This window comes from Panthera leo, chromosome A3, assembly GCF_018350215.1.
Source record: "Panthera leo isolate Ple1 chromosome A3, P.leo_Ple1_pat1.1, whole genome shotgun sequence".
NCBI lineage: Eukaryota > Metazoa > Chordata > Mammalia > Carnivora > Felidae > Panthera > Panthera leo.
In genome coordinates, this window is record NC_056681.1 from 89,819,935 (window position 1) to 89,934,414 (window position 114,480).

At 41.1% G+C, this 114,480-nt stretch overlaps 4 protein-coding genes and 1 long non-coding RNA gene across 18 annotated transcripts; 3 read left to right on the forward strand and 2 right to left on the reverse strand.

Moving 5' to 3' along the window:
• Positions 1-212: 212 nt before the first annotated feature.
• Positions 213-7,876, reverse strand: TPRKB (TP53RK binding protein). Of its 6 annotated transcripts, none has more exons than XM_042932727.1 (6): positions 7,784-7,876; positions 4,902-5,141; positions 4,587-4,746; positions 3,109-3,231; positions 1,601-1,777; positions 213-371 (listed from the first exon to the last, which is right to left on the reverse strand). In XM_042932727.1, the coding sequence occupies exons 2-6, from the start codon at positions 4,988-4,990 to the stop codon at positions 285-287; spliced, it is 636 nt and encodes a 211-aa protein (XP_042788661.1). In that variant the 5' UTR covers positions 4,991-5,141; positions 7,784-7,876; the 3' UTR covers positions 213-284. The 6 variants fall into 6 exon arrangements, with proteins under 6 accessions (XP_042788661.1, XP_042788662.1, XP_042788660.1 ...); XM_042932728.1 differs by lacking the exon at positions 7,784-7,876 and adding an exon at positions 7,628-7,777 and having other exon boundaries at positions 4,587-4,686; XM_042932726.1 differs by lacking the exon at positions 7,784-7,876 and adding an exon at positions 7,628-7,777.
• Positions 7,877-7,890: 14 nt separating this feature from the next.
• LOC122216208 lies at positions 7,891-34,379 on the forward strand. 2 transcript variants are annotated; one of them, XR_006200783.1, is made up of 3 exons: positions 7,891-7,960; positions 29,781-29,911; positions 33,986-34,379. It is a non-coding gene; the product is annotated as an uncharacterized LOC122216208 (long non-coding RNA). The 2 variants fall into 2 exon arrangements; XR_006200784.1 differs by lacking the exon at positions 7,891-7,960 and adding an exon at positions 21,834-22,311 and having other exon boundaries at positions 29,775-29,911.
• On the reverse strand, positions 18,366-40,937 carry DUSP11 (dual specificity phosphatase 11). 4 transcript variants are annotated; one of them, XM_042932724.1, is made up of 10 exons: positions 40,864-40,937; positions 39,230-39,440; positions 33,975-34,050; positions 30,702-30,833; positions 26,939-27,062; positions 23,058-23,118; positions 20,514-20,560; positions 20,164-20,239; positions 19,750-19,935; positions 18,366-18,838 (listed from the first exon to the last, which is right to left on the reverse strand). In XM_042932724.1, exons 2-10 carry the CDS (start codon positions 39,280-39,282, stop codon positions 18,643-18,645), a joined length of 951 nt encoding a protein of 316 aa, XP_042788658.1. In that variant the 5' UTR covers positions 39,283-39,440; positions 40,864-40,937; the 3' UTR covers positions 18,366-18,642. The 4 variants fall into 4 exon arrangements, with proteins under 4 accessions (XP_042788658.1, XP_042788659.1, XP_042788657.1 ...); XM_042932725.1 differs by lacking the exon at positions 40,864-40,937 and having other exon boundaries at positions 39,230-39,479; XM_042932723.1 differs by lacking the exons at positions 39,230-39,440; positions 40,864-40,937 and adding an exon at positions 35,723-36,095 and having other exon boundaries at positions 19,750-19,932.
• On the forward strand, positions 39,803-47,874 carry CA3H2orf78 (chromosome A3 C2orf78 homolog). Of its 2 annotated transcripts, none has more exons than XM_042932719.1 (3): positions 39,803-41,207; positions 44,237-44,998; positions 45,848-47,874. In XM_042932719.1, the coding sequence occupies exons 1-3, from the start codon at positions 41,111-41,113 to the stop codon at positions 47,764-47,766; spliced, it is 2,778 nt and encodes a 925-aa protein (XP_042788653.1). In that variant the 5' UTR covers positions 39,803-41,110; the 3' UTR covers positions 47,767-47,874. The 2 variants fall into 2 exon arrangements, with proteins under 2 accessions (XP_042788653.1, XP_042788654.1); XM_042932720.1 differs by having other exon boundaries at positions 39,805-41,207; positions 44,237-44,512.
• Positions 47,875-48,759: 885 nt separating this feature from the next.
• LOC122216210 (STAM binding protein) lies at positions 48,760-103,627 on the forward strand. Of its 4 annotated transcripts, XR_006200785.1 has the most exons (12): positions 60,995-61,075; positions 62,901-63,118; positions 72,848-72,923; positions 73,210-73,305; positions 74,377-74,743; positions 77,082-77,206; positions 78,084-78,221; positions 82,998-83,110; positions 83,889-83,988; positions 85,352-85,518; positions 91,036-91,146; positions 103,532-103,627. XR_006200785.1 is itself a non-coding variant. In XM_042932737.1 (10 exons), exons 2-10 carry the CDS (start codon positions 62,916-62,918, stop codon positions 85,406-85,408), a joined length of 1,275 nt encoding a protein of 424 aa, XP_042788671.1. In that variant the 5' UTR covers positions 48,760-48,883; positions 62,901-62,915; the 3' UTR covers positions 85,409-86,012. The 4 variants fall into 4 exon arrangements, 3 of the variants coding, with proteins under 3 accessions (XP_042788671.1, XP_042788669.1, XP_042788670.1); XM_042932737.1 differs by lacking the exons at positions 60,995-61,075; positions 91,036-91,146; positions 103,532-103,627 and adding an exon at positions 48,760-48,883 and having other exon boundaries at positions 85,352-86,012; XM_042932735.1 differs by lacking the exons at positions 91,036-91,146; positions 103,532-103,627 and having other exon boundaries at positions 85,352-86,012.
• Positions 103,628-114,480: the final 10,853 nt, after the last annotated feature.

Below are 114,480 nucleotides of genomic sequence, written 5' to 3' on the forward strand. Positions count from 1 at the left end.
GAGCGGCATATTTATTTATTTTTAAGAGAGAGAGAGAGGCAGAGTGCAAGTGGCGGAGGGGCAGAGACAGAGGGGTAGACAGAATTGGAAGCAGGCTCCAGGTCCTGAGCTGTCAGCATACAGCTAGATGTGGGGCCCAAACCCACGAACTGCGAGATCATGACTTTAGCCAAAGTCAGACACTTAACCGACTGAGCCACTCAGGTTCCCTGAACATACACATTTTATAATCAAGAAAGAAAAATCAATGTTTTCTTATGAAAAATCTTAATATTTCTGTCATTTTACAAAACATCTTTTGTTGACATTCTACAAATGATACCATCCAACAATGTTCCAATACTTTCTTCTTGTGAAGACAGTTTATATATCTGTGAAAATAAAAGATGAATTATGACATGCTAATATATTCATGCACTACTAGTTTCCATTATACAAACATATATAAGTGAAATTATTTATCATTCAACTACTGGGATAATGACATGAAATCACAAATCACGAATGTGATTAAAATATATAAAGTAGATGGCAATTCATCATTTATGTCAAAAGTTCCCTTTAAATTAGTTATGGTAATAACCCTCTACACATAGAAACTGAATCTATTTTTTTTTGAATCTGTACCAATTTTTAAAGCATACGTCAAGATATTAAAGATCAAGCTTACACAGTATATTTGAAATGTAAAATAAATCTAAAATGTATTCTGCACATTTTTTTTTTTTTTCTTCAGAGAGGAGACAGCATGAGCGACAAGCAGGGGAGTGGGAGAGAGAATCCCAAGCAGGCTCCATGCCCAGCACAGAACCCAATGCAGGGCTTGATCCCATGACGCTGGGATCATGACCTGAGCTGAAATCAAAAGTAGGGCACTCAACCAACTGAGCCACTAACGTGCCTCTGAAGTTATTTATTCTTTTTTTTTTTTTAATGTTTGTTTATTTTTGAGAGAGACAGAGCAGAGTAGGGGCAGGGAGAGAGAGGGAGACAGATTCCGAAGCAGGTTCCAGGCTCTGAACTATCAGCACAGACCCTGACACAGGACTCAAACTTGGGAACCAGGAGAACATGACCTGAGCTGAAGTCAGAAGCTGAATTGACTGAGCCACCGAGGCATCCCTGAAGTTATTTATTCTTAATTAAAGAATGCTTTTATCAACTAAATTTCTAACTAAATTTTACATAAATCAGCATCTTCTTTTTTTTATTTTTTTAATTTTTTTTTAATGTTTATTTATTTTTGAGACAGAGAGACAGAGCATGAACGGGGTTGGGTCAGAGAGAGAGGGAGACACAGAATCGGAAGCAGGCTCCAGGCTCTGAGCTGTCAGCACAGAGCCTGATGCGGGGCTCGAACTCAACGAACTGCGAGATCATGACGCTGACATCAGATACTCAACCGACTGAGCCACCCAGGTGCCCCTATAATCCAGCATCTTCTAATTCTTTGCATCTGTAACTATTTTTCAAGTAATTTTTAATTACATTAACCTTTCTTAAAGAAAAACAAAAACCAGAAGGATCAGTGATCAACAAGCAAACAACATCAGTATTATTCTTCATCTATCACACTTTGTAAAAATACAGATTTACAAACCTTTTTGACTTCTGTAATATTTGTTATGTCAGGTAGATTTTTCAGAGAAACTTGATGACCTTCTACCTGAGATATTAAGTCTTCTTGATTTATTTGTTTTTCTCCCTCTTCAATGTAAACAATTAGAATTGAAGTGTCATTTGCTGAGATACCAAATTTTTTCAAAGCTTCTGAAATCTAAGGAAAAGAACAACAACAAACAATAACCAGTAGCTTCTGTGTCTGAAACATCCCCCCATGGGCCTCCTTTTTCCTTGGTCAGGTTCTTATTTTTCATATCCTAATGATTCTACCTACAGTGTTTCTCTTCAACAACCCTTCTTGACACCCACCACATCTGCCTCTAGAGTACTCTCTGCTCAAAACTGCACCTTATTCCTGCGCAATCAAGCCTACTTCTTGGCGTTTCTTAACATCAACACTCCCTCCCTCTGGCCCCAAGTGACCCTCTAGCCATGCACACCCACCTTCTACCCAGACTGGACCATATGGGTGTCCACCATTTCATACATTTTTTCCTATGCTCAAACTTTGTCCTCAGCCTGGAGTGTCCTCATCCCTCAAGGTCCAACACTAATGTCACTAATGTCATCCTTTCTCCTTACAGGAGTTGCTTCTTTGCTGTTTCCATTGGTTTGAAGTATTATTCCCATTATGTCACTTATCTTAGTGCATTTGGATTTCTGTCTTGTTTACCTGCCTTCCTCAGGAACATGTTTCTCCTGTCCTAGAACTGTAACTGTAAGAGGGACAAGCCCAGCAGATGTTTACCAAAGTGAAGTTTCTCAAATTATTTCAAATGATGTCAAAGAAATTATAATTATCTGGTAATTTTTTCTCCAGGTACTGAGGAATTCTATTATCATGCATTCTATAAACTTTATAAAATTTCAAACTTTATTTTAAACCATGCTGCGGGTTTCCTAATTGTCCTTTGGATGATGTTAGTACCTGGTTGTGTTCTTAATAGTAGTAGTAATACTAAAACTTCATCAGCAAAATTTAAGTTATTTTTTTCATGTGCCACAGGTAGAATATCTTTAGCTCAATAACTTTGATTACTACCGGTATTTCAAACCACAAACTCTTCCTGAGCCCTGGGTATATGAGTGAGCCTGTGTTAAAGGCTGTTCCACGTACCAGGCAGGCTTCTGGTATATGGAAAAGACATGGATTCTATCCTTAAGGAGTTATAGGGAGAGTAAAAGATGTGCATGGTAACACACAAATATCCATGCTTAATGTTTTGCCATTTAAATTTATATATCATTTAGAGGGATCTTCCTGACCCTATATGGTAAGAAGGACAGATAAAACTATCCTCATCTAATGTAGCTAAATTTTTGTTTATTCCTATGTGAAGTGACTCCAAAGCTTATTTGTCTAGGAAGAGGCAGTGCTAAACCTCAATCTTTCCAGAACACTCTTCACTATTACAGCCCAACACTGGGGAACACACATTAGCACAACACAATCAACATAAATAAAGTAAAATCCATATTAATTACATTGTTATTTGGGGAAAGGTTGAAAATAATTTCAGTTGATAGAGTTTTTGTCTTCATTTTTCCCAGTCTGTAGAGATGAACTGCTTTGTTTGAGGCCACAAGTATCTGAAATGGATCAACAATCTACCAAAGAGAACATAAAGAATTACACACGGAGAATCTGGAGCACTTGGAAGACACATGCCTTCTCTCTTGGTAACTCCAATGTCAGGCTGTTTGACTTCATCACAGTTTCTATGGACTAGGTTTTCAAAATTGCTGGGTGTTCAGTAAATCATAGAATGTTAAAGCTGCAAGGAACTTAAATAGTAAAAATTTAAAAAAGAACATTGGGGGGAGCCTGGGTGGCTCAGTCAGTTAAGCGTCCAACTTCAGCTCAGGTCATGATCTCGTGGTTTGTGAGGTCAAGCCCTGCGTTGGGCTCTGTGCTGACAGCTCAGAGCCTGGAGCCTGCTTCAGATTCTGTGTCTCCCCCTCTCTCTACCCCTCCCATGCTCATGCTCTGTCTCTCTCAATAATAAATAAATAAATATTTAAAAAAAATTTTTTTAAAGAACATTGAGCACTAATATGGGGAAAGGCGATAGTCTAAACATTTTACCTGTATTATTTTAATTCTTAAAACTACCCTATGAAATCAGTAGTATTATTCACACACAGTAGATGAGGAAGCCAAAGCAAAGAATGTTTGGGTTTGAATCCCAGCTGTCACTTCCTACTGAGGGACCTTGGGCAGATCCCTTAGTTTTATCTGTTAGATGCAGATAATCATAGTAGTTACTTCATAGGGTTGTTGTGAAGATTAAGTGAGTTAGTATATGGAAAGCACTTAGAACAATGGCAGGAACAGAGCAAGCATGGTACAAAGGTTGCCTACCACTTGCTCAAAGTCATAATAAGTGGCAGAGCTGAGATTAAGTCCTAGTAACATGGTTCCACAGTGTGTGCTCTTAACCACTATGGATGCCTCCTGTGCAGAGATTTTTCTAGTTTAAATGAGTAAATGAAGCTCCAGGCATTTGCCATTACATCAGAGTCAGAATACAACCTTTCATATCTCCTGGGAAGGGCCTAGCACTTTGGCTTCTATTCACTATTAAATTCAAGGTTGGCTCAATCTGACTCCACAGTTTAGACAAGAACTATTTATCCAAAGATGACAATTTTAGGCTAACCTGTAACATCATGAAAAATTAACATATTATTGGAGTGCCTGGGTGGTTCAGTTGGTTTGGCATCCGACTTCGGCTCAGGTCATGATCTCTTGATTTGTGGGTTCGAGCCCCACAGTAGGCTCTGTGCTGACAGCTCGTAGCCTGCAACCTGCTTCGGATTCTGTGTCTCCCTCTTTCTCGCCCCCTCCCCCACTCATGCTCTGTCTCTTGGTCTCTCAAAAATAAGTAAGCGTAAAAAATTTTTTTTAATTAACATATTCTTAAATGCCCCTTTATAGCTCATTTGTTCTTACTTGTACTTACCACCTTAGGGTTTATTAATGCACCATCAATAGCACCTTCCATGGCCTTTTTTCTCAAGTCTCCAGCATTTTTTACATCTTTAAACAACAGAAGGGTCACCCTGCATTCGGGAAATAGGTCCAGCTGATGCGTTAACTGCATTTCACAGACAAGCACGATTCTAAAAGAGCAAAAGACTTCATCTGTTTAAAAGCTAATGGTATAATTCAACTAATAAACATCCTCAGTAACAAATATAACAAGATGACAGAACTGTTACACTAGAAGAATCCATCCCAAAAGCACATTTGGCATCCCCATGAGATGTCTACCAACCCTGCTGAGTTGTTCCTAGCTTCCTTTACTGAAAGACCAAGGTTGCTGCCTGCTTCTCTGGTTGTGCAGGCAGGCAGGCTTTGATGCATGGCTGAGGAGCAGCTTCTCTAACAGACAAGTAGAAGCAGAATGGCAGGAATTCTTTAGGCCACGGATTACTTATGGTGTTAACGAAACCTCACTCCAACTTAGCCTTTTTAGCTTTCTGATCTTCCCATTTTATGTATATTTTAGCAGAACCTAGACACAAATATTAAGAAAATTTTATTGAAGTACAACACTTGACTCAAAGATACTCATTTCACACATGACATTTAAGTAGAGAGGGGGTACAATTATTTTTAATGTTTTATTTATTTTTGAGAGAGAGCATGAGCATAAGTGGGGGAGGGGCAGAGAGAGAGGGAGTCACAATCTGAAGCGGGCTCCAGGCTCAGAGCCGTCAGCTTACAGTCTGATGTGGGGCTCAAATCCCCGAACCATGAGATCATGACCTGAGGCAAAGTTGGATGCTTAACCAACTGAGCCACCCAGGTGCCCCAGGAGGGGGTACAATTATTAAAAAATCAATACAGGCCTTTTCTTAGACATAAGTTTAATAAGGAAAGGACAAAGACATAAAAGAAACATAAAGGACAACTTGACTAACTAGAAAGACAACCATATCCTTGAACTGAAAAACTAAGTATCTTTAAAACAATTTCAAAGTGTTAGTAAGTTATTTGGGGGTGGCAATTTGGTAAGTTCATGTTATCCTTGGCAGTTTCCATTTCTAGGACTCTTTTCAAGGAATAATTAAAAACCTGAAAATTTACGTAATAAGATGCTCCTCTCATCATCCTAATAGCAAAAATTTGAAAACAAACTAGCAAATAACAGATTGTTGCAACTAAACAAGCATTAAAAACTGTCATCTTGGAGACCGGTTAATTGGTGTGAAATAGCAATAAATAACATTAAGTAAAAACATCTGATTGAAAAACAAAACACAGGAGCACCTGAGTGGCTCAGTCAGTTAAACATCTGACTTCAGTTCAGGTCATGATCTTACAGTTCCTAAGTTCAAGCCCCACATCAGGCTCCTCCCTGGCAGTATGGAGCCTGCTTGGGATTCTCTCTCTCCCTCTCTCTCTGCCTCTCCCCCACTGGCATGCATACTGTATCTCAAAATAAATTGTAAAAAAATACATAAAAAAAGAAAGACAAAACATAAAATGTGGCATAAACTGTGGGCTTTTCAAAAAGGAGCATAAAAAATATTGAAAGGAAGATACACCAAAAAGTTATCTCAGACTTGGTGGAATTACATCTGACTTTTTGTTAGGATAAAAAATATATGTGTGAATAATATCCTGGCACACAGCAGTTCAATCTTTATTGTCATAGTAACATCCAATGGGGAAAAGATAGATACAGAAAAATATAATGAATACATTCCCAATTACACAAAAAGATGCACACAGAAAACAAAAACATGAAACACACCAAAATATGGCCATCTTGGGTGGCAGGATTATTGGTAACGTTTATCATCTTCTATAAAAAAAAAAAATTGCACTGAATTTTCTACAGTAAGCACACAAAATAAGAGTACAGATAATCAGCAAGGAAAAAAACTTTCCGTTTGGTTTTTTTCCTAGGGAAAAAACGTCCCCTTGATGAGGTTTTGGGGTGATAGTGGGGTTCACAGCTGATGGTCAATAAAGAATTCATGAAGATGTCTTTGGTACAAAAGTGATTTTATTAAAGCATGGGAACAGGAACCCAGGGCAGAAACAGCTGCACAGGGGTTGTGAAGAGTGGCTTGTTACATACTATGAGTTTAGGGGAGGTAAAGTCAGAAGGGAAGTTTCCAGACACTTTCTTGTGCTAAAGACTCACAGATTACGGGAGGCCTAGCTATTGTCAAACTAAGTTGTTGTTGTTGTTTTTCCCCTCTAGCAAATCATTAACATTAAGACAGCAGGGAGTTCCAGGACTTTAGGCTATTGATGGGATTACGTTTCTTTAGTAAACTGGTAGAGACTCATCAGTTTAACCATTTGTTTTGTCCTTTCCTTTGTTCTTGGGTAGACAGGAGTGTCCATGGAATGTCACACAGATCCCACTGGGGTGGGGGTGTGCTAGCTTATATTTTGCCCTCAGCCCGCCTTATGGTCTCACATCAGCCTAGCAAAAGTCAAAACATAATTCCCTCACTTAGGCCAGAAACTTAGAATCATCGTTGCTCTCAATCACAGCAAATCCAGAGTCATACTCCTAGCTCCCATAGTTACTCTCTAGTCTTGACGACTTTACCTCTTAAGTACCATTTTGACCCGTCCACTTCTCCCCAGTACCCACTGCCCCCAGCCCAGGCCGCATGTCTCAACTACAGCTGTGGCCTCCTAGGGGTGGTGGCCTCGCAGTTCCAGCCCTCCTACCATCCAACTTCCACCTGGCAGTAAGACCGATCCTTTCAAAACGTAAACCATATCTCGTCCTTCCGCCGCTCTTGTGATAAAGCTCCCACTTAATGGCAGGGCGTTTCAAACCCTCCAGTCGCAGCCCTCTCGCCTTGTGCTGCTGCCAGCGCACCTGTCTCCAGACCGTGGTCTTTCCGCTACAGCCCAGTGGCCTCCCCAGTTTCAAATGCCCAGGCTCGCTCCCCAACTCTGCCCCTCCGACAGGTACAGCCCCTGACTTCTTCCTCCCTCCCTTCAACTCCGTTTAAAAAGTCCATTTACCAAGGTCTCAGGCCCTCTTACACGTGCTCCTCAGCCCTTTTCATCGGTTTGATGAGTCCTCATTCAGCTGTGTAGCACTCAGAGAGCATTAGCTTGTCACTGCCGTACTGAGCCCCCGGTGCTGGCCCTCCGCCCGCCCTGCCAGAGAGGACTCACCTGCGCACTCTCGGTCCTCCCGGAAGGCCTTCCCCTCGGAAACAAACCCCTCACTTTCCGGAAGCTGGGCCGCAACCGCGCAAGTCCCTCCCCAGAAGCTCCTTCCCCAGCCTGAGAGACGCCGGCGGACGCAAATGGGAGCCAGGGCCCCATCTGTCACTTCCGGCTATGGGGACGGTAAGGATCCGCGGGCCGGACGCTGAGGTTTCAGGGCGCGTCTCAGCCTTTCTCCAACGCGTTTTGGCGTTGGGGGAGACATCGGTTTCTTCTTGTGCAAAGAACAGTGTTGGCCAGGATGAACTCCACATTCATCTCAGCTACAGTTCTTTTCGGGGACGGACGGAACTTGTTTCCTTCTTGCAACGGTGCGGTCATTTAGGAAAGCTCTGGAGTGGACCGCGATTTGCTTTGGGTACTTAAGAGGTGACAGTACGTTGGTGAAATCAACCTCTTCCTGCTTCTAGCAGGTTCAGAGATTTGTCGTCTCTAAGTGTATCAGCCTCTAAGAGAGGCTGCAAATAATTATTTTCCATGTTTTTTATGGTTCCGGTTCATCTTGGTCCATACTTTTCTTTACACAGGAAAACAGGTAAATTTACGCAAGTAAATAACAAATATTTGTTATTTACCGAATTTGTTATTTACCCGAATTGTTATATTCGGGTGGATATGTGCTATGGAGAAAAAATAAAGGAAAGGGAGGAATGCCTGGCCGAGGGTATTGCTATTTCAAATAGGATGGTTAAGAGCTCACCAGAAAGGGCCCTTTGAACAGTAACTGGAGGAGGTCTGTTTAACTGGGAGAACAGCATTCCAGGCAATAAAGAGAGTTCAAAGGCTCTGAGACACTTATGGCCTTCCCCCACTTAAGGGATAGTAAAGAGAAGCATGGGCTTGAACACAGTGGGAATATATATAGGTGTAAAAGATATTAAAAAATTTTTTTTTAATGTTTATTTATTTTTGAGACAGAGCATGAGCTGGGGGTGGCATGGGGCAGAGAGAGAGGGAGACACAATCCAAAGCAGGCTCCAGGCTTTGAGGTAGAGAGGCTCCAGGCAGAGAGCTCGTGGTGGAGCTCAAACCAACTCTGAGATCATGACCTGAGCTGAAGTTAGACTTAACCAACTGAGCCACCCAACTGCCCTCTAAAAGATATTCTGACAAAAGACTGGTATCCAGAGTACATAAAGAACACCTACAACTCAGTAAGAGAAAACAACCTAATTAAGAATGGGTGACAAATTTGAACACTTTATAAAGGATCTGTGATTCAGGCCAATAAACACATGAAAAGATGCTCAACATCATTAGTCATCAGAGTAATACAAATTTAAAACATAATGAGCTACTACTACACACCCACACAACTAAAATTTAGAAGACTGATAGTATAAGTGTTGTCAAACATAATTGGTATCCTCGTATATTGCTGATCTGAATTTTATAAAATAGTATAACCACTTTGGAAAAGAGTGTGGTAGTTTCTTAAAAAATTAAATGTATATTTACTTTGCATTTCATTCCTTTGCATTTTCCAGGAGAAAGGAAAACACGTACCTAACAAAGTTTAATACGTGAATGTTCATAGCAACTTTACTCTTTTTTTTTTTTTAATGTTTGTTTTTAAGAGAGAAAGAGTGCAAGCGGGGGAGGGGCAAAGAGAGGGAGACACAGAATCTGAAGTGGGCTCCAGGCTCTGTGCTGACAGTACAGAGCCAGATGTGGGACTCGAACCCACAAACCATGAGATCATGACCTGAGCCGAAGTTGGATGCTTAACAGACTGTGCCACCCAGGTGACCTGCAACTTTACTCTTAATAGCAAAAAACTGGAAACAACCCAATGCCCAAGAACAGATCAGCGGACAAACTGGTAAATTCATACAATGAAATAGTAACAAAAAGGAATAAATTACTGATACTTGCAACAATATTTGCAACATGGATGAATCTAAAAACCTCTGAAAAAAAAATCAAGAAACTAGAATATATTACTGAATGATCCCTTTTCTACAACACTGTAGGAATTGCAAACTTATTCTAGACTGACTGGAAAGCAAAATAGTGGTTGGGAATGGAGGAGTGGGAGACCTGGATGGACTGGAAAGGACGCCAAGGGAATCTTTGCTGTGAAGCCTGTCGATGTTCTGTTTCTTCATGTAGTGGTAGTTATAAGGGGAGTATGACTTTGTCAAAATTCATCAAACTATACACTTAGAAAATACATTTTATGGACAATAAATCATGCATTATGCCTCAATAAAGTTGATTAAAAATAGACATTTAAAGAAAAGTCGCTCCGTTTATAGCAGCTTATTTATAACCACCTAAAGCTGGAAACAACTCAAATGTTCATCAAGTGAATGGATAAACAAATCATATATCCATACAATGGACTACAACTTGGCAATAAAAGGGAACCAACTATTGTGCCATAACAATAACGTGGATGGATCTCAAAATAATCATGCTGAATAAAAAAAGTCAGACTTAAAAATAGTACATACTGTATGATTCCACTTAAATAAAACTACAGTGATAGAAAGCAGATCAGTGGCTGCTTGGATAGGGGGCCTTTCCATCAAAGGAAAAAGGAAATTACAAAGCAGCACAAGGAAACTTTGGGGTAATAGATATGTTCTATATTAATTGTGGAAAGGGTTTCATGATTATATACATATCAAAGTATCAAGTTGTACACTTTAAATACTAAGTGCTCGACTGTTAAAAACAGAACAAACTGAGGGTTGATGGGGGGTGGGAGGGACGGGAGGGTGGGGGATGGGTGTTGAGGAGGGCACCTTTTGGGATGAGCACTGGGTGTTGTATGGAAACCAATTTGACAATAAATTTCATATATTGGAAAAAATAAAAAATAAAAAAATAAATAAATACTAAGTGCTCGTAGGGATGTGAGCAACTGGAACTCCTATACCCTGCTGATGAGGATATAAAATAGTACAGCCATTTTGAAAAAATTTGGCAGTTTCTTCTAAAATTAAACACGCGCTGACCTCATAGCAGCAGTCTCCCTCCAAGGGAAATAAATGCAGATGTTCACACAAAAACCTCTATACAAATGTTTATAGCAACTTTGTTCAAAAGTAAAAAACTGGAAGTCTATCAACTGGTAGATGGATAAACAAACTGTGGTATATCCATACAATAAAAAACTAACTCAGCAACAAAAAGGGAATCAACTATCGATCCCCCTCGATGACATGGACGGATCTCAAAGGCGTCATGCTATTTGAAAGAAATCACATCCAAAAGGCTACATGCTGTTTGATTTCACTTACATGACGTTCTAAAAAAAGGCAAACAATACAGAGACAAAACAAATCAGCAGTTGTCAGGGCCTAGGGTTGGTGGGAGAAGTTAATTACAAAATGATATGAGGGAAGTTTTGGGCGTGATGGCAAGGTTCTCAACTGTGGTAGTAGTTATAAAACAGTATATTTGTAGAAACTAATAGAACTGTACATGAAAAAAGGATGAATTTTACTGTTAAGTCATTTCAGAGATAAAGATCCCTTTACTACAGTTGCAGGGGAAGAGATCACTATCATGAAATTAGTTCAAAAGATCTAATTTGGTGTTGGTTAAATGAGAACTTTCACAAGATTATCAACCTTGTTCTCCTCTGCAGTATATAAATATGCATATCTGTGTATCTTGTATAAATAGGTATATCTGTTTCCATCTGATAAAATGATTCTAATCTTGGAAGTGTTATGTGAATAAATGGGTTTTGAAGACACCAAGACTTCAAAAACTATTCCCAAGGCATGTGAAAATTACCTCCAAAATGAATGCCTACCTATAAGTCGGTAGACTATCCTTGCTAAATTGTTAACTTGAATATAATTGACATTTCTATATTCCTAAAGATAGGATCTCAATGTCACATCAGTGGAAGAGCTCTGGTACTTCCCATTCTCATATGTATGGTTGAACAATGGTTAAAAACTGTGACTGCTGGGGAGCCTGGGTGGCTCAGTGGGTTAAGCATCCAACTTCGGCTCAGGTCATGACCTCACAGTTTGTGGGTTCGAGTCCTGCATCAGGCTCTGTGCTGACAGCTCAGAGCCTAGAGCTTCCTCCTCTGCTCCTCCCCCACTTGCACGCTCTCTCTCTCTCAAAAATGAATAAATGTTAAAAAAAAATTAAAAACTACAGAAACTGTGACTGCCAAATTTATTAACAAATGCTTGAGTATCTTACCTAGGTCCTCTGGAAAGCAAAACCTGAGGCAAGGATTAAAGTGCTGATGTTTTATGTGGGATATGCGCGAACAGACTGTTAGGGTTAGGAAAAAAGGGAAGTGAAGCAAGGAAAGAGGCAAAGCAATGTGAGGTAATGGACTGCCTTATAGGCAGACTTCACGGTGAGCCGGAAGACACACAGGTTGTTGGCATATGTGTTCACTCCGTGGGCTAGACTTCTCTGGAAGGCTTGAAAGGAAAACTTTTCTTGACGGTAGTCCACAGAGGAGACAAAGGAGGGGGAAATTTGCTTGCCAGGCTCCCTCCTGTCCTCTGTGTTCCATTAATTAAGGCTCCCCACAGTGGGAGCTGACTCCTCCACTCTTCTGATCATCCCTTCGTGGCAGCTCAGAAAGCCAGATCCTGTGGCCTGCAGTATAGCATCTCCTGCAACTCTAAAGTGGATAAATGACATAAGAGAGAGGGCTGGTGTAGAGGCTGTAAGGGCCGTGCAGGCCCAGTGTAACTTGGGCTCTTGTAGCTTAGGGAATGCAATAAAGTTTGCTGGCAAGGCAAAAAAGGAGAGTGTGGGCCAGGAGGGAGATGGCGCCTTCTTTTTTTTTTTTTTTTTTTTTAAGTTTATTTATTTATTTTGGGAGAGAGAAAGCATACAAGCAGGAGAGGGGCAGACAGAGGGAGAGGATCCCAAGCAGTCTCTGCACCGACAGCACAGAGCTGACACGGAGCTTAAACTCATGAACCATGAGATCACGACCTCAGCTGAAATCAGGAGTCAGACACTTAACAACTGAGCCATGCAAGTGCCCCCAGATGGCACCTTCATGAAGGAAGAGGGGATTGAGGGAATCTGAGACTGCTTGGAACCTGTGTGTCATGTAACAAGAGATATAAATGAAATGAATGCTAAATAGTGATACAAGATACCTTGTAGGAAAAGGAATGATTCAATAGTGGGTAGAGTTGGGAGAGAAGACTTTACTGAGATGGGCTTCAAGAAAGGGAATGATTTGCTTATAGACGCTGCAAAGCCATTACAGGCAAGGGAACAACCTGGAAGACAAAGACATGGTACCCATAAATGTTCAACAGAATGTACTCAGGAAATTGCACACTGAAGAATGGAGTAGAATATAGCAGAGTTGTGTTTTTTTTAGTATTTATTTTTGAGAGACACAGAGACAAAGCACCAGTGGGGGAGGGGCAGAGAGAAAGGGAGACAGAATCTGAAGCAGGCTCCAGGCTCTGAGTGGTCAGCACAGAGCCCGATGTGCGGCTCGAACTCACAAACTGTGAGATCATGACCTGAGCCAAAGTCAGACGCTTAACTGATTGAGTCACCCAGGCGCCCCTAGCAGAGGTTTTAAAATCAGCTCGGAGTCAGATCACAAAAGGCCTTGACAGGGAGTTGGACGTGGACTCCAAAGGCCATGACCATCCAAAATTTCCAAAAGGGGAATAACACAATGAGCTTGTTTTCAGGACATAATTCTGGGGGCAGTTGTTAGAACTACGTTAGAAAGGTGGTTCAGACAGGTTCCTAGATGGGGTCTCCCTCCACATCAAGAGTGCTTGTGGCTGACATTACAGGGCCAAATCATGACTTAGGACGCTCAATGGCCCATGCTCCTGGGACATAATGCATAAAAATCAAGCTTACCAGACTGAGGATTAACCCCAAACCCAGTTTTATTGGCAACAGAGGCTCATTATACTGGCTGGACTGAACTCCTATCTGTATCTATAGTTCCTACCCAAAATGAAAGTAAAGAAATTTTTACTGATTAAAAACTCACAAGAGAATGGGAGAGATACCAAATGGTAGATGAGAGAGAGCAATAAAATTATTGTCAAATGGAGAAAAATAAAATCTAAATGCGTGTGGCAAGGGGAAAGTAAACAAAAAGCAAATTGACATTATTACAACTCCACCATGAGACAACCAGAGCTGCCATCAGTTTTGAGGGCTTCAATCTTTTTTTTTTTTTTTTAAGTAGGATGCATGTTCAGCACAGACCCCAACAGGGGTCCTGAACTCATGACCCTGAGATCAAGACCTGAGATGAAATCAAGGGTCAGATGCTCAACCAACTGAGCCACCCAGGTGTGCTAGGGCCTCAATCTTAAGTACAAAAAGATGGGCAAAGGTCACCAAATATTTCAATAACACCTCTAATATGAGAGACAGGCATCAACAAACAGACAAACAAAAAGAAAACAGGTGATTCAGGAAACAGAAGGAACCTAAAAATAATTGATAACTTTGAAGAGAGAGAATACGTTCATTTAAAAAAAAAGTGCTTGGAAAAAAAGGCATTCAGAACATAATATATGGAAGGTAGAAGATAAAGCTGAAGAAATTCTCCTGATTAAAAAAAAAAATCCAAAAAGTTAAAAATGGAAAATAAGAGGAAAAGAATAATTAATTTGGAGGTACATTAAAAAAAAAAAATCCAATGTTCAACTAATAGAAGTTCCTGAAATAGAAAGGATAAAACTGAAAGAAAATTTCCCAGGACTGATATATACAACTTGCCAGGCTGAAAGGGCTCACTAAGTATATAGTGTTGCAAATTTTAAAATAACCCACATTTTTAAACATATGAAATTTCAGGACATTTGAGGTAAAGATCCTAAAGCTTTCACAGAGAAAAATTACAAGTCACAAATGAAAGTTCAGGAATCAGAACACAGGGTTTCAAGAGCAACAACAAAATGTGGGAAACAATGAGTAAATGCATTTAAAAGTGCCTACATACAAGTCTATAGCCTAGCAAATTATCAACGGGGTTGAAGAATAAAATAAAACACATTTCAGACATGCAAAAGTCTTGAAAAATTTACATCCCATTAACTCTCCCTGGGAAGCTATAGAGGGATATATTCCCCCAAACAGGGAAGTGCACCATGAAAGTCTCAGCTATGGGACCCAGGAAATAAAAGAGGGGTATAAGAAATGACCAGAATGACAGTGAAAAGAAATCCCGGGACAACAGCTATGCTCCAGATATAGAGAACTATCAAACTTCCCATCATGGGCTGAGTTGTGCCATCCCCCCATTCCCAACAAATTCAAATGTTGAAGTCACCCTAACCTTCAGGACCTCAGAATATGATTTGGAGGGTCTTTATTATTATTTTTAATGTTTATTTATTCTGAGAGAGACAGAGTATAGCAGGGGAGGGGCAGAAAGAGAGGGAGAGAGAGAATCCCAAGCAGACTCCACACTGTTAGTGCAGAGCCCAACATGGGGCTCGAACTCATGAACCAAGAAATCATGACCTGACTGAAATCAAGAGTCAGATGCTTAACTGACTGAGCCACCCAGGTGCCCCTGGAGATAGGGTCTTTAAAGAGGCAATATGTCAGGGCACCTAGGTGGCTCAGTTGGTTCAGTGTCTGACTTCAGCTCGGGTCACGATCTCACAGTTTGTAGGTTCGAGCCCCACATTGGGCTCGCTGCTGTCAGCCTGTCAGCACAGAACCCACTTATGATCCTCTGTCTCCCTCTGTTCCTCCCCTACTTGTGCTCTGCCCAAAATAAATAAATATTTAAAAATAAATAAAGAGGTAATACGTTTAAATGAGGTGATAAGCATGGGCACTAATGCAATACCACTGGTGTACTTATAAGAAGAGGGAATCTGGACAGTCACAGATGGAGGAACATGCCAGGACAAAGGGAGAAGACTGCTGTCTGTAAACACAGAAGAGACCAACCTTGCTGGCACCTTGAGCTCAGATGTCTAGCCCCTTGAGCCGTGAGAAAATAAATTCCTGTTGTTGAAGCTGCCCAGTCTGGTACTTTGTTAAGGCAGCCCGAGCACATGAATATAGCATCCAACCTGGAAAAGACCAAGAGGGCTCCAGGAAAGATTTCAAGCAAAAAAGGATCTGCATCTATCATATCCGTATGAGAACGTTACAGTGGTGTTGGGATTTGGGGGATGAACCAGTAAGAGGTGCAGGGAAAAGAAGCAAACAAACGAGGCAAAATGAGGACAGAAGCTATAGAAGAGAGGAACAGAATCCCGGCATGCTGTGGCTCAGAGGTGAACAACAGCTGCCTAGTAAACATGAACCTGGAATATTGACTGAACCATAAATTGGGAAATATACTGAAGAGATGAAGGACTAGAAGTGTGCATGTGGGTAAGTGATGTGCACGAACTAAATCCTCATCTTCCACAGCGGGAGGGTAACAGGTAGTATCACAAATGGAAAAATCAACAAGTGGCTAAATAAGCATAGTATTTAAACATGGAGGCAAATACTAGAAGATAATGCAAAACTACTCAGTGTTTGGGGAGTGATAGCCAGGGGTAGGGCAGACAGGGAACTATCCTTTTCCATGGTAATCTCAGTAGAACTATTTGAATTTTTTTATTTTAATTTTTAAATTTATTTATTTATTTTGAGAGAGAGAGGGCACAAGAGGGGGAGGAACATAGAGGGAAGGAGAAAAAGAATCCCAAACAGGCCCTGTGCTGTCAGCATAGAGCCTGATGTAGGGCTCAAACTCACGAACCATCTCCAACTCACGAATCGCGAGATCATGACCTGAGCCAAAGTCCAGAGTTGGATGCTTAACTGACTGAGCCATCCAGGTACCCCAGAACTATTTGAATTTTAAACTACTCATACATTTTTTAAAAATAAAAATGAAAACTCTAAAAGCTTAAAAGGCCCCTGAAGACCTCTGAAAAAAAAGGGAGTCGCTGGTCCCTTTTGCCAGAGGTCTTAACGATGGTGCGGTGCGAGTGGAAGCCACAACTCTAGTGTGGTGCAGAATGAGACATGAGATAGCAAACGGAGACTAATATATATATATATTTTTTTAACAAACCATGTTGACAACTGAAAGGGAAGGGGACAGAGGGCATGATAGGGTCACATGTTTCGAAGGTAGCAGTGCTTATAATCATGGCACTTGTGCTGGCAATGTCCTCCTTAGAAACTGCTTCCAAGGAAAACTATCAGCGAAGCTGGATTCCCATACCTGCCCCTGCTTGTTCTTTCACGCCTCACCAGTTGTCTTGCTCCAATTTCAGTCCAAGTGAGCCTTCATGATGTATCCTGGGGAACAATTCTGCAAGAATAACCTTTTAGCAAGAAGAACTACATGTGTCAGGCACAGGAACCTGTCATGAGCCATCACTTAGATGAAGGTTAGCAGCCCAACTGAGCTAATTAGACATGGGCCAGGGCAGTGGTTGAACTAGAAGAGCACTTCCTGAGAGTCAGGTTCCACATGTTGGTATGTAAAAGAGCATAAAGAAAATACCTATCACATGCAGCACGAGACATTCTAGGATACAAATCTTCAAAGTCAGAGGCTTTAAAAAAGTGAAGCCAGGTCGCCCAGGTATTCACCAAGTATCTACAGAGGCTTGGATGTCATGTTAGTGAGGCACTTTCTTGAGCAAACTAAGGTCTCTGGCTTCTTTGCAACTCAGAATATTTAACACCTCCCAAGTGATCCATCTGCATGTTCCAGAGGTATACCAGCGGAAAAGAACTTAGAAGTCAAGATCAAGGCACCACTCTGCTGTGAGGCCAGTGGAAAAAGATCCCAGTAGGTTTATGTTCAACAGAGAAGCAATAACACAAGGAGCCATGCTTGTCGTCTACAAGTTTTCCTATATCTCAGGCTTTAAATGTTGTATCCTCTTCTGTTCATTAAATAACTTTTATGGTCTATAAAAGTTTTCCAGTTTTCCAAATAGTTCTACTCAGTAGATAACAATTACCCTGTCAGGCAAATTCCCCAGCATTCTGGTTTCTCAATCAGTTTCTTGCCCAACTGATAGTCAATTCCTAAAAGTTTACCCATTCCTGTGTTAGATGGCATATCTGACAATTCAGTGAAAGAAGTTGGTCAAATCCTACAACAGGCTTCCAAAGAAAGAAATGTCTAATCACAAAAATACAATTACTAATTTCAAGTAGTGATTAGGTTCTAAGGAGATGGTTGGACTCTTAGGTAGATGGTAACAGAAATCTTGAACAGTTAGGGGGAAAAAAAGATACCCTTAATGATTGGGTCATTAATAGAATATGAGAAGAACACTAAAAATTTCTGCACATACACTCCTATCACAAAATTGGTCAGAAGGAAATCATGGATAAAGAAGACAGAATTTTAAGTTTTACTTATTTATTTTGAGAGCGAGAGCGTGAGAGGCGGGGGGGGGGGGGGGGGGGGATCCCAGGCAGGCTCCACACTGTCAGCACAGAGCCCAACACACAGCTTGATCTCACAAACTGTGAGATCATGACCTGAGCTGAAATCAAGAGTCAGACATTTAAATGAACCACCCAGGCACCCCAAGAAAACAGAATTTTTGAAAAATAATTCACGAGAGAAATTCTTTATTACTTTATCAGTTCTAAAATATCATCTTCTTTAAAAAAACTTAAGACTGAATGACAGATTATTTCCTTTACTGTTGTAAATACTGCAAATTTCTCATCAAAGAGGTAAGTATCAATGTAATTTTTCCTTAAGTTTGAACACATGAGGGAGGAATGAAGCAGATTATAAACCTCATTTGATCTGATCTTATAAAAAGTCACTCCAGCTGTCTTCAGTCTTGCTCTATCCACAGAGAGATTTCCAGGATAGGTTTGTGTCATTCGGTCCATCCACAATAGGCTGGATAGGATAGTCCGTAGTAAGTGCCAGGATACCACCTTTTATTCTGGGCTACTTGACTGGCATTTGGCATTACATTCCAAGAGTACCTCAATTGTGAATAGTCCTCTCCAGGGGGCCCAGGAGGAGGGATATGGCCTCTCTGGGAAACGTTCTGATTCTGTGAAAATTTTCTTAAACAAACAAACAAACAAACAAACAAACAAAAAAGCAATTAATTATTATTAGTTTAATAAAATATATAATAAGCTTTATAAAATAATACATAGATATTCTGGCTCTACTGTTTTCTACCTGTATAACCTTAGCAGATAAGTTGCTTAATCTTTGGATTTCTTAGTTCTTTATAAAATGGAGCCAATACCTTCCATCTTCATGGGTTGTTTTCAAGGTAAATTAAGACAACGTAATTAAATTACCTACCACAACACCTTGGCACATGGTAGGTTTCCAGGAGCCATTCCACTTTCCCTACACAGATAAATGCCCACACTTTTCTAATCAAATACTTTCTCCCCAAGTCTGGCAGAGTTGACATGAGACAGAATAAGGTATTTATTTTTAAAAACAGGAAGCTGCTTTCACTTTAAATACATATGTAAATTAGTTATAAAGTATAGAATTCTAATTATGGGACATGTAACAAATGTGGAAAATTAAGATTGAAGTTTAATTGTTTCAAAAGCAAGATCAGTAAATATATCATACTGGAGTTTCACTACTTTCTCTATAATCTGTATTTACTCTTAAATAACACCCTTCCTTATTCTGTAAACTTTACCACTATTAATGCAGCCTAAGAATGCAAGATCCTTTTTGGTAATCACATCAAATTGTTGGCTTAAACGAAGTTTAGAATCAATGAAATTTTCTAAGGCATTTTTCAACTGCCTCTGAAAAGTCACATATTCCCCCATCTTGTACTTGATTTTTCAGCTCTAAATGCAAAATATGGAGCAAATGATACCTCCTGGTTGACACTGATCATCCAGAAAACATCAATTCCTCACCATTGCTATGTGTTTGCACTAAATTATGATATAAATTTCTATTTCAATTCCAGAAAAGTAGACAGAAGAGATACCTTACTGACTGCTGCAGATCTTGGGTCTGGCTGTGGAAATGCCAAGAAGGTACTGGATAGCCTTGGGTCTGATGTAGGTTATACCTCTGTCCTTGGTTAACAGACTTAATAGTGGTGTGGACTGGTTCCATCATATGTGTTGCGGCTTCAAAACCACTTGATCTGGATACACTGGAATCCCAACTCCTCAAAGAGAACATTTCCACACGGTATTACTGGTTTCCAAATTTAGTAGCCAATTTAGTAACTACATTTTGGTCCATGAAAATAACAATGCCATCCTCCCCCACTTCTCTCCTTGTTTAGATTCCCCAAGCAAGTAAGTAAGCCTCAGGGAGAGTGGATATGTACAGCTGAAATAATCTACAAACATATCTCCCTAACCACAAACCTCACATAAAAAATGCAACGTACCTTCTGATGGGGCCCTTCTGAAGGTCTTCAATATAGTTTTGTCTTTCCAAGCAATGTCCACGGCACCTATTGAATACTGAGGAGTGGATGAACTGTTAGAAATAACTGTACAAAAAACAAGTCTTTTACAGAGAAAGTAGATCAAAGCTGAAATCCACTGACGAATTATTCAAGCTGTTAATACCTCACTATTTCCAGATACATCCCTTTATAAACTTTTGGCAAAAGACTATTACGTCACAGCAAATGAATTACAAACATTTCTTTTTTCCAAAATTTGAGAAATACATCTACATTTCCACCTTCAACTTTTATAAAAAGGGAAAAATAGTGACAACACTCATACTTACATTCAATTGCATCATCTGGCCTCATGCCTTCTACATCAATCAAATACCTAACAAAACAACATAATTGAGTCATTTATATGTAAGAAGAAAGAAATCAAGTTTATTCAAAAGAGGTCCAATTTCATTTACAAATACAGATATAAAAACCCTAAGAAAGTATCAGCACATCTAATCCAATAATTATTCAAGAATGATATACTATGACCACAAAAAGACTTCATTCCAAGGATGCAAGGATGACCCAACTTTAGAAAATCTATTAATGTAATTAACAATTTAGTTAGTAAGTGAAAGAAGAAAATACAGGACCAAATTGGTACTTGTTAAAAAGGCATCTGATAAAATACAATAGTCCTTTTTGATCAAAATGTTTTATATACTAGAAACAGAAGACTTACTTAATGTGACAGAGTATTTATTAGGAACCAACAAATAGGAAAAAACATATTGGGAAAAATATTAACATTGTATCTAAACAATGCTATCTAACCAACTGTAAAGGGCCAGAAGCTTAGGAGTCACCACCACTGTCAGCCATTTCTTCCTCACCCTCATCTTCAACCCACAAATCCTAAAGATGATATTACCTGAGTATCTCTAGAATATGTCCACATCTTTCTACCAAAATGACCACCACACCCTCGTCCAAGTTACCATCATGCCCTGGTTTCTACAAAAGCCTAACCTATCTTCTTGTTTCCACCTGCAGTGTAATCTCTACTCAGCAAAATAATCACTTGAAAATCCAAATTTGATTATATTCTCCACACCCTTAACAAAAAAAAGTTCAATGGTTTTCGATTACTCTGAAGATCAAGTCTAAAACCTTAAACACAGACCTGCATGATCTAGTTCCTCCCCACACTCCATTTTAAACCTTTTTTTAAGTAATCTCTACATCCAATATGGGGCTTGAACTCACAAACCCAAGATCGAGTTGTATGCCCTTCTGACTGAACCAGCCAGATGCCCCTACAGCTCTATTTTAAACTTAAAAAAAAAAAAAAAAGTAATCTCGGGGTGCCGACGTGGCTCAGACGGATAAGCATCCAAATTTCAGCTCAGGGTCACGAGATCAAGCCCCACGTTGAGCGCCCCAGAGTGTGGAGACTGCTTAAGATTCTCTCTCCGTGTCTCTCTGCCCCCACCCCCTGCTTGCACACTCTAAAATTAAAAAAAAAAAAAAAAAAAAAAAAAGTGAAAGTAATCTCTCTACACCCAACGTAAGCCTCAAGTTCATGACTCCAAGATCAAGAGTCACATGCGCCTCTGAATGAGCCAGCCAGGTGCCCCTCCGGCTCAAACTCATGACCCCGAGATCAAGAGTCACTTGCTCTACCGACTTAGCCAGCCAGGTGCTCCCCGCTACCTTTTTTTTTTGAACTTCAGCTCCATTTTAACACCATACTTCCCATGGCCCAGCCTCTCTGGCTTGTTCCTCCAACACAGCATACGCTTTCCTATTATCAGTCCTTGCTGTTCCTTATGCCCAGAATTCTCTCCCCAGAGTCCCTAATAGGTTAATACCTCATCATCCTTCAGATATCAGCTCCAACATCCCCACAGAAACTTTCTGTAATCTCCATGCTAAAGTCAAATCCTCCCTATTAATATGCCCTCCATGAACCATGTCCCTCTCCTTCTTGGCATTTGTCAGAGTTGTAATTCCACATGCATTTGTGTGATTCTTGCATGTCTATTCTCTCTCTAGACTTGTTAGAGTTCCTGAAGGCCAAGTCAAGTCTCTCAAGTCTTTCTGCCAGCGTCTAGCACAGTGCTTACACATAACAGATGCTCAGTAAGTGCTTTCTGAATGAACAAATAGAAGTCAGTCCAGTGCAGCAGTCCTCAAAAAGCATAAAAGCATCAACTTCTGATTCAGAAATTCCATTCTGACTCAAATTATCTCAAAAAATAGCATATATATTCAAATTTGTTCGTATAGGAATGTTCAATAATTCAATGTTTTAAATATCAAGAATTTCTGACTTTTATGTTCATCAGTAAACAAAGCAATACAGCCTTTAAAAAAGAATGAGGGGCACCTGGGTGGCTCAGTCAGTTAAACCTCCGACTTTGGCTCAGGGCATGATCTTGTGGTTCATGGGTTCCAGCCCGGTATCGGGCTCTGTGCTGACAGCTCGGAGCCTGGAGGCTGCTTTGGATTCTGTGTCTCCCTCTTTCTCTCTCTCCCCCTCCCCCACTTGTGCTCTCTCTCTCAAAAATAAACATTTTAAAAAAAATTTTAAGAATGAGGTTCCCAAATACTTTCACAGGAAGATGTTCACCATGTTATATTATAAAACAGGATGTCTAAATATTATACCGTTAAATTACACATATATGCTTATTATCTGTCTGCATTTTTAAAGTCTGAAAAAATACGTATTCACTTATTACTGGTGGTAATCTTTGGGTGGGGAGCAAGACTTCTTTCTATTTCATACATTTCAAAGCTGACTGTATTTTTTGCAACTGGCTTGCACCTACTATTGTACACGAAGCAACCTAAACACAGTCTGTCTCTTGGGGTTGGCAACTCACCTGCAGATGAGATAGCCAGTCCTGTTTAAACCATGAGTACAATGAACACCAATAAGTTTGTCTACAAAACAAGGAATACAGAGTTAAATAGGTGATGTAGATACACTAAAAACAAGTTCTACAATTTTCTTTAGAGTACCATTTATTAGTTACCATAGCACTACCACTACCCTGAAAAGGAATAACTGATGAGGAGTGAGTAATTTTAGGAACACACTAATAAAGAATCATCTAACATAAAGTCAAAATTCATGGTCTGGGAAATTTTGCTTCACCCCTCTTACATGCAGTCGTGTAAACTGGAGATGGCCTGGTCAGGTAAAATGGCACCAAGACGAACCCAGCTGTCTTAATCTAGAATGCCTATCAGTAACTGATTAAATATAGAAAACGGGAGTGAAAAAGAAAACAGGCCACAAGAAAAATGAAATTTGTTTCTGAGTGAAATGAATGGAATGCTTTACTTTCGATGCTGAATATTAAAAAGAATAGTTTGGGTGGGACTCATGAGTTCCCAAAGCGCTTCCATTCCTCTGTCATTTGCTGCTCCACACATGCCACAGTCTATGTGCCCGTGAAGCCCCCGGTTGAGCAGCACTGTCAGTATTTTCCAATGAAAAAAGCAAGAACGGGGGTGCCTAGGTGGTTCAATCGGTTAAGTGACTGACTTTGGCTCAGGTCATGACCTCATGGTTCATGGGGATCCTGCGTGGGGATCTGTGCTGACAGCTCGGAGCCCGGAGCCTCATTCCAATTCTGTGTCTCCCTCTCTCTCTCTGCCCCTCCCCTGCTTGTGCCCTGTCTGTCTCTCTCTCTCTAAACATTAGAAAAATTAAAAAAGAAAGAAAAAGTGAGAACTGGAGATGTAAGGCCAAGCTGCACAGCAGGCAGAGAGAACAAAGACTAGGATCAAGTCTAAGATTTTTCCAACTGTGCCACAGTATTTCTTAGTCCATCATTTAAAAAATTATATAAGGGGGCGCCTGGGTGGCTCAGTCGGTTGGGCGGCCGACTTCGGCTCAGGTCGTGATCTCGCGGTCCGTGAGTTCGAGCCCCGCGTCGGGCTTTGTGCTGACAGCTCAGAGCCTGGAGCTTGTTTCAGATTCTGTCTCCCTCTCTCTGACCCTCCCCCGTTCATGCTCTGTCTCTCTCTGTCTCAAAAATAAATAAATGTTAAAAAAAAAATTTTTAAACTATGTAAGAAGTTAAATAAAAAACAATCACGTGTAGTTGATCTCGGCAAAATTTATGTCTGTGACTAGGAAGTGTCTGGTAGGAAAGCACATGGCCTCCCCTGCCTGGGTGACCACCTCCCTACCTCTAAATCTCATCTATTTCAAGTGATTCTCCATATGGAAGATGTTAACTTAAAATACAAACTCGCAGGGTTGCTCCCTTGCTGAAAAACCTCCATTTAGCACAGAATAAAGCCCAAACTTTTAACACAGCATTTAGAACTCTTCACAAACAGTACCATCAACCTGGCTCTCCAACTGAACCGTAAGCCCACAAGAATTTGAACTAGGACTTACAAGGACCTACGTGACCCACCTCTTCCTGCCCCTGCCAACCTCCCAGATCCCATTTTCTACTGCTCTGCCTTCACACCTTCCGCATTCCAGCTACACTGGCCTCCTTCCTATTCCTCAAACATGCTGGGCACAGTCATGCCTCAGGGACTTTTGCACCTACTATTCCCTCTGCTTTGGAATACTCTGTCTCCCCCACCCCCCAAATATCCAATGGCTCCTCACTCCTTTTAAGGCTCTACTCAAATGACATCTTAATAGAGAGGCCTCCCCTGATCACCCAACACATTCCCTCACTTCTGTGTCCTATCTGTTTTTTTCCAAAGCACTTCTCACCATCTGACATTTCAGAGTTACTTATTTATCCCTCTCCCCCACTAGAACGCAAAGCATAAAAGAGCAAGAGCTTTCTTCTGTTCCTGCTTCCCAGAACAGTGCCTTCAACTTCGAAGGTGTCCTGTAAATACCTGTTGAAAATGAACATATGAATTCTATACCCTTTCACACGACCCTCTAGTCACACCAGAGGCTGCCGCTCCCCGGCACAAGTTCACGCCCTGTGCCTTTTGCATTTGTTCCCCAAACCTGGGCTGTCCTTTCCTCATTCTGGCAAAGTCCTCTTCCCCACAGCCCAACTCAAATGCTCCTGTCTCCTCGGTCAGGCCTTCCTCAACCTCTCCTCCATATTCCTGTTGCACTTAATTCTTTTGTTATAATTAATCCATTGTCTTAATTACCACATGTTTATCTTCCTAGGGAAGTTTCTAATGAACAGAGAATGCTATCACCTCTGTATCCCATGCCCTACCAACAAACCTCAGTGTTTACTGACTCCATTTATTTTCTGAGTCTCTACCAGTTCTAGGGGGTGGACAGTGTAGTGTCCTCCTCTTCTTCAGGGAGCCTGGAATCTGTGGGAGGGGACGCTTAGAACAGAGGTAGACAAAATGGATCATAAACAAGGTCCCAAGACTGCTAGAGCAGAGAGCAGAGTGAAGTCAGCACCATACAGGCAGAAGACCAACATGGTGTAACACGTGAACAAACAAGATTTACAAACGTGTTCACGTGTACTCATACGGATCTTCTAACCCTCGCAGAACAGATGGAATACTATCTACAGTTCCACACAGAGGAGCCCTGAAGCAGCGAGTAGGCTGGCCGCTGCACCCTAACATCTTACACAGTCATGTTTCTGACATAAGTTAATATAAATCAGATTATTTACCTCCTCCATAAATGACGTGGCTGTCAGAAGCAAGGCCAAGCCCATGAAGTTTTAAAGTTAAAGTACAGGGAAGATCTGGGAACAAGGCTTAAGATATTTAAGTGCTAATGCCTGCATTAGGCAACCACGTTACAGTGTGAAAAATTATCTTAAAATTCTTGTCTCTTTCTATCTGTCATCTCCCAGCCCCTATCTTCTCACCTGCATCTCTATTCTTTCTCCCCTACTTCCTGTTTGTGTGTGTATGTGTACATATGTGGAATATTTACTGTCATATTTATGTAATAAAGCATACACTCCTCAAGCTAAATTTAGAAAGAGAACAAAATGAACACTTTTTCCTGCAGGTCGGTGGCTTTTCAAAGACAAAAGATTCCTCAGTCTTAAAATATAGCAAATACCACATTCTTTCTGATGGCCAGGTGCCGGAAATAGTTAAGTGTATCCTTAAAATTAAGACACTAATAGCTTAATAAGATCTATTTTCAACAGAGTAAGGTAGATCTTAAAGCAGAAATACGAAACACCAGCCTTTTAAAGTTCTTCCTGTCTGAATAAGAGGTGGTAGTGTCCTTCCTCAGTTGTATCCAAAGTGGAAAAACAGCAGAAACATCTTAAATATGCATGATGAGGATGCCACTGCACTGATGCACTTTGCTTTGCCTGTAGGGGTCTGTCTCATTCCAAACCTTTTCCTTTTGGTGTCTCTTTTATAGACCCTAAGACGTTGAGATTTTTTCCCCCTTGTTTTCAGTGTAAGGTCACACAAGCCACACTCCCATACGCTTTGACGCAATACATCAGTTCTTAACCTTTCCCCCGCAACTCTTACCTCTGAACCAATGAATAAAAGAATGTGTTTATTATGTATTTCCCATTCAAAAGTTTTAAAGAGATGAGTAAGCTAGTTCACATTTTTCATTAAAACTACTTTTCAAACTAAATTGTTTATTTGTGACCATACAAGGAAAAACTCACTCTATTAGCACCATCTGACGTTTCTACCTTAACATTATCAAACACAACAGGCCTAACGTTAAAACTAAAAATTCCAACCCCATTCAATATGCATACCAATGTTCAAGTAAGAGGGGAAAAAAAAAACAAAAAAACAACAAACTCACCATTGTCTTTATTTTCCTTCAAAAACTCATTAACAGCACATTTGAATTTAAAAATAGTGTCATCATCAGGCACCTGATGCCCAGTTGTATAAATTTTTAAGTAAGGAATAGTTTCTGGTAAGTCCTATAAGGCAAAACCATGAAAATGCATATTATTTCATTTGTAAGTAAAGAATTAAAAATTAGAGAAGCCAGAATATAAACCAAGAGGTTACAATAAACATAGTTTATCAGTAATTCTGATAAAAAAGACATTTTTTCCCAAGCTGCTTCAACCAGGAAGTATCATCTGATTTTTAGTAAATCTACAGAATGGGGGGAAAAGAAATGAAACCTACAGAATGGGTAGTCAATAGGATACAAAACTGAAAGCCAAGTCCATTTAAATGAATGCATAAAAACTAAAAATTATATGAATAGTTCTACTTAATATTTTGTATTTTGAGAGTCATAAAGCCGCTGTGATTTAAGTAGAATAGTAGAACAGAGTCAGAAAAACTTGGATTTGAACTGTGAGACTGAGCAAATTTCAGGCACTGTTGAGAGCTGGTATTCTCAGGGGCAGGAGAAATTAGATACCAATAAAAGAAGAGGTTAAGTGAAAATCCTATGGTTCTGACTTTAAATGGAAAGTACCAGCATGAATCTATGATTTATTTTATATTAAAAACAAACACATATTTCCTAGTTCTGATCACAGAAAAAGCCTACAAACAACTGATGTCATATTCAGGAGCCATACTCAGAGAAGCTCCAACTGGGCAAAGATCGGGCCTCAATTTGTGCCTCAAGGAGAATAACTTCATTGAAGTCCAAAATGGTACAAAAAGTAAATAAATAAAACTCATTGGTCACCATCAGAGGATATTAGTGGATCAACTCATTATTTTGACACCTGTTAAATAAAAGGAAAGAAGCACATGCCTCTACAACTAGGCAACCAAACAGATGATGAGGGAAGCTTCTCTCAATAGAAATATGCCCAGCTAATAAATGAACAAGGGACAGAATTCACTATTTTTGAAGCCCCAAATGAATTAATGCATGTGGGTATCAGTCATCAGTGACTATAATACCACAGAAAAAGATAATCACTTACAGGTCGGTCTCCACAGAAGAACACATCATAACCTATGAAACTGTCTCGCAAAAAAAAAATAAAAAATAAGTCTAATCTGGTCAAGCCTCTGGGTCCAACTACCAATTTACAGGAAATAAAAGACTGAAGAATATGTTAACACATGGGGAGGAAATCATCAAATCTAGATAGAACAAACTGGTTTCTTCAAAAATTAAAACTCAAGGGGGGAGAAAAAAAGTATGTGAGAGAGACATGGAAGGAGAACTTACAGATTAAATAAGACTTCAGAGACCTAATAATCAAAAGCAAAGGGTGAATCTTATTTGGATTTAATTCAAACTTTTTTTTCTTTTTTTATGTTTATTTATTTTTGAGAGAGAGAGAGAGAGACAGAGTGTAAGCAGGGGAAGGGCAGAGAGAGAGATAGGGAGACACAGAATCCAGAGCAGGCTCCAGGCTCTGAGCTGTCAGCACAGAGCCAGATGCAAGGCTTGAACTCACAAACCATGAGATCATGACCTGAGCCGAAGTCAGACACTTAGCCAACTGAGCCACCCAGGCGCCCCTTAATTCAAACTCTTAAAAAACATTTTTATGACATTTAGAAGAACTGAAAATTTGAGCACTGACTGGATATTTGATGTTAAATAATGACAGTAAGGAATAAAAGTCGTATATTTTAAATATATATACAAAAAATGTACAGGTGAAATTATATGCTATATAATACATGGGATATGCTTCAAAATTATATGGAATGGGGTGAAACCAGAAGGTGTACAGATGAAACCCGACAGCATCAATTAATAAAGATTAAAGCTGGATGAGTTCATGGGTGTACAATGAATGCCCACAGTATTATGCCTACTTCTGTGTATGTTTAAAAGTTGTGGTAATTATTTAAAAAATGACACTGGAGGGGTGCCTGGGTGGCTCAGTTGGTTAAGCGTCCGACTTCAGCTCAGATCATGATCTCACAGTTCTTGAGTTCAAGCCTCACATCAGGCTCTGTGCTGACAGCTCAGAGCCTGGAGCCTGCTTCAGATTCTGTGTCTCCCTCTCTCTTTGCCCCTCCCCTGCTCATGCTGTCTCTGTGTCTCTCTCTCTCTCTGTCTCTCTCAAAAATAAATAATAAAACATTAAAACCAAGAAACAAACATGCAAAAAACGACACTGGAAAAGTTTGGTGGTCTCAAAGGTTTCTAAACATAGAACTACCATATGATCCAATAACTGCACTCCTACCTAGACATGTAAAGGAGGTGAAAGCAGGAATCTGAACAACTATTGGTACATCAATGTTCACAGCAGTATTATTCACAGTAGCCAAAAGGTGGAAACAACTCAAGTGTGCATCAACATGTAAAGAGAGAAACAAAATATGGAATATTACTCAGCCGTGACAAGGAATGACATTTTGTTACATGTGTGAAACTTGAAAACATTATGTTTAGTGAAGTAGGTGAGACACAAAAGGACAAATATTGTATGGTTCCACTCCAGAGAGTAGCATACAGGTTACCTCCGCAGGAAGAGGAAATGACATGATTGTTTAATGAGTGCAGTTTTTGTTTAGGATGATGAAAAAGTTTTGGTTATAGGCAGCGATGATGGTGACACAATGTTGTGAATGTATTTAATGCCACAGAATTAGACACTTATGAATGGTTAAAATGATATTTACGTACAACTGGCCACACACACACACAAAAACAGGAATAACTGAATTTAAGTGTCAATTCTTCCTTTTTTGAGCCTCAGATTCATCATCTGTAAGATAAGCAGTTGTGATCATCTATCCTCTGAGCTTAGTGCAGAGCAAGCACTCAGCAGATACCAGAACTACTATACTTCATCAGCAAAGGACTGTTGTGAAGATTAACTATGATAAGGTATGTAAAAGTACTTTTCAGATGGCAAACTGTTTTACAAATCTATTTTCTAAATTTTTTAATTTATTTTGAGAGAGAGAAAGAGCATGAGCAGGGGAGGAGGGCCAGAGAGACAGAGACAGAGAATCCCAAGCAGGCTCCGCACTGCCAGCAAAGAGCCCGATGCGGGACTCGAACTCACAAAACGTGAGATCATGAACTGAGCTAAAACCAAGAGTCAGATGCTTAACCGACTGAGCCACCCAGGCCCCCTACAAGTATTAATAAACGTTTAGTGTTACTGTCGTCCAAGGCCATGAAATTGGTCAGAAGGATAATTCCCTCACACTGATATGTCACATGGGCCAACAGATTATATGGGGTTCTGTTTTTTATCAGAGATATTAGGGAAAGGAAAGCATAAAACTTAGAGCTAATAGTGGTCTTTTACCATGATGTTTACACGCTCAGTCAACTGCTTAAAATAAGTGCTAGTGGATATTTACTTCTTTTCTTTTAGGCTGCTATTCTTACTAAAAATTTATTTCATTTTCAAAATATGGAACATGAAGCTTATAGAATTTCTTAAGACACACAGAGCCAACATTACAGTTCAATTCATGTCTTTAATCTCATTTTGAGACACCAATTAGAAATATGTACTTAAGGAAACCGTTAACTTCCTTTTTTTGAACTATTACCCGTGAAAATAAGCCAGGATTCACCTTAGTGTAAGATGATAACTACTGAATTACTAAGAATTATTATCGTATTGGAAAGTCGGTCCTTTTCAGTTAAAGGTTCCATTTACCTCTGGTTTATAATAGCGATGAGTGTATGTTAAGTCAATAATCAGTCCAAGTTCTTCATTCTGTTTTTGGAGTTTGTTAAAAAGATCCAAGGGGGAAAAACGTTCTTCTGGAGCAAGGTGCTTTTCAAAACTCTGTTAGAATGAAAGAAAAAGCAAACATGTGTTTAAAATCCTTTTCCATTTATTCAAGCCCTGTGATGCTAACACACAATGAGATTCAAAGAAAAGTTTCCACTCTGCTGGAATTTATAAGCTAGATTACAATCTTTTCTTCCAGAGATGAGGCGGGAGAAAGTAAGCTCATTTCTATGTATTTATTTCTGTGTTTACTTGTCTCATGTTGATCTCCTAACCAGACTGCAACTGCCAGAAGGCAGAGACTGCATCAATTCTGTCCAGCAAATCTTCGGCTCCACCTGGCGCATCTATAACTACTTCTAAATACTTCCTGAATACTTCTCTATATGAAGGGTGGCTTCTATTGCTAAATATTCTTTTACATATTTGGCTTATTCACCTACTCTGCTCATTGATCTGTTTGGTTATTCAAATGTCAGCCACATACTTTTTTTAAATTAATAGACTAGTTTTTAGAGCAGTTTTAGCTTCAGAGCAAAACTGAACAGAAAGTAGAGTTTCTTCTTACACCCTCTCTCCTTTACCCCACACAACTTTCCCCACCATCGACATTCCATACCTGTAAGGTCCATGTGTTACAATCGATGAACCAACATGGACATGTCGTTTTCAAAGTCCACAATTTACATTACAAATCACTTTGTGTTGTACAGTCTACTGGTTTTGACCAAAGAATAACGACACGTGTTTATACTTACAGTATCACACAGAATAGTTTCCCTGCCCTAAAAATTGCCTGTGCTCAACACTTTTAACACAGCTTCCTATCTGACAGGGCTCCATGATCCCCTTCTCCCAGTATTCTTCTTTTTCAGAATTTTCCTGGCTATTTAGGTTTATTTTTCTCTATGAGTTTTAGAATCAATCTATTTGAGATGATGTTAAATTTATAATAAGTTAACTTAGGAAGATTTGCCAGTTTGATGATATTAAGTCTTCCATGTAAAACTGTAAAAGTGTTGAAGAGTATATTAATTACAATGAGGCATATAATCTCTCCAGTAAGCTTCTTGCAGACTTGGAGCTGATGAATCAAATATCCTGTCCAGTCATGTGAACAACAACTAACTTTAGAAAGCCTTCCTGTCTGTTACCATTTCCCCCTCCTTTGAATTCCTAGGTATTTCTTGCCATGGCATTCATGTGACACTTGACATACTCTATTTCATATTCCAGTATGCATAAGAAGTGACTGTCAAGTGACTGCTTTTCTTTGGGTGACTTCCATAAAACACACAGGAACTCAATGTCACGTTTTGCTTCCTAACTCTACAGCATGAAAAGGAACTGCACTCGGGGGGGGTGGGGGGGGGTATGCAGCTCTGTAATCCCCTGTACAGTGCCTAAACAATCCCAATGCTGAGCCAGATAACCTGAGTATACAGAGCTAGGAGGAGGCTTTTTGTCATGACATCATACAGGAAAGATCTGTGGCTGTGTGGAGGAAGGGAAACAGAAGAGTCTTCCTGTTGTCTACCTTGCTGGTGTACTTTCAGGCAAGGGGCTAAGCAGGGGCCCTTGTGGAAGCTCGGGAATCCACTTTTAGAGACCATTGGGTAAGGAGTTGAGGAATCAGGACAACTGCACAGAGAAAAGGAGGAATATAGGAGATAATTCGCAGCAGCTCCAAATGGGGGCTGGGAATGTCCATTCAATAAATATTTGTTAACGTTTACTATATGCCAAACATTATGCTTGGTGTTGATGGATGTGAATAAGAGCCATAAGATTATCTTTATGAGAAGACTAGTTTTTAAGTCCAGAGATGCAGAAGAACTGACACAGTAGATGAAAAAGGAACCCTGACCTATGAGTCACAAATTAAATAAAATCTCAACACATTCAAAGTGGCTTTTCCAGAAACCAATCCATGCTATGCCGGGCAGTTTCATGAGTCTCTTCTTACCTTTTTTATATTGGTCAAATGCTTTCCTCACCTATTCCTTCCTCAGTTCTAACAAAGACACAGTTTTCAGAGTTTCCATGCTGAAATCGCGACCTTGCTAATCAAGGGCTTTTTATTTTTTAGTTATGATGATGGGAGTGAAGTAGTCTACCATTTAGTAAATGGGGGTCACAGATGCTAGAAATCTTGCCAAATTCAGAACAGTCCTACAAATGTGTCTCACACCTGAATGACTTTTGAATGTCCTATTCAACACCTCATATAGGTGAAAAACTGCGCATAGTTGTCTAAGCCTTAGAACCTAACTCCATTTCACAAATAAACACAAGAGGTTTTCTGCAGAGTTTTAAAGTACATTGCATTTTCCAAGATAGTAATCACGTTTCAGTCACGTAAAAATTGCACTTTGTTTTATTTGAAAATCTACTAAGAGCTGTTCACTATCATGGAAATTTCTGACAGGCAGTAAAACCCACCTAGATCGGTCTGCATTTGCAGTGTTTGTATTCATGCTGCAAGTAACCAACTACTTTTTTATTTCTAATATAGTCATGCCCAAACATTTACATATTGAAATTAATTACATATTACTTTACTGTAAGTTACTTTATCTTATTTAGTGTTTACATTATAACTAGAGCATAGGTTGACTTTTTTTCTTTAAAATTAAGTAGCGAAGTAGTATTTAACTATAACTATTTCAGGATACTAAAGGGGATACACAACGTACTTGTTATTTTTTTATTTATTTTTTTTTTTAATTTTTTTTTTAACGTTTATTTATTTTTGAGACAGAGAGAGACAGAGCATGAACGGGGGAGGGTCACAGAGAGAGGGAGACACAGAATCTGAAACAGGCTCCAGGCTCTGAGCTGTCGGCACAGAGCCCGACGCGGGGCTCGAACTCACGGACCGCGAGATCGTGACCTGAGCTGAAGTCGGATGCTTAACCGACCAAGCCACCCAGGCGCCCCCGTACTTGTTATTAAAAAGGGAAAATGGAGGGGTGCCTGGCTGCTCACTCAGAAGAGCAAGCGACTCTTGACCACAGAGTCATGCATTTGGCCCCTGCACTGGGTAGATTACTAAAAAAATAAAAATAAAAAATAATGAATAAAAACTTAAAAAAAAAAAAAAAAAGGGAAGATGGAGCATGTCAGGGTTGAGAACCAGCATTCTATATCATGAATTCAGATTTGTGAAAGAATACTGAATTAACTTTTGCTTACCTTTTTCAAAGGAACTTTGAAAGCAATGAAACGAGTCCCAGGCATCCGTTGTCCAACTGGAAGATAGTCTTTCCACCTATTAATACATTTTTTGTTAGCCGAATTTTATGTTAGCCTGTACCCCAGCATAGAATGATGGCTCCTTGTAAATGGACACCATAGCCCACACAGACGTTCCCCTCTTCTCCCTGCTTTGAATTTTGCTGTTCCATGGACTCAACCCCACCTAGTAACAACTTATACTTTTCTAGACACAGGCAACAAAACAGTGCACAGGTCTCAACAAATAAGGAACATCGAAAACCAGACTTGTCCAGTATTTTCGTATCCCCGATAAAACCTAGCCCAGTCCTGAATACTCTGGTGTCATTACTGTATAGCTGTTGATTAAAAGTTTAAATTCAATTCTTTGACTTGACAGTTTATTTTCAGTCCTTACACAACTGGTGCCATCAAATGCAGTCAGTAGGGAACTTCAAGTTCACATTTTAAAAGAAAACCTGATAGAAAAGGGACTGTGAACTTCACTTAATAACGTTAGGAGTCACAGTGAAGTCATATTTGAGCTGACTTCTGTAGGATGAGCTAGTTAACTAAGGTGAATTCAGTATAGCTGAAGCATAGAAAGCGAGGACAGAAGTGGCACAAGATGGGGCTAGAAAAGCAAGGGAAGAGTCTAGTCTCTGCAGACTCTTAAAGACCATGGTAAAGAGTTTCTTTTTATTCTTAAAACCATGTTTTTGATTGATGTTTATGGGCAATAGTCCAACTAGTCTATTAAAAAGACTTCCTGTGGGGTGCCTGGGTGGCTCAGTCGGTTGAGCGTCCAACTTCGGCTCAGGTCATGATCTCACAGCTCATGAGTTCGAGCCCCACGTCGGGCGCTGTGTTGACAGCTCAGAGCCTGGAGTCTGCTTCAGATTCTGTGTCCCTCTCTCTCTCTGCCCTTCCCTCGCTCATGCTCTCTCTTTCAAGAATAAATTTAAAAAAACATTAAAATTTAAAAAAATAAAAATAAATAACAAGACTTCTTGTGTGAAGAATGGATTGGAAAGAGACAAGAGTTAGATATACGTACACTACTTAGGACCTAACCGCAATAGATCAGGCAAGTTCTGTATTAGGATGCTGACAGAGTAAAGATATTCAGGAGATAAAATGAAGGGGACTTGATGTAGGAGATGGGAGGAAAGGAAGATTTCAAGGAATAAAAGAGTTCAATGCACACATGAGCAAAGTCTTAAAATTAATCATTTGCACAGAAGAAGCTATTTCAAATGAAACGTGTTAGGAAGCAAACCTATGCCCTCTGTGATTGCTGGAAACAATATAAATCAACTTTTTCGGAGGAAAGTTTGGATGTACTGGTGGTTTTTTTTCCACTCAAACTTGGTCCTCATTACTCACGTTTGCTGTGTCAAAACAACACAGCTCGAGGAACTGAGGGAGACTCCAATTTGGTAATTAAGGGGTGTCCCCGACACTGGCAGTCAGTCCCATCTTAAAAAGCCATTCCTGTGCATTTTAACAGAGAAGCAATGGCCAGAGCCTCGCTTTTAACGGAATGGGGGGAGAAATCAGAACCCAGTTGCTGTGGGCGGAGCAGCGTGAGGATCCATGCCTCCCAGCTTGGGTGGACGGGCCAAGCGCGTCGCGGGGACAGATACAGGTAAGAGACCACAAGACATGGAGCCCAGGCCGCCGAGCGCCCAAGTGGAGGGCCACGCCCAGGGGCCAGGGCAGATTACCTTTCCGGGACGTGGTTTCCGCCCCTCTTCTTGGTGGAGCGACGTCCAGAGTACGCGCGTCCTTGGCCCCAGCCGCCGCGGGCATGATGCCACTGGCTCATGTAGGCCCCAAGATGCCTCCCACCCAACAGCAAGAGAGCCAAAGCCGCCAGTCCAGCGCCTACGGTGCCAGAACAAGATCCCGGAGCGGAAGCGCCTAGGCAGCAACCCACGCAGTTCCCAGGCCCTTTGCAACTGCGCACGCGCCACCGACAGTCGTGATGACGTCACCACGCTGGCTGACGGAGAAGTTTGAGTAGTAAACAGGAGTCAGAGAGCGACAGTGCCCTCCTAAGCTGGGGGTCGGTAGCGCAGGTTCGATGAGCATGTAGACACCAGAATTCAAATAGTACAGGACATGGAATGAGGGTTAAGTCCCAGTGCCCCAGTTCCTTGTGTGGTTCTTCCAGGTATTTTCCAACTGCTTACATTCATACTTATTGTACATATATATATATATATATATATATATATATATATATATATATGTTTATTTGTAAATATATGGATATCTTTCATTTTGTACAAAAGCAGTATAGTATACATATCCTACAGTATATCTTGGGTACTGATTTTCCCAGTCAGTTTATGCATACATCCACTCTATTATTTTTAATGCCTGCTTTGCATAGTATTTCATTGATTATAAGAGCCATAATGTATATAACCAGTCCAATAATTGTTTTCAGGTGTTTTTTTTTTTTTTTTTTTTTTTTTGGTCCTCTGTAACAGGCTGCAGTATGAATGCCCTTATATATGTATACAACTATATCTAAATCCCTAGAAGTACAATTTCTGGAATGAATGATACGTTGGATTAAAATTTGGAAGGATACTTCCACATTACCCTCCAAAAATATTGTATCAACCTACACTCCCACTCACAGTGAAACTTTTATTGGGTTCTTATCATGCACCAGGTATCACATTAGAGGTTGACCTTAGGTCTGTAGGGTTTTAGAAAATACAACAAACAAACAGACTGAAAGACAGGAGTGGAAGCTCAAGTCTAAGATTTCCACACAGTGTCAGGCATAGGGAACTGTACCTACTAGAAAAAGTCTGAATTCTGCTATAATTTAAACAGAAAAGGACAGCATGTCCTACAGTAGGTATGGAGACAGACTAGAGTACTAATTCCAGGTTAAACTGTAGATAATTATAATAGCTAATTTTTTATTTGTATTCATTAGTTTCTAACTTGTGAAAGTGTCTTACATACACTTAGTAGTCTGGTACTGGGTAAACTGAGGGCCAGAAAGGTCAGAGTTATTGAATAAATGATCAAATGAATGGATAAAAAGATCACTATCTTTAATGTTTCTGGGACAGTCATATTCTAATCAAGTTTCAATCCACAAGCATTTACAATTCGGAAAACTTACACATAATTTAAAACAGGTCAATATTAGCAAATTGCTATTTGGAAAAAGAAAAGGTGTAAGTTAGCACAGCATATTTGCAAACTTACAAATAGACACATTCAAATTTGGTGCTAAATCATAAAATATTCTTTTGGAATTTATTTTAAAAAAAAAAACAATATTCAATAGGCATTCAGTGGCCAAAAAGTATGAATGGTACATATATCTACAGACATGAGAATATATAAAATGTGACGTAAGTCTATCAGAAACCATAAGGTATATTGGTCTTGCACTTCTTCTTTTTTAATTTTTAAATTTTATTTATTTATTTTGAGAGACAGAGAGAGTGAGCAGGAGAGGGGCAGAGAAATATGGGAAGAGAGAATCCCAAGCAGGCTATGCACTGTCAGCATGAAGCCCAATGTGGGGCTTGCACTCACGAACTGTCAGATCATGAACTAAAGAGAACCAAGAGTCAGTTGCTCAACCGACTGAGCCACCCAGGCACCCCTGGTCTTGCACTTCTAATTTGCTACAAGACACAAACTCAGTTATAGTTCACGCAAGAAAATCCAGATGTAGGCATAACAGGATTTCCAGAAAATATGGGAACTAGAAAAGAGTAGGCCTTTGGATGGGAGTAGGTCCAACATGAGGTAAAAGAGTACCTTGGGATGCCTGGGTGGCTCAGTCAGTTGAGCATCTGACTCTTGATTTTGGCTTGAGTCATGATCCCAGGGTCGTGGGATGTAGCCCTGCATCAGGCCGTGCTGAGCATGGATGCTGCTTAAGATTCTCTCTCTCTCTCTCTCTCTCTCTCTCCCTCTCTCCCTCTCTCCCCGTCTCTCTTTCTCTCTCCCTCTCCTTCTGCCCCTCTCCTCCACTCACTCTCTGTCTCTAAAAAAAGAAAAAAAAGAAAAGAAAAGAATGCCTTAATAGATATGTAGTATACTGGAATGGAAAATATAGGAGCAAGGGATATTTGGAACACCAAACAGCTGAGTAGTTGACACTAACAAAATCTACTAGTATCTGGTAGGGCCCCAGGTACCAAACCTTTGGTGTTTGAGGGATTCTAGTCTTTAACCCAGTCAAAAAGTAACAAAAGGGGAAGTAAAGGAGAGCAGTAGCAGTAGCAGATGGACTGGATATGTTACACCAAGACAAGTCCTATTTATCCCAATGTCTGCAAAATGCAGGAAGAGGGTCTATAGGATAAGACCATACTCTAACCACAAATATAAGACTTTAGGTCAGGATAGGGCTTGATGCTAAGTTCCAGAGTGTTTGACTAAAGCTTTTTAGGTTATTCCTCCTCCATTTTAGAAATTAAGATGATTCTGTAGGTTAAGTCAAATGGCTGAAAATCTGGAGAGAAGATAGAGAGGCTGGGAGCGAGGAAAGGCCTAACTAAGGGTCTGCTTAAGTAGAACTGAATGTTGGAACTAGATATTTTAATATGTAAATATTTCACTGCTACCACAATTTGTGTTACTACACTTCCTCCAACCTTACAGCACTCACCCTAACCTGCAGTAGCTATAGATTCCCTTGATTTCCATAGGAACATAGAGAAAAGAGAAACTGGTCTGGCTTGCCTATTATTTCCTATATATTGTTAGCCTCACATTATATACTAATATCATAGAGGTAGGCTATTTGAGGTATGAGTCTTAGAGAAAAAAACGCTGGAAAACATTTATAAGCTTAAGCCATATCTCTATGCTGCAACACCCCTCACAATTTCTTCTCAGATAAGCATCATCCCCCATCACTGAACAAACTCATATCTCATAATAGGAAAAGTAGGCCTATAAATGAAACATTGTCTCTGGAGGTACCACCTGTGAGCTATCTTCTTGTGGGCTCTTGGCATCTTCTATCACGTACCTCCTACTCTTTGGCCACAGGTACTCTTTGGCCCAGAAAAGTCCATAGGTAGGCTGATCTGGGCACTCCTAAAAGCTTACCACTGAGGAAAATGACTTGATCCATAGATTTCCTCCCCCAAACCAGCTTACTTCACATAAAAAGCATTAGCAGTTCAGAACTAACTCACTTCATCACAGGGACAAAAGTGGTTAGTAAGAAAAGTACTAACCCGGGGAACAAAAACAGAGGTAATCCAGGCCAGTTCCAGCTGGCTGCAGACATCTTCCTTATGCTTGGGTGCACAGTGTAACTCACCACAGGGCCTTTCTCATGGACCCTTTTTAAGTGTCTCCACAAAATCCAGCAGGTTGATTAGTTCATGATGCTTCAAAAGAATCATCAAGAGAAAAACATGCGATATGTCTTACAATGCTGGATACCTTAAAAATACAAGGGAAAAAATATAGAAAAAATGGAGCATTTAAAAACAACTTATATCCTGTGAACATACCGATCAATGATATAAATGAGGTAATATGACACAAAACAAAGTGAAAAAATATATTTAAGATTATTCTTTTTAGTGTACAGAATTCATGGCAAATGCTGCACTATCTAGTTGCATAAATAAATATATTTATTTAACGAATATAAGATATTAAATACTCATATATGTTATATAAGTTATATTATAATCAATATATTATATATGCATTGATATTATCATTGTTGTGTCAATATTATGTTAATATATAAGTACGGATTTACACTTATATGTATATAATTGCATGTTCTGTTACTATAAAATGAGGCCAAAATGTGTCAACTTGTTTCTCACAGAAACCCAAAATCCACACGAGGCTCTTTTTTCCTGTACCCTTTCACTTTGCATGTTCCCTATTCTCAATGAATGTCCTCTTCTTTCTGTAAACTATTGTACTCTTCATTTTGCCTGATCTTGCACCCAAGCATGGCAGGCAGAGAATCCTAGAGGCCCAAGATTCTACAGTGGCTGTTTGCAAGAGGGGAAGAGGCTATGGTAACTGCCACACTGGATACACTTATGTGAGAATGAGAAAGGGAAAGTACCCTGAATGCCCGGAATGCCTCTCACGTATAAAACAGCTGGATGGGATTGCAGGATGCCTGTGTGGCCCAGAGATGGAGGGAGCAAATTATGGGCAAAAAGAATTGCAACCAAATGCTGGAAAAGGAAAGATCTGCAATCATCTGTGTCTTCCGACTCTCTGGTATTTGCTTCTAACGGGCAGAATTCATTCTGCAAAGCATCAGGCACTGAACAAAAGACTCCTGCTGCTGGAGGTTGACAGGAAGTAACATCCATGAGTGTAAGAATGCAAGATCAAGACCCCTCCCACAAACAATGCCTATGATGAAGGAGAGGAGAAGAGAGATCTAAATTCAACCTTGCCCAGCACAGCCCAGTCCAAGGAAGGTAGGATTCAAGGAGATGAGCCTTGCACCACATTGTTCCCCACAAACTTCACTGAAGCACTGAACAAACTTCACCCTACTCTTTAACCAAGTTACAAAAAGAATTCCTTAATTCCTTCCTTTGCTTCTTAAAAGCTGCAGTAAGTTTACTAATCAGATCCACTAATATTATTTCAGAGCCCCTTTAATTGTTCAACCTAGATGTGCCTTTCCTTTCTAAGGATGTTAGTTAACTGGATATATAATTGTAAATGTAGAATACAGATGATAAAATATAATACATAGACTATGAATAACTATTAGTTCGTTATATTAATGAACACCTCTAAGAAACATTGAGATGATTTCCCTAAGATAAGAATGTGAGAGAAAGTGAGACTATCACATCTGTCTTATAGGATTAGGTACCACTTAGGTGTTGTTTTAGTTCTCCTGCCACTCCTTCCACCAATCCCGTCTTCTTGTTGGGAATCTGACCTCCCTATTGGCTACCTCGTACCTTTAAACTGCCTGCTTTGTGACATCATTCTCCCACCAAACCCCCACCACCTGGTGGAATCTTGGGGTTTCCATGGAGTCACCTGTAAATAAATTTGGATCATCGCAAGTGACCAGTGACCAGTGACCAGTGACCGGTGACCTTCGTACTGGACACATGCACTCTTCGGCTTCAGCCACTCAGACATCCTCCAGTATCGTCTCCTCATCCCTTGTATCCGGAGTTGATGTTTCCTCTTCTCTGACCATGTCTGGTAAGGAAAGAAACTTAAAAGTTTTTCATTAGATTTTATTTTTGCCCCTAAATGTAGTAGTAGATTCAAAATAGCATAGAATCATGGGAGAAAGTATTGAACTAAAACTCTGGAGACCTCACTTCAGTTTTGACTTTGGCATTTATTACCTGTGTGACTTTGGACAAGTCATTGACTCCTGAAACCTGTTTTTTCTTCATCTGTTATATGAGGATGTTAGATTGGTTGTTCTCTCTGGTCCCTTTCTTTTCTAATACTGAGTCTTAAAAGGCACCCATGTCGAAAATGAAATCAGAGGCTTGTTGAAGAGTGTTTCAACAGAAAGAGAGAAAACCTAGGTTATGTAGAAAACTAGCAACATTTACCAAGATATTTCATCTGTTAACAGTTCCTCCACTAATATTTTAACTTTAGTATTTTTAATTTAGTGCTGCTCAAAAAGTCAAATTCACGTGTTTTCTAACTAATGTAGGTGTAAAGGGAAAACAGGAAAAGAGGATGGAGGAGAGTGGGCTCTAGGGAGGCAAGTCTTGAAAGGTAAGGAAGTTTAGGATTGTTTCCCTCAGCACAGGCTACCAGGAACCAAGGAGGAGGGGAAAATATAAGAATGAAAGGAAAGAGCATAGAGGCGCTCTCAAGGGGAGAGGGTGGGGGAAGAGGTAGTTTAGGGTGGAATATTGAAGGAAACCAAAGATTTTAAATTAAAGCAGAAAGAGCATAAAATGAAATCTGCTTAGAGCAGGGCAAAACAAAGTTGATTTTAGCTAATACTTACATTAAGAGACTAGGAAGGAAAGTAAGGCCGGAATTGGGCATCACCAGGAAAAGCAACTTACAGAAAGGTCGTACTCAGTTGTTGTTTGCTTGCTTTTTTGTATTGCCTCTCTGAACACAGATGGCACTGAAAAGTTTTGAATGTAAACATTTTAAGAAATATGCTTTAGAAATGATGCTTCTTAAAAAAAAAAAAAAGAAATGATGCTTCTTATCCAAGAACTTAATAAAAGTGGGTATCTAAGAGGCTGGAGGAAACCGAATATTCAGTTTTATTTCATTCTGCTTTTTTAAGCCATGTAGGTGTTTTGCCTATTAAAAACAAGACTCAGTTTATCTAAAAATTGGTATCTCCTAGACTGAATCATAAGGACTAATTCCTTTGTGTGATAAGTAGGTTCCAAGTCAAGGCTTCCTTTCATCTTTTCAGTTACTTTCTTCCCAACATGGAGCACACATCTGTTTTCATAGCTCAGCAACCTAAGAAGAAAAGTCAAGCCCCACATCCCTAATTCCACATTTATCTAAAACAATTTTGTAGAGTCCTTTGGGTTTTCTTACATTAAACATTTTTGTCTGTCTGTTTGATTTCAGCGATGGTGTTTTTTTATAGGCTTCGGGGATGACATTTTCCTGAATGCTGAAGATGATTAAAATATATTTTTAGATAAATAGAAAAACCTTCATGATGCTTTTTAAATGTTCTTCCTTTTGTTATATGATTATATTGAAATATACATTTGTATTAGACTTAGTATCTGTTACTTGCTGGGTAATATTGGGGAAAATGGGACTGAGTGCAGTAACAATTCCTTTACACTTATTTTCCTCTCTGCTTTGTACCAGATTTCATTGTAATACTTGTCTACAAAAGTTGTGGCTACCTATTCATTCACATTTATGGCATTTGCTGCTTGTTATGCAGTTTTTACTGATCTATCCTTGTCTGTATGTCCTGGTTAGGAATTCATTCAAAATCACCTTCTGTTGTTGTGGGCTCCATTTTGTTTAGTAGTATTCAGCAAAATTGGGTAGGCAATATTCACTTCTGTAATATTGTATGTATGATAAAGAACTTGTTATATCAGTAAACTTATTATGCCTTGATGCTTGCTACATATCCCAGTTTTCATTAATATCTATATATTTCTTCTTAGTTATGTAATGTGTGTTTTTCATGATTTTTCTGTCTTTTCAGAACATGTCTTCCTTCATATAAATCATATGTAATGTATCACTTTTATTCATGTGCGAATTATTACTACTACCATTGTTGTTGTTACTATTACAAACACTTTATAGATGAGTAAACTGAAGCACAGAGACAGCTTAAATAACTTGATTCTATCAAAAAGCACTTTTTGAGAAACTTAGTTTCAGGTAGTCATTATGAGGTAGGATCAGAAACCAGGCTTAAGAAGAATGACCCTTAAAAAAAAAAAAAAGGTTTTATTTTTAAGTAATCTCTATACCCAACGTGGAGCTCAAACTCACAACCCCGAGATCAAGAGTCACATGCTCCTCTGACTGAGCCAACCAGGAGCCCCACGAATGACCCTTTGAATTTACCAGCTGGACTGAGCTGTATGCGAACTGCACAAGCAAAACAAGACCCTGAAGATTACAATGGTAATAGCTGTATCAGTTTCTAACGGGGGAGGATCTACATTCATTGTATTTCTCCTGGTTTCTGGCAGCATAATGCTCAGAGTAGGGTCCTGGCAAGGATGTCACGATTATTAGTTTTTATAACCTGGTAATGAGACCTAACATAATGGGAGAACTTGAACAAGTCAGTCTGACCTCCCTGGCCTCAGTTTCCTCACTCGTGAAATGAGAATATAGAACAGAGGTTCTCTAAGGACCTCCGAAGATGGAAGTGCTTCACTTCTAGGAAACAGTATGTGAGTGGATAACACTTCTAGGAAACAGTATGTGAGCTGGTGTAGGCTCAAGGGAAAGACAGGGCAGGGAGAAGGTTGCTTCTTGCTTATGGAATGATGTACGAAGCACACCACCTGGGTCTTCCACACATCTGTGCCCAAGTTGGGAGCACAGGCAGTTAATATAGAAGGGTACCTACCAAGCTACTTCAGCCCTTACAACCATCTTAAATGGTTTGATTTTTGGTATCTCAGCAACTATTGGTATTAGAGGCTTCTTGGTAGCAACAACTTTAAGATAATATGTTTCCTCAAACATAGTGAGAATTGATCCATCTCCCTGATTCTTCATAACCTTCTTGTTCCCTACAGAAAATTTCCAAAATCCATCTTTACTTGGAACTCCAAACTCTCTGCAGCTCTCTCTCCCTGTGGTGAGCAATGCAGCTTCCCTAGCAGGAAGTGTCTACAGCTTCTCCAGAGTCTCTGCTCCAGCAGTCAGTTCGGCATGGCTACTGCCATCAGCTTCTGGCACTTCTTTCCAGCCACTCATGGGTAGTGCCTACCTTTACCAACATTCCAGTACAACTATGTTGTCTGGAGTTACTGCCCAGAGCCAGATCTCCACTTCAGCTGCTTCCTATCCAGGTATTTTTGAGTGGGATAGCACAGGGAGCACTGAAAAGAAGTCATCTTCACTTGGAGACTTCACTGTGACTGTCACTGACCAGGACACGGCGGTTTCTTCCATATCTATGGCAGCCCAGTACGATAAAACTTCAGAGGCCAATAACGTGGTCCCTCTGTATCCATCACTTTCTGCCAGCCTTGTTCAGGGAACACCATCTCAGATTCCAAATCGGGGACACAGCCTATCACTTCCCTACCAGGAAGGAAGCCAGGTATATTACTATAATCAAGGCACACTGGGACCTCTACTGTCTGGAGAACTTGGTCCCTACCTGCAGTCCTATGGCTCTGTGTCATACATGGGAAGTAAGGCCTCTGCCCCCCAACCAGAAATGGTCATGGTACTAAAGGAGGTTCAGCCCACAAATGTCCCACCACCAGCCTCCACCTCTGGAATCTACTACTCTGTATCTGCTCAACCTATCACAGAAACAAGTTTTCAAGGTGAGTAGAAATAGCAAGAGGGAAAGAATTAAGGTCGGCATTCAAAAACAGGGTCTTCAGCCAAGTAGTAGTGAATCCACAGAGAAGCAGAATTTAAGTCCTGAGACTTTAATAACCACTACCCTCACTCAGTGCTCTCCATTTTCAGACTCTGTATAAGAACACTAAATAGGGGTGGGAAGGTGGGACACTGAAATGGCCATCTATGCTACAGGTACAAGGACCCCAAGTGCATACACAAGGGCTACCACACTTTTCACTGCCCTAGCTGATCAGTCTCCTGTACTACCACACTGTAATGAACTCCCTTCCCTGATCTATTGCTTCAGTCTCTTTGGAAAGCATTTCGGAACTCTTATTGTGATAGTGCCAGTTTAACTTTCCCTCACTTCCTTAATTTACACCAGGATTTAAGACCTTGTGTTCCGAGATGCTGTCCAAAGCAAGCAGGCAAAGAATCTATCCTTATATATTTTATCAGAAAGAGCTCCATTCCCTCTCCTAGTCCATGGTGTGAAGTATTCTTATTCTCTAAGGAAAGTGGGGAGAATTGCAAGGATTCTATAGGCTTTGTAGAAACATTTAATAATTTAAAAACCACTTTAGCCTCTTATTTTACTTAAACTTTGTATAAAATACAAAGAAAAGCAAGAATCAATGACATCAAATGATCACTGGTAAGAACTAGAAGTCATCTCCTATCTCCTAGCACAGGGTTCTGTCCATGATCCTTAAGAAGAGCTGGTAGAACCGCCTTGCCTATTGCTGGAAGGTGCATGATTTCTGTCTTGGTGTCTGGGGGAGCATCTCACTTACCAGGGAATGACTTCTTCCTTGATTTCTTTGTAGTGATGGAGACTTCCCTGGGGATGGAGACTTCCCTGGGATTGCAATCTCCAAGTCAGACATTTTGTCTGCCACAAACTCCAGAATTCCCCAAGTCCTGCAGTAGCAGAAATATCCAGGTACTTGAAAGCAACCCACCTCCTGAGCTTGGAGACATCTCAGTGATAGCTCCTGTCCAGAGTTCCAGTAATCTGCTGGCACTGCCTCCAGCTCCAAGCCAGGAACAAACTGAGAATAAGAATTTGAATGATACTAAAACCAAGCTTTCAAAGCCTCTGGATGCCTACCAGATCCCATTAGAAAATCAAGATCCTCCACTACTTCCTTTAGAAATTCCTGATATTCACCAGCTCCTGGCCTGCATTGATCCCCTTGGCCAAGAGGAGCAGTCTGGTTCTGAAAACACTGATCTGGGAAAAAATGGCATGAGTCTTGAGGACCAAGGGACCCTTGAAAATGGGATTGAATCTAGTGGTGGTTTCTCAGACATCACTACTCTAGTGGAGGATATTCATCTTCCCCAGCTCTTTAATTCCTTGAACGACCTTGATCAACCCAAAGGTCCCAAGGTGATCAATGCCAAAGATACCAGAATCATCAAGTTGAATGAAGTGCAAGAAAAGTCAAGTGTCATAAAGTTGTCCTCTGATCAAGCCAGGAAGAATAAACACAAAGCTGCTGAGACTATTAATGGTGTTCCCAAGACCAAAATCCAGCCAAAGGACCCAGGATGCCTGTTAGGGGGAGAAGTGGTTATTTGCAATGCTGGAGATAGTGACAGGGCTCGTGTGAATGCAGCTAAGCATTCCAACAGCAAATCTCAGAAAGCTGCATCCAGCAGGATCAGCAAAACTAAGAGCCATGGGCAGGAAAAGACCAAAAGGAGCAGAGAAAACAACCCCAAGAAAGCTGAAGAGAGTAAGCAGTCAGGGAACACAGTCAAGGCAGAAGAGAAGCCAACCATTCCCAAGATGAAGCGGAGGAGAAATCAACCTGAGTTTAGCCAAGAGACCTTTAAAAAGCCTCGAAGCTGCCTAGGCATGCACATGTTGGAGTCCGTACAGATTTTTCACGCGCTGGGGAAAAAGAGTGATAAGAAAATCAGACTCTCTTCCTCCTGGGCCCTGGGAAACTCCAGCAACCCTAAAGTTGCCCAGCCATCCCCAGTTATCAAACGATGGCTGGATACCCCACGTGAGGGTAAAGGTCCTGAGAAAAATAAAGTCAAAGTCCAGAAACAAGACAGTGGTGCTGACACAGAGTGTCCATCTCCATCCCAGTATGAGCTGCCACCTCCTGGGAAGGTCAAGTTGGTGCCTTTGCCTTTTCCAACCTTGGAGAAGCCTCAAGCTCGACCTGTTCTTCGGAGGCCACACTCTCTGGCCTCACGTCGGTCTGCTGTGGCTTACCCTGCCCGGCCAGGGTCCACTAGCTCAGCTCAACCTATTGCAGTCAATTCATCCCGGCCAACCCCTGTCTCCTTGACAGGTCCTGCCAGACCAGCTCGGCCAATTTCAACCAATCCAACCCGACCAGGTTTGACCAACCCTACCCGGCCTAGTGTCCCTCACTCTGCTGCATCCAGACCTGCACCCTACAAAACGTCATCCTGCACCTCTCTCCAGCAGGAACCCATTCCTACTGCTGTGACCAAACTCCAGTCCCCACCCAAACCTCACAATCAATTTCTACTCCAAGACTTCTGCTTTCAACCTATTCCATGGAGAAAACCCAATGTTCCCGAGCCAGTAATGTCGAAGCCCATCACAAAAGAACAGAGGCCAGAGCGAGAGGCCATGAAGCGGCAGGCTCAACAAGAGCGTGAGAATGCAGCCAAATACACCTCTTTGGGGAAAGTGCAGTTTTTCATTGAGAGGGAAAAAGATATGGAAATTGCTCGATACTATGGCTATGCAATATAAGAGCTGCTACGTTTGTTGGTACCACTCTGGGTACCAGCCATTTATCCATATATAGATAGATAGATATAAATTTCTCTATTTATTCAGATGTATTTTAAAACTTAATAAAACATAATAAACATAATTAATAGATGAGAAATAAAGAAGACTTTTTAGTTCTGAGATACTGTTAACTGGGGGTTTTCTTTGGTGGGGGTCGGGATAAAAGTCTGCATGAGAAAGAACCAAAAGTTGGATGGGAGAATAAGGGAAAGGGGATAAGAAGAAAAGAGGAAGGGCCACGAGGGCTGAAAGGGGAGAGATTTTCTAGGTTTATAAAAAGCAGGAGTGGGGGAAATGGCAGAAGCAGGGTCTGAGGTTAGGGTTAAAAGAATAAATAGAATTGAAGATGACAGGAGATGAGTCAGTCTAGGCTGACCAGAATAAATGTAAAGCCTTTCGTGGAGGCTGGCCTTACATCTCATGTCCACCCTATAGTATTTTAGAAAACAAGAGATTCAAGACATACCTCCAAAATGTTTGGGTTGTCCTATCCATCTATGACTATAGCTGGGTAAGGTAAGTACAAATCATCCATCTACTGGATGGATGGCAAGGGCTCACATTTATCCTGGGGGCAGCTGATCACTGGAGCCTAGCCAAGCCAACTGCTGTAGCAGGAGGCCCGCCGAGAAGCAGGAGGCACGCCGAGAACAGGGCCTGGGATACAAATCACTGTTTATTAAACACCTACGCACCAGGCCGGTGAACGCACTACTTCAGTTAACCAACACAACGACATGCAACGCTAGTACAACTGTGCCACTTTACTAGTGAGATTCAGCAATGGGCTTAGGTCACACTGCGGGCAGAGGAACGAGGCTTCAATTGGAGGCTTATATATGCCTCCAAAGCCTTCAGTATTAGCAAGCGCCAGCAGATGGCCAACCCGGCTTTCAGATCAGAGCATCCGGAAGTCACATGGTGGTCGAGATCAAACTTCCGGAGGGACTTAAACGTTAACCAGGGGGGCCTGCCAGGTCGTCCTCCATCGACGCCGATGTGCGTGCCCCTTTCTCTAAAACTGACCAACTGAAGCGCAGGAGGAAAATCAGCTGGAGGGGTCCATTCCCACAAGGTAAGAGCGGTGGGCACATGAGGGAACTCAGTAGCGCTCCAACGGCTGTAGCACGCAGGTGCCAAAGGTCTAGAGGTGCTCCTTAGGACTTGGTGGGACAGCTAGAAAGAATTGGGGGGGTAGAGAGAGTGAGGGCGTGGAGGGGGTGGGGCAGGAAAGGGAATGGAGTGGGGGGAGGGGAGGGATGGGGACAACGGAAAATCACCACGGAAAAATTGGCAATTTGCTTATTTTTTTTTATGGTAATTTGCTTTTTAAAAATCATCTTGTATTGAGATATAATTAACATACCATACAATTCACCCTTTGAAACTATAAATTCAGTGTCATTAGGACATTTACAAGCATGTACAACCATCACCATTATCTAACCCATAACATTTTCATCACCCCAAAAAGAACCCCCCTGGACCATTAGCAGTCACTTCTCATTCTCTCCCCCCCTCCACTGGCAACTGGCAACCACTAATCTTTCTGTCTCTCTGAATTTGCCTTCCCTGGACATTTCATAGGTGTGAAATAGTACAATATGTGCCCTTTGACTTCTGTAATTAGCATTATGTTTTCAAAGTTCATCCATGTCCTAGTGTGTCTACTTCATTGATTTTATGACTATAATATTCTGTTGCACGACTCTGCAACATTTGTGTATCCACTCATCAGTTGGTGGAGATTTGGGTTGTTTCTGCTAGTATTTTACATTTATTGAGAGTTTCTTCACTCCGCTTCACAGATAATGACATAGGCTTGGAGAGTGTCAAAAGTTTGCCCAGGATTAAGAGCTAGCAATTGGGGGTGTTGGGGCTTGAACTCAGGCAGTCAGAATTCAGAGGTAATAAAGTCACATGACAGAACAAGGTACAAAAGGTATTCAATGGAAATACCCAGCTGCCCATTTCCCTGCCCCCTTAGAGACATCTACTTTTGCCACACTGTATGTGAATCCTTCTAGAGAAACCATTTGTCTCAACATGAATGTATCACAATGTATTGACTAATTTGCTCCACTGATTTAGAATGTCACTTTTAGAGCATACTAACTTCTTGTATGTATTTGTATTACTCTCTTCAGAGTTGTCCTGACTTTTTTGCCTACCTTTTATATTTGCCATTTCTCTGGAATTCTTTTTATCTTCTTTTTCATCTTTAAAAGTTTCCCACTTTTCTTATTTGTTTCTCTTAAGGCATTATCCATTATGTTCATTTACTCTTGTATTATTTTTAACTTAAGTCTTTATTTCTGATTTTTTCTTTTATTTTTAATTCTGTCCTGAGCTCTATCATCCCTCCTAATTCTGATTTATGTTGGTCTTTCATCTTTTTTTTTATTATGGTAAAATGTACACAACACAAAATTTACCATTTTTTAGTACACAATTTAGCCATTTTTAAGTACACAATTCAGTGGCATTAAGCACATCCATGATGAGGTGAAACCATCACCACCAACCACATTTAAAATAATTATGTCAAAAAATTGAACAGGACTCTAGAAAGATGGAACCAGCAGCATAGTTTTTGGATGTCCCCAGCCGTCTCATGGAAATAGATAAAACAAAAACCAAATACCATTTCCAGAGCTTTTTTATCACCCCAGACAGAAACTCTGGAGCTATTAGATAATAACTTCCCTCTCCTTCCCTCCCTCACTCCACATTCTTTCATCTTTTACGTTGTTCCTTCTAATATCTTTTAGCTTGTTGTGAATTTTTTTCAATGTTTATTTTTGAGACAGAGAAAGACAGCGTGAGTGGGGAAGGAGTAGAGAGAAACAGAGAGGGAGACACAATCTGAAGCAGGCTCCAGTCTCTGAGCTGTCAGCACAGAGCCCGGTGTGGGGCTCGAATCCGTGAACCGCAAGATCATGACCTGAACTGAAGTTGGACACTTAACTGACTGAGCCACCCAGGGACCCCATCTTTTAGCTTGTTTTGAAATAGCATGTTCCAATTTTGATCTGTTTTGTGGTCCTGTCTTTTTGGACTTGCTTTCATTTTCTGAAGGGATGCTATTCTCATTTTCTTATGCTACCTTTAGAGGCCGCTTTTAGACAACAGGCTTGAGTGATGGAATGTAGAAAGGGCCCACAGTGACCACCTGGCGAAATAGAGACAAAAGGGCCCACAGTGACCTCCAACCCCTGGGCTGAATACAGACTGGCCCATCAGGTGACCCACATCAAAATATCCATAGGCCCTAACTAACATGTGGGCTACTTACAACCAAGCACAGTTAGCAAAAAGGAAAAGTTCCATATGTCTCCATACCTCCTCACCTTCCCCTTTTAAATACAGCCCCCACACACTGTCTCCTTGCAGACAGTCTCTCTTTTGCTGTCCTGCCCACTGCTCCCTTGTGATGTGTTCAATACACTTCTATCGCCTTTGTTCTGCCTCAGGTGAATCCTTTCACCTCCAGTGCCACCGGCTTCCACCTGGTTGTTGTCCCACATGTGGAGACCCCCCACCATTCTATTGTGTAGGACTTGATCTCAATCTCATTTCTGTTATCCGCTTTTTAAGTGAAATCAGTATTAATGCACTTTGAAAAGGAGTTGTGGTTGCGGATCACTTTCCTAACTTCACAGAATTTGTTTTTTGTTTTTTGTTTTCTCCGAATGTAGCGTTCAAAAATGGATGGCTTCTTTCTGAGGTTTCCTGGCTCTGTTCCCTTCTCCAGACTTTTATCAAGACATTTCCCTTTGTGTCTGTTGTTGCTGTGAGAAGTTTCTCCTCTGGGTGGGTCACATCTGGAAGGGAGCTCGGGCTGCTCCATTTCAAGACAGAGGTGGGGCAGGGCAAGAGCACCCCCAGTCCTTTAGACCCCCTCTGGGGCTCCTTGTACTTCCTCACTTTGTGGGTGGACAGGACTGCACCACCAGGTCTCAGCTGCTGTTCTCAAATTGCGAGTGAGTACCTGCTGGCAGGTTGAAGTCTTCCTGCCCTCAAGGCCATCAGATGCTTCCTCCAGTCTGCGACTGCCTCTGGTGCAGACACCAGAAGCGGGCAAGTCTGTGCCTGTTGATGGTACTCTTCCCCATTGTTGTGTGTAGGTCTCAGCCTGTCAGTAACCAATGTGGTTGAATCAGTCCTCTGGTTCTTACTATAATTTCAAGATGTCCTTTAGCAGCAACCACCAGGAATGTTTGAAAAAATAGAGGTTTATTCCTTACACAGTACACCTGGGGCCACACAGTGAGGTCTCAGGTAGAGACAGAGTACTGGGACCAGGGGTTCAAATCAGGACCAGGATCAAGGGTGGGGGCCTGGGGTTTCAAGGGCTCAGTCCTTAGTGGTGAATTTAAAATAGGAGTGGATGGGCATGAAGCCTACTTAAAAAAGGGGTGCCTGGGTGGTTCAGTCAGTCAAGCGTCTGACTCTTGATCTCAGCTCAGGTTTTGATCTTAGGGCCATGAGTTCAAGCCCTGGGTTGGACTCCATGCTAAGTGTGTAGCCTCCTTAAACAAAACAGAAAACATGGGAGTGGGGATTTAAAACACAGGGAGAAAGAAAAGACAAGTGGTCCCAAAAGTCAGTTATTGAAATTGACTGAGATTTCTACGTCAAAGAAGCCTCAGTTGGGGGAAAGTGGCCTGGCTATTTATCCCATGTATGGCTAGCACTGTGTTTACTGGGGTAGCGGTCTTTGAAGTGGATGCCTCTTTGAAATGAACAGGCAATCAAAGCTTAAGTCAGGCATTAACAAAAAAGGAAAAAAGCAACTGTTAGGGCTTATGTTACACCCACCCTTTTGTTTTGGGGAGTTTCTAATTTCACGGTAAATGCTACCAGTGGGCCTTTGGTTTTGATCTATTTCCATGAAAGCCTTTGGGGAGATTCAAAAACTACGCTGCTGCCTCGTCTTTCTGAAATTCCACTCCATCATTTGGCATAACTATTTTTAATTTGGGGGTTCTGTAATTTTCAGCTCCTCAAAGGAGAGCCCAATTTGCCCTATCCTCTTTAGGATTCTGGCTCGGACAAGGCTTTCTAAGTCTCCTCTGTCTAACATGGAACCTCATGTCTGTATTTGCTCAGTCCACGTTTGGAATTAGAAGTCAAAACATGGGTGGAGGGACATTTGACCACCATGAGAGTAGAGTAAGCAGGTGGAGGGTCTGGCGGCAGGCCCTAGTTGGGAATGCACGTATTTTCCTTCCCTTTTTTCTTTCTTTTTGTATTACTTCTCTAAACATGTACAAAATGGAACCACCAGTCTGCACGCGTCCCCAGCAAAAATTCTGGTCCGTGCACTGCTTTCTTCATCTTCATTTCTGTTTCCAGAAAAAGTATAAAGAGACTTTGCGGTCTCTCTTTCCCTTCCAACTGCACATCCAGAACGTCAGCACACTCCATCTGTCTTACCTTCAAATTGTATCTAGAACTTGTCTACTTCCAACCGCTTTTCTCCATTGCCACTCAAGTCCAAGCCCCCATCATTCCCTGTCTGGATTATTGGCAGAGCCTCCTAATTCAGAGGCTCTCAAACTTTACATATTCACAGAGCCCTGGTGTCTCACCTATAGGCTCAAAGAAATACTTAACAGTCCCATTTATTAAGTAGTTAGGTGCCAAAAAGGTAGTAAGGATTTATGCCTGTAGTAGGCTAGATAATGGCCACCCAAGCTGATCAGGTCATAATCTCTGAAACCTGTTAATATCACCACCTTATTTAGAAAAAAAGATCTTTGTGTATGTGAGTAGTTAAGGATCTTGAAGAACGCCTAGGTTTAGCGGTTCCTGAGTTCAAGCCCCACATCGGGCTCTCTGCTGTCGGTGCGGAGCCCACTTCAGATCTTCTGTCTCCCTCTCTCTGCCTCTTCTCTGCCTCGCACATGCTCTCTCTCTTGCTCTCTCAAAAAGAAACATTTTTTTAAAAAGGATCTTGACATGGAGAGGTTATCCCAACTTAGCAAGGTGAATCCTAAATGCAATCACATATGTGCATTTATATATGTATGATCTCTATGCCCAATGTGGGGCTCAAATTCATGACTCTTGAGTTTAAGAGATGCATACTCCGCTGACTGAGTCAGCCAGGTGTCCTTCACGTGTGTCCTGAGAAGATTGAGGCAGAAGGAGATTTGATACAGATAGCAGAGGAAAAAGCAAGGCGACCATGGATGCAAAGATTGGAGTGTGACAGCCAACAGTCACAAGAAGCTGCAACAGGCAAGGAATGAAATCTTCCCTAAGAGCCTCTGGAAGGAGTGTAGCCCTGCTTACACCTTAATTTTGTCCCAGTGACACTCGTTTCAGACTTCCGACCTCCAAAACTGTGAAAAAATTAATTTCTGCTTTACGAGGCACCGGGTTGTGGCAATTCATTAGAGCAGCCACAGGAAAAATGCTCCAGTAACACAGCACATTGTACAATAAGACGATGCTCCAACAACCGACTATTATTCTGAAAAATAATAGCTGTAGGAGAAAAGAAAGATATTCTAATTTCACTCTTAAATAAGCACATTTACTTGCTGATGGAGGGTGCGTGACTGTTGGGCACTGCACAACATCTCAAACCTCGGAGTTAAGTCGAACACTGCCAGCCTCATCTCCTGCTCCACATTGATTTTCAAAGAGTACTGGCTTTTTATTACAGGTACTGCCGAAAACCCAGCTTCAGAAAGATATGACAGCACTGAAAGGAAAATAGCATGACCTAATGTTGAAACTGTGAACCACCCATTAGCTGGAAGCTCACATGGTGTCTGACAGATGTCAAGTATTGCTGTGAACCCTTCAAAAATTTAGAAAATCCCGCTACACCCTGATGAATTTGCTATGGCATCCTGGGGGCATCCCAGCATACCTTATGAACACAGTCCGTACTGGCTTCTCAGCTAGCACGCTTGCCTCTCTAAAATTTGTCAACACAGTCACCTTAATGATCCTTTCAAAACATAAGTCAGATCTTGTCTTCCTTCTGTGACAGCCCTCTCATGGCTTCCCATTTTTCTCAGAGTCAGACCCAATGTCCCCACAATGGCCTATAAGATCCAACCTACATCAGGGGTCAGCAAACATTTTCTATAAAGAGCCAGACAGTAATGTTTGTCTCTGTGGGCCAGATTGTCTCTGCCTCAGTACTCTGCGGTTGTAGCAGGAAAGCAGCCACAGAAAATATGTGAGCAAATGGGCATGGCTGTGTCCCAATAAAACTTCATTTACAAAGACGAGTCACAACATAGTTTTCTGACTCCTATCCTACAGGACCTACTGCTATGGCACCTTTTGCTCATCTCCACTCCACTCACTCCGAGGCCTCACTGTTCCTTATGTACACCAGCAAGCTCCTGGCCCAGGGCCTTTGCACTTGCTCTTTCTTGCCTGGAATGCTTTTCTTAACCTCCAAGTCTTCACTCAAAATTTTTCAATGAGGGTTTTCCTGACTACACCATTTGAATCGCAACTGCCTCCCTGTGCTTCTCTTTTCCTTCAGTCTGTTCCATTTTCTCCCATAGCGCGTAGAATCTTCTAACATACAATGTAATTTACTTGTTTGTTATGATCATTGTTTATAATCCATCACTCCCTCACCTATCACTAACGTGTAAGATCTTTGAGGGCATTGATTTCTGCTTTTTGTCTGCTTTATTCACTGATATATGTCCAAGGCCTTGAGCAATGTTTGGCACATAGTGAATACACAGTAGATATTAGTTGATTGACTGAATGGATACTTTTCAGAGTATAAACATAGGGGCATGCGATTTTTAATCTCCCATTCAAAGTTATAGTGCCGGTTATATGGCAGTATTTTTGCAAAGAAATGTATAAACCAAATACAAAATGATAAAATCCCTCAACCTAAAGTGTCCAATTCAAATAGCCCTATAATTTGTTATGTGATTTAGCCTTAGTTGAAATTTATAATCTTCAGATTGTCAATCTTAACCTAAAACAAAAGGCTTTGGGTTATTAGGAACCAAATTATATAACTCACAGTTAACTAACAAATACCAAAGGAATAAAATATGTCTAAAATTGATCCCTTATGTATAGATTTAAGCATTAATTATAACAATACACACACATTAAAAGCCTTTTCAAGCATGCATAAAACTCATTTTCCCAACTAGACGTTTTTCTTGGCAATGAAGATACCAGTCTTCAAACAAACTATAGGTGGCGCTCCAATCCTCAGATTCAGCTTGATGTTACCAATTTTACCACAGCTGTCTTCTCAAGGAACACCACTTCATCAGGTGATTCCAACTTCAGCTCAAAAGGAGCTGAAGTTGGAATCACCTGATGAAGTGGTGTTCAGCCAGGTCACGATCTCGCGGTCTGTGAGTTCGAGCCCCGCGTCAGGCATCTGGGCTGGCTGATGGCTCGGAGCCTGGAGCCTGTTTCCGATTCTGTGTCTCCCTCTCTCTGCCCCTCCCCCGTTCATGCTCTGTCTCTCTCTGTCCCAAAAATAAATAAAAAAAAAAAAAAAAAAAAAAAAAAAAAAAAAAAACGTTGAAAAAGGAACACAATTCGCATGCATGTGCAACGTTGCGTATGTTGTAATGTGTAAGCTTTAAAGATCCCGGTACACTTGCTGCATTCCACCCCCCTTTTTTGGGAACACTTCTTTCTACATTCTACATCTTAAAAAAAAAAAAAAGTATTTACTTTTAAAATTCTGTTTGCCATTTTATATCCCCAATGGGTTCACAGCAAAAATTTTAGCTGTGAACAATTTGTCTTTAGTACACATTCCATTTCTGCTTTCAAATCACCCCCATTCCCTAGCAATGCTCAAGATAGGCTGCTTCAGTGTTTCAGTGCATGGAGTTCACCTAGAATCCCCTCGAGAAACTTAATCTTTTTTTCAACGTTTTTTTTTTTTTTTTTATTTATTTTTGGGACAGAGAGAGACAGAGCATGAAGGGGGGAGGGGCAGAGAGAGAGGGAGACACTGAATCGGAAACAGGCTCCAGGCTCCGAGCCATCAGCCCAGAGCCTGACGCGGGGCTCGAACTCACGGACCGCGAGATCGTGACCTGGCTGAAGTCGGACGCTTAACCGACTGCGCCACCCAGGCGCCCCGAAACTTAATCTTTTAAAGATTTTTTTTTTCTCTTCTGATGGCTTTGGGCTCTCATCCATGAGGGCCTTAAAACAACAGAAACTGAGTTTTTCTTGTTGTTATTGTAGACTCATTGCCTGACATAAGATTCATGAACATGATACATGCTCAATAAATATTTGCTCAATTAATGAAGGTGTCTAGCCTTGGAGGTTTTCTGTTCCTAGTTCTTCTTTGATGTTTATTTTTGAGAGAGAGGGATAGACAGAACATGAGCAGGGGAGGGGCAGAGAGAGAGGGAGACACAGAATCTGAAGCAGGCGTCAGGCTCTGAGCTGTCAGCATAGAGCCCGATGCAGGGCTTGAAGCCACGAACTGCGAGATCATGACCCGAGCTGAAGTCAGACGCTCAACCGACTGAGCCACCCAGGCTCCCCTCTGCTCCTAGTCCTAACTGCCTTTTAGAGAAGACTTGGTCCCAAGAGCATAATGGCCACTGTTTTTCATTGTTAATTTCATTATAATTGGCCACCCATCCTTGTAATTAATTTTGGGGACAGTGAGACAACATTTATTTTAACAATATTTGAACATTCAGCAATCTTTCTTGAGTGTCTTCTGGGTCCCCAAGCTATTCTAGGTACTGGGATTACATGTGTGAACAAGTAAAAAAAAAAAAAAAAAGCTCCTATATTTCTGGAGATTATATTTTAGGGGGGAATTAAAGACAATAATCAATCCAGACCATAAAAGACCAAAGCAGACAGTGGTAAGGACTACAAAAAGAATTAAAACAAGAGTGAGTGGTAGAGGGTGATTGGGTGGCTACTTAGAGTGTGTGGTCAGAGAACATGACATGTAAATTGATAAGTGAATGTTAAGATGGAGTCAGCCAAGTGAAAATCAGGGTAAGAGCAGTCCAGGAAGAGGAAACAGCTGTGCAATGGAACGGCAGATGTTCAGACAGTGTGGTGGAGAGCAGTAAGCAAGAGGGAGAGTAGAAGATGAAGTCTGAGAGACAGCAGGGACTAAGTCACTCTATAAACCAGGGTGAGGAGTTTGGATTTTTTTAAAGTAGGTGCCACCCAGCATGGACCCCAATGTGGGGCTCGAACTCACCACCTTGAGATCAAGACCTGACCTGAGATCAAGAGTCAGATGCTTAACTGACTGAGCCACCCGAGTTTGGATTTTTAATTCCAAGTGCCATGGGAAGTAATTGGAGGGTTTTTAACCCAGGAGCAACAGAACCTGATTTTTGTTATAAAAGCGTATTAGCTGCTGCTGTAAGATTGCACTGAAGTAGGTAAGAATGGATGGCATTCCTGTATTAGTGAGATTGCCCCTCTAGGTATGTGACTCACCACAGGGGTAACAAGGAGGCAAGTGATACGTGCCTAGAGTCTTCCTTGTTTTTATCTTTCCCAGAAAGCCCATCTGGACATTTTCTCTCTACCCTGAAGCTATATATTGAGGTAAGAATTTTGCCTTTTAGGAGACTTTTGCTGCTACCCAGGAATGAGCAGTTAGGAATAAACAAATAGGAAGGCAGGAGTCTGTGACACCGAACTTTGCACGAGGTCATATGGAGAATGTTATATTCAGGGAAAATGTACTGACTAGGTACATCTGGGCACCAGAAAGAACGACCACCTCACTTCCTAGTTTGGCCTTGGCCCTCCACGTGAGCTGCCGAAGCCTAATTGCTGACAGAATAGCTTGATGCTTAGCCTCCAATCTTTGGGGCAGGAGTCCTCCTCAGTTTTGCCAAGAACCAACGGAATTCTTGTAGCATTAATTTCCTGGATGCACATACAAAATCGTCCAGTGTGTAGCTTTTCCCGTTAATCAGGAATGTCATGAAGAATGTCAGATGTTCACCTTGGCCGGGGTTTACTTGCTGTTTCTGATACCTCTAAAGCCAAGAGTGCTGACCAGTTGCCCCAGAGGCCAAAAATTGGTCAATATTTACAGATTCCCTTCCTGAATGAACCAGATCCTGCTTACTACATCCTCTCAGCCATTATCTTAAGAATTGCCATCACCTGGGTATATCTCCTTTCTAATATCAAGGACAACCTGTGTGTGGTGGTTGCTGTGTTTGTGATTATGCGCACCCCTCTCTTACGTGCTTCCCATTCATGGCTTCTTAAAGGCTTCTCATCATAGTCTTAACATATAGCATGTTTGTAAACTCTGTTAACTTGTTACATTAAACATTACAAAGAAAAACCACCACTTGGAAACGGTGCTTAATGGCAGCAGCTGCCCCTGTTCCCCACCCCACCAGCTCTGCTTCTGCCTGTACTTGCACCATAACAATATCCACCTACTGGATTTGTTCACTGCTGTATCCCTAACAACCAGAACAGAAGCTGGCACATAGTAGATACTCAACAAATATTTACTGAGTGAGAGATTGAATGTGTTGGATTTTGTCCTGTGTTCGCTCCTGCCAAGAGTCCAACTGCACTGTATGCCTTCACTATGACCAGCACCCTCAGTGCCTCAATTTCTTTAGGCTCTACCCACTATGTTTACATTCTGAAAGGAAAGAGTCAGTAGAGAAAGAGTTTTGAAGACAGAATAGTGCCCTTTACAACTGTCTTCCCAGAGTTATCTTCAGAGGATCCAGGAAAATTGATAGTGGATCCTTGCACTGACATGCCTATTTAATGTTTATTATTTTTGAGGGAGAGAGAGAGAGAGACAGAGACAGAGACAGAGAGACAGAGAGCAAGCAGGGAAGGGGCAGAGAGAGAGGGAGACACAGAATCAGAAGCAGGCTCCAGGCTCTGTGCTGACAGCACAGATGCGGGGCTTGAACTCACAGACCATGAGATCATGACCTGAGCTGTAGTCAGCCGCCCAAGTGACTGAGCCACCCAGGTGCCCCTGACATGCCTATTTATGCTTTAAGGGAGAAAGAATCTGGCAAGTGCTTTCAGCCCTAAGTCTGGAAAGCCAATGACCACATAGAATCACTTTGGGAAAATCCCAGACACAGATACACAACAGAGGGCCAGAGAAATTAGAGATCCGGACACTGACCTGGTAGAAGGGCTAATACCGGTGCAGGGGCTTTAAGCTAGACTTTGAAGGATAGGTCAGGTCATCACATTAACGAACTTACAGACAGGGTCCCCAAATTTGGTGGGTAAAGTATCCTCAGAGAGCACAAAGTTTCAGAGTGGTGATATAAAAAGTCTCCTGAGAGAAAATGAATAGCAGGCTTGAAGAACCTCTTGGGAAAGAGACTGTGCATATATTCATACATACACACATCTGTATACAGAATATGCCACTGTTTGGTGTAAATAACTGGTGTGAATAACTGCCTGTCCTGGCTGTAGGGGCAGGAACTGTGTCATACAGATCTTTGTGGCTCCATTGATTTGCACAGTGACCCTTGTAAACTAAACACTTGATTTCAATAAATTGTGTTCTAACATTAAAAAGTTAGTCTTGGGGTGACTGGGTGGCTCAGTTGGTTAAGCAACCGTCTTCCCTTCCAGTCATGGTCTCACCGTTAGTGGGTTCGAGCCCTGTGAGGGGCTGTGTACTGACAGCTCAGAGCCTGGAGCCTGCTTTGGAGTCTGTGTCTCCTGCTTTCTCTGTACCACCCCCCCCCCAAAAATGAATAAACGTTAAAAAAAAAAAAAAAGTTGATGTTAAGGTTTTTTTCTAGGCAATAGAAGCCTGATACCTCACACTATCAATTTTGTGTAGGTAGTGACAAAAGCAAGCTGAAGTTTTAAGTTTTTCTTTCATGGATTTAGAAACCCTGGTCAGGGTTTAGCCAGGTACTTGAATCAGTAATTCCCTCCTTGAATGTTGATTTGTGAATTTGTGTGAGTGTGGTATGGGGGCTATCTGGCAGGAAACTCGATCCCAAATCATTTTAATTCTAAAAACATAAGTTAGCTTGGCCATTGGTTCCTTTAATTACTTGGCTTTCTCTTTCTTCCTTGTTGCTTTTCCTTTACCAAGATGGCCGACGTGGAGCCCTCTTCTCATTGGTCGTATTTTCGCAGGTGGCGGCTCTAGCCCCGCCCACCAGCTTGCCGCCCTGGATCCGGTGTTCCTGAGAGTATAATGAGTAGATCAGCGGGAGTGGGAGGGGCGGGCGCCGGATGTGACGTTTCCGGAAGCTCCGAGTGTCGTCCGCGGGGACAGGTGGGGAAGGGTCCTGGGAATGGGGTGGGGTTGGGCCACTGAGCTTGTTCGGACTCTGAAAGGGAACGGCCGCCGTGAGTGTGGGGCCTGCAGCCTTCTCCCCCCGCGCCCTCTGCCCGGTCCGCCGCGCGCGAGGCCACTGATGGCTTCTGTCCCAGCCAGGCCCAGTGCATCCCCGCCTGCCGCGCTCAAAAGACCCGAAAACCTTGGATAATTTTGCCCTGGGTTGGCAGCTTGGGTTTGAGGGCCTTCAAGAAGCGGGCCTCAAGCAGGTGTCAGGAGGTCCCTCTTTACTGAATACACCACCTCTGCGCATTCCTGCTACTTCCCTAGATCTCCTCCTCTCTTCCCCCTTGTTTGCGGGTGCCGCATCTCCTCTTTGGAGTGTTGCTCAGCCCTGTAGTACTGCTGGCCTCGGGAGGGGGTTCCATCCGCCTAAAGATCCTCTTCTCAAAGCTACTGAGGCGCAACAAGCATCCTCTGCTTCAGTTGGTTTTAATGGGCTCTGGACTGAGTTTACTAATGAGGCAACCTAGGAAAGTTTTAGCAGCTTTCTGAGCCTCTAAAAAGGCTTTGGGGAGATGGAATGCCTCTGCATCCTTGGTCGTCCGCACAGCTTTTGGACTACTCGTAAGGGTGTCTAGATAGGAAGCTTGGGGGCAGTGTGACCTAGAGATAGAATTGGCCAAGAGAGACCTCTTGGGGAGGGACTGGAGTGGAAAACAGAAAAGCAGTGGCTAGACAAATGAAACAAATGTGTGGATTTCTGGACAGAATCCAGGACAGAATCCTGACTGGAGGAAAAAGATCTCTGTTGGGAAGGAGCAAATTTAAGATCGAAAACAAAATGGGGCCAGTAGACTTAGGGCCTTGAATTCTAGTATATACAGTTTGTATATACCAGAACGTGCTGGCTAGGGTGTGCTGTAATTCAATGTGTAACAAATACCCAGATTCTTTTTGAAAATGATGGTAGAGTGTTATCTGATTGGAAGTTGGAATCTGATTCTAACAGCAGAGTATCTAGAAAGATTGTAGAATTACTGCGGTTTGAAACACAGGAAGGGAAAACTCTTGGGGTTTTTGTTGATTTGTTTTTTGCATTCCCAGTTACCTTTGTGCCTGTTTGTTGTTTGAAGAATGCTTAATCTTTGAAGATAGATTTGAGTAAATTGTTTTGTTTTGTTTAGATCTAAATTCCTTACCCTGATGTGATGAATGATGTTGTGGGTTGACTGGAATAGTGGTTTGGTGAGCAGAACTAGGATTGTGAGCGTTTGTTCCCAGACCAGTTCCCCTCACCTTGTATTCAGATGTGGAAAAGTACACCATAGAAAAATGTCAGTTACTCTCATTAAATACAAATGATCAAAGTTGAAATCAGTTAAAAATCTTCATGAAAGTTCATTGAGCATACAATGTCAGGTACTGGAGTAGATGGAAATGGGTAGCCGGTAGGAGAAATAATGCCAAAAATATAAGATACCATCCTTCCTTTTATGGCAGGGCCACCTAGTGGTAGAGAGAATGATTAACTTGAAGAGTAGAACCGAACACCCATTATAGTTTACTCCTTGTACCACGTAATTATGGCACAGAGATTGTAGGCTTTTGAGTCTGCCAGTACTTCTGTCATTGTGATGTGGGCTTCCTTGAGGGTCTCAGCTTTCCTGTAGGAAGGAGACTTTCTTTGATACAAGCCACAGCATATGGTATTTTTCTCTTAATTTCTTCATAAGGTAGAAGTTTGTGGGATAACCAGTTACTGTGTACTAGGCTGTGATGGGGACCATGGTGCTGATGCCACCTGTTTTTTCTGTCTCAGAACTTCTTGGTCCTGATGTCTGACCATGGAGACGTGAGCCTTCCGCCCGAAGACCGGGTGAGGGCTCTCTCCCAGATGGGTAGTGCAGTGGAGATAAATGAAGACATTCCACCCCGACGGTACTTCCGCTCTGGAGTCGAGATTATCCGAATGGCATCCATTTACTCTGAGGAAGGCAACATTGAACATGCCTTCATCCTCTATAACAAGTATATCACGTAAGACACCTCCAGGTTCCTTTTTCTTTTCCGGTGACTGATGCCTCACTCATTCTGCTCATGTGCTCATTTATTCTGCCCAGAATTGCTAAAAGTAGAGAACTTTACAACATCATTAGCATTAATCATTTTTGCAGGCAGCTCCTACATACCGACTGTCCTTGACATAAAGAGTCATGAGTACTGAAAGTGTTATTTTCATGACTCAGTGATTTCATGAGTAAGAGACCTAGCTTTTTTGGCCTGTGCCCACATAGCCCAGCTGTTAGACAAGGGAGATGATGGTTAAACTACACATGTTTTGTATTGATGAGTGCTTTTCCTGTCCTCTATTGAGGCAGCTAATCATAGCATTATTGCTGAGGGGTAGCAGAGCCAAAATTCCTCACCCCTACTTATTTTGTCACAAATTGAGTGATTCAAGAAAAAGGTTTTTCTTCTTAACCTTTATTATAGTCACGCAAATCATCAAATAAGTATTGACCGCCTACAGTTCATGTGACTCATCATAAGACCTTTCCCTTGAGGTACTTAGCTTCTTAGGGTAGGCAGCATAAATAGATGTCAGTATAATTAACAGGGGACAACTTCTAAATCCCCAGTGATAATGAAACGATGTCTAATTTAGGAAGGGAATACTGTTAAAGGATCTCATTTATAATCTCTGGTCTTGTTCTTTTATAATAATACCAAGGCCTTTAAAAAAATAATAACTATAATGTGTGTGTATGGCTCTTCATAGTTCCTAAGGTATTTCACCTGCATTATTCCATTTGATCTTCATAGCTGTGTGTGCATTGAAAGGACACATTGTCCTTCCATTCTACATGTGAGGAAACATACTCTGGGCTTAGTGATCTGCTTTGTTCCACACTTTAGAGTGACAAAACTCAGATTTCCTAACTCTTAATTCAGGATTCGGTCTACAACATAGGCCCTGTTTTTGTTTGTTTTTTTTTTTTTGGTAATGTTCTGTGAGTTGAAGCTAGAGTTGAGACCATAGTGTTGAGCCACACTGACTACTTTTGGTTATTTTTAGGTATTTTTTGAAAAGGTAACATGTACATGTGGTGGAGAATTCAGAAGGCACAAAAGGATATATATATATTTAAAAATGAAGTCTCCCGATCACTTCTCTTTTCCCCAAAATCTCAGTGCCCCTCCCCAGAGATAGTCACCCTTACTAGTTTCTTATATGTCCTCCCAAAAGTAATCAATGTAATTCAATTGTATCATGTTAAGTTTTTGATCCCATACTACTCCGCAGCAGGGTTTGTCAACCTTGGTATTATTGACATCTGGGGTGGAATAGTTCTTTGTTGTGAGTACTGCCCTGTGCATTGTAGAGTGTTTAGTAGCATCCTTGGTCTCTGTCCACTAGATGCCAGTAGCACCCCTCCCCCTCACTGAATTGCGGCAGCAGAAATGCCTCCAGACATTACCTGATGGTCTCTAAGGGGCAAAATTGCCCTGGTTGAGAACCAGTACTCTAAAGAAAACTAGCACAGAAGCAGACTTCCTGGGATTCGTACTGTGATTTTAGAGTCCCTTTAGTAGAAAAGGGACTGCTGTTGTCTATTTTAAGTTTAGAAGTAGTGCCTGTGTCCTCAGAGATCGTGCAGTCCATCCATGCCATCGTGCCCTGTTGTGTGACCTTAGTGTTGATAAAGTTTCATAGAGTTATAATTGTATGTAATAATAATATATAATTATAATTATAAATTTTGCCTCTCTTTTGCTATTATGAGTTTTTTTATTCCTTGGCACAATGGGCACAAAATTTGTTTTCCCGAGAAATCTCCGTGACTACTGTCCCTTTCTTTTGCTGCTAGTAGAAATAATATTCCTGAATATTTCCAGTGATTTTGTGGAGAGTTCTTCCAGAATGAGGCCCCTGGGCACAATTCTTCAAAGAATCATAATTGAGAAAGTTAAGTAGAATCACAGAATCACTCTACCAAGTATTTTCTGAAGGACCTTCTGGATTCTGTTGCCCCTTGCCCTCAGGCCATATTCATTCAACAAATATATATTGCATACACCTGCTACCTGCTTGGCACTGCTCTAGGTCTTGGATATATAAGAAGTAAAATGGCCCCTGCCTTTACTGGTGTACCTTTCTAGTTATAGGAGAAGACAGTAAACAGGTAAGCAAATAAACATCTAGTCTCAAAGTAGGGCAAATGCTGTGAAAGGAACAAAGAGAGTGCTGTGACAGAGAATAACCAAGGGTGTCAAATAGAGTAAGGTCTGTCTGAGAAGGTAAGATTTAAACTGAAAGTTGAAGGATGCCATAGAGTTGGTCATTCCAAGAGCATACACCAGAATGTTTAAAGCAGGTGTAACTGCATTCAGAAGCTCTTGGGTAGGAATTACCTTAGTGTGTTCTAAGGATTGAAAGAAGATCATCATGTTTGGAGGGTAGCAGTTGAAGGGGGGAGAATAAGATGAGGCTGAGGGCAGGTGGAGCAGAATCATGCAGACCACGGTAAGGAGTTTGTATTTTATCTTGACAGCGTTAGAAAGCCATTGCAAAGTTTTAAGTTTTAAGAGAGGTTATGACCTAATCTTACTTATATTCTGAATATATAAATTGGGGCTGCCATGTTGCAAATGCTGAAGGGTGTGTTAAGAGAAGGCAGGGAGATTAGTTAGGATACTCTTAATGGCAATTTAAGAGAGAGGCTGATGGCTTGGAGTGTGGCAGCATGGAAAGAAGCAGGTGGATTTGTATTCTGGAGGTAGAGTCTATGGGACTTACTGACAGTTTGGGAGGGATGATGGTATCAAGGTTGATCTCAGGTTTCTGCCATTAGTAACTTAGGATGTGCTGGCCCATTCACTGAGATGGGGAGAACGGTGTAGAAAAGGGGTTGAGTAGAGAGGATATTCAAGAATTCAGGCCTGGTTTTTTTGACATGTTAAGGTGTTAAGTTTAGGAAGTTGGATGTACCAGTCTGAACTGAGGAGAGGTCTGGGTTGGAGATACAAACCTAGGAGTCCCCTGCATATAGACGGTTCTGAAGCCATGAGAACCGCTGAGATCTTCTGGCATATAGGTCTTAATCTGGGGTCCAGGAACCCCACAGGGATTCAGAGGTAGAATTTGGACTCCATGAATTCGGTTGGGAAAAACTTTTCTTGTTTCCACTAACCTCTAACTGAAATTCAACATTTCCTTCAATTTTGCACAGTAATAATAATATTCACAATGTCACCAATAGAAATCACTATTTTTATATCACATTACAATTGATGCTGATACCTCGAAATAGCATTTAACACTTGCCACTGCTTCTGAATTACAGTACTGTTATTGAAGCCACAGTTAGATCCTTTTAAAAATGTATTAATAATATATTAATAAAGAAGCACATGTTACAATTTTTATATTTTGAAAACTGTATTTCAGTAGAATTGGCTTCTTTTGTAATCCTTTATGTTTTGTATTATATCTTTAAAAAATTATTCTGTGGGGTCCATGAGCTTCATCAGATGCCAGAAGGATTCCTGACACATTCAAAGATCAAGAAAGCTTAATAATAAGACTGTAGAATAGGGGCTCCTGGGTGGCTCAGTCGGTTGAGCATCTGACTTTGGCTTAGGTCATGATCTCACCACTTGTAGGTTCGAGCCCCGCGTCGGGCTCTGTGCTGACAGCTCAGAGCCTGGAGCTTGCTTTGGATTCTGTCTCTCTCTCTCTCTGCCCCTTCCTAGCTCATGTTCTGTCTGTCTCTATCTCAAAAATAAAAACATTAAAAAAATTTTTAATAAAAATAATTAAAAAAAAAAAAAAAGACTATAGAAGAGACCTGAGGTTGGTTGGGGAGGGAGGGCGGGCCAGCAGAAGAGACTCAAAGGGAGGTTTGAGAGGCAAGAGGAAATCCAGGAGAGAATGGTGTATTTGCAGGAGAGTGGCCAGGCTGTGTGAGAAAGGGTCAGATGGGATGGGTGAAGTTTTGGGTTTGGTGTCGTGATGTCATTGGTGATCTTGGTAAACAGTTTCACCAGAAGGACTAAGAAGACATTAGATTGGAGTGGGCCGAAGAGTCAGTGGACAATGAGAAAGTAGAGACCGTGAGTCCCGTCCAGAGGTGGGCAAATATTTTCGTAAAGGGCCAGATAGTAAATAGTTCTGGATTTGCAGGCCATTTGATCTCTGTCACAACCTCTGTCTTGTAGTGTGAAAACAACCATTAGATAACACATGCACGAATGGGTGTGGCTGTGTTCCAACGAAACTTCATTTACAGACACAGATGGCAAACCAGATTTGACCTATTAGCTGTATTTTGCCAAGCCCAGGCATAGATAACTCTTTCGAGGAGTTTGGTAGGAAGAGTGAAGTGAAAAAATGAGGAAGTAATTGAAGGGGGACAAGGAGTATGTGAATGTGTGGTGTGTATTTTAAGATGGGAGATTCTAGAGCATACTATTTGCTAATGGAAAGGAGCCTGTGAAGAAGGAGAGGCTGATGGTACAGCACAAAAAGAGAGTTTAACTATCGCAGTAAACTCTTGAATAGGCAAGAGGGGGTAGGATTAAGAGTACTTAAATTGATATTGTTCTGTGACTTGGGGTTGCTTTGAGTGACATGAATATCCATGTTAACGGCAAGATCGGTATGGGGAGTCTGTCCCTGCACATGGTGCCCACTTACAGGACCATTTAATATGATGAAGTAGGCCCTGGAGGAGAGCTCAGTGGGAAGATGGTGGCATGAAGCAGCTCATTTACTTAATTTGCTAGATTCGGAGTTTAATTTGGGACTTTGTTGGATTGGCTTGACCTGAAGCGAAACGTGTAGCTACCTTCATTTTTCTCGCAGGTATCTTCAAGACCCTAATTCTGATTCTGTGAACTGACAAGCTGTAGGAGTTGCAAAAAAGTTCTGGCTTAATATTCTCAGTCTGTTTTTCCACCGCATTTTACTTGGTTAGATTCTTGTCAGTAACAGTGGCTCACTTTGGCAATTATTACTACTGAGGAGGGAGGAGGGAAGGGAGCAGGCATCTACCTCACCACTCCTCTGCCTCCCCCACTATTGCAAGTCATTGTTCTAGACCTTTTGTGGGTACTTCAATTCCGGATTTTAAAAGGCATGTTTGTTCTTTTCCCTGGGCAGTTCAGGCATCTTAATGATCTGAAGCACATTTCCCCCCCAGAGTAGGCATGCTTTGCCTTTTGCAGACCCCAGTATAGCAGGATCTTCAGCATATTAAATCAGTACATATTTTCATGATGAGCACAGACAATAATCCAGGCGGTGAATTCTTTCACAGCTTTTTATGGTCATTGACTAGGCTACACAGAAGGGAGTTACAGAGGACTTAGGCACTTCTCGTCTGCTGTGTGAACCTCCTATAACACAGACCTGCTTTCTGAAAGTCGTCTGTCACCTGCATTGACAATGTTTTCCATTGGGATTGGGGCTTACAGACTGAAGAGGGTTTTCATCTGTGATCGTGCTCACTTTGCTCAGTAACTTCTAAGATAGGAAGAAATAAGAGGAGAGTCTTTTAGCCATCCACGTTACAGAATTTCTGCTTGGCTTTTTAAATTAGTTTTTTTCTCAAACTATCCAGCGAGGGAAATATTAAAGCAAAAAGAAGAGTCACATCCCCCAGAGGTGACCACTGTCCTTTCTTGTGTGTCCAGGAAAATGTATATGTCTGTGCAAGCACATAGGCTCACACGTTTATCCTTTTTTTCTTAAAGCTTGAATGAGATCATACAATATATTCTGTTCTACAGCTTGCTTTCTTAGCAGTCATATCTTTCCATACTAGGACATACTGATCCATCTCATTCTCTTCAGGGCTATTTCTTCTGCCTGGAACGGTCTTGTCCCAGGTCTCTTTATGGCCTCCTCCCTTCCAGTCCTTAATTAAATGCCATCTTCTTGGCGATGCCTTCCTTAGCTGCCCTAAAATCTTACTCCTTCTCCTGTCACTTCCTATTCCCCTTCCCTATTAATGAGTTTCTCCTGGCATTGATTATATATATATTGTTTTGTTTTATTGTCTGTTCCCCCCACTATAATGCACACCCTCTGCTGGGAGGGATTTATGACTGTTCATCGCCAAATCCCCAGCCTTTACAGTAATGCCTGATCCCATAGTAGGTGCTCAGTAAATATCTGTCGAATGAATGAGTGAATGATTATGTTGTTTTTCACATTTGAGTGCAGCATAATTTATTAAATATTCCCCTATTGATGGGCATTTAAGTTTTCATTTAAGTTTTTCTCTACTTTTATGACCAGTGCTATATTGAATAGTCTTATATCTTTGTACTGTTGTGTACGATAAATTCCTAGAGGTGGAATTGTGAGTTTAAAGGATATACAAATTTTAAAATTTGAATAGTTGTCTCCCCTCCCCACCCCCAAGAAAATTACTGTCCTGTGATAATACAGCGTATTATCAAATTACAGCCCCGTTAAGGGTGTCTAAGGACACCCATTTCCCAACACCCTGTGTATACTGGTTATAATCAACCTTTAAGCCATTGCCAATCTGATATATGGAAATGGTACCTCATCTTAATTTGAATTTCTTTCATTATAAGTAAAGTTGAATACCATTTCATATACTTACCTTTTGTGTTTCCTTTTCTGCATATCTCTTTTTATCCCCATCGTCCTAATAGTTTGCTTTGCTTGTGTTTTTGCCAACACATCTTTGCTTTGGTACGTTTCCCTTTCTAGGCTGCAACCAGATCTAACCCAGAGAACAGTATACCTCTGGCCACAGGTATTCTACACCTAGAACACTTCTAGCCCTGGTGTTCACATCTTTATCTGTTCTTCTTGCTCACAATTTTTGTTTATTTATTAGTGAAAAACAATCATATAGCATACAGTGCAATCATAGTAGATGTTGGCTAGGTGCAAGGCACTGTGCTCAGCACTTTTTTTTTTTTAATCTCTTTAAGTGTCACAGCAACCCTATCAGGTAGTACTAGTTTGTCTCCATATATATAACTCATATATATATATATATATATATATATATTATATATATATATATATAATATATATATGTATGTATATATATAATATATATGTATATATGTATATAATATATATATGTATATGTGTGTGTATATATATATATATATATACACATATATATACACACACATATACATATACATACACACACACACACACACACACATACATATAAAGAAGGGTAGTGAGACCCTTCTTAGTAACTTGCTGGAATTCACACAGCTTGTAATGGCCAAGCCAGGATTTGAGCCCAGGCAGGCTGCGAACTAAACGCTGAGCGCTATTGACTCCTGTACAGGCAATGGGCAACGTTGCCAGTTCTGTTTTCAAGAGACCCTTCTGCCTGTATGTTCCCCATTCAGAAAATTGACTACAGTTGTGGAAACAAGAGAAACGTATTCATGTACAGCTCTAGAAGTTTCATCTTATAAACTAGATTCCACTGCATGGTTCAAAATCAAAATGATAGAAAAAGGCGTATGGTGAGAGGTTTCACTCCCACTCTTGTCCCATCTGCTCTATTTCCCCTGCTGTCTACTTTCCTTAGTTTCCTGACTTACTGTGTACTTGGAAGTAAATGTATGTGTACGTACACATACAGAATTTTCCCCCTTTCATACTTATAAGATAGCATACTATATGTACTTTTTTATACTTTGGGTTTTTTTACTCAGCTCCTTCAAAGGTTTTAAGACCATTTTATTCCTCAGATATTTATTGAGTGCCTCTTCACCCAGGCACTGTCCCAGCTTTAGAGGGACATGCAAAGAAGCACAAGACACAGGAATCTCTGGCCTCAGGGACTTCACAGTTCTTCAGGCTGATAGCACAAGTGAATATAAAGTGTGGTGTTTATACGACATGGTACTATATTGGCTGATTCGGGCTTTCATACAAAGCACATGTAGCCTGCTAAAGTTATGAACAGGTACCTTGGTCTTTAGCGCCAAGGGAGAGTCATTGAATTATAGGTCTCTTGAACACAAGAACTAGTCTTACTTATCTCAACATCTTCTTCAAGACTCTATTGGTGAACAAACAAATCTGTATTTATTTTAAATATAGACTTCAAGGAAACTTTTATATCTTTTTCATGAACCCAAAGGGAAGTGTTTTAGAATCATTTTGATTTTAGAATTCATCCTTGGCTGAAGGGTCTTGTCAAATTGGATTGAAATAAAAATTTCATGTGCCTAGTATAGAACTAAGGGAGGAGTGCTCATCTAAAAAGAGTTTGCTTTGGGGTGGCTCAGTTGGTTAAGCGTCCAACTTCGGCTCAGGTCATGATCTCATGGTTCGTGAGTTTGAGCCCCACGTTGGGCTCTGTGCTGACAGCTCAGTGCCTGGATCCTGCTTTGGATTCTGTGTTTCCCTCTCTGCCCCTCCCTTGCTCATGCTCTGTTTCTCAAAAATAAATATTAAAAAAATTTTTAAATAAAAAAAATGAAAAGAGTTTGCTTTGGGCTCCTGGATGGCTCAGTTAAGCGTCTGACTTCAGCTCAGGTCATGATCTCACAGTTCTTGAGTTCGAGTCTTGCATCAGGCTCACTGCTGTCAGCGCAGAGCCCGCTTCGGATCCTCTGTCTCCCTCTTTCTCTGCCCTTCCTCCACTCTTTCTCAAAACTAACTAAATAAAAGCATTAAAATTAAAAAAAAAATAAAAGGAGTTTGCTCTCGTGGGGGTCATCTTCTTTCCCCTTACTGAGCTGTCCTCCTCTGTTTACTCCCCGTGGGCAGAAAGTAGAAAAGAGTCAGTTAGTCCCAACTCTAGTACAGTATTTTAGAACTGTGGGCAAACTCCCCTCAATTGATTTGTTTTGGGCCTTAGCTTGTATATATTACAACGTACTTCTATTAAAAGACGTCTTTGTTCAGTACCCTCCCCCCCCCCCCCCAACAGTTCTGGACATTCCAGGACCATGTGGAGGCAGTGTGATACAGTGGTTAGAAGAGCAGACTCTGGAACTGGTCTTCTGGCTTTGGAATTCTTAATCTGCTACTTTGGGTTGTGACAAGTTGTGACAAATACTTCTTTGTGCTTTTACTGTCCCCACATAGACATCATTAATGTTAGAGATCTGTGAATATTTTTCCCACTGAGCTTTACAGCCAGGGACAAAATGTAAAGAGAAAATCTAGCCCTTATATTTCTCTAAGAACTTTTTATCAGGACCATAATGCAAATTACAACGTAACACGCACATAGTATATACATAACACATGTACCATCTAAGCATCTTAGTGCTTAGTATGATGCAAGGAATATTCTGCTTTGAAGGAGGATGGATCCCAAAGAAAAAGAAGCCAAGGTTAAGGTCACAGGGCTAATCATAGAACATGGGTTTCCTGCCCTTGGCTGCCAAACTGTTATTTGAAGAAGAATTTGTGACAGAGGCCCTTTCCTTTGGAAGCCTGTCACTGTAATAAGAAAAGAATCTCTTTGGAGGTATATTTTTGGGCACAAGGTAGGTTTGCTTTTCTCCCCTCATCTTTTTAGTTGTGGGAGTCTAGTGCTTCCTGCACACCTAATTTGGGAGAGGAGGGAAACATAGGGTTGGAGGTGGGTGGGGAACATGGTCACTGGGTGTGTATTATCCCTCCCCTGAATGTCTGGAAACCCGTCTTGCAGTGGGTGCAGGACAAGGGAGTCGCCTTGCTTCAGAGTCTGTTGGACATTTTCTTTGCATGATAATCATTCTGATCCGTTCCTTTAGGCTCTTTATTGAGAAACTGCCAAAGCATCGGGATTACAAATTGGCTGTCATTCCTGAAAAGAAAGACACAGTAAAGGTGGGTCTTCACTCTCACTGTTGCCCATCTAAAAGCTTCAAAGCAGCACAGACTAACTTCAAGGTAAAAGTAGTGGTGTCCGCATCTGAGCATCAAATCCGGCAACGGGAAATAAGGCCATTTCACCAGATCAGTTATGAAGTAGCAGGTATGGGACAGTAGGGGGTATTCTGCATTGTTTTTGGAAACGTTGTTGCCATTGCCAAGTTGTCTTAAGTCACTTTACTTCTCTACTTCATTAGCTAGGAATTATCCTAATTCTCAGTTTTTGATTTTTGTGTCTCAGAAGTTAAAGGAGATTGCATTTCCCAAAGCAGAAGAGCTGAAGGCAGAGCTATTGAAACGATATACCAAAGAATATACAGAATATAATGAAGAAAAGGTAACTATATAATAAAAAGGAAATTATTTTGCTTTCTTAGGCTGTGCCCTAGGATTGCGATATGATATTTTAACAGGTCTTGTGATTTTAGTGTCATAGTTTATTTTTTTCAGCAAAGGCAAGAAACTCAAGTAGAACACAAGTGTTTAGGCTGAGGATTCTAACATATTTAGCCTGCTTGTCCTGGAGGGTGATTTGAGGGACAGAAAATCTGTTGCTTATGTGCTATATCTAGAGGGAGAACCTAAGAGCAGTGAAACATTTCACTGAAACGTAAGTTTTTAGATCAGTGAATTTTGGGGTATTGATTCACATTTGGTTATACCTGTTGATAATACTTGTTTTTCAAGCTAATTTCAAATGCTTCTTGTTAGGAAGAGTTAGTTAGAGCACGTGGAGAACTCCCAAGGCACTGCCTGTGGTCTGTGTCAGATGTGAAATTCGCACTGCCGGCAACTCCAGATTATTTTGTAGCGCTCTGCTGAGCCCTGTTCTGGACTCTGATGTTGAAAATCAGCAGAGAGGTAAACAGCTATGAGGCATATATTTCTAAGGTACCGAGTGAGTGAAAACCTTAATGAGGGTGATTGTTACTTGATGTTTCTTGTTAGTTTAAAATGTCACTTCGTACTGAGCTAGTCACCAGCTAAATTTTGGAGGCTTCCTTTTGGGTTAAAATTCTGCAAAGACCCCCTTACTTCGGATACAGAATGTATACATGGTAGAGTTAGAGAATAAGACTGTGTCTGATACAGATTATGCAGCGCGAACAGTAAGTTGCATCAAGATTTCGGTTAAGAAGAAAATGTCTTAGTAAGAGCCATTGGGGAAGGGTACTGAGGGGGTCGGGACCGTCACTGTCCTTGAAGAGTAGGTCTGCCGTGGCCTGGTAGACACAAGCGGTGACCACTTGGGCAGACATGAGCTGCCGAGGGAGGCACAGATTCCGTGTTGGGAAATTGGGCCAGAGCAGGGGCACGCTTTAGGAAATCCCTGCCGCAAAGCCTTGTCCCCCCTGAGATGTGAAGTCATCCAGGTGTCAATTGTTAAGCCTAACTCCTTTCTTTGCAGAAGAGGGAAGCGGAAGAGCTTGCCCGGAATGTGGCCATCCAGCAGGAGCTGGAGAAGGAGAGGCAGAGGGTGGCACAGCAGAAACAGCAGCAGTTGGAGCAGGAGCAGTTCCATGCCTTTGAGGAGATGATCCGGAACCAGGAGCTGGAAAAGGAGCGACTGAAAATCGTGCAGGAGTTTGGGAAGGTGGACCCTGGCCTAGGGGGCCCACTCGTGCCTGACTTGGAGAAGCCCTCCCCAGATGTGTTCCCCGCTGTACCTGCCACGTCCACACAGCCTGCGGACTGTAATACAGCGGGAAGGCCTGCCAAGCCACCCGTGGTGGACAGGTCCTTGAAACCTGGAGCATTGAGCAACTCAGAAAGTAGTGAGTCCGCTTGCTCGTGCCCTCTTCCATCTCAGGGGCAGCCAAACAGAGTGTCTTTCTGAGGAGGTTGCCTAAGATTACCTCCATTATCCCACTCATCAGGCTCTGGTCACAGAAGCCCCTTTGATCGGTATTGCCATACTGTGTCCTGTCACGCTGGCCATAGTATGAAGGTGGCCTTTGCTTAAGCCGTGTAACTTACCTGGCACCAGGTTGATATTCGGAAGAGCTCACAATGTCCTTGAAAGTCAGACCCTCAGCTTTTAAGGATTATATAGAGACTCGAAATGTTCAATGAACCAGAGACCACTGTTGGTTCTCTGGAAGGGAAATTTCATAGCGCCACTTTACAATTCAGCAGTTGGCCTTTAAAAAGTGAAAAAGGGTTACCGAATGCTGTTTGCCCTGGAAGTGTTCCCAATCCTTAAGGAGCTTGGTCATGGTAAATACTATATGTAGTCAGCGATAATTCAGTCTAGTCATAACAGCTATTAGCAGTCTTTCCTCCTCTCACCAAAGCTTGCCTATCTGAGAAAATAACAATAGTGGCAAAATGATGATTATACCTTGATTATTAGAATAGATCTTTTGGGGAAGGAATTTCAAGTATCACATGAGGAAGTCAGCTTTGCAGAAGATCCACTTCAAAGGGCAATGTGAGAGTGGGCAAGGGATGCCAGACCCCGAAGCCTGGCCTTTAGGTTTCTCCTCACGTACTTGGCAGGCTAATCTCCCACCACTGCCTCTTCCTTCACATGTATTCCGTGCTCCAGTCAGATTGGACTCTCATGTTCCCGGAGCAGCCCCTGGACTAGCTTATCCAAAGAGGTGTGTTAATATTTGCCCTGAACCGAAAATCTCCTTTCTCTATTTCTGCCTTCCCTGCTCATCTTAAAGTTTTGCCAGGTCTCCTTCCCTTCAATGAAATTGATTCTGTTCTTGAAACTCTCAGGGCTCTTATTATCTGTAATGCAGTTGACATCATTTACCTGATAGTGTAGTCATTTTTCAGTAACTAGATTTTAACTTTTTACTGGTTAGGGCTTGAGTCTTATTCATATTTGTGTTCCCTGGAGGTTAAGCACAGTGTATGCACTGGAATGCACTCAGGAAGTGATTATGGAATTGAAAGGAAAGGACTGTGCCAAGCCTTAATTCAGAATCCTCAGATATTGTCATCAGACTATCATGTGACTGTGTGGTCCCTGGTTTGTTACCTCTCCAGCAATTCAGAGCTCGCTGTTGAATGTGCAGAAACAGAACATCCTTTTGCACTTAAAAAATTTTTTTTTGTAATTTTTATTTATTTTTGAGAGAGAGATGGAATGCGAGTGGAGGAGGAACAGAGAGAGAGGGAGACACAGAATCCGAAGCAGGCTTCAGGCTCTGAGCTGTCAGCACAAAGCCTGACACAGGGCTCGAACTCATGAATGGTGAGATCGTGACCTGAGCCGAAGTCGGACGCTTAACCGACTGAGCCACCCAGGCACCCCATGTACTTTTTGTTTTTTTTTTTAAATGAAAAGTGACCATGAAAAACACCCCCTAATTTGAGCCTGTGGGCTCTCTCTCTCAGGGCTTCTCCGTGGTGTCCAGGGGCTGGGCCTATCCTTGGCATTCTGAACCAGGCTTATAAGCTGCTCCGTGCATTCATGCCTCTTTTGAGGACCAGAATGTGTTTTTTGTGGTTTTGTTTTGGCACTTTAGCATTCTTCTAAATGAATACATTCAGCATTAAATAGTTATCCAAAGTATTTTCTGTTACCCAGGATATCTCTGGTGTATTTCTTTATAAGTCGTACTCTCCAATATTCTTATCTGAGATAAAAGACTTAAAATAAAAATAAAAGCTCAGTGGAATGAGGAGGTTATTTTTTTTATCCTCTGTGTTAGACTGTGACAGAGAATTCCTGGATAGCTCAGGAACTTGTTTGTTTTGTTCTGTTTTTCAGTTTTTGTTTTAGTTTTAAGTAGGCTCCATACCCAGCATGGAGCCCAGTGTTGGGATAGAACTCATCACCCTGAGATCAAGACCTGAGCTGAGATCAAGTGTCAGATGCTTAACTGACCAAGCCACCTAGGCACCCCAAGAACTTGTTTTAAATAGTAGTTTACCCTCGTCTTGAGTGATTAAAGGCTGTTTTCTTAAAGTAATGTACTTGCAATGGCTGTGCCCACAACCCTCTTCCTTCTGTCGTTAGGCTGAGATCCCCACTCACTGCCCATAGTTCGAGGAACCCCAGTGATTTGGCTTTGCCCTCCCAGGACTGCCTACTCTGGGGCCTGCTTGGGAAGCCTCTCCCTGTGGTCTTACACTTTTCTCCTTTCTCCATTACAGCTCCTACAATCGACGGACTGCGCCATGTGGTGGTGCCTGGGAGGCTCTGCCCGCAGTTCCTCCAGTTAGCCAGTGCCAACACTGCCCGGGGAGTAGAGACATGTGGAATTCTCTGTGGAAAACTGGTAAAAAACAAACGTTTTCCTGAGCTGAGCCTGTTTCTTCCCCCTTGGCCTCCTGTGACTCTGAGAGAAGATATCCAGGGTCAGTTACTCTTTGCAACGATCCCTCTGCAGAAGGAACCATGGATAGCATAATGCAATGTTACTTTGGATTTGGTGACCTTGCATTTCATTGATTTTCTCAGTCCCTTGAATCGAACTGATTATTTTAATTCTAGTAGTAAGAAATAGCTAATTCTAAACTTGGAGACCAAGAGTCAGCGTTACCTATATATCAGTTTTTGAGTACCTGCTTTATGGTAGGCCTGGGAATATAACATATGTAAGGCTATGAGCCCAGCATGCGTCCACAAAACCTACCAAAGCATTTTGGAGCAATGGGAGCTACACCCCCAAAGAGAAATAGCATGCTGAATGGTATACGCAGTAGAGCACTATGAGTTGGGAGGAAGGAAAGATCACTGAATAGAGGCACTTGAAGAACGCATTACTAACTACTGAATGAATAAATGAGTGAAGGCAATAGACTAACACTGAGCCTTTGAGGGTGAGAAGGACTAAGAGAAACAGTAAGAGGGAAGCTACCCTAGACATGAGCAAAAGAAGAGAAATGGTACTATCCTGGAGCTTCTTGGGAATCACAGGCAGACACTTGTGGCTGCAGCCAGAGGCACCTGTGGCTTTGCAGAGTGCCCTTTGCAGTGCACGTGAGCAGCTAAGGTTGGGAACCGCTGAGGTGAGGGACTCAAGAAGCACGAGGACTCTTGCTGGGGTGGGAAGGGCCTTCGCTTGTATAGATGTTTAACTTACCACAGCTGTGACCACGTGGGGTTGCACAAGTGCCAGGGAGTGGTGACAGGCTGTTTTTCTCCTTTGACAGATGAGGAATGAATTCACCATTACCCATGTTCTCATCCCCAAGCAAAGTGCCGGGTCTGATTATTGCAACACCGAGAACGAAGAAGAACTTTTCCTCATACAGGATCAGCAGGGTCTCATCACACTGGGCTGGATTCATGTAAGCAATTCCGAGCTCTCTGAGGGTTAGTCCTCTCTTCTCTCACCATGTTGTAAACACACTGCTTGTTTCTTTCTTTGAGCAAAGTGAATTGCATGCAGATTATTTAGATGAAGGTTTTTCCCTCCTTCAGATGCAGACTTGACGTTCCTAGCATACTTGACTGCTTCCACTCCAGTATTGATTTCTGGGAACTACTTAGGGCTTTTTCATTTTCTTCATTTTAAAAAAAATGGTTTAATGAAAATGAACTTCTTTCCCTAAAGTCCCAGCTTCCTTGTGAGTGTGAATGGTGATAAAATGCTGGCCTAGAGTATATGTGGATATTGACTGTGGAGGTTCTGCTTACTTCATACAAATGGTGTTCCTGAAAATATCCTGAAAATATTTTAATGAACCAAGGAAGTTAATTAATTCAAATGCTTGCATTTGGTCTCTGTTAAAGCATAAAGCAGCATACACCTTTATGTAAACCAGTAGGGTCCTTAATATAGTGGATTTTCAAGTGTCTTCTGTAGCCTTCTGGTGATATTTAGGTAAAAGGTAATTCTATCCCTAAAGAGTATTTCTGCATTTTCCTTCCTATTCCTTTTCAGCCGGTCACTCCACAAACCAAGCTACTTTTCGTGTTGTGTGATAGGCTTACATACAAGCAAGTCAGCTCATTTCTGGATTTGGGGAGATTACACATACCTGTATGTTACAATTTGGGAAATACTGACCTGGGAGGCAGTCCCCTGTGCCTCTGTCCTTTCTTCATTCTGTGACATTAATACTTGCCTTCTATTGTGTATCTTCCATTATAGTATATGGGAAGTAGAGAACTTTTTTCTTATCTGCTGGGGGATACAAATTTGAGAAAGACACGACTTTAGTCTCATAAAGTAGATTAGACAAAGAGACAAGTCTTCCTGGGAGGCAGAATGTGCCAAGTGCCTCGAGAAGTACAAACAGCACAATCAAATCGAGGAGGGAAGGACTGCACCTGGCAGGATTTACTAAGATTTTGACAAGATAGGCTAAGAGAGAATTCCATATGCAGGGGGCAGCGCTGGAATAAGCAGACTGTGTTCCTAAGACGTTGAGGTCCAGTTTGGGGTTTATGTCAGGAATCGTAGTAGATAAATAGGCTTTAATGTGATACATTGGAGCAGTGTTCTTGGGGGGAGGATCTTGGGTGGATAGGCAGAATAGTTCTGCTTTTTAGTAAGTGGGGAACTTTTAAAGGTTTTTGAGTAGAGCAATGAATGATATGATCAAAGCCATTCTTTAGTATATCTAACATAAAGGCAGTTTTAAAGTAGGTCGAGGCAGGGAGATCATTTAAGAGGTTAGCATGCTGATAAAATCTAATGATGAGAGCTAGGGTGATGACATTGAATTTGGGAAGGAGATGAATGTTGAATTTCAGAGGATGTGGGGAATGAGTGAGAGGATGATGAGTAAAAGCCAGTGATGACAGAGAGCAGGCCTGACTCACAGGGCTGGCAATGATTATCCCATAAGCAGAAACAGGGGCTCCAGGAGGATAGCTTACTTTGGAAGCAGGGCTAATTGTGTGTTCAGTTCTGAGCATGTTGAATTTAAAGTGTATGTGAGACATTTTGTCAGTGGAGGTAGTTATCAGGCAGTTGGCAGTGTGGCTGGCGCTGGGGGGCAGGGTCAAGGTGGGAAAGAGATCTGGGAGACCTCTGCATAGAGCCGACCTGAGAAGCCTTGGCACTGGAGAAGAATGGAGAGCAAGCTTGGGGGCAGGCCACCCAGGGGAGCGCAGGGAATAGTTGGTAATGAAGCAAAGAGGCGTGAGAGCAGGGCAAGGACAGTGTAAAGGCACAGAGCCAGAGGAGGAAGAGCACCGCAAACGTTTAAGAAGTAATGGGGATCGAGGATGTGGTCACGGTGAGATGGGCACTAATTTTTTTTTAAGATTTTATTTTTATGTAATCTCTAACACCCAACATGCGGCTCGAACCCATAACTCTGAGATCAAAAGTCACGTACGCTGCCAACTGCGCTAGCCAGGCACCCCTACACACCAATTTTTTGAAGAGTTTAGCTCACGGGGAAAGGAAGAAAATGGGATGGTGGCTTAAGGAGTAGCCAGGTTGAGAGAATATTTGCTTGATTTATGCTTTACCATAAAGGCTTGAACATGTGTTTTGATTTTGTTTTTTTGAAACCTTTGTATTTGAAATATATAAGAAAGTACATAAGGGTAAATGGATATTTCAGTGAATCATGAAACAAAACATCTGTGTACGTGCATGACGCAGGTCAAGAGATAGAACATTGTGAGAGGCATGGTCCCACCCCCATGCTCTTGCCCTGTCCGCTTCCCCTCTGATACAGGCAGTCTCTCTCCTGACTTTTCCACAAGTCCTTTGCTTTCTTTATAGTTTTACTACCCTAAATGCATATCCCTGAACTCAACAGTTTAGTTTTACCTGGTTTTGAGCTTTATATAAATAGAATTATATGATACATATTCTTCTGTATCTGGCTTCTTTTGCTCAACATTTTCAAGGTTTACTTACATTCTTGTATGTAGTTGTTTCAATATGTTTGTACACCCAGTGAGCCAGCAGAGCTTAGTGGAGCATAGTAGAGCCAGGAGAGGAGATGTAAAGGGGCAGAGACAAGGGAATGCGGAGGTAGGAAAGTATTAAATCAAAAGTACAAAAAGGGGGCTCATCTTCATATGGGGGAGAAAACACTCATCCCTCTGAGACAGAATTGAAGGAAGAAAGAAAGATACAGAGATTTTGGAGGTCTGTTTGGAGGGGTTGACGGAATTCCTTTCATTCAACAGTGTTGCAGTCTAGATTCACTGCCTGGCAGGAGGGAGACGGGTGGTTTTAGGAACTGGAGGAGATGGGGGAAAGTTTGGAATAATCCCGGTTTAGACTGCAGATAGAATTCAGCCGCAAATGAATAAAAGGATTTCTAAATCAGGGTTCAGCTAGGAACAAATTTAGAGCCGAAGTTTATAGTATTTCAGCTCTTTTCCCCTATGATAATTTCTGTGCCATTCCTTCCTAACTGGAGATTAAAAACAAACAAACAAGCAGGCTGTAAGGTTTGCTCAGATCTTAAAATTGGCAAGAGCATTATGCAGAAGATCAGTTCTTCCTTCTCCACTTTGCCAGCTGTAAAATCAGGTTCCCGGGTCAAAAAGTTTGTATGGTCATGTATTGATCACCAACTACTGTGTGAGCCTCCAGTCCAGTATTCGGGAGACTCCTTCATCTGGCTTCAGCCCTGCCTTAGCTCGTATCCCTGTCCTATGGCTGCTCTGCTCCCATCCAGGCACCGAGGCTGCCCCCAGCATCTGCTGTTCTTGTTCATTTCTGCTCCCTTGGTTTATTGTTTTCTCTTCATAAAAATGCCTTCCTCTGTCTCCAGCATGATGGACAAAACTATTTTTTTCAAGAAATCCAATTGTTAAGGGAAGGAGAAAGAGAAAGCACAATAGAGGGGAATAGAGACTCAAGACAGGGTTTTTTGATTTAGTTTAACAATTATTTATTGAGCTTCTATGTATCCCTATATTGTCTTTCTACTTTAGATCAGAGGCCTGGATCAGCTTGTTCCATGGCCTCGTTTGTTCCCAGTTAAAATTCTTTGTTCTAACTGTGGGATGAAAGGTGTTGGCACAGGCCTTTTGTCCCTAGCAGTCTGTAGGATCATATTATTAGGTAGAAACTATTTTTCCTTTGTAGTCACCAAAGTTCTTACCTGCCCCATGAGGATCTGCGTGTGGATTTGCTGTCAGCACTCAGCTAACACGTTCCTGTCCTGCAGGCCTCTTCCACAGTGAGCTGGTCACAGCATTCTGTGGGGTGGTGCTTCTCAGATGATGCTGCACATAAGAATCATTGAATGGCTTTTTTAAATTTCAGGATGGCTATTTCTAGGGGTGGGGCACAGGAGCCTGTGCTTTTGACCGGCTCCTCAGGAGCTTCATTTTGTACATGGCAGGTTTGAAAATGCTGATCAAGTACACTTATTTATTTTCTGTGCTTTCTGTCAGTGAAGGTTGGTGGTCTTTTTGAGTCATATTGGGTCGTCTTTTTCCATTCTTGTTCTCTACAGTCACACCCTTCTAAGATTAACATAAGGCATTATATGGTTATTCATTTGTATACAAAGAATGTGTTCAATAAAACATTAAATGATTGAAAACAATAGAAACTGAATGTACATTTCGATGGTGCTTTAACTGATTACCCTCAAATTTCAGTATCTTGGTCCTTTTCCCAAACAAGATAGGGTCCTTTGTATGATGTAACTACTATTGTCCCCTGCTTCTCCTATCCTTGGATGGTATGCTTTAGCCATAGGACAGCTTTTGTCATTGCCCGTAGAGCTCCACACTCATTCTTGACCTTTTAACACTTCTGTCTGGAAGAGGAATTGTTCATCCAACTGTGGTTTGTTAAGTCCTTGACTTTTATCATTTTGAAATATTGGACAGCATATACCATCTATTCCAGAATGGATGACTCTCCATTGCCCTGAGAGAGCTTGTGAGGGGCCAAATAAGTCTTGATGATCAATTAGAAATTATGAGTTTCCTCTCATACTCATGTTAACCTATATTTGTTTACAGTGCTCAAAAGTAATGAACTTCAGACATACCCCCTTGTGGCTGCCAGTGACTTTGTGCTTGTGAGGGGATTGTGGCCAGCTATTGAGAACCATTTGGGTCTGTTTCCTTTATGGGCCAGGCTTGGCTGTTTCACTCAGAGGGTCTCAGACATGTTTTCCTCTTCTCAGACTCATCCCACGCAGACCGCCTTCCTCTCCAGTGTTGACCTACACACTCATTGTTCTTACCAGATGATGTTGCCAGAGTCAATAGCCATTGTTTGCTCCCCCAAGTTCCAGGAGTAAGTACATAGATGTGGTTCTGGGCATTACAAGGAGACAGTGGGGAAAAGCCTCCAAGGAAAAGTTCTCTATTTGGAAGACCTTGTTCTGTGTAAAGTATATAGACTGTGGTATTAACTGGCTGTTCTAAAAGGTTTCCTTTTAAGCACCATATCCGGATGCTCCTACTATTCTTGTTTAAGAAGATATCAAAGGGGGCGCCTGGGTGGCGCAGTCGGTTAAGCGTCCGACTTCAGCCAGGTCACGATCTCGCGGTCCGTGAGTTCGAGCCCCGCGTCAGGCTCTGGGCTGATGGCTCAGAGCCTGGAGCCTGTTTCCGATTCTGTGTCTCCCTCTCTCTCTGCCCCTCCCCCGTTCATGCTCTGTCTCTCTCTGTCCCAAAAATAAATAAAAAAACGTTGAAAAAAAAAAAAAAAAAGAAGATATCAAAGCAACAATTTCAATGCTTTTCTAAGAAAAGAACATAAGAAATTTGAAGTGTTTGACTTGAAGCAATGGGAATTTCAAAAGACTGATGTCAGATTAGAGAATTTAAAATCAAACAAATTATCTCAGTTAAATTCTTTTTCATTCTAAATCCTGTTATTTACTATGAATTCTCCCAGCAAAACTAGTGTGGTGGCAGTGATGAGTCATTCCCTAACTCTGATTCATTCACCAGAAAAGAGACCTGTGTGCCAGCATAGTTTTGAAGCTGTCTCAAAATGAGTTCTGTATGTGTGTTTGGGACTGGGTAGACACCTTTGCTTGATTTGGGCCTGCTTTTTCTTATTGCAGAACTGGATTCTTTAAACTAACTGACCATGGACTAGAGGAGATTTCCTCCTGTCGCCAGAAAGGATTTCATCCACACAGCAAGGATCCACCTCTCTTCTGCGTATGTATCTGTGTAGAAGAAATCAGGGCTGTGCTTCAAGCAGGGAGGACGGTCAGAGCTGATGAGGTGCATTGTCTTTTCTGACCCACATAGAAGATCAGCCTCGTCACTTATCTTTGCAAATCTTCCCAATAAGGACATACATGGGAAGCAGTGTGGGATAGCAGTGGATTTGAGTCGTAGCTCTGCCATCGAAGGACTGTCTGACTTTGATCAGACTTCATCTTCCTGGGCCTCAGCCTCTTATCTGTAAAGGGGAATAACAGTGATGGTAATACCTACTTGATAGGGTTATTGAGAGGATTAAATGAAGTAATATCCAGAAAGCACCTGGTGCAGGAGCTGGCTTGTTAAATGTTAGGTTTTTTCCCTTCGTCAACACCAGTTGCTAAGCCTGTACTTCAATAAGGGATTTGAATTCAAAGGAAAAAAGCCATTTAAGATAGGTAAAATATATTTGATTTTGCAATTTTGCTTAAATAATAGGGATTTTTATGACCCTTCTAGGAAGCTTGTTTTCCTAAGTTGTATTCTGTGAATAAAAAGTTTCAGTTGCTGTTAGAGCAGTATGTTTCAATTTGCCCCTCAAATCTAATGTGATAGGCTGCTTCACTCCTTCCTGGCTATGGGGTGTTATTTCTTTTGGGTTCATTAAAAAGTGACCAGTATGGAAAAGGGACTCAGAACCTTGTCACTTAAAAGGAACTGGGGATGTTTAGAAGTGAAACCTCAGGGAGGCTCTGAAAACCGGCTTTAAGTTTCAGAAGAATTGTTGTATAGAAAGGTATCGAGTGCATTTCATAGGACTCCCAGAACTAAAACTAAGACCTCGTGGAATGAGTTTTCAGCTGAGCATGAGAAAGCACTTTCTGACAGATCTGTTGAAAAATAGGTCAGTCTGCCTTAGAATGTAATAAGTGTCTAGGTACCAGGATGATGAAACAGAGGCTACAAGAAAAGTGCCCAGGTTTTCTGTTATAAAGGCCTCTTTGCATGCCAAAAGTAAGCGTTCCCCATGTGTCAGTGGGTACGCTGTATTAGCTGGTTGACATAGTGACCCCCAAAAAACTAATGAACTCAGCAATTCTTTCAAATAAGTGTGTATTTTGTGAACGTCTCTAGAATATACATTCATTTGAAAAGTGAATGAAGATATATGGGCCCACATTGATTCAGGCTATGTACAGGTAGGGATTAGAAAGTTACTGATTCCCAGACCCCTTACAATAACTGCCATTTAAGTAGCAGCCTGGCTTCCAGACTGGGAACCACTGGTCAGAATAAGCATGTTAAGTAAGTTTTAAACAAATGACTTCTTAGAATTTTTTAGGACTTTCTCTTTCTTTCTTTTTCCCTGTTGTAGAGCTGCAGCCACGTGACTGTTGTGGACAGAGCAGTGACCATCACAGACCTTCGATGAGAACTTGACTTGAACACCTCCCAAGAATTATAAAACCATACCAGTGTACTGTAGCCCCTTAATTTAAACTTTCCAGAAAGCTCTGAAAGCTTTTTTAGACAGAATTGAAAGTGAGTATCACCTGGGGGAAAACTGATTTTCTATTTCTGGTTTGAAAAAAAATAATTGGCTGTATTTCTTAGGCAAGTGTGGAGAATAGCATGACCATGCTAAGACAACTTTTCAGTCTGGCTGCAATTAAAAAATTAAGTTGTTAAAATGGTGTGGTGAACACTTACATACCCTTTGTTCTAGATTCACCAGTTGTTAACATTTTTTTTCTTCTCAGCTAGCCTTCTGGTTTCTCTGCCAACTTGTTTATTGTTTACCTTTGGAATTTTTAAGGGCATCTCTGCAGAAATTTGGAAGCCACTTAGAAAATCTTTGGGTTTTTCTGTGGTTTATGACAATATTAATGAAGCTTATTACGTGGATGAGGGACAGCCCACCTTGACCAGATGGTGGGGCTTGAAAACCCTGAAGAATGATTTTTGTCAGGAAGTATTGTTATTTAACAAATATTTCAGGATATTTTTTCTTCTACAATAAAATAACCATTAACTTATTTTGTGTGTGTGTGTGTGCTCTAGAGTGATCTGTTTGATCAAGTGTTGTCTAAACAGGCTAACTGAAAGGTCTGGTTGTTTGGGGAAAGGTGAGGGGAAAATGGAACTTGAGCTGTGCTGGTATTGAAGGTGTGTCCCAGTTCACAGTGAACTGTTGAGTGGTTTTTGTCTGCCTGTTGCATCTTCCAGGGCTGTGAAATTCTCTGTTCTTTTGGTGTTGTCTCAAGTGGGTCATCCCATTCACTTCCTCCGTATGCCCTAAAAGCTTTCAGCTAAAGATAATAGAGCCTTTGTTTGGAGTGCCAGGTTATACCAAATGAATGATTACATTCCCTTGCCACCCCACCCTACCGATTTTATGATGTTGTTTATTCTTTTCTGACTCAGGCAACATTTAGGAAGGGGTTTGACACTGCAGTTGATTCTATATTTTCCTTTCTATGAGCTGAGCCTAGCATTGTAAAGTGGCCTAGAAATAATGGTACTGCTTGTGACCCCTCAGGTGACGGCAAGAGGGTAAATACCTTGCATAAGAGAAACATGTTTCTTTTTATATTAAAATTCTATAGGAAAAATTCTGCAAATGTATGAAGTTTGGCTTCATTTTGAAGTTTTGTGTCCTGAATATATTAAGTTCTTTATCACTTAGGTTAGTGTCCTTGAACTTTTCCCCTGGAAGAACCAAGTCTCTATATTCTTCTTCTGTTGGGTTCTTAACTCCCAGGTATCAGAAATTCTTTTTTCTGTAGTTCCAGTGTAAGTGGGAACGTGGGGCCAAGTGACTCTGGGAAGGAGGAAGAGTGCCTGTCCTATCACTGCCTTCCTTTCCCTCCAGCGGCCCCAGAGGCAGCCTGGGCTGTTCCACCTTGCCTTAACAGTCCTGTAATTGCCCCAGTTTGGTACTTTCTCGGAAATTCATCCTTTTCTTTCCATGCTCAGGGCTTTATTGCCCCTTACTTGGACTAGTGCAATAGTAGGTTTTTACCAGGTCTCTCTCCTCTCTCTCTCTCTCTCTCTCTCTCTGGTATTTCTTGACTCCAGTCTGTTCTGCCCAGTACAGTCAGGAGAAGCTTCCCATATTACAGCCATCCTCATGTTTCCTCTCTTGCTCCAAAACCTGCAATATCTTTGCATTGCCTAAGACCTAAATTTAGCCTTTACTCAGAACTTTCTGCATATGGCCACATAACGCTCTTGTCCCTGGCTACACATTCAAATACACATTAAAAAACTACTGATGCTTGTGCTCAACCCCACACCAATGAATTCCAAATCTCTGGGGCGGGGTCCCAGACAGTGTTTTTTGTTTTGTTTTTCTTTTGGTCTCTAAAGCTGCTAGGGTGCAGCCAGGGTTGAAAAGCACTGCAGGAGTCATAGTTCAGGGGCCACTATACCTAAGAATTGGGAGCTCTCTTATCCATCTCTACACTTCAAGGGCATTCTACAAAAGTTTGTTGAAACAAAGTGAACTGAATATGTCATGTGTCACAACTGCATTGATCATTTACTTTTTACCAAATGGCCACTTTTCTTTTCTTTCTTTCCTTTTTTTTTTTTTTTTTTTTTTTTTTTTTTTTTTTTTTGCCTCTGCACCTGTGTACAAGAAATCTCAGAGGCTGCCCAGGAGCAGAAAACCAGTCAGCAAATGCCCCCTTTGCACCTGCTGCAGTGTAGCCACTCTGCACAGGGTGATTTCAGTGTCTCTTCTCCTTAGCTCTGGGGGAGAGATGTGGTATCAATCCAGCACCCAAGGAAGCAGGGGGACAGGGCAGGTGCATGAAAGAGAAAAGGAGCCAGAGTTGCAGGGAAAAGGGGAAAGGATTCCATATTGTGAATAAAAGGGAACCAGACCATGAAACCTGAGGAAAGCAGCTTATATTGAAAAAGTAGCAACTGCTCAGTGGAGAGACTGATTCCTGAGCTCCTGAAAGACTTTCTGCTCTCCCAAGCCATAGGAAGGAGCGCCATGCATACTGGTCTGGGCTGAGTAGGGAGGGAGGGCAGTGTCTGGTTGCTTCCCATTTGGCTTCAGAGGCATAGACCCTCCCAAGTGCCATGGGCTGGGTGCAGACAGACTCTGGGGAAGCTGTCCTCCTGGGATTCGGGGCAGGGCTGTTTCTTCAGATGATCATTTTCACGTACTCCGTTAAACATCACCAAAGAGGAAGAAGAAATCACTTAAGCCTTTAAGAAAGAAATCACTTGCTTTGTCGGGTAGCAGTCACCTTAAAAGGCAACATGGGGAGAAGCATTCCCTAGTGGGGCTAGTGTGGTGGATATTTGTTGCTTTGAGAGGCTAGGGTCTCAGATTTCATTTTGGCACCCCCAATTTTAAAATCACGATGCCTACCCCCTTTGACTGTTGATTGCTACTTCAGGGTTTTAGCTGTCCAGGTGGAAGGAAAAAATTTTTGTGTGGGGGTTGGGAGAAATGGCGACCCCTGAGAATGAAGCTTTAATGGCGTGGAATCCCAGTGAATCCTGCAACTTTGGTCTATTTCAAATAGATTTTGAGAACAGTTTTAGGACCAAACCAGTTGTTTCCTAAAAAACATTTGTCAGTTGGTATTGTGTCTCCTGACTCCTCCCCCCGGTATCTCAGCGTTTTAACACCACCTGGGTTTGGAGACCAGTTTGTCTAAGGATCTTTCACACTTGTGACCACGAGTGGAACTTCTGAGTCAAAGCTCATTTCTTTTTGTGAGGAGCTTGGCCTGGGCACTGAGAAGGCCTGTTTGGATCAGGACCACTGAGACATTATTCTCTGGAGAGGAAGTGCCACTCCGAACATTTAAGACCTCACTTTTAGGTCCAGCTCTTTATTCACCCACAAGTCACTTAACTTCCCAGACTTTTTAAAAAATCTATAAAATGGGGTCAGCCTGATAACGCCTACCCCAAATGAAGACAAAATGAAATCCATGTGCAAGCCCGAGAGCCGTAAAATGCTATAAAGATTGAAGGTACCTGTTTTTGGTGTCTCCAGAAATGTTGCTTCTACGTACTAGACTTTTATACCACACGACTTCCAGCTAGAAGACTCTTGAGCCAGATCCACATTCTTTATCACTGGCTGGACCTAGGCTCCAAATAGCTTAACCTCCCACTTGGTTGTTCCAGCTACTTTTTGAGGTGAAAGAAGAGGAAGAGAACTTTGACCCTCTTCATGAAGTCTGCGTTCCTTAATCCAGGGTTGAGTTTTTGGGTTGACTTTAGCCTACTTGGGCTTAGAAGCGGGGCCGTAGGCTTATAGGCTGTGTCCAGTATCATTCACTGTGCCTGTTGGATCCAGAATCCAGGCCGGTTGCACTGCACAGCCATGGGCTCTTGTGTCCTTCTTTGGCGATCAAACCTAATTCCTGTAGGTCTTTGTTCAAGTTCTGCCTCCTCTAGCTCCTTCTCTCACTGGTAAATTCACTCCGAGGTTTCCTTCTTTGAACTCCAGTGGCATTTATAGGCTGTTTCCCGTAACTTGATTGCGGATTTTTTTTGCTGTTTCGCAGTGTTTTCTCACTGTCTTCCTATGTAGGTCGTGTCTGAACTCACGTAAATTCTGTAAGGGCAGGGATCATGCTTGTTTTCCAGCACTGTGTTGAGTGCCTTTTTCAGTCAGCGTAGCACTTCCTTACTTTCTTTTGCTTAGCCCTTCCTTGAAATAGAGTCTTTGGTGTTGAATTGTGTGTTAGGAAGCCAGCTGGACCTGTGCCTTCATTGAGAAGATCTGCCTCCACTTTGCGGGAGGCCATCTTAATGCCTTGCCTCAGATGTTGCTTTTGGGGCCTGTGCTGCCACCCCAGTGTCACCTTGTGCCAAAGGTTTGAATATGAGCAAGAGCTCTCAGCAGAGGGAGCCAGCAGTTGAGCTCTCTTCCAACTGCCAGGACAGATGGTTATCCTGCCCAACAGGCTCCATTCTCTGGGTAGTCAAGAGAAGATGCCAGGAAGGCTGAAAGGGGGGAGGTCAGAGAGGCAGGAGGAGACCAGGAGATAGCGGCACCACTATCTTATCACAGAAGCCAAGGAAGGCAACAGTTTAAAACAAGTGGAGTCGCATGGCGCCAAATGGCTCAGGAGGGGTTTTCTGGGCTAACGACCAAGAAGAGTTCATGGGATGTGGCAGTTGGCAGTGGTCTCCCCTGACAACCCCATCTAAAGCGCCTCCACCCCATCACTCCACCACACCTTCCTTTAACTCTCTGAGTAGCACTGTCATTAGCTAAAATCATCTTGTTTATTTCTAGCTTATGTATCTAAAGTATACTCCTTGAGAACAGCAACTTTGTCTTGTCCACCCTTGTATTCTCAGCTCCCAGAATAGTGGCTGACACTCAGAAAGATAGGAATACGTGCACAGACTTGTCCAAAGTCACCCGGCTACTAAAGTGGGACATCTTTGGAGGTGTTGGGGGGAACAGAGCAGTAAATGTGCATATGTTTTGAATACTGATTTTAAAGATTGTACGATTTAAAAATTCACAAGTTAATCATAGAAGATTACCTCTTAGAAGGTAAAAGAAGGAAAGCACGTGAGAATAAAATCTGCATATATAGCCATTTAGTTATTTAGAGATGAATGATAATGCAATATCATAGGTGAGAACATCTGGAATTTCTACAAAGTGTACAGAGTTGGAAATTTAGAACTTTAAGTGCTTTCACTATTTAATAAGAAAGAATAAAAAAAAAATGAATCAAGCATTTGATTCAAATGAGAAAAAAAGAACAAAATATATAGACCAGGAAAGCCAAGAGAAAAGAAACACATACCATAGCAGAAATTATTGAATTTTAAAATAGGAGAATTGGTAGATACATTCATAATGTCATTTTTTGAAAAAACAATGAAATAGTCAAAAAGGAAAAACACAAAATTAGAAATGAACAAGGGTATACAACAAATGTATAAGAAAGTACTATGTGTAACTAGGTTAATGAATTTGCTACTTAGTGAAATAGGTGATTTTCTGGTAAAAAAAAAAATTATAAGTGTGAATGAAACCAAAATTGTCTTAATTATCTTAAGCTAAGTGGAAGACCTGAAAGATCAATAATCAATGAAGAAATGGAGAAAAGTGTACAAGTATTATCTCCATATGCTTCTATGAATGAGTTCTTTCAAACTTTCAAGGAACAGGTAATTCTCATGCCATTTTCTTTATCATATCACCATTCTGATTTATTTTAATTAATTAATTATTTAAATTGAGGTATAATTGACATACAACATTATATTAGTTTCAGGTGTACAACATACTTATTTGGCATTTGTATATATATTGCAAAATGATCCCCACAATAAGTCTAGTTAGCATCCATCACTATAGATTGTTAGAATTTTTTCTTGTGATGACAGTATTATTAATTATAGTTGCCACATTGTACATTATATCCCCATGACTTATTTATTTTATAGCTGAAAGTCTGTATCTTTTGACTCCCTTCACCCATTTCACTCACCCCCCCCTCCTCCTCCTCTGGCAGCCACCAATCTATTCTCTGTACCTATGAGCTTGTTTTGTTTTTTAAGATTCTACATATAAGTGAGATCATATGGTATTTGTCTCTTTCTGACTTATTTCACTTTGCATAATGCCCTCAAGTTCCATCCATGTTGTTAAATGGCAAGATTTCATTCTTTTAAATAGCTGAATAACATTCCATTGTGTATTGTGCATGTGTGTGTGTGTGTGTGTGTGTGTGTGTGTATTTCACAATGTGTAAATGATTATGTGTATATTATAATTTAAAAATTCTGTTTTGTGGCTGAATAATATTCCATTACAGATATATATGTATATGTAAATATATATATATATATATATGTATATATGTATATATTGTTTAATCTGTTCATCAGTGAACATTTAGATTGTTTCCATATGATGGCTATCGTAAATAATGCTGCAGTGAACATGGTGGGTGCATATATCTTTTTGAGCTAGTGTTTTCATTTTCTTCAGATAAATACTCAGAAATGGCTGCACTGATTTATATTCCCACCAACAGTGCACAAGGTTCCCTTTTCTCCACATCCCTGGAATAAACCCTACTTGATCATGGCGTGTGATTCTTTTAATGTATTGTTGAATTCACTTTGCTAATATTTTGTTTAGGATTTTTGGATCTATGTTCATCAGAAAATTGGCCTTTAATTTTCTTTTCTTGATGTGTCCTTGTCTGGTTTTGGTATCAGGTAATGTTGAACTTTGTAAAATGAGTTTGGAAATGTTCCCTCCTCTTCTGTTATTTTGGAAGAATTTGAAAAGAATAGGTATTAATTCTTTGAATGTTTGGTAGAACTTACCTGTGCAGATGTATGGTCCTGGAATTGTGTTTGTAGGGAGTTTTTAAATTACTGATTCACTCTCCTTACTAGTAATTAGTCTATTCAGATTTTCTCTTTGATTTGGTCTTGGAAGATTGTATGTTTCTTAGAATTTATCCATTTCTTTTACTTTGCCCTATTTGTTGATATGTAACTATAGTAGTCTCGTGATCATTTGTATTTCTGTTATATCAGTTGTAACATCTCCTCTTTCATTTCTGATTTTATTTATTTGAACCTTTTCTCTTTCCTCTTGGTGAATATAGCTCAAGACTTATCAATTTTGTTTACCTTTTCAAAGAACCAGCTGTTGGTTTCATTGACTTTTTTTCTACGTCTTTTTAGTCTCTATTTATTTCTGCTCTGATCTTTATTTTCTTTTTCCTACTAACTTTGGACTTCATTTGTTCTTCTTTTTCTAGTTCCTTGAAGTGTAAAGTTAGGTTGTTTGAGATTTTTCTTGTTTCTTGAAGTAGGCATTTTTTGCTGCTAACTTTCCTCTTCAAACTGCTTTTGCTGCATCCCGTAAGTTTTGGTATGTTGTATTTCTATTGTCATTTGTCTCAAGGTATATTTTGCTTTTGCTTTTGCTTTTGATTTCTTCACCAACCCATTGGTTGTTTGGTAGCATGTTGTTTATCTCCACATATTTGTGAATTTTCTAGTTGTCTTCTTGTAATTGATTTCTAGTTTCTTACCATTGTGATTGGACAAGATGCTTGGTATGATTTCAGCCTTTTTAAATTTGTGAAGATATGTTTTGTGGCCTAATATATGATCTATCCTGGAGAGTATTCCATATGCACTTGAGAAGAATGTGTATTCCATTGCTTTGGGATGGAATGTTCTGTATATATCTGTTAAGTTAATCTGGCCTAAGTTTTGTTTAAAGCCGATGTTTCCTTATCAGTTTTCTATCTGGATGATCTATTATGTGAGTGTGTATTAAAATCCTCTACTATTATTGTATTGCTGTCTATTTCTTCTTGTAGGTCTGTTAAAATATTTGCTTTATATATCTAGATGCTCCCAGGTTGCATGCATAAATATTTACATATGTTAAATTCTCTTGTTGGATTGACCCCTTTTATCATTATGTAGTGCCCTTTATCTCTTATTACAGTCTTTGTTTTAAAGTCATCTTGTCTGATGTAAGTATAGCTGCCCTAACTTTCTTTTGGTTTCCATTTACATGGTACATCTCTTTTCACCCCTTCATTTTCAATCTGTGTATGTCCTTGCATCTGAAGTGAGTCTCTTGTAGGCAGCATATAGAGGAATCTTGGGGTTTTTTAAATCCATTCAGTCACTCTGTCTTTTGATTGGAGAATTTTGCCCATTTATTTAAAGTAATGATTATTGTGGTAAAAAATCACATAACATAAAAATTGCCATCTTGACCATTTTTAAGTGTACAGTTGAGGACTGTTAAGTATATTCATATTCTTGTGAAACAGATCTCCAGAACTTTTATCACTCCTTTCCTCCCTCTCCCTCACTCCCTGGCGACCACCCTTCTATTTTCCACCTTAATGAATTTGACTTCTTTGGATACTTCATATAAATGGAAGCATACAGTATTTGTCTTTTCATGACTGATTTGTTTTACTTACCATAATGTCCTCGAGATTCATCCGTGTTGTAGCATGTGTCAGAGTTTCCTTTTGAGGCTGAATAATATTTCATCGTGTGTATATATCACTTTGTTTATCCACTCATCCATTGATTGACACTTGGGTTGCCTCCACTTCTTGACTATTGTGAATAGTGCTGCTGTGGACTTTGGTGTGTAAATATCTCTTGCTGTTTTAACTGTTGTAGAGCATGGGAAAATAAGAAAACCAACATAACTCATTTTTATGAACACAACCTAATCATGTACACACACATATATACACACTTCACACTGCACTCAGTAATATAGAATCCTAAATAAAGCACTAATGAATGTATCCTTATAGTAAAGGAACAATAACTACCAGCATTTATTGTCCATCCCGTGATGCATTAGACCTTAGAACACATTAGGGTTCTAACCACTGGGTGGTTCAGTTGGTTAAGCATCTGACTTCAGCTCAGGTCATAATCTCATGGTTTGTGATTTCGAGTCCCACATTGGGCTCTGTGCTGATGGCTCAGAGCCTGGAGCCTACTTTGGATTCTGTGTCTCCCCCTCTCTTTCTGCTCCGCCTCCACTCATGTTCTGTCTCTCTCTCTCTCTCTCAAAAATAAATAAATATTAAGAAAAAACTTAAAAAAAAAAGAACTTAGAACACATTAGGGACACCTGGGTGGCTCAGTCGGTTAAGTGTCCAACTCTTGATTTTGGCTCAGGTCATGATCTCACAGTTGTGAGATTGAGCCCCATGTCATGCTCTGTGCTGGGTGTAGAGCCTGCTTAAGATATTTTCTCTCTCTCTCTCTCTCTCTCTCTCTCTCTCTCTCCCTCCCTCCCTCCCTCCCTTCCTTCCTCCCTCCCTCCCTCCCTCTCCCTTTCCCTCTGCCTCTCCCCTGCTTATGCGTGCTCTCTCACTTGTTCTCTCAAAGAAAAAAAAAAAAAAGAACTTAGAACCCAATACCTCACTCAGCTAGTAAGGCAGCCCAGATCTATCCAGCTCCAGAGCCCTGATGCATTTGGTGAGTTGGTTGAGAAGATAACGATGGCCCCATAAAAGAAATCCATTAATATCACATTTCACAGAAGTAGGTCAAAGGAAAAAAAAAACCAGACTCAAGAGTCTCTCATGGGTAATAAAGTATTTGAAGATGAAAATCAACACTTGTTCTTTATTTTTGAAACTCCCCTAATAAATTAGGAAAAAAAGAAGCTTTATTAACATAAATCTGAAAGAACACCCAGCATCATTCTTTTTTTTTTTTTAATTTTAATTCCAGCGTAGTTAACATACAGTCTTAACATTAGTTGCAGGTGTACAATATTGTGTATAACAGTGATGCAACACGCTCAGGATGCCTCATTCTTAATAAAGAAATAATGTTGTCAGGGATAAGACAGACCCATTCCAACCCCTATTCTCTCACAGTATCCTGAAAGGATAATCGAGCCGATGTAATGAAGCAGGATAAAAAATTTACTACTGGAAAGGAGACACAAGTTTTAGCTGCAAACTAAGTATCTACCTAGAAATCTAGAGAGAATCAATCCTGAAAAATGGTTAGACCTAATCGAGAGCAGCAGTCGTCCCCTGAAAACGTCTAACATAGCTTTCCAAGCACAAGAAGCCACCAGTTGTGACCGAGAGAAAGAAATCTCATTCATCCTAGCAACCAAAACTATAAAATACCTTGGCACAAAATTAACAGGAAATGTGCAAGACATACAGGAAGAAGACTACTAAGCTTTGCAGAAAGACATGAAGAAAATAAACGGGAAGGCAGATAGGCCATATTCCATGAGGGGAAGACTTAGTGCTTCAAAGATGTTCATTCTTTTTTCATTGATCCGTAAATTTAAAATGCAAGTCTATAACAACCTCATTTTTTAAGACTTGGAAATATTAGTCTAAAACTAATCTGGAATAAGTGAAATAACCGTTTTTGAAAATTGAAAGAAGAATGTTGGGGGAAATTTTATTACTAGATAACTTACTATAAACCCGTAAGTTAAAGCAATATTGTCCTGGTGGTAGACTCATTTAAAAATTAGCAAACTTTAATGTTGAAGGAGTTAAGATTTAAAGAGAGAAGTTGCCAAAGACCACAGAACCTTAAATGAATGGTATCAGACTTTCAAACCCATACTCCTAACCACAATGCAATACTGCCTTCCTAAAACATACATAGATACACGTATTCATAAAACAATGAGAAAGAAGCACACCGAAATATTAATATTAGTTATCTGCAGATGAGAGAATTACAGCGTGATTATTCTTTTTTTCCCTTTCTATCCTTTTCTTGAATTTTCCAAATATTCTGTGGAGAACAATATTGCTTTTATAATTGAACAAAAAGGACAATGCCTGCTATTTTCAGAAACCAAAGCTCCACTGCCCCTTCAATGTGGGAATTTGGCCAAGATCTTATTCTTGGACAGCATCAGTGAAAGGGCCTTGGGAATGCTCTTGGGCGCAGCAGCAGAGGCATGTCATATATGGAAACCTTCCATTAGGATGACCTCACTACTGGAACCCATTCAACATAAACCTTGCCTGCAAGAGCTAGCAGAGATCTTTGGACAAAACCTGGAGGGTGGAGAGCTGAGAAAGAACTGACCTAAAGAAGAGAGAACTGGGCTTTTGGCCTGTAGAAGTCCTCTGTATCCATTCGGGCTCAGCAGGTCTCTGTGATTAGTTCCTAGGCAAGGATTACTTTCCCCATCTCACTCTTCTCCAAAAAGGAACTCCTGCAATGGCCAAAGGGTTATTTTGTCTTTTTCCTGGGCCTGAGTGAGAACGTAGGTTGTTACTTGTGTTGGAGAAACAGTAATGGGTTATTAGTGGGTGAAAGAAGTGGAAACATCACCTAGACTAAAGGAAGTAAGACTATTCTTAGATATTCCTCAGCCATTCCCTGTGGTTATTTCCCGATTCCTGGCAGTCTCCTCTCTTTACCTCTCCTTGCCTTCAAAACAGCACTGGTGCCTTTGCCACCTTGAACAGCTCTTAACGGCTCTGCTTGCCATGCTTAAACATCTGTGTCTAGAACTTGTCTCACTCAGCCTAATGTTCTATAATTTTCCCATGGCTTTGGAGTTAAAAAAAATTTTTTTTAAGTAGGCTTCATGCACAGCACAGTGCCCGACACAGGGCTTGAACTCACAACCCTGAGATCCCAACCTGAGCTGAGGTTTAGAGTCAGCCACTTGACCAACTGAGCCACCCAGGCACCCCTTATATTATTCTTAATTGAACCACAGTAGACTCAGGATAAGTTTATACAAATATTTTAGTTCCCAGTCTTAGTGTTGTTGTGTAAGCACAAGGCCTCTGATTATGGCCTTTGGAACTTAAGTGTGACCTAGGAAGAAACCATATAATGAGAATGGAATCCTGTGTTAGTCTGAACTATTTTCATTCCACTGGCAGAAAGCTCAATTCAAACTGGTGTTCAGGCACAGCTGGATCTAGTGCCCACTGTCATCAAGATTCATTTTTTTGTTTTAAAGATTTTGTCTTTTTATTTTTTTTAATTTTTTAAGGTTTATTTACTTTTGAGAGAGAGAGAGAGACAGAGTGCATGCAGGGAAGGGGCAGAGAGAAAGACAGAGACACAGAATCTGAAGCAGACTCCAGGCTCTGAGCTGTCAGTACAGTGCCCGACGCGGGGCTCAAACTCATGAGCCATGAGATCATGACCTGAGCCAAAGTTAGACGCTTAACCCGCTGAGCTACCTAGGCACCCCAGATTCTATCTCTTTTTAAATGTTTATTTATTTGAGAGAGAGGCAGACAGAGCACAAGTAGGGGAGAGGCAGAGAGAGAGAGAGGGAGAGAGAGAATCCCAAGCAGCCTCTGCGCTGTCAACACAGCCTGACGTGGGACTTGATCTCAGGAACAGTGAGATCATGACCTGAGCCGAAATTAGAGTCAGTCACTTAACTGACTGAGCCAGGCAGGTGCCCCTGTTTTAAAGATTTTGTTTTATTTTAAAATCTGTACACCCAACATGGAACTTGAATTCACAACCCAGAGACCAAGAATCACATGCTCCACCAAATGAGCCAGGTTCCACCAAATGCCCCGAGACTCATTTTGAAGGATATACTCAGTGTTTGTTCATTTAAGTAAGTTTTCCCAATGTGGTAGCTTTGATGGCTTATATACTCAGTGTTTGTTCATTTAAGTAAGTTTTTCTAATATGGTAGCTTTGATGGCTATAGGTTTATATACTATATAGGTTTATATACTATTGTTTTGGTGAGTCCAACAAGAAAAAGAAAACTTCTGTGTCCAAAAGTTCCCAAAAAAAAGTCCTGGAATTGAGTTGTTGGGTCATGGGTTTGGTCATGACTTCATCCTCGGACCAATCACCAGGGCCAGGGGGTTAGAATATTCTGATTGGCCAGTCCTGAGTCATGTGCCTATACACCATGTGAACCACGTGCACTGAGAGTAGGGGAGAATTCATCCTCCAAAGAAAAATCATGATGACATCAAGAGTAGAAGGAGGAGTGGATGCTGGGCGAGCAAAGATAACAGATGTCTGCAGCAGGTGCCTAGGAGAAAAAGCTAGGGCCTACCTTTACCACTGTGGGCAGTATGACCTAAGGTGAGCAAACTAAGACAGAACTGGAAACACCAAGTGCTACAAGCTTTAGATAATAGCACCAAAATTATGAGGTAGTGACCCCTTCACTCCCAAAAAGGCGTGTCACACATCCAGGCCATGAATCTTTCATTCATTTAATTTGCATTTAGTGAGCGCCTACTTTGTGCAGAGCACTGTTCAAAGTACACAGAAGTAAATGCTGTGCTCTCTGTCTTTAAGGAGTGAATAATGGGGTAAGACAAAGGAGCCGTACTCCCATAAAATAGCACGAGAGCAGTATCTTCCTAACTGATGAGCATACACAGGATGGGCAGCCACTTCATGTATGGGTGTTGAGGGGACCCAAGCAAGGAAGAGATGAATGTTTTCACTTTATTTATCCTCTACTTTTATAATTTAACTCATACTCTTTATAATTTATTTGTACTCCACCTTTAACTGTTTCAATAAATATTTACCGTATGCCTACTAAGTGCCAAGTCCCCAGACTCTAGATACCAATAGAAAGGTTTTCCAGGATATGTAAAATATTAGAAAGAGAAAATAAATCGATTGAACATGGGGGCAAGTGAATATAGCATACAAGGACGCAACGACATGGATCCGGTAATAGAGCAAAAAATGTAATCTGTGATCACTTACATTCCCAGTATAGACGAGCCACATGATGTGTGATGTCACAAATAATATTAAAATGTGTTCAATGAACCCAAGCAACACAATAGGGTGTTCTGTTTTGCCATGTAAAAGATGGCACAAGATACAGTAAAATATGTGCATATTATATATATAACATAGTAAGGTACAATATGTAGTAAAGCACAATATATAGTAGGAAGTAATTCTGCTGGAACTCAGGTGGGTGCAGGCATTGGGGCAGTATATAGTTCAGCCCAAACAACTAGCTGTCTGCTAACCTAGCTTAACCTAGATGGTGGACTGAATGAATTTTAAACAACTCCAAGTTCCTTTTCAGTGACATTTTAATATTTAATGACAGTGAACTTGGAATTGTAATCTTTGGCAAGTGCTTGGGGGTGCAGCCGCCAATCTTTATTGGTGGCCGAGTAAGATCTGAGGCTCTCAACTTTCAAACTGTTTTTGTTTTGTTTTAACACAGCTCACCAAAGTTTTAGTAAGACAGCCTGTGGGTCACTTACTACATCGATTCCCCTTTCACAGCAGGAAAGGAACTGGCAGTAACCACAAAGGGTGTCTGTACAAGCCAATATGGGGAGTCAAAATTTGGACTATGTGGTTGTCTCCTTATTTGTGAACTTGGGAAAAACATGGGAATACCTACATGGGGAATACCTACCCAAAACCAATCTTCAAGGTTTTGATCTTGTAGCCTTTCTTTCTTTCCATAATTGGCTAGCAGGGTCTGTTGTATATACAAACCATTCTTTGTCTAGGAAAATAAAGCCCTTGTCATCAGAGTAAAAAAGAATATCTTCCTTCCTTTTTGTTTTTTTTTAATAGCAAGGGGCTATGCAACTGGCCCATCCAAAGATAGTATCAATTTTTTTTTTTTTTTTTTTTTTAATGAGTGGAAAAGTACTGGTGTCAGAATTCATCCTGGATCAGCCCTCAGGAAAACTGTCCTCCCCCCACCGCTCTGGCCCATGAAGTGGAATAGCAGTGCTGAATCAATTTGTCCATGGCCCAGACTGAGGAAAGGTCAATAAAAGTTGCAGATAATTTGATATTATTCTTGCCACTGTAGGGCAAAAATTATAGCAGTGACCTGTGGTGGAATTGCTTTTTAAAGCCTATCTGTTCCTTATATCCAATTCTCATCTGAGAATCCTGGATTTTCACCACTTGTTACAGAGCTTTATAGAATTAATAAATCGACGTTTTAAAAAAATTTTTTAACATTTATTCATTTTTGAGAGAGAGAAACAGAGTGTGAGTGGGGGAGGGGCAGAGAGAGAGGGAGACAAAGAATCCGAAGCAGGCTCCAGGCTCTGAGATGCCAGCACAGAGCCTGAGGTGGAGCTCAAATCCACGAACAGGGAGATCTGAACTGAACTGAAGTCAGACGCTTAACTGACTGAGCCACCCAGGCACCCCATGAATCAACTTTTAATTTGAGTTAGAGGATGCCCAGGTTGTTCTCACTCAAGAAAGATAAACTGGATTCTGGGTTTAGCTCAACACAGCTAAGTCCAAAGAGTAAAAAAATAAATAATAAACACAATCAATAAAACTGGGGATGGGAGCCCATTGTTCAAGAGAAGTATTAACAACTCCAGAAGCAAAAAGTTGCTCATGGGTGCTTTATTCAGATCAAGTTTTTAAATTGTCTGGGCAGTGAATTGGGCTCTAGTCAGAGATCAGCCTCATATTTATAAAAATTGGGGCAGTTGACTTTGTTTCGTGAAAGCCAGAGGAAGTGAACTTCCCAGGTGTTTGGTCCCACACAAACTCAGTTTCCAGAATAACAGCTCAAAACCTTCCCGAGTCTGCTGTTGTTGCCAGAGTCCATTCTCACCACAAGGTGTTATTGAAGTAAAGTATTTTTAAGACGGTGAAAAAATGTATTCTAAACTTTAACTTTTATGAGGTCCTGAGTGGCCTTTTTCTATTTTGGGTTCTCACAGCTTCTTCATTTGATGTGTTAAAGGTTATTTCAGCTAGCCAAGAATTCTTAAACCAAATGTAGGATAAGCAGGACCTGCATTTGCTATAGCATTTTGAAATTAAGACTGATTCTAAATTATCTGCACAGTGTTGTGATGAGAGAACCTCATCTTCGGACACTTCTAGTAGTTCTCAGCTAATCCCAGGTTGCAAGTATATTTTTCCCCTCAGCACTAGGGGAGGACGTAATGCTGAGGTTACGAGCGGGCTCCAGAGCCAGACTGACCTGGGATGGATTCCTGGCTTCCTCACTTACTGGCTATGTCATTTCAATAAGTGTCTTATCCTCTCCAGCTTCAAAGTCCTCAACTTTATGAAATGTGAATAATACCAGGAGCAAATGAGAGAATGCATACACACAGAGGCTTAGGACAATTTGGGGCACATAGACGCAACTCAATAAGGGGCAGTATTGATAATAACAATCATAGTAATAACGATGAGGCCTAAGCCAATAGTTTGCTGTGAATCACACTTTGGGGACAGGGGAAACATCTTTCTCTTGCCTAGAGAGATGGGCAGAGGATCCTAATACCCCAGGGAAACCATAGCCCCTGATCACAAAATGAAAGGGGACAGTTCCTGCTTTCATTTAAAAGCCACCCTTCTGGGTGGGCAGGTCCGAGTGTCAGGGAGATCTTGACTTTTAAAAGAACCATCTAGCAGGAAGGCTATCAATCCCTCTAGTCCCATCCATCCCCCCGTCCCTGCCCCACTATAACTCTCCTCCAGCTCTTCCTATCTGAGGATGAAGGTAGGGACTTGGGGCACCACGCTCCAAGGGTTGATGGGAAGGACAGGATGACTGTAGGAGTCAAAGGAAGGCACTGCCTGATAATAAATAAAGGAAATAACGGGGATCCTGGGGGACTTCCCAGGCCAGCCCAAGGTTGAGACACTTAGAAAGTCTAAAGGGCTATAGTCTAATTCCTCCAGGGTCAAGGTCATCCCAGAGGGAAAAGGAAGGACATGTGTCTTTTTACTTAGATGTATGGTAGATTTCAACATTCTCTCCTTTGGCTGTTACTTCTCCATTTAGCACCGACTGTCAAATGCTGGCTTTCTCGTAACGATCACATGTGGAGTTTCCCGTGGGTCCCGTGCAAACCGCACCATTCCACCCAAGTTCACACTTCCTTGATATGGGAAGTCTGGCCTAGTTCAAATACTCTTATCCTCCCTTATCCCCACCTTCTCCAGTGATACACCCACATTCTTTCTCTTGGGTTGGGCATTGGCAAGAACACTCCAGTCCAACCACCTTCCCTGTGCCCATTGGTCCTAAGAGGACACCCCAAAACTGAGGGTGTCCAGTCTGCTCCACACTTCCCCACTGTCTGCCCTATTATTGCCATCCCACTAGCATCTTCAGGTGGGCTCAAGGCAGATCAGTACAGCCACTGCCCCAGTAGACACCCAAATGGAAAATGCAAACTGTTATGGGCACCTGTATCCTCCAAACTGTCCTCTAGGAATCCCCCCTTACTTGCGGGGATACAGCCGTCCTTCTCCACAGAATAATCGAAGAATCCATTATGTCACTGCTCTTCCCCAAGGCTGGGGACTCAGCTGGGAAGACTCAGTCTACTTCTTTCTCTGCCTTTCCCACATAGACACCTGGGGGTAAGGACACCAGAAAGTAAGTTGGCTGAGCTGCCTCTCAGTCAGCCCTGGGGGAGGTGCTGGGTTCCATTTCTGGCCATCTCCTAGAGCCTATTGTTTGCATTTGGGGCCATAGCAACAATTTCAGGGAAACAAAAATGTTCACTCAGCAGTCTGTACCAGATAAGATTTAATCCTGTTATTCAAATACTCTATATCTTTCTTGATTTTTTTTATTTCCTTGTTCTATCAGTTACTGAGAAAGTTGTGTTACTTCCAGTATGATTGCAAATGTATCCATTTCTCCTTTTTGTTTAGTTAATTTTTGCTCTCTCTCTGTCCGTGTGTGTGTGTGTGTGTGTGTGTGTGTGTGTGTACATACAAGTGCTACTAGGTGCATACAAATGTGGAATTGTTACATTCTCTGGTAGACTGCTGTCTCTTTCCTTCAGGACTACACCTTGCCTTAAAACATACTTTGTCTCATATTGGTATAACTTTCTTTTGACTAGTACTTCTTACTTTCAACTTTACTGAATCTTTGTATTTAAGATGCATCTCTTGTAAGTAGTGAATTACCAGTTTGATATCATCAAATATCCAAACTATCTTTAAGTAGGAATATTTACTCAATTTAAGTTTAGTGTAATTACTGGTGTATTTGGGTATAAGCTCACCACTTACAATTTGTTTTCTTTTTTCTCTCTTCTTCCAGGAAGATGTCTTCTCTGTTAAGGTCATTGCTGCCTGGATGAGACCCATCCCTTTTGTGGTAGATACTCTGCATAACTCAAAGACTACTGATTTAAATGTTAGTATCGTCTTTTCTTTCTTTCTTTTTTTTTTTTTACAAGATGCATACTAAAATTTTTTTTAATATTCATTTTATTTTTGAGAGAGAGAGAGAGACAGAGTGCGAGTGGAGGAGGGGCAGGGAGAGAGGGAGACACAGACTCTGAAGCAGGTTCCAGGCTCTGAGCTGTCAGCACAGAGCCTGATGCAGTGCTTGAACTCACACACCACGAGATCAGGACCTGAGCTGAAGTCAGACTCGTTTAACTGACTTAACTCGCTTAACTGACCGAGCCACCCAGGCACCCCACTGTTAGTTTCATCTTTAAAATACTTCCAGAGAAGGTCACCTGGGTGGCTCAGTCAGTTAAGTGTCCAACTCTTGATCTCATCTCAGGTCATGATCTCATGATTTGTGAGTTCAAGCTCTGCTGACCATGCAGAGCCTGCTTTGGCTTCTCTTTCTCTCCCTCTCTCAAAATAAATAAATAAACCTAAAATAATAATAATAATAATAATAATAATAATAATAAACCTCCAGAGAAACACCTACATCAATGTTTGGCCACATATCTGGGTACTGTGGCCTAGCCAAGATGACACATAAAGGTGACCATCAGGTCCCAGTGGAAAGAAAGCACAGAGTGTTTGACAGGCCCCTCCCTACGGTGGCTCTGAACTCCCTAGCCCCATAAGTCTGCCAAAAACATTGATACGTTTCTTAGTCTCTTAGTTACTGCTTCTTGCTTAACTTCTTTTTTTTTTTTTAAAGATTTTATTTTTAAGTAATCTCTTCACCCAACATGGGGCTTGAACTCACAACCCTGAGATCAAGAGTCACATGTTCTTCCAACTGAGCCAGCTAGGCACATTGCTTTTTGATCAACTTCTTCTTCTTCTTCTTCTTCTTCTTCTTCTTCTTCTTCTTCTTCTTCTTCTTCTTCTTCTTCTTTTTAATTTGAGAGAGAGAGAGAAAGAGAGAGCACGCTTGTGAGCCAAGGAAATGGTCAAAGAGAAAGAGAGAGAATCTTAAGCAGGCTCCGTGCTCAGCACAGAACCTGATGCAGGGCTTGATCCCACGATCCTGGGATCATGACCTGAGCCAAAATCAAGAGTCGAACACTCAACCAAATGAGCCACTTCTTGGTCTCTTCCCTTTGCTGCTCTAACATGGAAGGATGTCTCCAGAGGAAGATGGCACAGAATATCAGATTTGCCCAAATGAGATTCCTCTCTCCAGAAGACTGGCCTTTTATGTCCTACCTGCTTTGGTAGTTCTGGGTGACTACAAGCAGGTATGTTTTCATAGTTTATTTTAGTGGGAGGATCATTGAGATGCTGAAAAGGGCATTTTATGAAATCCAACTCCCAATGAATAGCTCTTAAACCTAGAATGGAGCAATATGTCCTTAAGATGAAAAACAATGCAAATTATATTGAATAATACTAGAGTAGGGTCCTCAGTGTTGTATTGGGAAAGAAGATGCTTCAATATTACCTGTGTAGCTAACAAAGCACAGTCACCTGGATCCCCCCTCAGACGTAATGAACCAAAACCTGTGAAGGTTGGAGGGGATGGGTTAAGAACACTGAACTAGACACATTTTCATTAAAGACAAGAATGCCATTTGTAAGGGCAAAACATTAAACATTGTTCTGAAAGTTCTAAATAGTGTAATAAAAATAAGAAAATAAATCAAAGGTAGAGATATTGGTTGAAATAAATATTTTCAGATGATAGATTATCTACCTAGGAAAGAAAAACTTCAAACTAATGAGTTTAAGATGACTAGATAATGTGTGTATAATATATATGTGTACATAATAAAATGTTTATATTTCCTATACATCAGTAATGAGTTGGAAAATATAACAAAAATGTATGGGGCACCAGGATGGCTCAGTCAGTTAAGCGTCTGACTTTGGCTCAGGTCATGATCTCAAGGTGTGTGAGTTCGAGCCCCGATAGGGCTCTGTGCTGACAGCTCAGAGCCTGGACCCTGCTTGGGATTCTGTGTCTCCCTCTCTCTCTGGCCCTCCCCCGCTCACACTGTGGTGTCTCAGTCTCTCTCTCTCTCTCTCTCTCTCTCTCTCTCAAAAATAAATAAGCATTAAAAAGGAAATATGACAAAAATGTTAATGTAGTAGCAAATAGGGGTGCCTGGGTGACTGAGTCAGTCAAGCATTCGACTTCACCTTAGGTTGTGGTCTCTCAGTTTGTGGGTTCAAGCCCCTCATAGGGCTCGCTGCTGTCAAAGTGGGGCCCGCTTGGGATCCTGTGTCCCCCATCTTTGCCCCTCCCCTGCTTGTTCTCTCTTCCTCTCAAAAATAAAATAAACATTTAAAAAATACATATACAGATAGTAGCAAATAAAAATACAAAAACCTAGTTAAGGAAAACAGAACTGTGCAGGACCTATATGATGAAATCTTGGTGATGTTATTGAGGAAGATAAAGAAAGTTTTGAATAGGTGGAAAGACATAAGTGGAAAGTCCAACAGTATAAAGATATAAACAGTATATAAATTAGTATAAAATTCAGTGTAATTCCAGTTAGGATCTCAAATTTTTTAGGGGGGATTTGGTGAAAGAATTTCACAAAATGATTTTAAAGTTTTTCTGGAAGAACAAATAAACAGTAATAACCAAGAAATGTTTGAAAGAGAGTAACAATGCAATATTTATTTCTGCATATATTAAAACCTAGAGCTGAATGAAATAAGTCATACAGAGAAAGACAGATACCATATGTTTTCAGTCTTATGTGGATCCTGAGAAACTTAACAGAAGACCATGGGGGAGGGGAAGGAAAAAAAAAAAGTTAGAGAGGGAGGGAGCCAAACCATAAGAGAGTCTTAAAAACTGAGAATAAACTGAGTGTTGATTGGGAGTGGGAGGGAGGGAAGAGTGGGTGATGGGCATTGAGGAGGGCACCTGTTGGAAGGAGCACTGGGTGTTGTATGGAAACCAGTTTGACAATAAATTTCATATTAAAAAAAACAAACAAAAAAAACCCCCACCGATTTAAATTAAAAAAACAAAAACAAAAAAAAACCTAGAGCTGTATTTAAAATGGTGAGATAGGGGCGCCTGGGTGGCTCAGTCGGTTAAGCATCCGACTTCAGCTCAGGTCACGATCTCACGGTCTGTGAGTCCGTGAGTTCGAGCCCCGCATCGGGCTCTGGGCTGATGGCTCAGAGCCTGGAGCCTGCTTCCGATTCTGTGTCTCCCTTTCTCTCTGCCCCTCCCCTGTTCATGCTCTATCTCTCTCTGTCTCAAAAATAAATAAACGTTAAAAAAAAATTTAAAATGGTGAGATACAGGGATGCCTGGGTGGCTCAGTTGGTTGTGCATCTGGCTCTTGATTTTAACTCAGGTCATGATCCTGTAGTCATGGGATTGAGCCCCGCATCAGGAGTGTGGGCCCTGCTCGAGATTCTCTCCCTCTGCCTCTCTCCCACACTTGCACGCTCTCTCTCTTTCTCGAAAAAGAAACAAACAAACAAACAAATAAATAAAGTGGTGAGGTGCTAACGCAGAAATAAGTAGGCAGATAAAGGAAGAAAGCAGAGTGCAGAAAGAACATTTCAAATCACGGAGATGGTGTTGACTGGTTTGTAAGTGATATTGACTAGTTAATAAATAGTGTTGGGTAGTAGCTCTTGGGGGAACAGAGAAGACAGGAAAGTCTGAACCTATCTCATAGTTTATATTAGAATAGATTTCAGCGGGATTCAGTAGAAGTTTCAATATAAGATATGAAATAACAAAAGTGTCAGAATAAAATGTAGGTGAATACTTACATAATTATGAGTTGAGGAATGATTTCTTTAAACATGGCCCAAAGGTACATACCATGAAGGGTAAGGCAGATATTTTTATGTCAGAAGTTAAAACTTTATCAGAGTAGTGTTTATCTTGGGAGGATTATTGACTGTGAGAAGTTACATGAAAATCTGATTTGGGTGTGGTTACGTGGGTGTAAAGACTCACTGCACACTTAAAATTCACTTGTCTGTATGTGTTATTCTTCAATTAAAAAAAATTTAAGTAAAACTTCTGGTTGGAAAATACCAAGAAAATAATTTTTGAAAAAATGATAAACTAAGAATAAATATTTGCAACATTCACAATATACAAAAGGTTAATTAATATCTCTAATATGTAGTTATTGTAAATCAATAAGAAAAGATTAAACACCCTAATAACAATTAAAAATGCACAAAACCTAATACATATTGACAACAAACAAGAAAAGATGTGTAGCTCATTAATAACCAAATAAATGCAAATTTAAACCCAAGATAGCATTATTTTTTACTTACTAAATTGCAAAGATTAAAAGGTTTGATGCTCTTTAGCTAGGTTGTAAGGAAATGAGCACTCTTGCGGCACCTGGGTGGCTCAGTTGGTTAAGCGTCTGACTTTGGCTCAGGTCATGATCTTACAGTCTGTGAGTTCAAGCCCTGCGTCGGGCTCTGTGCTGACAGCTCAGAGCCTGGAGCCTGCTTCAGATTCTGTGTCCCCCTCTCCCTCTGCCCTTCCTCTGCTCACACTCTGTCTCTCTCTCAAAAGTGAATAAACATTAAAAAAATTAAAAAAAAAAAGGAAATGAACACTCTTGTACTTGAGTGGGAGAATAAATTGCAATTACTTTCTGGAGGTCTGGCTTAGCAAAATGATTTATTTTTTATTTTTTATTTTTTATTTTATTTATTTTTTAAATTTACATTCAAGTTAGTATATAGTGCAACAATGATTTCAGGAGTAGATTCCTTAGTGCCCCTCACCCATTTAGCCCATCTCCCTTCCCACAACCTTCCAGCAACCCTCTGTTTGTTCTAAATATTTATGAGTCTCTTGTGTTTTGTCCCCCTCCCTGTTTTTATATTATTTTTGTTTCCCTTCCCTTATGTTCATCTGTTTTGTATCTTAAAGTCCTCATATGAGTGAAGTCATATGATATTTGTCTTTCTCCGACTAATTTCGCTTAGCATAATACTCTCTAGTTCCATCCACGTGGTTGCAAATGGCAAGATTTCATTCTTTTTGATTGCCGACTAATACTCCATTGTATATATGTACCACATCTTCTTTATCCATTCATCCATCGATGTACATTTGGGCTCTTTCCATACTTTGGCTATTGTTGATAGTGCTGCTATAAACATTGAGGTGCGTGTGTCCCTTCGAAACAACATACCTGTATCCCTTGGATAAATACCTAGTAGTGCAATTGCTGGGTCGTAGGGTAGTTCTATTTTTAGTTTTTTGAGGAACCCGCATACTGTTTTCCAGAGTGGCTGCACCAGCTTGCATTGCCACCAACAATGCAAAAGAGATGCTCTCTCTCCGCATCCTTGCCAACATCTGTTATTGCCTGAGTTGTTAATGTTAGCCATTCTGACAGGGGTGAGGTGATATCTCATTGTGGTTTTGATTTGTATTTCCATGATGATGAGTGATGTTGAGCAGCAAAATGATTTATAATTAAAATGTGTATTCTACTTGACCAAGAAATTTCTCCTTTTGGAATGATCCAAGGAGATAACCCCACAGGTACACAAGCATAAGTAAAAACATACTTATTGCAGTATTGTTTATAATAATGACAGATTGGAAACTAGTTAGACAGCCAGTCAGAAAAGGACTGGTTCAAGAAATACATTGAAATATATACAGCCAGTAAAATAGATGTTGCTGAAAATATATATACTTATGGACACAGAAAAAAGAAATTCCAAGACATCGTGTTAGGTAATAAAAGTGGGATTTGTTTATTTCTTCATGTAACAGATATTTATTGAGTGCCCACATATGTCAGGCCTTCCTCTAGTCACAAGGGATATAGCAGTGAGAGAAAAAAAGTAAAAGCAATTACTGCCTTCCTGGATCTAATATTCTAGTGGCAAATGAAAAATAATAAAAACTGAAATAAATTATGTAGTTATAAAGCAGCGTGTACAGTACAATAGCATTTTTCTAAATGTGTATTTGTATTGAAAATGTCTGCAAAGAGTTTAATTCATAGTGGCTTTCTGCATGGTGGGGATTTTCATTTTCCACTTTATACTTTTTTTTCCCCTGAAATGTTTTGAGTGAGTATTCCTTTTTAATCAGAAGAAAAGCAATGAATTTCTAGTTTGACAAAAAGAAAATGGCAAAAGAGTGTCTGAATAAATTATATTTGCTATTTCCTTCCCCACAAGAAATGAAAAGATCAACAACTCCCAAGTGGAAGAAACTTTTTGACATTAGAAAGAAGTGCTCAGTTACATATCAAAGCCACAGTGATATGGACCGACATTGCTGCTGGGAATGCAAAATGGGTACAGCCATTGTGGAAGGTTGTTTGGAAGTTTCTTACAAAACTAAACACACCCTCACTGTATCATCCTGCAGTCACACCACTTGGTATACAAATGGGTTGAAAATTCATGTCTATACAAATACCTGCTCAAGGATGTTTGGAACAGCTTTAAACTGGGAAGCATCTAAGATGTCCTCCAGTGGGTGATTGGATAAATAAACTTGTGTGTCCATCCAGACAGTGGGGCTGTTATTCCTTACTAAAGATAAATGAGCTATCAAACCATAAAAAGACATGAAGCAACCTTGAATGCATATGATTAAGTGAAAAAAGCCAATCTAAAAAAGATTCACAAAAATAAAATAAAAAATCAAAAGGCTACATAGTGTGTGATGCCAACTATATGACATTCTGGAAAATCAAAACTATGGAGACAATGAAACAATCAGTGACTGCCAGGAGTTGGAGTGGGTGAATAGGGATGAATGGCTGGAACACAGAGGATTTTTAGGACAGCAAAACTATTCTGTATGACACTGTAATGATGGATACGTGTCATCAGACGTTTGTCAAAACCTATGAAAGGCACAGCATCAAAAGTGAACTCTAATATAAACTATGGTCTTTGGGCAATAATAACATGTCAGTGTATGGTCATCGATTGTAACAAATGTACCAGTCTGGTTGGGGATGTTGACAGTGGGGGAGGCTATGTGTGTGGAGGGGTAGGGGATATATGGTAAATCAATGTACTTTCTGCTCAATTTTTCTGTAAGCCTAAAACTACTCCCCAAAATAAATAAATATTTGTTGTTGTTGTTGTTATTATTATTATTATTATTTGGAAGACACAAGAGATATCACCTCACACCCATTAGGACGGCTGCTCTCAAAAAATGTGGAGAAATCGGAACACTTGTACACTGTTGGTGGGAATGTAAAGTGGTGTAGCTGCTGTGGTAAACATTGTGGTTGTTCCTAAAACAAACAAAATAGAATTACCATGTGATCCAGCAATGCCACTTCTGGATATATACCCCAAAGAATTGAAAGCAGTGTCTTGAGGAGGTATTTGTACATTCATGTTCATAGCAGCATTACTCACAGTAGACAAGAGGTAAAAATAAACCAAGTGTCCTTCAATGGATGAATGAATGAATAAATGTGATATGTACATGCAATGGAATATTACTCGGCCTTAAAAAGGAAGGAAATTCTGACACATGCTACAACATGGATGAACCTTGAGGGCATTATGCGAAGTAAAATGAGCCAGTCACAAAACGACAAATGCTGTATGATACCACTTACATCAGATACCCAGGGTCGTCAAAGTCACATGAACAGAAAATAGAAGGGTGGTTGCCAGAGACTAGAGAAAGTTGTTGTTTCATGGGTACAGAGCTTTATTTTTGCAAGATGAAAACGTCGTGGACATCATTTGCACAGTAAAGTGAATATACTTAACATTACTAAACTGTACACTTAAAAATGGTTTAAGATGGTACACTTAATGTTATGTAGAGTTTACCACAACTAAAAATAAAATAATGAATAAAAAAAAAAAGAAGCACCCAGCTTTCCTGAGAATGTTATGAAATACAGACAACAAAAAGGAAAGACCTCTGATTAAAGAAACGCCAATAAGGTGCATGCTGCCAGACAAAATCAAAAGGCAAATGTTAAACTGGAAGAAAGATACATATTTGCAACCGATGGGATAGGCTAAAGGCTAATCGTAATCACTGATGAAATGTACCAAGAACTCTTATAACTCAAGAAGATTAAAGTGAACCATCCAATGGAAAAATAGACAGACATGAACCAGCCACTCTCAGAAAGACCAAAAAAGAAAAAAGTTAATAAATGCCACATGAGTTCATTCTCATTAGTTATTAAAAAAACTTACATTTTAATTTTAGAACAAGAAGGTGCCAGGGCACCTGGCCGGCTCAGTCGGTAGAGCATGCCACTCTTGATCTCAGGGTTGGGAGTTCAAAACCCCACATTGGGCATAGAACCTACTTAAAAAAAAATAAAAAATAAAACAAGAAGGTGCTAAGTTTCTCCTTTTGGATTGGGAAAAATTTGAAAGATGGTTCTTTAGGGCACAAGGAGATCCAGAGAGGCTCAGCTGGACAACTATCCACTAACGCAAACAAGATGCAAACATCTATTTCCAATTTTTCTTTAAAAAAGAAAAAAACATTGTATTACTTTTATAAGCAGGCAGGAAAACAATTCTAAGCTGAAGAGTCATAGGAAGATTAGCACGTTTTCAAATGTAATAAACAAATATAATGGACCAAAAAAATAATTGAAAAACATCATTGATACTCAGTGTCTGGTGTGTGAAGAAGGAAGTGGTCTCAGACACTCTTGGCAGGAGTGTAAACTTGTCCAACCTTTTCAGAAAACAGTTTGGCAGTTTCCACCAATATTTCAAATGTTCTTGTCTAATCAAATAATTCTGCTTTAAGAAAATCATCATATAGATACACACACACATGAAAGCACATAAAGTTTTACTAATTTCGGCGATGTTTATGTAAGTAAGAAATTGGAAATGACCCAAGAGCCCATCAATAGGATATGTTTAAATAATTTATAATATATCCCTACTGCAGAAAACTATGCTAACATTTAAAAAATTACCTGAACTGATTTGGAAAGACATCCAAAAATATTAAGAGAACATGGCCAGTTTCAGAACAATTGTAAAGGGGCACCTGGGTGGCTCAGTCGGTTGAACCTCCGACCTTGGCTGGGGTCATGATCTCCCCGTTTGTGAGTTCAAGCCCCACATCAGGATCACTGCTGTCAGTGCAGAGCCTGCTTCTGATCTTCTGTCCTCCTCTCTCTCTGCCCCCACTAGTTGTAAAAACATGTTATAATTCTATTTTTATGAAGTAATATAAAAATATAGAAAAATCTAAAAAAAATTAGCAGGAATACACATCATACTGTTAACTGTGGTCATCTCTGATTCAGGTCTGAGATTGCAGGAGATGTTTGCTTTCTAAAATACACATTTTTGTACTCTTGAGGTTTTTTGCATTGATTTTTGAAACGAGGGGTAAAAAACAAATCTTCAGGGTGGGTTTCCTCATACTACAAAAAATTGAGTACCTCCAGTACCTGGTCTAGCCTCCTGCCTCCCATACCCCTCCTTCTCTCTATCAAAGTCAAGGCAGACTGCACCTCCCTAAGAATTTTCTAAGAGCTTCAATTTATTCAGATAGCATTCCTTTGTGATCTCTGGGCTCTTTGGACCCTGAATCACAACAAACCCCTTTGGATCATAGACTCTTTATTGTTTATCAGCTGACTGTGCCAACAAGGTGTGAATGTCTGGCCTCAGTGCTAAATGCTTAGAAGGAAACAGAGCCAACCCTGACACTGCAAAGGGAAACGATGCCCCTTTAGATTCCTGATCAGGGTGAGAGAGACTACTGCCCTGTCCCCACCCAAGGAGGGAAACTCGGAAGAGGAGCTCACGACCTGGGCATTAGCTCTCAGCTGCCTCGGCCAGTGAGGACTGACAGCACTCTGTCCCTGCTGGACAGCTCCCACTTTATCCGCTGCTTTGCATGCCCCATCCTCTAGTGAGGGCTTTTCCAGGAACCTGAAAGGCTCGGGGAAAACTTCCCATGGGGCCTGGATTTAGACTTCACACTAAGCACTCAGTTTAATTGTCAAAAGGTAAGTATACCTCATGATGGCTACAGTGTCCCTTCTCCACAGGGGACAATCACAAGCCCTCAAGTCAAGCCTTCCCTAACCTATCCTCTGGGGTTTTTTTTCCCCTCCGTATCTACACTTCTGTTAATCCTCAGTTAATGAGGAAGACAGACCTGCACCAGTCCATTGCACCAGGTCACCCAAAACCATGTAGAACTCCCATACGATGGCCCCAGAGTGGGTGCAGTTGTGCCCGTCTGTACAGCTAAAAGCTGAAGGAAAATGCCATTCATACCTGGAAGAGAAATCCTGTGTGCCCTGCTCACCTGCTGCCCACCCCCCACAAGCTCCTTAGTCTTGGGCTGAGTCACCAGGTGGGGGTGGGGGAATGTTCCTGGGGACGCCTTAAGCAGGTATTTGATGCACGCTTCTTCTGATGAAGGGTAGGTATCCTGGGCACCCCCAGAGTTTCTGATTCCATCCATTTGGGTGAAGCATGAGAATGTGCATTTGTAACGGATTACCCAGTCATCTGGGTACTGCCCTCCAGTCAGGCTGGGGCACTTGGGAATCACTGGGTTTGAAGATGGGGCAGAGTCAGGAAGCTGTGTCAGGACCAGAGCCTGAAGCAGAGTGGGGCCAGCAAGGGTGGGAGGGAGGCAGCAGAGCTGAGGGACATCTCCGAGGGGAGGGCCACCGGGAAGGGAGCCCAGTTGGCTGCAGAGCATGAGGTGGGGTGTCTAGACTGACTTGGGGTTTCTTGCCTGAAGGACCAAAGGGGAAGATTGTGAGGTAGGGAACCCAGGAGGCACAGTAGCGTGAAGGGAGGGGATAGGAGTTCAGGTTTGGAGGGTCATCTGGGTGGAGATGTCCAATAGGC

Excerpts from the sequence above, each read along its gene's own strand:
- TPRKB (XM_042932727.1), bottom strand. The coding sequence starts at position 4,990 with ATGCATCAAAGCCTGCCTGCCTGCACAACCAGAGAAGCAGGCAGCAAC. Across the intron at positions 4,747-4,901 it reads GCTAGGAACAACTCAGCAGG|AATCGTGCTTGTCTGTGAAA; the intron begins GTTGGTAGACAT and ends TTGCTCTTTTAG. Across the intron at positions 1,778-3,108 it reads ACCTTTCCCCAAATAACAAT|ATTTCAGAAGCTTTGAAAAA; the intron begins GTAATTAATATG and ends TCTTTTCCTTAG.
- LOC122216210 (XM_042932735.1), top strand. The coding sequence starts at position 60,995 with ATGAGTAGATCAGCGGGAGTGGGAGGGGCGGGCGCCGGATGTGACGTT. Across the intron at positions 77,207-78,083 it reads GAATTCTCTGTGGAAAACTG|ATGAGGAATGAATTCACCAT; the intron begins GTAAAAAACAAA and ends CTCCTTTGACAG. Across the intron at positions 83,111-83,888 it reads TGCTCCCCCAAGTTCCAGGA|AACTGGATTCTTTAAACTAA; the intron begins GTAAGTACATAG and ends TTCTTATTGCAG.
- DUSP11 (XM_042932722.1), bottom strand. The coding sequence starts at position 35,823 with ATGAGCCAGTGGCATCATGCCCGCGGCGGCTGGGGCCAAGGACGCGCG. Across the intron at positions 23,119-26,938 it reads GAAGGAAAATAAAGACAATG|ACAAACTTATTGGTGTTCAT; the intron begins GTGAGTTTGTTG and ends CTTGTTTTGTAG. Across the intron at positions 20,561-23,057 it reads ACTGGCTATCTCATCTGCAG|GTATTTGATTGATGTAGAAG; the intron begins GTGAGTTGCCAA and ends TTGTTTTGTTAG.
- CA3H2orf78 (XM_042932719.1), top strand. The coding sequence starts at position 41,111 with ATGCACTCTTCGGCTTCAGCCACTCAGACATCCTCCAGTATCGTCTCC. Across the intron at positions 41,208-44,236 it reads CTCTTCTCTGACCATGTCTG|AAAATTTCCAAAATCCATCT; the intron begins GTAAGGAAAGAA and ends TGTTCCCTACAG. Across the intron at positions 44,999-45,847 it reads CACAGAAACAAGTTTTCAAG|TGATGGAGACTTCCCTGGGG; the intron begins GTGAGTAGAAAT and ends ATTTCTTTGTAG.